The 144,179-nt window shown below is 40.7% G+C and overlaps 1 protein-coding gene across 1 annotated transcript; it reads left to right on the forward strand.

The window, feature by feature from the left end:
* The first annotated feature begins 19,479 nt into the window (after positions 1-19,479).
* Positions 19,480-112,057, forward strand: Acer3 (alkaline ceramidase 3). Its single transcript, XM_059270837.1, has 11 exons — positions 19,480-19,652; positions 54,351-54,461; positions 59,223-59,275; positions 61,243-61,295; positions 65,138-65,219; positions 71,656-71,691; positions 80,063-80,121; positions 98,186-98,287; positions 100,771-100,875; positions 107,782-107,827; positions 108,509-112,057. Exons 1-11 carry the CDS (start codon positions 19,550-19,552, stop codon positions 108,560-108,562), a joined length of 804 nt encoding a protein of 267 aa, XP_059126820.1. The 5' UTR covers positions 19,480-19,549; the 3' UTR covers positions 108,563-112,057.
* Positions 112,058-144,179: the final 32,122 nt, after the last annotated feature.

Raw genomic sequence — 144,179 nt, forward strand, 5'->3', positions numbered from 1 at the left:
TGACTGAAACACTTCTTTCTCTTGGTTAACTTTCACTTGCTTAACTCCCTGTTAGCAGCTTTCCTCATTGGATGTTCTACAGCTCTTTCATTTCCAACATCTTGGGGTCTCTAAGGCAATCCAGGCTTCAACTTCACAGCTTCGTGAAATGGCCTCTCTAGGCCTCCATTCAGGGACACTCTGACACATGCCTGGCCTAAGTGGCTTTCCTTAGTCACAGAGGCAAATTCCATTACCCATTTCTTCTATCCTTAACTCCAGAACCACGTGACCAAAGCTGCCAAGTTCTGCTTCTTACTAGGGCTGGAATATGGCCCCCTCATTCAATTACATCTTCACCTGTCTTCTGTTTTCAGTAATTTCCTTCACTGCCTAAGCTTGGCTGTCCTGGAACTTGTGCTATAGACCAGGCTGGCATGGAATTTAGAGATCCACCATCTTCTACCTTCTGAGTGCTGGGGTTAAAGGCATACTCTACCACACCCGGCTCTAAGGCTCTAAGCTTGTCTTTAATTCCTTTCCACAAGTTGGAAACTTAGCTGGGTAGGATCTTGCCCAGAGGTCACCACTCCCTTTAGTCCATTGATTAATCTGTTTATCTCCTTGAACACAGGACTTGTCTCCATTCCACTTCCTGGTGCTCCTTTTCTCCTCAGCTTGCTCCTTTTCATTATAAATCTTTGTAAGCGTAAACACTAGTAACCACAGGACAGAGTCTATACCAGGCTGTTTTGAGATTTCCTCTGCCAATGGAATTAATCCAAGTCTCTTCACTTTAGCACCAGGCATGCTCTTCAGACAAGGGCAAAAATCAGTCCTATTCTTCACCAAACTATCACAAGAATGATCTTTAGGCAACATACTAAAATTCTTCTTCTCGGAAACCTCTTGAGGCAGCCCCCACAGTTCAAATCATTCTCAGCACCACTGTCTTCCATGTTCCTACTAGTATGTTCCATTAAGCAGTGCTTAAAGCTTTACACTGCTTTCCTAACCCAAAGTACCAAAATCCAAATTCCTCCAAACAAAAATATGGTCAGGCCTATCACAGCAGTACCACACTCCCTGGTACCAACTTCTGTCTTGTTAGGGTTTCTGTAGCTGTGAAGAGACACCGTGACCATGGCAACTCCTATAAAGGAAGACACTTAATTGAGGTGGTGGTTTACAGTTTCAGAGGTTTAGTCCATTATCATCAGGACAGGGAGCATGGTGGCGGCAAGTATGGTGGCATGCAGGCACACATAGTACTGGAGGATTCTACATCTGATCCAAAGGCAACAGGAAGTGAACTGAGACACTGGATGTGGCTTGAGCATATATGAGACCTCCAAGCCTGCCTCCACAGTGACACACTTCCTCCAACAAAGCCAAACCCACTCAAACAAAGCCACACCTCCTAATAGTGTCACTCCTTTTGGGGGCCATTTTCTTTCAAACCACCACAATACCTCCCAGAGCACTAAGCAGTGGTCGGTCACCACCTGCTGTGTGACCAGATACCTTGGCCTCTCAGGTTAGTAGAAGGAGGGCTGTTAATGAGCTGTATAGGTTGAAATCCTAAGCCAAGAAGTGATGGTGGTTATTAGGTCATAAGGACAGTGTCCTCATGAATGGGATGGGAGCCCAGTAAAGGCACCCAGAAAGGACTCACCCCTCTTTCTTCCATGAGGGCTCAATGATTCTAAGGTAGTTTGCCAACAGGGAAGAAGGCCTCTCTAGAACACAGCCATGTTAGCACTGTGGCCTCATGTTCCCAGCCTCCAAAATGGTACTTAGCAGCCTACTGGGGCTGTTACTTTCAGCCATTGGGTCTGGTGTTTTGGTACAGCAGCCAGAATCAAGACAAGGGACTTGGCGTAGATTTTACCATGTGAAAAACGCATTGGACATCAATTCTGTGAAGGTTCCACTGAGTAAATGATGAAGACAAGATATCCCTCCAGAGACCATGGTCTCGAGGTGGAAACAGACTCTTGATACAGAGGCCCTCAGTGTCTCCCAAGGCCCAACTGTGCCAGGCACTTTATACCCAACCTCTAATTCAATGTTTTCCTCGGGGAGGTGTCACCCTACCCTCAAGTTCTAGTTGTGAAGCAAGGGCTCCAGAGGCTAGGTGACCTGCCGGGGCCAGCAAACATCACAGCTGCCACTAGAATCCATGTCTACTTGGCTCCAAGGTCAAGATGGTTCCCACCAAACCCTAGCAGTGGATAACCCAAGGATTAAAAACAAAGAGTAATATATTATGTATGAAAATATCCTAAAGAAACACTATTTTATGTGCTTACTAACACATTAACAAAAAAGAAAATGCAAATAAAAGTAAGAAGTAAAAGGGCTGGGATGTAGCTCAGTTGGCAGGCTGCCGGCTTAACATGCATGAAGTCCCAGGTTCAATCCCCAGCTCTACATCAGCTGGGAGTGGGTGGTTCATGCCTGTAATCCCAACACTTGGGAGATGGAGGCAAAAGGATCTGAAGTTCAAGACGCTACCAGCTGAACAGCAAGAAGGCAGCCTGGGCTACATGGGACTCTGTCTCAAAAAACAGTACAAGTGAATGATAAAGTTTAAAAATATTAATTTGGGAAAAATCTATGACCATTTACTTCCTTAGAACTTGGCTTTTAATTATCTTACTTATTACATCTGTGTGTGTGTGTGTGTGTGTGTGTGTGTGTGTGTGTGTGTGCATACAGATATCACAGAGTGTGTGAAGTCGGAGAACAAGCTGTAGGAGTCAGTGTCCTCCTACCATGCAGATCTCTGGTATGGGACTCAGGTTGTCAGGTGTGGTGACCCTGTTAGGTCTCAAGACAGGCCTCTTTGGCAAGCATCTCCATCTCCTGGGCGTTCTTCCCAGCTCATGCTTGACTTTTGGAAGGGCAAAGAGGAGGCCCTGGCATGGCTAAAGGAGCCTAAAGTGGGAAGCAGCAGCAGAAGGTGTTGTGAGGGGAGATGGGATTATACAGGGCCATGCATGGTGTAGGCGGTGAATGGAAGTCCTTAGAGGAATGTAAACAGGATAGACGCTCGACCCTGGAGAAGACAGAGACGTTAGTTACTTGGACCCAAGCACCTCACATTGACCTAGCTGAAGAGGCTTGTCCAGAGAACTAACAGTGAAGCTATCCATGAAGCCAAGAGTTAATTCAAAACCTTGGTCTCCCATCTCTCCAAAGGACAAAAGCAGAGCTTGTAGTCAAGTCATGACACCCATGCTCTGACCACAGCACCACTGTGTCTCCCGAGAAGATACACGTCTCGTGTAACTCGGCCAGTGTTCATGTTTACACATACCTGTGGTTTAGTGTCTACCCTGCAGATAGAGTGATAATGTTAAAACTGACTTTGTTAGCTACCCACGTTTAAACTTTCCAACTGTGTTCCTGTCGCCCCTCCAGGCCTAAGGAGTGTGGATGCTGCATGTGCCCAGTCATGGATTTGCTGGGTGAGAGGGTGTAATGACTGATGAGTGAGCACACACACACACACACACACACACACACACACACACACACACGTAGATACAGCCAGCAAACACAAAGATTAGGGAGCATCATTTTTAAATCCATGTAGAGGAGTCACGTATTCACGGTGTATATAGTGCTTTGGGGCCACTAGGCCAGACTGTCTAAGTCTCCTCCTTGACTTGCTAGAGATTTGACTTAAAACACATTGCTTAGCCTTGGTGCCCAAGAGATAGTTCAGCAGTGAAGAGCACACACTGCTCCTCCAGAGAACCTGAGTTTGGGTCCTGTCTTAATTTGCTTTCTAGAGGAAAGGGCTTACTTCTTCTTACAGCTTACAGTCCTTCATGAAGGGTAAGCAGAGCCAGGAACCTGGAGGGCAGGAACTGAAGCAGAGACCATGGAAGAATGCTTCTAACTGGCTTGCTCTCTCTGTGGCTTGCTCAGTTTGCTTTTTTATGTACCCTTTTCTTATACCTGCCCAGGGATAGCATTGCCCAAGTGGGCTGGGCCCTTCCACATCAACCTTCAATTAAGAAAATGCTCCACAGGCTGACCTACAGGCCAGTCCGATAGGGGTATTTTCTCAGTTGAGATTTCCTCTTCTGAGATGACTCTAGCTTGTGTCAAGTTGACAAAATAAAACTAACCAACCCAGTTCCCAACACTTAACATCAGTTGACTCACAGCTTTCTGTAACTTGATCTCCAGGGCTTTTAATGCCCTCTTTTGGACTTCAAGGGCACCCGTACTGGCATGTGTATATACCACCCCTCCACACGCATACACATAATTTAAATATTTTTAATTATGTACCCTTTCTCATTATAATGAAGGTAATAAGGTATCTAAATTGTAGATCTATTGTAGATACTAAGTTACTGTACATAAAATATGGACAAAGTATCTGAAACAGTTCCTGGTACTTATGAATTATTACCCAATTATGTCATTACTGGCAACTATATATATAAAATAAAGAATGGGAGAAAAATCTGGATGCCTTCCACAAAGATACCTGGCATAGGAGAGAAAACACTATCTTTGGAGGGCTTGCCTAAACGGTCAGTATAACCTTGGCCCCAAGAGTATCTTTCCACCTGAAGGTGAAGATAATCCTCTGGAATTTGACTACCGCACTGTTAATGAAGGGGACCACCCATATGGTATGTCAGTGTTTGGCATGGGTCCCAGAACCTATTCAAAGGCAAAGAATGTTGCTTCCTTCCTGTCTTTTCCCCAGTGGGCTGTGAGCTTGCCAGCACAGCATCCTTAGCTGTGGCCCCATATGCCCACACCCTTGACTCCAGCAGAGTCTGGTTAACAAATGGCAAGCATGTGTGTGTGTAGTCAAAGCTGCCATTGCTGTGTTCCACATCACTGCCCCCCTTGGCTGTGTTCTTTCCACCAGAAACCTCATTATTGAGGACATAATCATCTGTCACAGCGGCAATGTCAGTTGCCACCTGCTGCTGTCTCTGCTCAGGAAGGGCTTGTCCTCCGGCTGTGTCAAACATCGGAGGAGACCTGTCACAACTCAGATAATGCCCCTGCTTGCTCAGATGTCGTTATGCACCTCTGTGGCGGGCCCTCCCACCCTGCTCCACAGGATAATATTTGAGGCCACCACACCCACTCCTTGCTATCTGGGTCACGTCTTCTGTCCACACCCACTCCTTGCTATCTGGGTCACGTCTTCTGTCTGTCCCCTCTGACTCCTCTGCTCCACACCTCCAAACAGCGACTCCCTGGACTTTGACATCCCTGCGCCCTTGCCCACAGTGTTTCCCTGCCAGGGTGGCCTCCCCAGAGCACCCTAAGACTCCAAGGCCCTTTTCCCACGTTCTCACAGCACTTTGCTGCGGCACTTCTCACACGTGGGCCACTTCGGGTCTTGTGCTGTGTTTTATCTTCATTGTGAATCAAGTGGGCACTCCAAGAGTTCGTGCTCGGGAACCTGGCTTCACTTCCCCATGCTTCCCGCACCTCTGTTCCTCCTTTCTCTCTCTCTCTCACACTCCTGCGTGTTTTTCCTGAACACACCCAAGTGTAACCCACTCGTAATAGGTGAGGCGCCAGTCCTTTGTCAAGTCTACTGTCATCTGTAGAGGTGTCCTAAAGAGTCTCCTGTCTCCCAGTCTCCATTGCCACACTCCTCTTGGATCCGACTTTGCCTTTCCTCTCTCAGCTACACCCTCAGACATCTCCTGAGCTACTTCGGATGTCAAACAGCCCCAGGCTGTCTCCTTGCTGTGAAGGAGTGAGTCGGGGTCTCCTTAGGTAAACGCAGACTGACCCTGACCTCACATCTGCAGCCAGCTTCAGCCTCCTGAGCTGGAACTACATCTATGTGCCGCCCAACTTCTTTCGCCCTGGCCCTGCTCTATTTCTGGCCTTTGAACCATGATAACTGTTTTTTCCCTTCCCTCCTTTCCAAATGATGTCCCTACACAGTTACCTCTGGGGAGAGGAGGTGGCTGATGGCAGGGACATTGAGATTAAGCGTAGCCTCACAAATGTGACTGACCTTTTCTGGGTTCGTAGGCAGCACCCTGTGGTAGGTTATCGCTTATTTCCTAGTCTGGGCTCAAGGGCTGTTCCTGGCTCTCCTGAGTGCTCACACAAAGTCATCCCTGTAGACATGCTGTGTGAGGAAAGCAGGTCACCTCCTTGACAAAGTCACCACAGGGCTAAGTCCCAAAGAGCGTTTCTCCAAATTCACTTCTGCTGTTGTGAATCTATAGGTTTCTGTTGTTGTTGCCAGTGCTCCTGCATAGGATGACTTCCTTTTGTCTTGGGGACAGGATTTCAAGATCTGTCACTTTGTCCTACTTTGCTCTTAGTTCTGTACTGTTGTAGCCAGAGGGACCCTCTGCATGGAGGAAGGCTGAGAGGGGTCAGTACCAGCAGATGATAGTTCCCTCTGGGAACAGGTGTCCCAAGACCCAAGACCCAAGACAGCTGAGGGACAGAGGAAGTTAGTGGGGAGCAGAGAGCAGTGAAGCTGTAGGAGCAGAGAGATGGGGGAGCAGAAAAATAATACACTCAGAAACGTCCCTAATACTCAAGATTATATTCTTCTAATGTAAGTATATTATAGTCTTTTCTTTTTTGAGACATGGTCTCACCATATAGCAGGAGCTGGTCTTGAACTCATAATCCTGCTTGCAGTCTCCCTGGTGCTGGATTATAGGGAGGGGCCACCATACCAACATTTCTTTCTTTTCTTTTTTAAGTTGAGACAGGGTCATACTATGTATCCCTGGCTGGCTTGGAACTTACTATGTAGACCAGGCTGGCCTTGAACTCACATAAATCTACCTGTTGCTGCCTTCTAAGTGCTGGGATTAAAGGTGTGTGCTACCATACTTGGCCCCTAGGGTTTTTTATGTTTGTTTGTTTGTTTTAATATATTCTTGAATATATTTCAATGAAGAATATTTTCTTCTTCTAAATGTAGTCATGAATAAAGTGTTCATAAATACATTCTGGAATATTTGTATCCTTACAAATATAATCTTCTGATGCCCCCTTCTCATCTTCTCTGCTCCCCATTTCCTGCCAGTATCCTCCCTTTTCTGTCCCTCAGTCTCCCCTTACTTCAATGTCAAGTGGAGGTTCCACCACCTGATGTCTCCATGACAACAGTAGAACTTCTGTTCTTTTGAAGGGTGGCATAGCACCAAAGTACCATTTCCTCAGTTACACAGACTCGCTTGCACAGTTCAAGCACAATGAATAGACTCTGTTTGTCACTGGAAGTGTGCCAGGGTCACACAGGGACAGGCATGAGTTAATGCAGCCATGTTTGGAACATACCATCTGCCTTGAGTGGTTGGTTTTGTTGGTCAGATTGAGGTCTCACCCCTGCTAGGGCTCCACTAAGCTATATCCATAGCCCTTTGAGTAGGCTTTTGTTTTTGTTTTTCTGTAGTTCAGGCTAGCCTTGAACTTGTGATCCTGCTTCAGCCTCCCATGTACTTCAAACCAACACAGCCCCTACACAAAGCTGCAGACAAAGTCCTAACCCCACAATGCATTGTCTTCCTCACAGCATCCCACTAGGCCCTCCCTTCTAGTCATGGAGTTAGAACAAAGCCTTAACCTCCTCTTCACTCCCCTCTGGCCACCCACAGCTCTGCAGATCACTCAGGTGACCCTGTCCTTTGCAGCTGTCAGCCTCTTTGAGCTGGGGCCAAGTGCTTTCATCCACAGGGATTCTAGAGCACCTCTCCAGGGACTTGCAGCACCCTCCTCTATCTCAGGTTACAAAGCACCTTCTCCATTTGCCTTCTCCTCCCAGTTCACGGCTTTGCAAAAAGCAAGTGGCACGCATTTAATGAAAGGATCGATTCTCACCTGAACCACTTCCCATGCAGTGCCTGGATTAATTCCAGTTTAATGATTTGCTTTAAAATACCACCCCAAGTGAGCCAAGCCCTACCCTCTGTTTCATCTCTCCACGGTCCAACATCTGGTATCATGCTGGGCCCAGTCTCCCTAGCTTCCCAAACACTATGTCACCTTTTATGTGGATCTTTGAGTTTAAGCAGCACTTTGAGACCTATGTGAGCTGTCTGACCAGCCAATGCTATTGGTGTCACTCTTCTGACTTAAAGGAAACCGAGGCCCAGTGATGAGAGACACACCCTGAAAGAGCTAAATCTAACATATCTTGTTTAGAGGCCTTGATTTCTACTATGTTAAACCACCTCTTCCTTGAAGCTTTATTCAGGGGAATGGGTCGGCAAGCAGTTTGGTGAGTCAGCCTTTGAGTTCTAGTTTCATCCTAACTAAGTAACTGATGGTGTTCACTGAGTTACTAATTTCCCAAATGCTAAGCATCTTGTATACGAATGGGTAGCAACACCTCAAAACATAAGGATTCAGCTAGACTTGGTGGTACAGCCCTATAATCCTGTCCACTGGGAGGCAGAGGTGGGAGAATAGCAAATCCACGTCCTACCTGGGCTATAGAGTGAGTTCAAGGCCAGTTGAGGCAGTTTAGTGAGACACTATCTCAAAATAAACAACAGGAAAATAGACAAACAAAAACCCTGGGAACTTAGCTCAGTGGTAGGTCACTCACCTAGCATGTTTGTGGTCCTGTATTAAATTCCTAGTAGCAAACATAAAATAAAGCAAAATTAAAAAATAAGAGTCAATGATAAAAAGGTCTATCAAATGTCTCAGACAGTCAGGACTCAGTAAATGCTAGTCCCTTACCTGATCCCACACAGCCTGTACCTGTTCTTAGCTCATGCCTTAAACCAAAGTGCTCAGCAGTGCATGCATGCAGGAAATCGCTCATCCATCCAAGACAGGGACACTGAGTTCAGTGCAAGGATAAGAGCATATTAACTTCCGTACTCTCAGATATAACTCTTTATCTATCTTCCTCTGGTTGGTTGGAGGTGTATTTTTTGGAGATTTCTCAGAGTGTATATGTCAGGGTTTACCCACAGCCCTGTGTGACTTGCTTTATCTATAGAGCATAATCTGAGCCCTTCTCTCATAGTGAACTCTTTACTTCAACCCCACGTACCCATCTACAAAGGGATTTGTAGATTCCTTAAGGTCCAAATCAAAGGAACTGTTTTTTGTTGCTGTTTGTTAATTTGTTTTTGAGATGGGCTCTCTATAGACTAGGTTGACCTAGAATTTGCTATGTAGCCAAAGATAACCTTGAATTTCTTATCCTTTTGTGTAATCCCCCAAGTGCTTGGATGATAGGCATGTGACATCCTGCCTAATTCATGTGGTGCTGATGATCAGATCCAGAGGACAACTTGAGGGAGTTGGTTCTCTTTCCACCATGAAGACTGAATTCAGGTAATCAGGCTTGGTGGCAGGTGACTTTACCTGATGAAGCATCTCACTGACCCCTGATTTTTTTTTTTTAAAGACACAATTCTTTCAATCTAGTTTAGGCTGGCCATGAACGCCTGATCCTCTGTGCTTTGGCCTCCCAAGTCCTAGGATGGGTGGTATGTCCCACCATGCCTGGTGGGATATTTTATGCCTGTGTTTCTTCTCAGAAATCATTCCTTATCAAATAGATGGGCTTCTGATCCAGGTATCTAGCAGACATTTCTGAAGACTTCAGGCCAGTTCATGTGCCACCTGCCTGTACTAGTCACTGTAGCTGTTGTTCTCAACAGCACATCACACTCATTACCTCATTTAACCAGTATAATAAAATGTTGGCATCTTAAAGAACTGAGAGAAAGGTTTGGACCTCTAGTGACAGAGCTGTGGTTACAAGTTTGCTACTGACAGATTCAAGGAAAAGGAAGTCATTGTCTTCAAATGTATACTCAGTGTCTTAGTTAGGGTTTCTATTGCTGTGAAGAGACACCATGACCACAGCAACTCTTATAAAGGAAGACATTTAACTGAATGGCTTATAGTTCCAGAGGTTTAGTCCATTATCATCATGGCGGGACATGGAGGCATGCAGGCAGACATGGTGCTCAAGAAGGGTTAAGAGTTAATACATCTTGATCCAAAAGCAAATGAAAGTGGTTTGACCACTGGGTGTGGCTTGAGTATATATGAGACCTCAAAGTCTGCCTCCACAGTGACACACTTCCTCCAACAAGGCCATACCTACTCCAATGAAGTCACACCTCCTAATGCTGCCACTCTCTATGAGCTTATGGGGGCCAATTGCATTCAAACTACCACACCCACCAATGACCAGGCTCCAATGGATAGTTCCAACCAAATGGTCATACAGACGGTCCTGGTTAAACTAAATGTGTCACAAACAAAACCAAAAGTCATGATTCTGGGAGCAGGACAGGTAGAAACAAGGGGTAGGGAGCTGCTCTAAGGGATGAGAGGAAAATGAGAGAAGATGTAGAGGGAATAATCAGCATACATTATGTGTGTATTCATGCATGCATGTGTACATGTGTCAAATAACAGAATTAATCAATAAAAATTTCAATCACACATACATGTACACATATACAACACATGCACGCACATACACATGCACACAGACAATCTAACCTGATTCTAAAGGTGACTTCTCCTTTACCCCAAGACTCTCTAGTTCCTATGGGAACAAATCCTTTACCAATTTATGCATCAGAATACAAGTGTCCTCTTGTTCCAACAGAAAGCCTCTGATGGTGGGCCCATGGATAGAGCCTGGTTGGTCAAGTGCCTGCCTAGCATGCACAGAGTCCTGGGTTCAAGTCTAGTGCCATATAAATTGGACATGGTGGCCCACACCTACAACCCCAGAACTCAGGAGGGAGGAGCAGGAGGATCAGACACCTGTCACTACAGGTTAAGTTTATAGTCTGGGTAACAAGACAGCCTGTCTCAAAAACAAGCAAGCAGAAGCTTTTGAGAAAATGCCAAGGAACAGAGTAAAAGAAAAACCTATTCTTCAATTTTTTTTTTTTGAGTCATGGTCTCCTGTAACCCAGGATAACCTGGAACTTACTATGAAGCTTAAGCTGGCCTTGGAATGGGGTGATCTTCCCACCTCAGCCTCCCCAGTGCTGGATCCCAGGCATGAACCACCATATTTAGCTTGGAGTTGGTGAATTTTTAAACCTGTGTATTTTTTAAATTCTAACTCTAAAAAGTAATTAAAATATAACGGACTATTTATCAAATACATTAAATAATGAAAATTACCCCTAACACTATTTCCCATAAATACCTCTCTGTCTCTGTCTCTCTCTCTCTTTCTGTGTGTGTGTGTGTGTGTGTGTGTGTGTGTGTGTGTGTGTGTGTTTAAAGATGCAACTACATTCTACGTAGCTTTGTAACCAACCTTCTGAGTTTATCAGAATCATATGCCACATCACACACATCTTTTAAGTCAGTGAACGCAGATCTCATAGTAGTGATAGGACTCAGGTGATTGACAAGCTCTTGATGCTACAAAGGGAAGTGCTGAGGGTATCATGCCGTGGCAGTGCGTATGCCTTATTTCACAAGGCTCTGGGTTTGATCGCCATCAATGAGAAAAAAAAAAAAAAGCTGAGATGAGTTTTTGAGTTTTTTGGGTTTTTTTTGGTCTGGGCAGTGGTGGCACACACCTTTAATTCCAATATTTGGAAGCAGAGACAGAGTTCAAGGCCAGCCTGGTTTACAGAGTGAGTTTCAGAACAACCAGGACTGCACAGGAAATCCTATCCTGAACTGCCCCCCCCCCATTTTTTTATTACATGTGTTTATGTGCATGTACGACAGCACACAAGTTGGGATTCTTCTTCTACTATGTGGGTCCCAGGGGTTAGGTTGTCAGCTTGGTGGCAAGTACCTTTACCTGAAGAGTCACCTCTCCTGCCCTTTTATAATCGGGAATTTGTGGTGTCCTGTGAACACTTTGTTTTTGGCTGAGGTTTGCAATAGCTAGGCTGAGATTGCACATCTCACCACAGGGCATACATGGCTCTGAAGTAGACAGAGAGAGCTGGCAGGGCCTGGCTGGCAAGATGGTACATGGGCTGCTGACCTCTGCCTTCCCATGGCTCAGGCTCTACCCTAGCCAGAGTTGGACAGGGCAATGCAGTTCAAGTGCAGATTCTGCTCAGCAAGGATCCAGAACTAACTTGGCTCTAGGTTGGGGCTCAGCTGCACTTGAGAGCTGGTGAACCCACTATGGGAGTGAGAGGAACTGCGGGCCAGACTGTGCAAATGTCCAGCTTGCTAGACTCTGAACCAGAAGGCAGTACGAGTCAAAAGTCCCTGAAAGGGTAAATCCCAGGCAATCAAGAAGCCAGAGAGGCAGGTGGTGACGGGCAGCAGGAGGCAGGGATGGCTCAAGATGGAGCAGTTCTGGACCCCAAAGCATCGCTATTTTTTGTTTTTGTGGTTTTTCCAGACAGGGTTTCTCTGTGAATCCCTGGCTATTCTGGAACTTGCTCTGTAGACCAGGCTGGCCTCAAACTCACAGAGATCCACCTGCCTCTGCCTTCTGAGTGCTGGGATTAAAGGTATATGCCACCATGGCCCAGCTCCTTATGTCTTTTTTTTAAAACTCTATCATATTGTGATCCTATCTAAGGTACCTCTAATGCCAGCCAATAATCTCATTTATCAAAAAAGGAAAAGAAAGAAGGTCCCTTAGGAACCCTTTGAACAATACCATTCCACAGGCCTCCAAGATCCTCCAAACTGAAGCTGCTAAGACACTTGACTGGGGCTGTTCCTCAAGTATGTCTTGTCCTTTTCCTGGGCATCTTTCTACTAACCATTGTGCTTTACTGTGTGTTAACATACCTTCCTAGTAAGTATTTAAACTCAAACTCAGCCTCATACTGTCCTGAGATCATTTATTACAGTGAAGTCAAGCATCGCAGCCTCACCTAGTGGAGGCCTCTGGAAAGAATCCAAAGATGCTTCAGGCAGCGGTGTGGAGGTGTAACCTCTGGCCCTACCCCACTGCTGCTCACAGTCTTTTCTACCTGCTCCTCTCTGCTAACCCAATGGGAAAAACTTTGCCTCTCTGTGCCCTGATTTTCTTATTTGTAAAATGAAGAGTGACTCAGTGGTTAAGAGCACAGGGCCTGAGTTCAGTTCCCAGCAACCATATAGGGTGGCCCACAACCACCTGTAACTCCAGCTCCAGGGGATGCCCTTTTCAGGTATTTGCACACATGTGCAAACACACACACACACACACACACACACACACACACACACACACACACACAAATCTTTAAAAAAATGAGGATGGTGATACTTACATTTTCTTGGAGAAGTAAATGAAATTATGCATCTACATATGTTCATTCAAATCCCTGGCTAGAATTCAACAAATATTCCATGAACAATAGTTTTAATAGTAGAAATAATAATATGAGTCACTGTATATTGAATTCTTGCTATTGGATAAAACATTTTCCTTAGTGCTTGAAACTCATTATCATACTTACTCCTAACAGTAATCTTCTTAATAGGGTGCTGCTAGTATCTGTCAATTTTAGGTGAAGGAGCTAAAAAGTATAGAGCTGGAGGAAATCTCAGCAATAATAAAAGGCATTGTTGGGGACTGTAGTGTAGTTGACAGAATGCTTGCCTAGCATGCACAAGACCCTGGGTTCAAGCCCCAGGATGAATTAAAAGAGGCAAGTAGCACTTGGCTGTAATCCCAGCACTTGGGCTATAGAGGCAGGAGGATCACAACGAGTATTGGAAGAGACTGGCTGATTGATCAGTTGGTAAGTCTGATATCAGTGTGCTACCCTGTAACTAGTTGTCACTGTTTTTTGTAGACAACACAGAGCAGAGTAAGACCAAAGGTCTGGAGGTAGACAGGTGGTTAACTTGGCGGCAGTACTGTGCTGGGTACTGGGAACACACGAGGACCAAGACACTTTTTTTTGTCCTGAGGTCACCTGGAGCCTGGTTCTGAGTTTCTGGAGATCATACGTCTCATAATGACCCATGCTATTCAAGGCATACACTCCATGGGCAGTCTGTTTCTTCAGGTTTGCTGGGAAGTTTGAGGGCAGGTGATCCTTTTGGTGAGGAACACAGGAGACAGATGATCACAGTGCAGAGAGGGAATTTCCTGAGGAATCAGGAGTCTCCTCAGGAAGCCAGGTCTAAGTGGAGACCTGGAATTCAGAAAAAGTCAGCAATGAAGGTGTGGAATGAAGAAAGAAAAGGGGGAGATTGGAGGTTAAGGGGCAATGCCCACATGCCCAGGAGTAAGAGGAGGACCAAGAGACCTTTTCTAAGGGAGAAGGAATATTTTAGAAATGTGATGAGAAGGTCTTAGAGGTTGGCAGGGACCAGGTGACAAAGCCTTGCGGGTCCTGTCAGAAGGTTTGGACTTCATTCTGTGGGTGGTGGAAAATCACAGTTAGTACTTGGAGGATGTTGATCGTTTGAGTTTAAGAACAGGTCCTCTGGCAGCCATCACATTGTGAGATGGGGCAAGACAAGGCTTTCTTCGGGGTTGTTAGCATACAGGCAATGGGGGCTTGCACTGAGGGGGGAGGGAATGGACAGAGAGGAAATCCACAGGAGCTGGTCACTGATTGGATGTGACAGGATGGGAGAACTGGCTGTCAATCATACCTTTTTTCATCAGCAAACTGAGTCGATGGCTCTGCATTTCAGCACCATAGTAAAGAAACCACTGGCGGAGAAGCCGGTGTACAGGGGAACGGCAGGTCAGTTTTAAAGCACACTGAATTGGAGAGCCTTGTGAAATACCGATGGAACTGCTCAGAAGGTCATCTGGATGAGCTCTTCCCTAGCAGGTGTCGGTTTTGTTTGGGGGTGACAACTCAGTTCAAACTCTCTCCTAGACACTTCTGCTGGTCTCCCCAGACTCTCTGTCATTGTCTCTGAGCTCCCACGGGTGCTTCTGGCCAAATAGTTCTAAATGGATATCCTCGGGTGAAGGTTCTGGAAAGGATATTGTTTTCCTGATAACAAAGAACAGGCCCAGCCTGGTATGTGCTCTTTGTCCCTATGCTTGCCCTTCCTTCCTCCTGCCACATCACAGTTGGATGCTTGGACAAGCAGTAGTGATCTTGTGACCAAGGGGCTGAAAGCCCTATCCTGAGACCAAGAAGACACTCTGCACTAGGCAGCTGAGGTAGGAACTTGGGCTGTTTACTACTCGAGAGAAAAAAAAAAATCCTTTTTTTTTGTTTTGTTTTGGATTTCTCTGCGTAATCACCCTTGCTGTTCTGAAACTCGCTCTGTAGACCTGGCTGGCCTTGAACTCGCAGAGATTTGCCTGCCTCTGCCTCCCGAGTGCTGGGATTAAAGGTGTGTGCTACCAGGCCCAGTTAAAAAATCCTTTCTTTAGTTAAGGTGCTGGAACTATTTTTTTTTTTTTTTTTGGTCATTTGTAACAAAAACATGATCTTAATTGGTTCAAGAGCTACAGCCCTGGAGACAGATGTGGGTTAGAGATTGAGATTCAAGCCAGCATCGAGGCAGTAACTGGCAGCTCTGAGGTGCATGTGAAGAACAGGCACCGAAATGTACACACATGTAAATGGTCCTTACGAGTTCAGAGACTGAGAGGGCTGGCTCCCAGGCGATGTTGAGAGGAGGCGTTCCTGTTCACAGGGCAAGAATTCTTATATTGTTTTCATATTGTTGACATTTCTATAATCCCATTCAAAATGAAACAATCCATTTGGGGTTGTTTGGTGAATACTCACCCCCCTGAGATGTTATTTTGTTATCACATTCAAGGTGCCTAACCAAAGGTTTGCAAGCTCCGGTCCTGTGAGGGAACAGGAAGGGAAGAGAGAGACTGCCTGGAGCCGCCGCCAGGACAAGGAAGATGTAAGGTACCAGTAAGCCATGAGCCATGTGGCAAAGTAAAGATTAATAGAAATGGGCTAAATATAAGAGTAAGAGCTAGACAGTGACAGGCCTGAGCTAATGGCCAAGCAGTTTAAATAATGTAAGAGTTTGTGTGTTTATTTTATAAGTGGGCTCTGGGACTGGCGGGACTTGGTGGCGGGAGCTGGAGAGAAATTCTCCAGCAACAGTCCTGTGTAGAGATTATCTCCCAGGGTGGCACATTTGCGGCTCAGGAGCTGATCTGGGAACCTCTGTTCCTCTGTTCTCTTCTTTTTCTCACAAATCAGCGAGCCCTGGAGGTCTGTCCTGGAATGCTGGTGCAAGAATTGCCCAGGACTGTGTTGCAACTTAACATGACCGGGCCAGCCTTTGTCAAGATCATTGCCACAGTCCCTCGGCTTGCCGGATTCTTCTCTCCTCCCCATCTTGCCCCACTATAGCCTGGAAACCTATTCTGCCTAGCCTACAGATTTGGACATTTTATTCTCTTTTCCCCCTCCCGCTTCTGTTCTTGCTAGGTTATGCAGCAAGGGTCTCCTTACAGTACCTTAGGCCAGAGCTTTCAGCCCTCAGACCAACAGTTGTTCTTGCCCTGCCCCCACCTCCGCACACAAGCACACCACGCGAAATGCCTCATTCTGCTCGCCTTTCTCTTGCCCTTTCAAGCCCTTGCAGGCTGTTTTCTTGCCCAGAAATGTCTCTCCACACATTCTCTTACAGACTGCCCAACTCACAGCAGCCAGATTTATCTTCTGCTTTTTCCAGCAGCTGGGAACGGCCAGAGCCCAACTCCCTGTCTTGTTCCTCTGTCTTAATCCTTCCTTCAAGTTCCTTACAAGTCCTGTTGGTTTCTGTGTGCTAATAACGTGGAAAATGTGCCCCTTCCTCATCAGCAGTGCTGTTCATCAGTTCAAGAACTTCAGGTCTTGCCCGGTTGATGTGCCCTCTCTTTGGTAAATGTATCCCATCAATGTTATCTGCCTTCCCTTTGGCAAATGTACCCACATCAATGTTATCTGCCTTCCCTTCATCAAATATATCCACACCAATCTCTTGCTTAAAACCCTTTGGGCTCCAAACGGAATTGTCCTTGCAGGTCTGCCAAGTCTCCATACAAGGTGGAGCGTGAAACCCAACACAGTGCTGGCCCTTAGAGGGCCCACAGTCCTCTCGTCTGCTCAGATCATAGCCCCTTCCTCTGAGCTCCTAGATCGGCTACGCATAGGAGATCCAAATATGACCCTCACGCTAGAATGCCTAGGTTCCAGCCTCAGGTCAGATGCGTGTTATCTGTGTGTACCCTACGGAGAAATTTCTAATTCGCCAGGTCAGTTTCACCATATGGATCAAGGAAGTATTTGATAATACAAGCAGTACTTGACTTGTGGGACTGCTACATTTCAAAACTATCTAGGAGCAGAGTACATGTTTGTAAGCATTAGGTGCTATGCTTGTTACAGTTATTTGGACCCATGGGGTATGTATATTTGTTTTGTCTTCTTCAATTGTCTACAAAACTATTTGACACATGTTTATTAAGCGTTTACTGCAAAATGAATTTGCTAGCTCACTTGGTCAGGGTGTCTTGCCACATTTCATTTTGGCAGTTAAATTAGTATCAGGTTAAAAACCAGGAGCTTTGCTATTCTCCTCTGTGTCCCCAACCTTGAGCTCAAGTCCTGGTTTCTAGTAGAGGTTCAATTCATTTTTGCCAGTTCCCACGTAACATGATCTTGTGTGAGTGTATGTGCTGGTATGTGTGCATAAATATGTGTATGCAGGCCAAAGATAAACTTCAGGTGTCATTCATATTTCATATGGAGAAAAAAATAGACTATGGAATGTCTTTCTTCTTTTCTTTCTTTCTTTCTTTTTTGGTTTTTTGAGACAGGGTTTCTCTGTGTATCCCTGGCTGTCCTGGAACTAGCTCTATAGACCAGGCTGCCCTCAAACTCACAGATCTGCCTGCCTCTACCTCTCGAGTGCTGGGATTAAAGGCGTTCACCACCACCACCTGGCTTAACTAATACTTTTTTAAAAAGCAAATACAAGATGTACCTTGACTTACAGTGGATTACCTCTGATAAACCTATTTGAGTGGCATCCCATTGTGACTAATGATGTGCATCTCTCCTTTTTCTTTTTCCTTTTGGTCATGGCTTATCTGACTCCCTTAGAAAATAGCAATGGTATAATCCTTGATCTGTGCTCTTTGTTTCATATAGTGTGGCCAGGTAGAACCGTGCAGGCTGGATCACAAAGTATAGAAAGCAAGGTCTCCATTCAAGCGGCATGACTGTAGGATAAGAATGAAGGATAACGGGGCTCTTGGGTGTGAGAGTTAGGGAGGTCTTCAGGGAGCTGGGTTTTAAAGGAACAGTGGGGAGCTGGCCTAATTCAGGAGCAAAGGAAGGACTATGGGAGCTGAGCACCATCTATCTTCATAACCTGGAGAGAGTTGCTGGAACTGAGCACAAAAAGCAACAAGATATGTCTATTATTTTTAAATTTTTCCTTATTATTATGATTATTTGTGTGTGTGTGTGTGTGTGTGTGTGTGTGTGTGTGTGTGTTGCCTGTAAGGAGGTCAGAGGACAACTTTATGAAGTCAGTTTTCTCCTTGCATTTTTACAAAGTTCCTGAGATAAGACTCAGGCTGCCGGCTTCACATGCAGAATGTCTTTAGTCAAATCCACTGAGGTGTCTTCCAGTCCTGATGTTGGAAGCAGCGGGAGGTTAGTGGTTGACAAGGGAGTAAGTCTCACTTAAGAAGGCAGAAAATGTTATTCATAGACACCCAAAGGGAAGTCACAAACTTTTATTTTTATCTATCTATCTAATTAATTAATTAATTAATCTATTTGTTTGTTTATTTATCTATTTGTTTATTTACTTACTTATTTACTTTTTATTTATTTATTATTTATTTATTATTTATCTATTTGTTTGTTTGTTTATTTATTTGTTTATTTATTTATTTATTTATTTTCGAGACAGGGTTTCTCCGTGTAGTTTTGGTGCCTGTCCTGGATCTCGCTCTCTAGACCAGGCTGCCCTCGAACTCACGGAGATCCGCCTGGTTCTGCCTCCCGAGTGCGTGTGCCTCCACCGCCAGGCCAGTGTATATTTTTAAAGGATGCCAACATCTATTTTTTAGTCTGTCCATTCTGAGTTGTTGCCCCCTTTCTTTTGTCTCCACAGGACACTCAGAGTGACTTCCCGGGAATCGCCAGAGCTGGCTAGGTGTGCTCTTTTTAGTCTCCTCCTTTGAGGCCTGCGGCCAGAGTTAGATGCTGAGGTGCCTCATTGTGCAAGTTTAATCTAGTCCTGGGCTTGCCCAAGAAAGGTTTCATCTCACACTCGCCCCAGTGAAACCAGACCGCCCACACACTAATAGAGGCTTGGTCCCATCCAGACCGAAAAGAGGGTGCTAGACGCCTCCAACCTTGCGCCACGGGCGTGTAAAGATCGGCCGGGCTCCCCGCTTTCCCAGCTCCTCCCGCTGATCACTACTCCCCGGGGCCCAGGGACAACCGGGTCACCCCCGAAACACCAGGCTAGGTCCTGTGCGCCTGCCCTGGACGCGGTGGGCGGGGCTGTGCAGAAGGGAGAGGCGGTCCGGAGGCGCGGTGGGCGGGGCCTGTCGCGGGGCAGGTTCAGTGACGCCTCTGGCCCCGCCCCCGCCCTTCTGGTTCAGGGGGAGGGCGCGGGAGAGCGCGCTTTGCCTGAGCCGGCCCGGGAGCGGCCGCGTAGAGTGTGGGGCGGCGGCGCGATGGCTCCGGCTGGGGACCGCGAAGGCTACTGGGGCCCCACGACCTCCACCTTGGACTGGTGTGAGGAGAACTATGCGGTGACCCTGTTCATCGCTGAGTTCTGTGAGTGGGGCCTGAGGCCGGGAGCGAGGGCGCGCGCGGAGGGGCGACGCGGCGTGTGGAGAACGCGGAGGGCGAACCTGGCCGCGAGCGGAGGCTCCAGGCCGGGCCCGGGAGCGGCAGCCGGGCGTGCGTGGCCGGGGGAAGCCGGGGAGCCGGCGAGGCCGCCCGTTGTGCCGGGGCTGGCTTCAGGGGGCCTTCAGGTCGGGGACGGAAGGGACGTGGGAGCCGCGCCTGGACCTCCGAGGAGAGAGTGAGGCGCGCGGCTGGGAACGGGAGTTCCTACCTGAGCCGCTGCGGCCGGGCCGGGCGCTGCCCGTCTTGAGGTCGGGGCTGAGGAGGTCTCTGTCACGCGGGCCCTGGGACGCCAGCCCGACTGCTGCTACCCGCCTCAGCTAGCCAGCCGGGCACGAAGGGGACGCTTACTGGCTTCATCCTCCCCCCCGTCTGGGAAACTCTTCGGGGCCCTTCCCTTCCTCTCTCCGTTCTCCTTAGACCTCGCTCACCTCCAGGGAACAGTTACCGTTTCTCATAGCCGAAGCCCCCCGCCCACCCCACCCCCACTGTCACCCCTACCCCGGGGTCTGCAAGTGCCAGCGATCGCTGTTCATCTTGCACCAGAAGTGGAAAGCCTGAGCACCTAGTCACTACCTTCCTGCTCCAGCCACTCTCCCAAGAGCACCAGAGACTAAGTCTCCTTGCTCCCCTCTACGTCTAGCTTATCAGACGTGCTGGGGGCTTAATGGTCATCTGAGGACACTTCTTTCCATGAATGCACCTTCTGAATCCGCGATTGGCTGCTGTTCTGTGTCTCTGTCAGTCTCTGTCTCTGTCTGTCTCTCTGTCTCTGTCTGTCTCTGTCTATCTCTGTCTCTCTGTCTCTCTGTCTCTGTCTCTCTGTCTCTCTCTGTCTCTCTCTCGTGTGTGTGTGTGTGTGTGTGTGTGTGTGTGTGTGTGTGTGTGTGTGTGTGAGAGAGAGAGAGAGAGAGAGAGAGAGAGAGAGAGAGAGAGAGAGAGAGAGAGATTCCTAGATGATTATTCCTACCAGGTTAGAAAGTAATCTGCCACTTCCAGTTTGGCCAGCTTTTGAGAGCACAGTGTTTTATCATTCTTTTTGTTTGTTTCTTTGTTTCTGGCAAGAAGCAGAGAATAAATAGTCTTTGGTTGCTACTGCCTTCTTTTGAATGGACCCACTTTACTAGGCCGTGAGGCAAAACTCTTCTTAGCTAACATTCCCATTCTTGAGTCCTTCTCCAGGGCGAGTTTCATGCCAGATAAACCGGCAGAAAGTCTTGCAGTTTTGAGGATGCTAGTCCCATGCCCTTGAGACCATGATTTAGATTGAGCATCACTTTTTCTGAACTACTAGTTTAAATGAATAGTTTTTATACAGTAAAGGAGAAAACAGACAAAGTAATCATTTATAGGGTAATTACTTGGCAACCCAAACATTGGCCAAGGAAGCACTTTGCCAGTTCGTTTTTAGATAGTTTTGGCAAGAATATCAGAGGCTCATGACCACCAGGGAGACTTACAATCATGTTCTCTGAACTAGAAGTGTGTAGCTTTTTATTTTTCCCCTCTTAGGAGTCTTTAGATATTGGATGGGCTTGAAGTTCACTCACTTTCTCTAGAATGTAGAACCAAGTGCAGTGGGTGGAAGAAAATAACTGTAAGGGGAAAGATTTTTGCTTCAACACGAGGAAAAACCTTCTAACCAGTGATTCTGTCTTGGAACAAGTTGGCATGGGGGTAAAGGGAGCAAGAGCTTTTTGTCACTCAAAGTACTAAAACAGGCATTGCTCACATAAGTCGTTTATTTGAAGAGGAACTGTAAAGGTACTAGCCTTATTCAGTTTTATTAATCTCCATAGGGAATCAAGACTTTCAGTTCAGACACTAAGGTTTTAGATTAGAATCAAAAGAGAAAACTGGCAGTTGAGTCATGTGAACTGTGAGAGAGGAAGATACTAGTATTTTGGCAAATAGCTCTGAGAAATGGGAAATGGCTTTACTTCTTCATGTCCTCAGAAGAGGAAACTGAGTAGACTGAAGGAAGCTTTTGACATAGCAATCAGAAGGGTTGCGTGAAGAGGGTAAATGAATGTGTTGGCAACTCTTTGTGTACGTACTTTGGGAGAAAAATGACCTGAAAGAGGTTGAGTCACATTGTCTGACCGTATAACATAGTGGTGGATATCTACCATAATTTAAAGTGTGAGGATTTGGCCTTTGAATAATACACAGATTTAAAAAACTGAGTGTGTTGGCACATGTCTATAATTCCAGCACGTGGGAGGTGGGAGCAGGAATTCAAGTCCAGACTCTTCTACATGAAACGCTTTCTCAAAAACAAAACAACAAAAACAAAAACAAAATAAACAAGAGAGCAAAAGATAATTAATACATATATACTCCTGAAGAGTGTAGCTCTATAATATTTACATTAGTGAGTTTTAATGGTAGTATTATCAAGGATAATAATATTTATTATCTAAGTACTCACTGTGTACCATAATTTGCTAAACCTTTGATACATTTTACCTCTTGAGTTTTACAATAATTCTCTAAAGGTGTTATTATGCTCATTTCACAGATTAAGAACTTGAAATGTTCATTTATTTTTAATTTTTGTTTAGTTTTGTTTTGTGAAAGGGTTTCTGTAGCTCAGACACTCCAGATGTTCAATGTGTATGTAGGCCAGGCTGACCTCAAACTCTTTGTACTCTTCTTGTCTTAGCATCCCAAGTGCTAGGATCGCAGGAGTGAGCCAAAATCCCTGGAAAGAGCATGTATTTCTTGTATTTTTGGTTGTGAGCCTAGCCTTTAATGGCTGAGCCATGTCTCCAATCCAAGATATAATTTATCCCAAGTGGCACTGAGTTGTACTGAAAGAGTATTCAGGTTGAGGTTGTATTCTAAATCTATTATGCACTTTTGCTTCTCCATCATTGCTTTTATTACACTTACTGTTTTGCCCTTGCATTCAAGGGGGAAGAACAGATATGAAGTCCTATATTATCACAAAAGACAAACTGAAATGACCGTTCAAGTTATTCAGCCATCTTTCAGCATTACAGTGTGTATTTTGGATAATAATTGAGTTTGGGGAACCACAGATGTGGCAGTGATAACGTTCAGTCCTGAAAAAAGCTGTCTTCTTTTTTAATAAATTTGTATATCTATCTATCTATCTATCTATCTGGCAATCTCTTTTTTGTTTTGTTTTGTTTTTCGAGACAGGGTTTCTCTGCATAGCTTTGCGCCTTTCCTGAAACTCACTTTGTAAACCAGGCTGGCCTTGAACTCACAAAGATCCGCTTGGCTCTGCCTCCCGAGTGCTGGGATTAAAGGTGTGCGACACCACCGCCCAGCTTTTTTTTTTTTTTTTTTTTTTTTAAGATAGGGTTTCTCTGTGTAGCCTTGGCTGTCTTGGAACTCACTCTGTAGATTAGGCTGGCCTTGAACTCAGGGATCTCCCTGACTCTGCCTCCCAAGTGCTGGGATCAAAGGCATTCACAGCCATTGCCCAGCTAAAAGCTATCAGTCCCTGTTGATTCAAACTTCTTTTTATTTGAAAAGATTAGAAGGACCGGGGAAAGGAAGAGAGTCTCTTTAGGTAAGAAATAATAAGCCCCTTGCTGTGCTAAAAGTTATGGGGATAAGTGGTTCCTATTTTGTATGGAACTGTACAAATAACAATACAAGATAAAACTGGCTAATAATATTTTGTTTGTTTATGTGGCAGAAGGGATGTATACATGCTACATTGTATGGAAGTCAGAGGATGACTTGCAGAAGTCAGTTCTTTCCTTCTACCATATGGGTTCCAGGGACCAAACTCAATTCATCAGGCCTGGTGGCCCCAAAGCAGTCTTATAATTTATAGTAGAAACGTTATAGTTGTTTTATAAACTTTAAAAGGTGTTGTCAGGGCTGGGAAGATGGCTTGCTTACCTAGTGCATACTGCCAGCCTTGTGACCTGAGTTCAGTTCCCTAAATCTACAAGGTAGGAGAGAATTGACTCCCACAAATAGTCTTCTGACCTTTCCACATGCTCCCCTGCTTGCCACCACATACACAAGTGTTTTATTTCTTTGTCAAATAACTTATTATCAAGTGTAGCTTAAACAGTGCTTGCCTTCTCATCACATAAATTGGAATGAATGTATTTCCTATGCATTGACAAATCCTTTCTGAGTTTGGACAATCTTTTAGCATTTTATTCTTTGCGCTTTCCTTATTGTGAAATATTTCCAAGAGTTCCTTTAATTAGAATTGACTTAGTTTTGTTTGTTGTTGGCCACTATCATTCTTTTGGGTTATCTTCAGTTTTTTTTTTTTTTCACCACAACTGTTGTGTTCATTATGTTGATAAGTTTGCCTTAACTAAGTTCCTCAGGCAGTACATTTTTAGCCTCTTAAATGATAGCAGCATCAACATTTCTGTAATGCGTCTTTTTCTGTCCCGCTAGCCAGTGGGACACGGAGACTTTTTATTAATTATGAAAGCTCAGCCTATAGCTTAGGCTTGTTCTTAACTAGCTGTTTTAACTTAAATTAACCCATTTCTATTCATCTGCATTCTGTCACATACTGCCTATCCTGCTTCCTCCGTGTCTCCTCGCATCTCTCTTCTGTGCCTAGATTCCTCCTCCTACTTCCTCTCTCTGCCTAGAAGTCCTGCCTAGCTATTGGCTGTTGAGCTTTTTTTTTTTTTTTTTTTTTAAACACCAGTCAGAGTAATACACCTTCACACAGTGTACAAATATCCCATAACACATTTCCATGGTTTCCTGTTTCTCTTACAACTCTGTTTACATTCGTTTGGAATTTCCATTGTTGGCCAGTTCCCTCTTTTTTTTTTTTTTTTTGTTTTTGTTTTTGTTTTTTCCAGACAGGGTTTCTCTGTGTAGTTTTGGTGCCTGTCCTGGATCTCACTCTGTGGACCAGGCTGGCCTCAAACTCACAGAGATCCGCCTGGCTCTGCCTCCTGAGTGCTAGGATTAAAGGCGTGCGCCACTACCGCCTGCCTAGCCAGTTCCCTCTTAATATTCATTTTTGTAAGATGTCACCAGAAGAAAAAGATGTAACTCAATCATATGCTTTGCTGTCTGTACATGGACTGAATAGCAGCTATTTAATGACTTTGAAAGTAACCAGCTTTGAAAGAATTGCCTTAGTTGGTCACTAAAAATATTATTTATGTAATTACATGTGGGTTGAAGATCTAGCAGTGAAGTTTGTAGTGTATTTATTTGGATTAGTATTGTTTAACTAAATTCTGGCAAACTAAAATATATACATATTGGAGCTCTGCTGAGTGAAGATTGCCTCTATTAATAATCCTCAGAGCATTCCTGTTAAGTAGATGATGCTACCCCATTTTAAAAAAGAGAAACTTGGTCTGAAAGAAGCTACCTACTCAATGGCATATAGCTATGCCACTAATAGTGGCAGAAATAGTATTCAAACTTAGGTATGACAACTTTCTTTCATGGTACACAGATTACAGAAAGTGACATTTCAAGTCCTAGTAGTTTAATGGAAGAAATTAGTGCCTAAAGGAAGAGGAGAGTTCTAAGCTTTTATTATCGCCTTAGAGAAGAAATTACTCAGTTAAAAATTATTTAAGGAGCTGGGTGTGGTAGCTCATGCTTACAATTCCAGGACTTGGGAGGTAGAGACAGGTGAGTCAGAAATTCAAGGCTGTTCTTGGCTACAGAGTTAGTTTGACTCTACCCTAGGCATTAAGAGACCCTGCCTTTAAATTTTTTTCAGGATATTTCATTTATTCAGTAAATACCCTAGGCATTAAGAGACCCTGCCTTTAAATTTTTTTCAGGATATTTCATTTATTCAGTAAATATTTATTGAGCTATTTTGTCAGTTATAAAACTGTAAAGTTGTAAAACTTTGTCAGACTGTAAAACTCTTATGTATAGGCAGCCTCTCTGTCCATGATAGTTGGAAAGGCCAGTAGGATATAAATAGGCACACTCCTCCTCCTTTCTCACTCACACCCCAGATTAGAGATTGAACCTAGGGCTGCATGTGTGCTAAAGCTATATCTTTGTATCATTAACTATACCTATATGTCTGCATATCTCTTCTCTCTCTCTCTCTCTCTCTCTCTCTCTCTCTCTCTCTCTCTCTCTCTCTCTCTCTCTCTCTCTGTACATACATACCACTGAGCTAACCTCAACTCTGTTTATTTTAAGACAGAATCTCATTAATTTGTCCAAGGTAGCCTTGAAGTCACTATGTGTAGTTCAGACAGGCCTTGAACTTACTGCCTCAGCCTTCAGAATAGCTGTGATTGCTATCAAAAAGCTAAAGAATATTTGAAAATTCTTAGTTATGACCTTCACCAGTTAGAGGAGGTAACATGATTAGCCACACCTTCAGTGATGGAAAGTGTGAACAGCACTCATAGTATGACCATCTAACCATCTACCTTTTATTTGGAGTTGGAATGAGCTAAGTATTGTTTCCCCTCATGGATTTGTTGCCACTCTTCAATCCTATCTATAGGACCCAGGCAGAAGGAAGTAGGCAGCCCTCAGTGCCCTCAGTCTTTATGGCTTTATTATAAGATTCACTTAGAATTTTATCTGTAGCTCAGGATAAAAGGCTTTAACCAGTTGTCTTTCATACATATGTCACTAGGGGTATCTGGTTTCTTACTTTTGCTTCCTTTCTTTTTCTTTCCTTTTCTCAGGCTCCTTCCATTTTTCTTGAAATAAGTGAGTACACATTAGGAGTCTTTTAGTCTTGGGTCTCTGTAGGCTGGCAGAGGTGACATTCCTGTTATCTTAAGGAAGATAGTTCTTTTGTTAAATTTTTTTATTACATTTATATTTTATTTATTTATATAGTGTGTATGTGTGCATATGCTTGTGGCCATCAGAGGACACCTTTTGAGAGTCAGTTCGTTTTCTACCATCTGGTTCGTGAGGATTGAACTTGGGTCCTCAGACTTGATGGCAGGTGCCTTTACCCACTGAGCCATTTCACTTGTCCCAAGAGAACTCTTTTCCTAAGGAAAAGCAGACAGGCAGAACTGCATCCAACTCACAGTGCAAAAGCACCATAAGTCAGCTGAAGAAGGAAGAACAAATGAAAGATCAAATTCAGTGTACAAAAAGATTTAAGTTTAATATATCCAACTCAGAGACTGCAAGTAAATGGTTTTGGTTGTTGTGGTGGATATATTTATGGGTACATTAGAGCAGAATGATATGATACTTAATAAAAACCTGAAACAGATTTATAAAGACTTGTAGGTTACCTAATATTTGACACTGCAACACACCAATACTGCCCTGTCATCTACAAAGTTCATTCTTGAGAAACACACAGTTGAGCTAAAAAGATATATAGCAAAACCAAAAAACCCTCAATTTTTCAGTAAGTTTACAATTTTGTGTTGGGGTACAGACATGTTTAGAACTCAACAAAATGACAGAGCCAGAAAGAGACAGCAAGAGCAGTTACGGTAACATGAAAATCCTAGGCATTTTACTATGGAAAAAGCAACAGGATAATAGAAAGGCCAGTATACTAAAGTCTGGAACTTTGCTCCACTGCAGGCTTGTGACTTTGGGTAAATCATTTATTCTCTGTATCATTTTACTTTGTATAAAATGCCCCTTTTGAACTCAGGATCTCAGGCATATGAGATTATATCCTTTTTTGTTTTTGTTTTTGTTTTTCGAGACAGGGTTTCTCTTTGTAGCCCTCGATGTCCTGGAACTCACTTTGTAGACCAGGCTGGCCTTGAACTCACAGAGATCTGCCTGCCTTTGCCTCCTGAGTGTTGGGATTAAAGGTGTGTGCCACCACCGCACTTTGTATCTTAATTGTTTTATCTTGTTTATTTTTATTTTTTGTGTATGGGTGCTTTGCCTGCATGTATGTCTGTGCACCACTTGCATGCTTAATATGCAAAAGAGGACATTGATCCTCTGCAACTAGAGGATCTTACATGTATAAGCCTCTTTTGGGAGCTGGGAGTTGAACTTGTGTCCTCTGGAAGAGCAACCAATACTCTTAACAACTGAGCCATCTCTCCAGCCTCCCAACTTAATGTTTTTTTAGGTGAAAATTTCAAATATACAACAAACTTGGAAGAATACTGCAATGGATGTTCATTTACCCACTGCCTACGCTCCTACTTTAACATTTTTTTTGTACCTGTTTTATCACCTATCTATTCATTTACTGATTCTTCTCTCTGCCTATCATTTTATTTTTTTGACAAAGTACACTTCCCCTAAAAACTTCCACATTTGTTTCATTATATAAAACTCAATTGTTATGTGTTTTCCTTTTGGTGTAAAGTCTTCATTCAGTGGAATGCACAAACATTAAAGTTATATTCGCTGAAAAATAAATATACCTGTATAACAGAACCCTTATTTAGATATTTAGCTTAATGTAGCTTTGTGGTACAGTGAATGCTTAGCATACCTGAAGCCCTAGAAGCCTTATATTCTCTCCAGCAAGTCAGGGAGGCGGGAGAGAAAGATAGGGAGCTTTTCTATGAACCTCATGCCCCTTCTGGGTTAATAGTCACCTCCTCCTTCCTGTCCAGTGCAACCATTGTTCAGATTTTTTTCCTCCTCCCATAAAGTAGATTTGCCTGTTCTGGAACTGCATTTAAGTGGAATGAATCATCTGGTATTTACTGTTTGATGTAAGGTTTCTTTTGCTCAGCAGAATGTTTTTGAGATTCATCTGTGTTGCTATGTAGTGGTAGTTTACTATAAATGAAACACCTGCTGAGGTGGCTATCTGACTATTTTTGGATTTTGATGATTATCAATAGAACTGCTATGCACATTCTTGAACAAGTCTTTTTGTGGATATATGCATTTTTGTTATTTTCTATTTGTTTGTTTGTTTATTATTTTGTCATGGTCTTGCTATGTAGCCCTGGCTGACTTGCTGTTTAGTCCTCACTGACCTTGAAATTGTGGCAGTCTTTCTGCCTTAGCCTCTTAAGTGCTGAGTTATAGGCTTGTGTCACTACACCTGCTTAGAAGATCCATCTTTTTATTTTTTGTAGGTAAACTCCTACAGTTGGAATATTTGAAACATAGAGTAAATATATGTTTTGTTGCATTAGAAACTACTAGGTGCCAGGTGGTGGTGGTGGTGGTGGTGGTGGTGGTGGTGGTGGTGGTGGTGATGGTGGCACACGCCTTTTAATCCCAGCACTCGGGAGGCAGAGCCAGGCGGATCTCTGTGAGTTTGAGGCCAGCCTGGGCTACCAAGTGAGTTCCAGGAAAGGCACAAAGCTACACAGAGAAACCCTGTCTCGAAAAAAAAAAAAAAAAAAAAAAAAAAAAAATTTAGGATTTTTCTCCATTTTTACAGTGATAGTTTTTTGAGACAAGGTCTGGCTATGTAGCACAGACTAGCCTTGAACTTTTTATATAGCCCACACTGGCCCTCCTGACTACTGAGAATAAAGCCATGTGCTACCATGCCTGACTTACACATACAGCATCAGGTCCACATTCTTGTCAGTATTTTGCTTTAGTTATTTTCATTTTAACCATTCTGGTGAATATATACTCACATGTCATGATATCTAGTTTATTTATTCTTAGGTAGTCAGTCTTTTTCTATTCCCCCTCCCCCTGTGCACACTACTCTTTTCAAGCCTGGCTCTTCACATATGCATTATACGCCCATGCCCCTTTCATTGTTCATATTGTTCTATGAGAGATAATAAATTGTCTTTTGAAATTTTGAAGTTTGAATTGGTTTTTCAGCAATAGGTAACTGAAAACAGTGTTTGAGGTTGAGTTTTGGCAATTTTGATTTCCTATTATATAAGCTTGGTATGCTAAATTATACCATACTTTAAGTCTTAGAAGACAAGACTTAAATAAGAACTAAGTTTAGTACTTTTGAAATCTGTTTTATCTTCCTAGAATTTTATAAGCATCCTTTTATTGATCCCTCTAATGTATGCATAATAATCAAAAGAGATATTTCACCCAGTGAAAGTGTAGCTCAAAATTGAAATAATTTGTGTGTGGAACTGGGAATAATTGTTGGCTCATCCTAGATGTGCACTCTTAGCTCTTAGATATGTTCTCTAATTTCTTACAACAGACTGCTTTTAACAGTAATGACTGGGTAGAGTTAGAAGAGCAAAACAGAACTCTGTACATAGTAAAATTTTCTTATTAGCTTTGGCTGTATACACATTGTTAAGCTTGATCTATTGACCCTTTACCTCTATGACATGTCATCTATTTTCTCTAGTAATAACTAAATCCTGAAGTCTGCTTTCTTTGATGCTAGTGTAATCACCCAGATTTTGTATAGTTCATGTTGGTATGGCTCTTCTTTCCTATCTTTTTATTGAAAGCTTGGCCTTAGCTTAGACTCATTCCCAACTAGCTCTTATAACTTAAATTAACCTTCTATTAATTTACGTTCTGCCACATGACTTTTTAACCTTTCCTCCATTCTGTATGTCCGACTCCCTCCATGTCTCACTGGTGTCTCCAGCATGCCTAGATTCATCCCGATTTCTCTCTCTTTCTAGAAGTCCTGTCTATCCTCTCCTGCCTATCTATTGGCCATTCATCTCTTTATTAAATTGATCAGGTGCCTCAGGCAGGTGAGGCAAAAACATAGATACACATCTTCATGCAGTGTAAACAAATATCCTGCAACAGGCCATACCTATTCAAACCACCACAGTCATTTTAACAATTTCTCCCTATTTTTTATTTTTAGTTTTTGATGTGACTTCTTACTTTATAGCTTGAACTCAGAATTCTCTTGTCTCAGCCTCTTGTGTACTGTGATTATAAGCATGAGCCACCACACCTGGTTTACATCTCTGCCTTTTCATTGGCATATGTTTATAAGTAATATAATTATTTGTATGGTTTGGTTATCTTTTTTTTACTGTCTTGCATGTGTTCTTTGCTTTTTTTTATTCTTTTCTTGTCTTTTTTTTATTAATTTAGCTATATGTTTATACATCTGGTATGTTAGCTGTTCTGGTAGCTTCACTGATTGATATCTCTCTTTTTTATTCCTTTAGAGGTTGCTCTCACAGGCAGTATTCAGCCTTTTGACATTATTACAAGATGTGGCATCTAAAAAGTTTACACTGTTGAGTTACCAAAAAAAAAAAAAAAGAATTTTTAAAAATACAAAAAACCCTAACAAATCCCCAAACCTATGGTTGTTTAAATAGATATGTCCCTTATAGACTCATGTGTTTGAGTGCTTGGTCCATAAGGAATGACACTATTATGACGTATGCCCTTGTTGGAGTAGGTGTGGCCTTGTTGGAGGAAATATGTCACTGTGGGGGCAGGCTTTGAGGTCTCATATTTGCTCAAGCTATGCCCTTAACCTATGCTCAGTAGGGTACACAGTTGCTTCTGCTACCTGCGTATCAAGATGTAGAACTCTCAGCTCCTTCTCCAACACCATGTTTGCCTGCATACTGCCTACCATGATGATAATGGATTAAACTTCTGAAACTGTAAGCCATCCTCAGTTAAATGTTTTCCTTTATAAGAGTTGCCATGGTGATGGTGCCTCTTTACAGCAATAGAAACCCTAACTAAGACAAAATCCAAAAAACCAAAAACCCTTTGTAAGGGACTTGTAAGATGGCTCATCAGGTAGATGTGCTTATTGTACAAGCCTGGCAACCTGAGTACAATCTCCTGACTCCACAGAGTTGTCGTCTGGCCTCTACACATGTGTTACGACATCCACATATCCTCCTTCCTCCATGATACATACAGACACACACACACACACAAACCCTTACACACCCCTTCCTCCATCATACACACACACACACACACACACACACACACATGAGATAATAAATAATTTTAAAACCTTCATAATGCTTTAGGTGAGTTTATGATTTGTTGTTGTTGGGCTGAGTTCATAGCTGCCCTGAAGTACAAGCTAGGCAAATTCTCTACCACTGAGCTACACCCAGATTTCTTTTTATTTCTTAACATACAGTCTCACTCACTAATTGCCAGGCTTGAATTCACTTTGTCACCTAGGCAGGTCTTGAATTTTCTACCCTCCTATCTTAGCTGCCCAAGTAGTTGAGCTTACAAGTCTGCACCTCAGGCCCTGCTACACACATTGTTTTTATATTCTCAGGTGGAATAATTATTGTTTCTATTGTGTTTTTATTTATTTATTTTACCTCTAACAAGGCCAATATGTATCAGCTCTTTTGCTTTTCAATGCTAGTGAATAGTTACTTCTTTATTTCATATAGCTGTGAGTCGGTTGCCTTTTAAGCATACCAGGCAGTCTCAGCCCTAGTGCCCATTACTTAAATGTTCCAAGGCCTCAGTCTTATTCCAGTGTGAGCGTTGAATCTCACCCTCCTGTGGTACTAAAACAGGCACTGATGCCCTTCCCCTTACTCTCTTGGGGCAGTCATAACCTGGTTACCATATTGGTTTTTAATTTCTTTTTATGCCACATTCCTCAGATGTATCTTGAGTTTTAATACTGTTAGAGTTAACTATGTGTTTAAGAATATATTTATTAAGCCGAGTCGTGGCACATACCTTTATCCCAGCTTGGGGAGGCAGAAGCAGGTGGATCTCTGAGTTTGAGGCCAGCCTGGTCTACGTAAGGAATTTCAGGTTAGACAGAGCTAAATAGTGATACCCTGTCTTGGAAACAAAAACAAAACAAAGAATATATTTATTGAAAATTTCCAACATGTCTATGTATTTGTAGTGCAAGGCTGTTTGCCTATTGCTAGATAGATATTTATTTTCTCTTAACCAAGGATTTATGTATTTTAAAACTAGCAGTTGTATGTAGGCATGTGGATAGATATATGAGATAAGAAACTCATCTAGGTAGTAATTTGTTGGGTCCCAGCCATATGGCTTTGTAAGTCTGACCATTTTTCAAAATTATTCAGAAAAGCATGTTTTTCTTTTATTCTTTCTTTTCTAGGCATGATTTCCCTAACACTTTGGCTTTCCCCAGCATTTTTGGCTTCATTATTCTCTATAAAGCTGTTCTTTCTGTCATGTGTCTGACCTCCCTGGTTTTATTTCCCTTATCACCTTCAATCTTCTCCTCCCTCCAGGCAGCCTCTGAGATTTACAGGCTTTTCTTCTTCTTCTTCTTCTTCTTCTTCTTCTTCTTCTTCTTCTTCTTCTTCTTCTTCTTCTTCTTGTTTTTCGAGACAGGGTTTCTCTGTGTAGTTTTGGTGCTTGTCCTGGATCTTGCTCTGTAGACCAGGCTGGCCTTGAACTCACAGAGATCCGCCTGTCTCTGCCTCCCAAGTGCTGGGATTAAAGGCGTGCGCCATCGCTGCCCAGCTCTGTAGGCTTTTCTTTTAAACCTTGATGAAATTGTTCTTGAGCTGACAAAATAATCATCTAAGTAGTATCAGCATACCAGGAATGTAGTATTGAGAGTCTAGCATAGGCAGGCTTTCATAACCTGCCTTTGCTTCCTTCTAATGTGACCTCAGCTTTGTACGCTTGTGCTTTACGTGATACTGCTGTTACGTTCTGAAACTCAGCACAGCTTCATTGTTTCATGTATTTGTCCTCCCTATCCTGTCCACCCCCCTCTACTTGATTAATTCAGCCTTATTTTGATTTTTCTTCTAAATTTACAACTTATTTTAGGTTTTCTTTAAGTTTTCATTTCTAGAGGATTTTTTTCTAAATCTGTCTCAATGTTGGTCATAATCTTTTTCTTTTGTGCTTGCCTTTTGTTGTTACTTTTTATTTCTTTAAACATTATAAAATACTCATATTTTGAATTTTTTCATCTTTTTGTGATTCTTCATTTATTGATTTGCTAATGCCTATTTTCTAAGATTTTTTTTCACACACATGCTTGCACATGTGTGTGTTTGTGTAGTAGTGTGTTAATGTGAATGAATGGCACATGAGTGCTGGTGCCTGTGGAGTTCAGAAGATGTTGTACACCCTGGAGCTGGAGTTAGAGGCAATTATGAGCTACCTAATGTGGGTGATAGAAATCAAAATTAGGTCCTCTGCAAGAGCAGCCAGTGTTCTTAAGAGTTGAGCCATCTCTCCAGCCCATTTTACTGATTCTTATGCTTAGTTTATATATATTGCTTTGCAATGTTATACAATAGATTTTTTTCCCACTGAGATATAAACTTAAAAAAATGTAAAAAAGGTAAATAGCTGGGGTGAGCAGGGCATGAAGTGAGCAGGGGAGACATGGCCCCTCCTCTCATCTGCCATAAGGTGACGTAAGCGAGGAATGCCCCTCACCACCTGTGATACCCTTTGCCTTCACACCTTGTCTCTCACCAGCTACAACACTGGGGAGAGCAGGCCCTGCATCTCGCCTGGGCAGGACAGTAGAGCTGATCCTTTGGTGAGGAGCACAGGTGAGCTGGCCCTGAGAGCATGGAAGTGGGAGAGCTGGTCCCGCCCCCCTTGTATCACATGTGGTATCAAGAGCAAGGGAAAGAGGCCCTTCCCCTCTTGCCCCTTGGCACCTGTGGCAAATGAGAGAGCTGGTCTCAGGGGCATGGGAGTGGGAGAACTTACCCTGCCCCTCACCAGCTGCAGACTGGGGAGAATGGCCTCTGCACCTCGACTGGGCAACACAATAGAGATGGTCCTGGTGATGTAGGTGCAAGGGAGGGTGTGAGAGCAGGAAAACCCATCCTGCCCGTTACTGCTTGCTGCATAGGGTGAGCTAGCCTGGGTGGTGCTGAAGAGCTCATGCCAGTGATGAGGATGGGGTAGAGCTGGTGGGCTGACCAATATAGCAACCAACCATGCCCAGAACTAGGACTATGAGTTGGCTCACCCTAACATCCACTCCATCCATGATCTGGAGTGCATGAAGGGGCCAGTCCTTCAGATCTAAAGCTGCAGGATGTCCATGACACAGGGCAACAGCAAGATATTCAAGAGGAATCCCAGTGAGGGTCCAGCAGAAGTCAGAGGCCTTGAATCAGACCAATGACTCTTTTTAGTCTATACATCTTGCAAATAAAGATGTATGGACTAAAGGGTACACTGTGTGACACACTGTGTCACAGTACAACTTCCATGATGAGATTTTTTTCCTTTTCAATTTTACTTTATTTTGTTTTGTGGTGGAGTTTGCAGGGGCAGAGGGCAGATGGGAAGGGACAGGGAGGTGAATGGGATTGGGATGCATGATGTGAAATCCACAGAATTAATAAAAAGTGAAAAGGTAAATAACAAAAAAGATAAATCATTCTTTTGTCTTTGTTTCTGAAATTATTTTTGGTAAACATATAATTTTATTTTGTGTGTGAATGTTTTGCCTGCTTGTATGTTTGTGCACCATGTGTATGCTTGGAGACTGTGGAGATCAAAGAAAGCATCAGATCTCTTGAACTGAAGTTATAAATGGTTGTGAACCTTCATGTAGGTGCTGGGAACCAAACCAGGGTCCTCTGCAAGAGCAACAAGTGCTCTTAACCACTGAGCCATCTCTCCAGCCCCAATAAATGATTCTTTATAGCAGTGAAAGATTCTTTAACAGTAGCATTTCTTTAATTATAAGGCATACAAATAAATACATTTTATAAGTTTAGATAAGTTCCAGCATATATATATATATATATATATATATATATATATATATATATATATATATAATATGTTTGCTTGCCCTTTAGAATTATGAGCAGAGATTAACACTTGTCATTGTATATTTTCTATATTGTTTCCCTTTTTTTTTTTTCAATCTGGTGTGATAGAAGGAACATAGCTTGTTATCAAAGGGATTTGACATGAAGTTAAGTCCAGATATTCTGTTCTAACAACTATATAACATGGAGCAACTTATGTACTTTCTCTGGGGATCAAGTTCTCTGATAAGTAAAATAAGGATAATAATACCCAACCCACAGATAGCATTTTATATCAAAGGATGTCATATAAATATATTTACTATCGTGATTCCAAGAATATAAAAACTGTTTCTGTTTCTTTTGCTCTTATCTAACTTGCTTTTTCCACTTTAACTCTATTATTTCAAGTAAAATGTGAAATTAAGTATTTAGATTGTAACTTAATGAAAGACTATGGAAATATGTATTATGTGTGTATTTGATAATGCTGTTGTGTTAGCTGGATCACAGAGAAACTTCTGTTTGGTACCATGGCTCACTCTACTTGGCTGACCTGTTCTGTTTTCTTTAAAGCAGTTGTCGTTTTTGTTTCCCCCCAACCTTAAGCTGACACTTGGGCAGTGAATGAATACCTTAGAGAAAAATATCTTGTTCCAGTGAAACTTGGTCCAGAAATTCTGATAGGAGTAGCTTAGTACATTTGAGAGGTTTGAGAATTTTTTAAAAAATTATAATTTTTAAGTTTTTTCCTACTACTTAGGAATCAGATTCAAATTAAACACTCTAAAAGAACTTAGTAAATTCATAATCCTATTATTTTTACCTAATATTCTTTTAAAATTAATACTTAGCTGCTCATAGAGTTGAAGACCAAAACATTGGAACACTTAAACAACCACTTACACATTTTCAAAGGAATTCCACAGCTTATTTTCTGTATAACTATATCTAAATGTAATTATTTGTTTTTGTTATTCATATTCACAGAGAAGCTTAATAAATGGAATTATTTCATTTGTTATATAACTTGAAAATATGTTTGAATAATACTAGAAGGGTAGTGATACGTAATTGGATAAATTTATAATTAAAAATGTATAGCCATCAATTATGAAGAGAATACAATCTTTACTAAAACATTTAAGTAACTTATTTTACTTTAAAATGTGAAATTAATAGTGTTTTTTATAAAATAAGTAAAAGCTTACTGAGTTTTATTTTCTGAACTATAACTACACACACGTGCATGCACACGAACACACACAATCCAGAACATGAAAAAAGTTCACAAAGTGGAATTAGAATAGACATTTTAAGATTTTTTTAAAAATTATCTATATGTGTGAATCTGAATTTATTTGTGCAGTGCCTGCCAGAGGTCAGAAGAGGACATTGGGTCCCCTGGAGCTGAAGTTACAAGTGGTTGTTAGCCACCTGACACAGTATTGGGAGTCAAATTCAGGTCCTTTGAAAGAGCAGTACAGTCTCTTAACCACTGATTATCCACTGAGCCATCTCCAGTCCCGAGAATAGAAATTTTACAATCAGTATCCTTGTATGTGAATCCTGACTTTTCCTTGAGGGTTTTGTTTGTTTGTTTGTTGTTATTTGCTTTTTAAGACAGGGTTTTTCTGTGTAGCCCTGGCTGTCTTGGAACTCACTCTGTAGACCAAGCTGGCCTTGAACTCAGAGAGTCACCTGCTTCTGCCTTCCTGTGCTGGAATTAAAGGCATGTGCCATCACTGCCCAGCTGAGATATTTTATATAGGACAAATTGCTTAATTTTTCTTTAGCTGTCATATTAGATTACTAATATCTTATGGTTTAGATGAGGAAAATGACTTCCATAAACCTGAAAGTAGCATATAAATGTTAGTTAAGGGTTTAAAGCTTTGCTATAAATTCAGGATGTGGTTGTGCACTCTGGAGGCAAAGGCAAGTAGATCTTTGTGAGTTCTATACTATCCTCTGCTCTACATAGTGAGACCCTGTCTAAAAAAAAGTCTTCACTATCTTTCAAATTCAAATTATCTTCCTTTTTGCATATGAACTGAAAAGTTATTTATTTTCTTCTCAAAAATGTCTGTTTTACTAAAAGTTGTACTCAGCGCAATGCCTTAACCCTCTAATAGGTGCTCATAAATAGAATGAGGGGATGAAGATGTTTAGTCTCTTAGCATAAACGTTATATATTGCTATTAAAAACTAACTACCATAGCCAGGTGGTGGTGGCACATGCCTTTAATCCCAGCATTCAGGAGGCAGAGACAAGTGGATCTTTGTGAGTTCGAGGCCAGCCTGGTCTACAGAGCGAGATCCAGGACAGGCACCAAAACTACACAGAGAAACCCCGTCTTGAAAAACAAAACAAACGAACAAAACAAAACAAAACAAAACAAAACCCCAAAACTAACTACCTCTTAATTGGTAAATATAGATAGGCTCATCAGCATAAGAGGTGTGACCTTAAACCCACAGAGTTATTGTGGAGATACCATAGATATGTAAATGTTTCATATTTTAGAGGCAGTATAGTACAATTCATAAGCTTAGTCCTAAGTTTGAACCTACTGCATTCTCAGTTGAAGAACTATGGACAAATCATTTTCTCTTTTGAGCCTCAATGCCTTTAGTAAATGAGTATTCTTCTATATTTATCCACTTAGAGGATTGCTTTGGGAAGTGAATATCTGTAGATGTGAATGTATTTATTATAAGCTAGGAAAAGTATAAGAAAAGTATAAGATGTAGACACTTTGTTTTATAAGAATATGAACTGGCTACATGGTCTACTTTTGCATTTGTGAAAATTATAGAAAATATTATTATAAAGATTGCACAAGGTTGGGTATCTTAAAGGACTCATCCATCTTTATAAACCATATTCACCATAAAGTTTTATTTAAAGGAACACAAGAGGGTGTAACAAGAGAAAGGTAAGGCAGACATTGAAGCTATGGAAGATATCAGAGGATCTTAACTTGTGCACTGGTTTGCTTATCTCTGAGTTGAATCAGTGGGATCTGGGTTATAAATTTAGGTTTCCGGAGAGCTCAAGGTTGAAATTCCCAGTGGGCTGTATTGTGTTGCTACTCAAGTAGTATGTAGTGATCTTTTTAAATTTCTATCCTAGTTCTCTTAATACTTTACTCCTACATATTCAAAATAAAATTTGATTTACCTAATATATAAGATATGCGAAAAAGATTGAGCTTTATTGTAATCTCAGAGAAGCAGCTCCAAGACCACACCCAGAGTTTGTAGAAAAATTCACGATGTTGGTGAGAATTAAACTTTCTATCTGATGGGTAGGGAAGGAACACACCCTTTCTGATGGCAACTTTCTTTATTACTCCATGTTGAAAATCTTCCTCTTTGTCTTTTCCCAGTTATATATTCCCAACAGAAAGCTTTAGACAATATAAGAGTGACATTTGAGGGCCACATTACATTTCTTGAGTAAATGATAAGAAGCAGAGCATCCTGATAACCACACAAAATAAATCTATCAGCTTTCTGATTAGTGGTACAGCTGCAGCTGTGAAGGAGGATTCAGCTGTTTCACTGTCTTGCCAAGGATATAGTCTATAAAGGGGGTAAAAAGATAAACTATCTGGGAGCTTAGAAAATAGAGAAATTATACATTATATTCTGTCTTTCCAAGTGTGATAAACATTCTAAATTAACATTTAAAAGTGTCAGTTTCTCTTGGGCTTGGATTGCTGTGCTGGCTAGGGGAGTGCAGCCTGTGCAGTTGGGAGTGAGTAACTATGGCAACGCTTGGCACTTCCCTGAGGGATAGTGTCATGAAAATCATCCCAAATCTTAAGATATATTTTCTTATCCTGCATGCAACCTCGGATCACAAGGACAGAAACTTGGAACTCTTATTTCAGGGCTGTAAAGTTAGATTATCCTCTGTAGCCCTGGCTAGTTGTGAAAACTTTTCCCGTGGTTTAGCTGGATGAAAGCAGTTTCTCTCTGGACTCTGGTTAATTGCTATTCTGTCACCCATGTAAATTTCAGGACCTCAACATAAACAGTTAGTTGGTTAACCCTTGAGTTTTGTATCATAAGACTAAAATTAGAAGTTTGTACAGAGTTAATTGCTGAGGAATTTGTGCAGGGAGTTAGGTCTTATGTTATCAGCCAGACTTTAGCAAGAGAAGAACTGGCACTAAAGTTGCTTTATGCCTGTGATCTTGGTTCAATAATCAGACATCTGGGAATTTGTCCTGTGCATTTTCTGTGAAGGTTCATTTTATGATTCATTTGCAGGGACATGTAGTCTACTTTGAACTTGCTCTGAGGTTTTAAATCAACTAATTGTATGTTATTGTCTTGAAGCTGTAGAACAAAGGCCTGGCTACAAAAGTATGTTTTATTCACCAAAATTACACAGTAGAAGAAGAAATCATTTTTCTGTCGATCCATAGACATAATTGTGCCCAATATATTTAAGGAGAGAATACACTACCAATCCAGGCTATGGGAGAAGATCCCATAACTATTTTAAGGAAGAATTGTGGTAGCACATAAGAAAAGTACAGACAGAAGCAAACAGTATTCAGCATCCGTGTCCTTGTAAGCCTTGCTTGACGAGGTTCCTCCATCAGAGAATTATTCATCTGGTGGATTGACCTTATAAATATCAGTTATCATATGCTGTGTATTCTTATGGCTTCTGGAAGAGCTTAATTTTTCTCAAATTGAATTTTAGTTCAATTACCTTTTACCATTTGTTAAATGCTTCTTCCAAAAATTTGAAAACCAACATTATTACATACTACATCTTAAATGTACTTGTGTATGTATCTGGACTTTTGAATCTGTCTTAGTGAACTCTCTTGTTTCAGCATCATATTATTTTGATGATTTGTGTGTGTGCATTTATGTTGGGCTCAAACTTAGGACTAGATGTATGCCATATAAGTCTTCTACCACTGAGCTATGTCTGCTGCCCTGTTTTAACTAATGTTTTATATAACTTCCTAATTGCTTCAGTTGTGGTTCTACTTTCTGTATCCATACCCATGTTCCCTGTCACCAGCAAAAAACAATGCTGATAGATAAATGGACTTTGTACTTTTGTTTAGGGTTAACAGTGAGAGAACATAATTTTATTAGATACTTTTTGGAACTAGGAAAGGGAAAATGAGAGTGATATGGCTTAAATATGATTTATGACCACTAAAACTCATGTGGACATTTAATTCCCAATGTCACAATATTGTGAGTTGAGACTTTTTGGAAATAATTAGGTCGTGGGTGCTCCGAGCACAGATCATTTATCTTTAGAGTGAGCCTGACATCTCCCTTATTCTTGTGTACATTACTCTCCCTTTGTCCACCAGGTTATGATGCCGCATGAAGCTCTTGTCTCCTGAACACTGAGGTAAATAAGTTGTCCAGTCTCTAGTGTTTTGTTATTGCAAAACATATGTTAAAACAGGAAAAAAAGTAGAATAGGGCTAAGGAAAGGGACAGTTACTACGGACATTAGTTTGAGATGGCTTTTATGCTTCCTCTATAGATGTAGGAAAGCCAGTTGATGTGGAATCTCTATCTCCTCATTTGTAACAGAGGGAAATCAATTAGGTTAATGTTCCTTTTTTTTTGGATTTTTAATTTTTATGTTGAAGCATTCATATAGGTAGAGAAAAGTGAAAACAAGTGCATGTCTGAAGCTGTAACTGTGTACAGCCTTCCATAAATAAGACTTTTTAAATACTCATAAAAGGATTTTGTGTGTGTGTGTATGTGCACGCATACACACACACACACACACACACACACACACACACACACACACACACACATGCTTTAGTGATTATACCATTGACCATTGTAGTAAAAATTGGAAAAGAGCTGGGTGGTGATGGCGCACACCTTTAATCCCAGCACTCGGGAGGCAGAGGCGGGTGGATCTCTGTGAGTTCAAGGCCAGCCTGGTCTACAGAGTGAGTTCCAGGATAGGCTCCAAAGCTACACAGAGAAACTGTGTCTCAAAAACAAAACAAAACAAAACAAAAAATGGAAAAGAGCTAAATATTGGTTGCTAGAAATTTGTGTAAATAAAATATTATGTAGCTTTATACTAAAATACTGAATAGCCAATAAAAAGAAATGAAATTGTAAATATTGAAAACGTGATCAGGGCTTTGGCGCATGTTTGTCTTTATATTTGCATTTTTTTCATGCCACTAAACAACCATAGTCAACTGAGATATGAAGAAACCCTGGAATTGTATAATATAAAAACTTCTTGTATCTGGAACTATTTGTGGATCCTTAATTCTACCACTAATTTTTAGTTCTGCTCCTTTAAATTTCTGGTGGTTAGTATAAGAAAGCTTCTTTGTTGCTAGAGAATGAAAGGGATTTTGCAAAAAGATGATTGTTTTCAAGTGTTTGAATTCTTGGAATATTTTTTATACTTGTATCATCTATTGTCATCTAAAAACTCAAGCTTCCAGAGCTACTCTAGGGATTTTCATGACTTTTTTTTAAAAATCTCCTGTATCGTGATTATTATATATCATTATTATAGAATCTCCTAGTACTATTCCATCTGAATTTTTTCTTTCAAATGCTAAAGATTGAACCCATGCCCTCCATACTGGGCAAAATTCTGTTACTGACCTACAGTGCCAATGGAAATCTTTTAGTCAGAAGTACATTATGGGAACTTTACTAAAAGAGACTCTCCCACTCTCGACCTTGGCCAACATTGAAAGACCTGCCTGACTGTGGGAAATGTGTTCATAGTGCTGTATCTGGTTCTTTTCAAATTCTGTGCTTTGAAGATCTCTTCTTGCTCTTAAAAATTATTTAGAGGGTGAGATGGCTCAGTGGGTTAAGGTGCTTGCCTTGCGAATCTGATGACCTAAGTTGAATCTAGAACCTGTAAGGTGAAAACAAAGAATAGACTGACTTCACGAAGTTCTGAGCTCCACATGTAGACTGTGGCACAGATGCCCTACTACACACTTCAGGCACATGTGCACACACAATAATAATTTAATTTAGTAATAAGAGTGATGTTTCTTTACATTTTTAGAAGTTTCTGTCATTAGGCTTAGTTAAAAAGTCAGTTGGGTTCTCCCTTTTTCCTTTGCATTTAATCTATAATAATGTTTTGAGTCAAGTCCATAAAAATATTAGGCTTTTAACACAGACAGGTAGTTGGAAAAAGAAAGTATTTTGATAGTCTTTCTCAATAATTGTGGGTGCTCTTTGATAGTATACTGAACTTGACAAGTTGTTGTAGTCTTATGATAAGTTAAAGCATACACTCCCTTGACTGTATCATTGATCTTGCTTTACTATGTCACATTAATATACATTGATTTTTCTTGCATTTTGAATGATCTTTTACCAAATATATGATTTTACAAGCATCATGCTTCAGTCACTTGGAAAAAAAGGTTCAGTCTTGATATAGGTCTTTTAGATATAAGATACTTCTTTAATATTTTTAAGAAATCACAGTTGGTAATATAACACTTTGGCATCACCAGATAAGCCTGTAACTATTGATAAGCTGTCAGTTTCACAGTGGAAGTTAAAAGATTTTCAAAACTAAGTTTTGATTGAAAAGCTAAAATTTTGTATTTGAAAAAAAATCATAAAATTATTTTTCTTGAAGGAACATTCACTTTGCTTATTTCCAGGAAGATCTTCCATATTCCCAAGAAAAACAAATTCATAATTTGCCTGTCAGTTCTTTCAAATTAAAATGGTGCTCATGAAAAAAGCAGGTAGTTAAACTCACATCTTAAAACAGTCTTACAAGTGCTTTTCCTAGAGAACAGCTTTGTGAATCTGATGACTACATACTTCAGTATGTAGTAGTTCTTTATGTAAATTTTATTTCATGATAATTTCATGACAAAGCACTAAATAAATGTACGTTCAAGAGTTGGGAGTACAACTCTTAAAATTTTTTTTTTAAAAAAAGGGTTTACCTGAAACCAGTTTACTCACTAACCTGCCTATTAGCCACCCTACCCATCTTGCTGATCTATGACTTCTTGGAGTCCAAACCCAGAGTCTAAACCAGAACTTCTGATAGGAACTCCCAGTGCCAGTTCATTTTTGGTTACTATGCATGCTTTCTTCAATCTGTTGTCATATGGTGTTTCATAGGATATTTTTCTGATTTTACAGTTTTATACACTTGGTCTAAATATGGATGCCTAGGCATTAACTATACCACCTTCCTATAAATGTCCAAAAGAGTGCTGTTTTTATTGCAGCTGATTCTGATTTTCACAACAAAGAATCTTGGATTGGTGTGAGAATTGACCAGGGGAGTGTAGGAATGGAGAAGTTCTTATTGCTTGCAACCATCCCATATGGTGAACCAGCTCTTAAAAAGAAATGCTAGGTAGTATCCAGGAGGAGATTCTATTCATAGGAATTCAGCCTATGAGATAATAAAATGCATAGATAAAGAAGAATGTTCTAAGGACTGGAGAGATGGCTCAGCAATTAAAAGCACTTGCTGCTATTGCAAAAGACCAGAGTTTGGTTCCCAGAGCCCAAATAGCAGCTCACAACCATGTGTAACTCCTGTTTCAGGGGTCTAGCTCCCTCTTCTGGCCTCTTTGGGCACTGCATGTGTGTGGTGCACAAAACACACAGTTGTGCAAAACATTCATATACATAGGCAAAACACTCATATACATAAAATAAAAAATAAATAAATTTCAAAATATGTTCTAAAATTATGTTTACTACATTATATAAGGTAATTTTTGTTGTGTGTGTGTGGTTTTTTTTTGTTTTGTTTTGTTTTTTGTTTTTCGAGACAGGGTTTCTCTGTAGCTTTGGAGCCTATCCTGAAACTCACTCTGTAGACCAGGCTGACCTTGAACTCACAGAGATCCACCTGCCTCTGCCTCCTGAGTGCTGGGATTAAAGGTGTGCACCACCATCACCTGGCTTGTTTCACTTTTTAGTAAACTATGTGCATGTTAGATCTTAGTTTAAAAAAAGTTTAGTTTGATAAAGAATTGCTGATTTAGCCAGGCAGTGGTGACATACAGCTTTAATCCCAGCACTCTGGAGGCAGGAAGTAGATGGATTTCTTGAGTTTGAGTCCAGTCTGGACTACAGAGTGAGTTCCAGGATAGCCAGGGTGACATAGAGAAACGCTGTCAGGAAAAACCAACAAAAAGCAAAAAGAATTACTGCTTTAATATATGTTACGTTTTCTTTTAAAAGTATGTTCAGTGAGCTGGGTGGTGGTGGTCTGTGCCTTTAATCCCAGCACTTTGGAGCCAGAGACAGGCAGATCTCTGAGTTTGAGGCCAGCCTGGGCTACAGAGCGAGTTCCAGGATAGGCTCCAAAGATACAGGGAAACCTTGTCTCAAGGGAAAAAAAAGTATGTTCTATGATATTGTGTTGACAAATAATGTTCACCTGAAATTCCTGTCCATTTGACACCTGATCTGAATATAGGGTCTTTAAAAATCCTGAGATTAAATTATACCAGAACTAAGGTGTTCTAAATTCAATAACTGGTATCTTTATACAAAGAAGAAATCACAGTGACAGAGAGAGAAGAAAGCAGGTGAAAATGGAGGCAAAGATTAGAATGATGCATTTACAAACCAAAGAGTGCCAAGAAATGCCAGCACTCACCCAAAGCTCCGAGGAACAAGGGAGTAGTTTTTCCTCAGTGTCTCCACAAGGAAACAACTCTGCTGACACCTTAATTTAAGACTTCTAGCCTTCTCAATAAATTCATAAAGACACCCTGGCTATGGTCATTTGTTATGGCAGCCCAAGGAAACAAGACATGTTTACAGTATTTTTGAACTTCTTTAAATAAGAAGCTATTAACATAATTTTATTTTGTGTGCGTGTGTGTGTGTGTGTGTGTGTGTGTGTGTGTGTGTGTGTGTGCCTGTGCCTGTCAATAAAGGCTTAACTACCCAAACTGTAATATCTCATACAGTGTGAAACTTTAAAAGCAGTGGTAGGGTGCTAGAGAGATGATTCAGTAACCCCAATTAAATGTTTTTCTTTATAAGAGTTGCTGTGGTCATGGTATCTTCACAGTGATAGAAACCCTGACTAAGACACTTCCACAGGCACCAAGACCCATATATACATACCCTCATGCAGACCCATATACATACACATAATTGTAGCTAGAGTTTTCCTGCCTGGCCCACAGTCAGGACAATTCTCTGTCACCCGCCAGTCCCACAGCCGCTCAGACCCAACCAAGTAAACACGCAGAGACTTATATTGCTTACAGACTGTATGGCCATGGCAGGCTTCTTGCTAACTGTTCTTATATATCTTAAATAATCCATTTCTATAAATCTATACCTTGCCATGTGGCTTGTGGCTTACTGGCATCTTCACATGCTGCTTGTCATGGCGGCGGCTGGCAGTGTCTCTCTTTCCCTTCCTGTTCCCTTAATTCTCCTCTCTGTTAGTCCTGCCTATACTTCCTGCCTGGCCACTGGCCAATCAGTGTTCTATTTATTGACCAATCAGCGCAACAGATTTGACATACAGACCATCCCACAGCACATAATTTAAAAATAAATCTTTAAAAAGTAGTGGCAGATCACTACTCCAGTTATTAAGGATAACTGGTTTTGGTATTTTTTTTAACTCTTTGATTCTTTTAGCTCTTTGGGGGGCTGCTACCCAGCTCCCAAATAAATACATGGAGGATTATTCTTACTTATTCTTACTTATGAATGCCCAGCCTTAGCTTGGCTTATTTCTAGCCAGCTTTTCTTAAATTATCCCATCTACCTTTTGCCTCTGGGCTTTTACCTTTCTCTTACTTCTGTAAATCTTACTTTCACTCTTACTTTGTGGCTGTGTGGCTGGCCCCTAGTGTCCTCCTCCTTCTTCTCTTGCTCCTAGATTCCCTCTTCCCAGATTTCTTCTATTTATTCTCTGCCTGGCAGCCCTGCCTATCCTTTCTCCTACCTAGCTACTGGCTGTCCAGCTCTTTATTAGACCAATCAGGTATTTTAGACAGGCAAAGTAACACAGCATTACAAGAGTTAAACAAATGCAACATGAAAGAATGCAACACATCTTTGCATCACTAAACAAATATTCCACAGCATAAACAAATGGAACACACCTTAAAATAATATTCCAAAAGATAACAGTGATACTTTTATTTTTAAGTTATGGAACCTAGATTACTAATCTTTGGGAATCCTTAGAGTCTTGAAGAACAAAAGAAAATACTTTCCCTTTTGTGATTACTTTAAGATGATTTTTTTAAAACTTTTTGAGTTTGCAAGATGGTTCAGAGGGTGAGTAAAAGCACTTGTTGCTAAGCCTGACAACCTGAGTTTGATCTTGGACCCACATGGTAGAAGGAGAGAACTGAGTCCTGCAAATATTCTATATGCCTTTGGCATTCAGGCCCTGTCTATTCCCCTACACAAATAAGTAAGTGTAACAAATTACAAAAAGACTATTTTATATGTTTAAAGGCAATTTAGGAAATATTTATGCCAATGTAAAAGCTTTAATAAAAATAAATCATAAAAGTATAAATGGTGTTGGGTTGGAAAGATGACTCAGTGGTTAAGAGCACTGGCTGTCCTTTCAGAGGACCCAGGTTCAATTCCCAGCACCCATATGGCAGCTCACAACTGTCTGTAACTCTAGTTCCAGTGAATCTCACACCAGTGCACATTTAAAAAAAAAAGTATAAATGGTGTCCTTGGTGAAATTTTAGCAGTATTAAATAGTTCCATTTTATTAATTAAACTTAAATTGCATCTTTTAAAAAAGATTTATTTTCATTTTGAATTTTATGTACATATCATATACATATTCAGATGTGAGTACGGGTGCTTGAGGAATCCAGAAGAGGAGCAGTCTGAAGAAAGTACCTGATCCTCTGGAGTGTAGTTACAGTTGGTTATGAACTTCCCATTGTAGGTGCTGGGAGCCAAATTCTGGTCCTTTGGAAGAGCAATAAATGCTCTTAACCACTAATTCAGCTCCCCAGCCCCTTAAGATACATCTTAAGGACTTGTACTTACATGATTTTTTTTACATGTACTCCAATTATAAGTAAATGAAGAGTGAATGAAAAATTGTGATGATGTTAGAGTTGAACTTGCTACATCAAATAAATTAATTTTAATTGAACAATGTCATTTAATTTAAAATCTCTATTAGGTTTTTAAATTTTAGTTTTTATTGTATTATTTTATGGGTATGGATGTTTTGCCTATATGCATGTCTGTGCACCACTTGTGTGCCTTGTGCCCCTGGAGGACAGGGAAGAGGGCATTGGATCCCCTTTGAGCTGGTGTTGCCGACCAGTTTTGAGCCACTATGTAGGTGCTGAGAATTGAACCCAGGTCCTCTGGAAGAACAGCAAGTGCTCTTAACCACTGAATTATTTCTCTAACCTCATTGTCTCTTAGGTTTTAAGTATCTGAACTATTTTATAGATTTGGTGCTAGTTTAATTTTCATGTAGGCTATCTTGTTTTTATGTTCCTTTATTGCAGTGGTTCTCAAACAGTGAATCATGACCCCTTTGGGGTTTGTATATCAGATATTTAGACTGTGATTCTTAACAGTAGCAATATTACAGTTATGAAGTAGCAATGAAATGATTTTATAGCTTGGGGTCACCACTGTAGGAAAGGGTTGCAGCATTAGGAAGGTTGAGAACCACTGCTTTATAGTATCTTTTTTAAAAGTTATATGTGTGTAAGCTTGTGTTTACATACTCACCACTACACATGCATGGAGGGAGAGGACAACTTGCAGGAGTTGTTCTTTCCTTTCATTGTGTGGGTCCCAGGAATTGGACTCATGTCATCAGGCTTAGAGTCAGGGCAGGTGCCTTTATCCTTTGTGCCATCTTGATCACTTTTTGTGCCTTGTACCATTTGAGTGAATGGATGAATGTCAGGCCACTGCCCTTGGATAATAAGACATACAGTGAAAAGAAATCTGTGCAAGGTAATCGAGCTGAGTGTTGGGTGAGAGGTTAGAATGTTATGTGCTGTTAGAAGAGGAGTCAGTTTTCTGTAAGGTGGTTGGAGAAAACTTAACCCAATGTCAGCAGATTTGAGTTTGGCTCTGAAAGTTTTAATTAAAATGTAAAGGAAGTTGGGATTATCAAAATAAACATTTTCAGATTTTGTCATTTCAGTTGTGCCTCTTCATTACTTAACATGTTTGAAAACCTTTTGTTCTTGACCTGTGACAAAATCTGATATTTTCATTCAACAAATATTCCTCCAGTAAGCCGGACAGTGGTGGCACATGCCTTTAATCCCAGCACTCGGGAGGCAGAGGCAGGCGGATCTCTGTGAGTTTGAGGCCAGCCTGGTCTACAGAGTGAGATCCAGGAAAGGCACCAAAACTACCAGAGAAACCCTGTCTCGAAAAACAAAAACAAAAACAAAAAATTTCTCCAGTGAGTTAATGACCATCTTCTCTTGTTCTTCTGACTCATGTGATCTACTTAAAGTTCTTTTCAATGTTTAGTGTTCACCTTGGACCTTTCTAAGGCAGAGTTAGATAACCACAGTACTTTTCTGCTGAGTCTCTTCCCTCCTGTCTAACCTCCATCTTATGAGGGCAGAGTTTTCCTGTGCCATGACTGGTGAGGAGCTTTGGCTCCTCTCTTATCTCTTCACTTGTGTTTCTTCACAAGCTTAAACTCTGCTTCCATTGTGATTTAATATGTATATTTCATTTTTATAGTATATGGCTTTAAAACTTTAAACTGTGAAAAATACTTTTCATGAGCCATGTGTATTCGTTTGTGTCCCTGTGTGGCTATGTGCTTGAGTGCAGGTACCCTTAGAGGCCAGAAGGCATTTGTTTTGTTTTGTTTTGAGACAGGATCTCTCTACGTAGCCCTAGCTGTCCTATAATAGACCAAGCTGGCCTTGAACTCACAGTGATCCACCTACTTCTGCCTCTGAAGTGCTGGTATTAAAGGTATGCACCACCATGCATGGCCTAGAAGATATTGGATATGCTGAGACTGAATACACATATGTATCATTCCTTTTTTTAGTCTGATCATATTTTTAAATATGTAATTGTTTTAATATTTTTCATTTATAGACTGTTAAACTAAGATGTTAGCTAACTCCAAATTGCAGCATCTGGTCACCTCAGGGCCCTATGTATTTTGCCGAATACTGGGCTGTTAGCCTGCTAAACACACTAGCTCCACCTACTGTCATGCTGAAACAAAACATCTTGCTTGTATATCTTGGTTCAGAGTTCTCCTCTATACTTAACTGTTGCTTACTGTTTTCTCCTTTGTTTCTTTTTTCCCCATGTATATTATTAGCTGCTTTGTGGTCATTATGACTACAATACATGACAGAAGTAATCTGAAGATTTATCTTAGTTTCAGCTCGTCCTGGTAGGGTGGGTATGGAAGCCTGAGTGTGGTGGAGGCTGTTCACATTGTGGACCAAGAAGCAGGATTCATGACACAAACGAGGGGCTAGGCATAGCCTTCAAGGACTTATCCTTAATGACTTGTTTCACTAGCTAGGCCCCATCTCCTACACATTCCAGAGCCTTCCAAAGTAGCATCACCAGCAGGGGGAACAAGTGGTCAAATCATGAGTGGAGGGCCATTTCAGCTTCAAATCATAAAACCATATTTTGAGAGGGAGGTTTCCAGACAGGGTTTCTCTGTGTAACAGTCCTAGTTGTCCTGGAACTTGCTCTGTAGACCAGGCTGGCCTCAAACTCACTGAGATCTGCTTGCCTCTGCCTCCCAAGTGCTGGGATTAAAGGTGTACGCCACCACCACCCAGCCATAAAACCATATTTTAATATATCAGTCTTTCTTGAAAAAATGACTTTATTAAGCAATTCTGAAATTACTAGAATATTGCCAACCTGGCCTACAAATTATTATATAAAGAGACTGCTTAAACTTTTCAGATTTTTAAAAATTTGTGTGTGTGTGTGTGTGTGTGTGTGTGTGTGCGTGTATGTAGAGGGGGTTCTTTCACCTATGTATGTGGGTGTGGAAGCCAGAGGTTAACATTAGGCGTCTTCCTCATTAATTTTCTACCTTACTGGGTTTTTAAAATTTATTTATTTTTTATTTTATGTGCTTTGGCATGAATGTGTCAGATCCCCTGGAACTGGAGTTACAGACAGCTGTGAGCTGCCATGTGGGTGCTGGGAATTGAACCCAGGTCCTCCGGAAGAACAGCCAGTGCTCTCAACTGCTGAGCCATCTCTCCAGTGCCCCCACTTTTCTGTTTTGAAACAGGATCTCTCACTGAACCTGGAACTCATCATTTCTGCTAGACTGGCTAGCTAGTGAGCCCCTGGAATCTGCCAGTCTCAACTCCAACCCCTAGGAGCTAGTAGGTGCATGCTACCACACTCCGCTTTTACATGGTTTATGGGGATCTGGATTCAGGTCCGCATGCTTACAGAGGAAACACTTTACTTACTGAGCCATCTCTCTAGCCCTTTTAGAAAAGATTATTTAATTCATTTAAATATATATCCAAACAGAATTTTTTATTTAATAAATATTTAGCAACTGTTGTGCAGTGTATGGATGAATGTTTTTATTTCCAGAAAATGAGCTGTTTTTAATATAGTTTTCTAGAAATTAACTCCAAATCCAATAAACTCTTCACAGAATTAATTTAGCCTTTATTTTTCTATCATTCATCTTAATACCTTAAATTACGAAACACTACAGCCACATTAAAATATATGGGGAAGAGAAGGAAAAACATTATTTCATCTCGAACTCCTATTTTTATGTGGTTATTAGGGTACTCTCACTAGCCATAGTTGGATTTAAACACAATTGATGAAAGAAGTTTAACTGCTAGAATCAATTTATTGCCTGTTCTTTGCTCCAAATTCAGTATTCAGTTCTATACTATCTTTAACTGTTTTTTTTTTGTTTTGTTTTGTTTTGTTTTTTACAACTAGCAGGAGTTAAACTTTGTCAGTGGAGGGCACTAGAGATACATCACAGGAGGAAGGACTTTTCCTTCTTGGTGTTGGCGTTTTGGCCAGGCAACTTCTTGGGTGCCTATTCTTGAAGTTCAGGTGAAATTAGTACCATATAGCTCCTACAAGTTCAGGAAGCTTCTCTAATATCCAGGTTCTGAGTTAGTCCAAAGCACATAGTAGCCAATAACTTCTCCCAACCCCCACAGGGTGGTCACCTTTTGCAGGCACCTTAGAAGACAGATTTCTGATGGGTGTGTGTGTGTGTGTGTGTGTGTGTGTGTGTGTGTGTGTGTGTGTGCGCGCAGGGCCTCATGTATCTCAGGCTGGTCTCAAATTCTCTATTCAGTGGAAGATGACCTTCAACTTCTGATGTTTCTCCTTCTTCTGAGTGCTAGGATTATAGACATATGCTACCACACTGAGTTTATGCAGTGTCTGGGATTGTGCTCAGGGCTTTGTACATGCTAGACAAACACTTTATCAATGGAGCTATATCCGCCAACCTTCTGGCAGGTTTTAGTAGGTGGATTTCAGCAAGTTTGGTAGCATGTCACACAGCAGCTTCTCTACTGTTCAGTGAACTATGGGTGTTGGTCTGCATCTCAGCCCCGAGGGATCTTCTTTTACTGCTCTACCAGAGTAAGTAGGGATAGTAGGTCTACTCTCCTTGCACCTAGTGTTCCTTTGTTCTGCAGAGTTCTCATTGCTTCTTACCAACTAGCTACTCTTTATTTCCTTCTTTTAATTAATAATCTGAACTTGAATTTGAGATCCTTCTACCTCTGCCTCCCAAGTATTGGGATTGTAGGTATATAATACTAGGTGACCTGGCTCCAATATGCCTTATTTTTGAGACTGAGTCTCATGTAGCCCAAGCTGGCCTTCAGTTCTCTGTATAGCTGAGGATAACCTTAAACTTGTGATCTTCATGCTCCTGAGTGCTGGAATTATAGGCATGCACCACCTGGTTGGTGTGAATTTGAGAATCAATTCCTAGCATCTCGTGTCTCCTGCATGATAGGCAAGAACTCTGCCAACTGAGGTACATCTCACCCCCTTCAGCAATTCTTTATTGTAAATATTTCCTGCTCAAATTGCTCCATGACTTACCAATTCTGGTTAGAACCTGATTAATAGCAGTTTCTAATTTAAAAAAAGTTTAAGTCTGCAGTCATGTATATTATTTGTTTAGTAAACCTAAATTGGTTATAATTTATATAATTTGTTATTTAAAGAGCAATTTTATGTCCATTTTTTAAATCAACTTTTTCATTTTTCTTTTGTTCCATCCCACCCTTGGAGCTGAGGACTGAACCAGGGTGATGTGCTTGCTAGGCAAGCACTCTACCACTGAGCTAAATCCCCAGCTCCTCAATCAGCTTTTAAAAAACATACGGTTGGAGAGTTGTCTCAGTTAAAGAGCACTTGTTGCTCTTGCACAGGACCCAGGTTGGGTTCCCAGCACCCACATGATGCCTCACAAACTCCTGTACCTCTAGTTTCAGGAGATCTGATGCCTTCTTCTGAACACCAGTGAATATCAACATCTGCAGATGCTTGTCTCTTATATAAAATGGCATAATATTCTCATATAATCTGCACACATCCTCCAATATGCATCATGATACATTGATTACTTATAATACCTAACACAATGTAAATATTGTGTTAGTAGTTACTATACTTTATTGTTGAGGGAATAATGACAAAAAGTATGTGTTTAGTACAAACATTTTAAAAATATTTCCAGTATGTGGTATTACATGTAATTGAATTAGTCTAATATTCAGCAACAGATGCTGGGTCAGTTGAGACCAGGTTGACTAAATTTAGTACAGATTTTCCAATACTTCTATCAAATATCCTACCAACATTTTGACTTATTAAATTCCCTATTTTTCTTTGGAAATTTCCTGCGGTTTTTGACTTTCCTGCTTTATTTTCAGCTGTGTCATCAGTGATAATTTGGACAGCACTACTCTTGGTCCTTTTCTTTCCTCTGTTGCAGCCTGTTTCTCAGAAGTAATGTCCTTATTTTGGCTCATTATATTACCTACTTGGTTCCAGAGAAAAGATGTGTTGCAAATATACTTTTTCAATCCTTGATTGTTTGAGAAAATATCTCCATTCTACATTTTCAATTAATTGATAATTTATCTTGATATTAGTAGCTATATTGAAAATCATTCACTTGAAACATTGAAAATATGCTACTCACCTCTGACTATAATAAAATTTGTATTGATTAATAATTTCTTTCCCTGTTTACTAACAACTTTTGGGACTTGGTTTTATTCTTTTGCTATTCATGTTTGAACTTTGTTTTTATTTTTATCACATTTTATTTATTTATTTACATATGCATCCCAAAACACATGTGGAAATTGGAAAACAGTGTGAAGGAATTGATTCTTCTCCCATATATATAGACCCCAGGAATTAAATGGGGTCATCAGACTTGATAACACACCTTTGCCCACTGAGCTTTTTTGCTGTTCCTCCTAACTTTGTTTTTATAAAGATGAGAACAAAAGTCATATAAGATCCACTTAAATTTTAAAAATCTATTGTCTCATGTCCTGGAAACTAAGAACACTATCAGAAAAATGAAATATTACAAAAACACATAAAATGTGGACTTTCAGTTCATTACTTTTCAGTTCCACAGCAAAAATAAATATTATTTATATTATGTTATAATATCAGTGTTTATATTATCATTCACTTACAGAGAACCACACTTTGAGTATAGACTTCCATCTTCAGCTGACTTAACTGTTATATCTCTGAGGATTTTTCTGGGATCCTTTCCTTGCTTGCTTTTAGAATTCAGAATTTTGTCTTAAGTGGGTATACTCTAAAATATTCTTAGTTTCATTTTTCAGGAAGTATCTTTAGTTTTTTTGTTTATTTTGAGAAATTTTTATTGAATAAAGACTTTTTTGTAGTATCTTGAAGATATATTATCACAGTCTTTCCAAGGAATTCCTTATTTAACTATTAGTAAAAACCAAATGAATGTGTTCTTAAGTGTTACTGGTTAATCTAAATATCTTCTTGTATTTTTCTCCTGTAGGGAATACAGTGAGTAACCTGATTATGATCATACCTCCAATTTTTGGTGCAATTCAGAGCATTAGAGATGGACTGGAAAAACGGTATATTGCTGCTTACTTAGCACTCACAGGTATGTAGAATACTTTGAAAACAATGGTGTGCTATAATATAATCTTCCTTACTTAAGTAAACAGTCTCAAATGAACAAACAAACACCAAAAGCTGTAGCATAAGAGGGATAATATCCATAATGTCCATAAGTATAATAAGAGGTCTCATATAACATCTGTCCACAGAAGAGTCTCTCTGAAAGTCTCAGGATTCGGTAAGAAGTTGGGCAACTATAGTGGAACCTGAGACCTAAGAGGATTGTTTTGAGAATGTACACCCACACCCAGTTGTGTTCCTGAGTTCAAGCACTACACTAAAGGCTTGAGTATAGCTCTGTTTGATATGCCAAAATGTTCAAAAGGAATTGCATATACTAGAGCAGTGGCAGAGAGGTTTATCTGCCTTCTGACATTGGTCTTGACAGTGGACCTGAAATTTACCCTTTGCTTGGCTCAAAACTCTGATCTATATCTCATTGTAGTTGGGGAACTGTCCAAACTCTGTGAGGAACTGCTGGGAGGTGCATGCATGTCTGGGCCACCAGCATAGGTTCACCCATTACTGTGTCACAACAGATCTTAAGGAGATCCAGTGTCAGCTTCAGCTCCTGTTGCTGTAGTCAGAGAACTGTCACGTCTGTGGAGAGGCATCAGTCATGCACTCTATTTGGTCTACCACAACAAGTTTCTTGAGTTCCTCTGATGTTTTCCCAACACATTCTGAGTAACCTCCCTGCATCTTCTGCAGATCTATATAGCTAGGCTCCCCCATCAACCTTGGAGCCCTTATTAAGATTTATAACATCCCAGTCTAAGAGCACCCCTAAGTACTGAAATGTCTACAGTGGTCACAGACTTAGGAAATACAAATCTGCCTGCTTAGAATTTCTGAACAGGTTAAATGAAGAAGGATGGCATAAAGAAAGCCATACTGGCAGAGACTGAAATAATACCTAATTCTTCAATGAGAAGACAACATTTCATGTCTAAAAGCATCAAAAACAAGCAGTGTAATATGACCTCACCAAACAGACAAAATAAGTTGTCAGTGATTGTTCCCAGAAGAAAGGAAGACTCTGTCAAAAAATTTCAAAATAGTTAGATTAAGGAAGATTAACTCAGGGGCTAGAGAGATGGTTCAGTGGTATAGAACACTAGTTGCTCTTGCAGAGGACCTGGTTTCAGTTCCCAGCACCCACGTGGTAGCTCACAACTATCCATAGCCCCAGATTCAGAGGATCTGATACCCTCTTCTGACCTCTGCAGACACTAGGCATGTATGTGGTGCACAGACATACATACAGGTAGAACACTCATACATATAAATATATCTTAAACAATTTTTTAAAGGAAGCTTCACTAACCTTTGTAGCTGGAGTTTTCTCTCTGGGTCCCGCCAAGCCCCAGCAGTTCCTTAGCCCACTTATAAAATAAATATACAGACGCTTATATTATTTAAACTGTTTTGCTATTAGTTCAGGCCTATAATTGTCTAGCTCTTACTCTTATATTCAGCCCATTTCTATTAATCTATACTTTGCCACGTAGCTCGTGGCCTACTGGTACCTTACATCGTCCTTGTCCTGGTGGCGGCTGCAGGCAGTCTCCCCCTTCCCTTCCTGTTCCCTCAATTCTCTCTGTTAGTCCCGCCTATACTTCCTGTCTGGCTACTGGCCAATCAGTGTTTTATTTATTAACACATTTGCCATACAGAACATCCCACAGCAAACCTTAGTAAAAACAATTCAGAAATCTGTTGGAGAAGTTTAAAGGAAAGATGGAAATACTAATTTAAAAATCAAACAAAAATTATGGAGCTGAAAAATATAATGAATGAAATGAAAAACTACAGTAGATAGCACCAACAGTGAACCAAGCAGGAGAAAGAATGTGAATCAGACAGGTTATTTAAATATATATAGTCAGGAGAGAGAAAAATAAAGAGGAATGAAAAAGGTTTAAGGGATTTGTAGAATAACATCAAAACAGCGTTTATATGAGTTATTTGAGTTCATGAAAGAATAGAAGGAAACAAGGAGTAAAAGATAAGAAATTATAGGGGTGGAGCTATAACTCAGTTTGTGGAATGCTTGCCTAGCATGCCCCAAGGTTTAGCTTTGATCCCAGGCACTGCATAAAGCAGATATGGTGGCTCATGCCTGTCATCTCAGCAGGTAGGAGGATCAAAATTTCAGGATCACCTTTGCTACGTAGCAAGTTTGAGGCCAGCCTAGGGTGTATGAGACTGTCTAAAAAAAGAAAGAGAAAAATGTATAGCAGGACTGGGCGTGTAGCTTAGAGGTAGAGCACTTAACTTTCATAAGACCCCGTGATCAGTCTTTAGCAACCATTGCTAAAAATAGGATGTTAAAATCTTCCTTCTGTTATTGCATTAGGGTCTATTGGTGTGTGTATATATATATGGTTGTTGAACTGACCTGTTTATTATTATATAATGACCATCTTTGTTTCTTTTTACAATTTTTGCACTCAAGACTATCCAGGCAAAATCAACAAAAAACCCCAGCAGATCTAAATTGTACTATAGACCAAATAAACCTAAAAGATGTTTACAGAATATTACACCCAACAGCTACAGAATACATGTGTACCTTAACAGCACATGGAACATTCTCCAGGACAGATCATATGTTGGCTCACAAAACAAATTTGAACAATTTAAGATTGGAATGATTTTAAATATCTTTCTGATAAGAATGATGTAAAACTACAAATAACAAGAAAAACGTTAGGAACTCTACAGATATGGAAAAACTAAGATATATGCTCCTGAAAAAATAGTGAATTAATGAAAAAAATAAAATGGAAATACAACATATGAAAAGCTGTGAGAGATAACAAAAGCAGTTCAAAAAAGGATGTTTTTATCAAGAAGAGTGCAAGTAACCCTAACATTACATCTCAAGAAATAAAAAAAAATAGACACTAAAAGTAACAGAAGGAAGGAAATAATAAAGACCAGACCAGAAATAAATGAAATAGAGACAAATACATATGATTGGTGAAATGAAGATGATTAATTACAACTGATACAATAATACAAAGAATCACAAGGAACTTTTGTTTGTTTGTTTTTGTTTTTTGAGACAAGGTTTCTCTGTGTGACTCTGGCTGTCCTGGAACACCATCTGTAGACCAGGCTGGCCTCGAACTCAGAGATCCTCCTGCCTCTACCTCCTAAGTGCTGAGATTAAGGCATGCACCACTACTGCCAGGCCATAAGGAACAATTATGAATAGTTATATGCCAACAAATGAGATAAAATAGAAATACACAAATTCCTGGACATACATAGCTTACCAAACATTGATAAAATGGCATCTCCAGTCAAAGGAGGTAAAATATTTTCATAATTGATGCTAGAGAAAATAATTGAATATTACCTTACATCATACACCAAAATAAATTCTAAATTAATCAGAAATATAAATATAAAAACCAAAATATTACGAATGCTGAAAGAAAATGTGTAAATTTATGTCCAGCATTTTGGAAATGCTGTGATTGAATTTCTGTAATTGAAATCTAGATGTAAGCAAGGATGAATAAATTGAACTACACACTTGGCCAGGTGTAGTGGGGCACACATGTAATCTCAGCCACTTGGGAGGCTTGCCTGGATACATAGTGAGTGTGAGGTCAATCTGTAAAACTTAGACTCTGTCTCAATCTACAATTTCTTTTTGCTTGGGATGCTCCATAGTAGAACATTTGCCTACCAGGAACATAGCCCTAGCATTAATGCCTAGTACTACCAAAAGGGGGAGGGTGCTTTTTCTTTTTCTCCTTTCAATTAGCATGAAATGGAATGTATGGACTGTTGATACAATATTTATTATAAAAGTCCTACCTAGCTACAAAATTATTTTAGCCTTGCTTACAAAGCCCATTTTTGGGCCAGAAAATTGAAAATGTCTTTTATGCCTTTTCTGTACTATAATTGTTTCCTAGATACGTAAGTTGTATATAAAATATTTTATAAAGGAGCCTGAGTTAGAGTCCCTTTGTTATTACTTAATAGATGTATGCCATGTGTAAACCTTTATTGTCAGTGAATTACATGAAGGCCAGATGGTAACCAATAATGGTTCTGTAAAGATGAAAGGACCTAGAGCATATATAGTGGTCATCACACTTGGCAGCATAAAACTTCAATTCATAGAACTATTTATTGTGGCAAAGAGACTGCCCCACCTGCCACCAGTGTCTGAGATGCTCCCTTGGATTCTTAACTATATACCACAGAAAGAATTACAGAATGAGTCAGAAAGAAGCAAAGTTAGTTTATTAAATATTTACACATAGAGACGGCAGTACACTTTCTCAAGAAAGTTCTCAGAAGAATTGCATTTAGGTGTCTTTACAGTAGTTTTGTATATATGGTATCATGGCTCTCTAAATTACACTACTAGGTTTTATGGATCAGAGGAGTACAAGAGAATGCTAAAGGAAGCTGACCAACTATGCACAGTAAAGCTTATCCTGAGCATCCAGTACTTTATAGAAATAATAGAGTATTGTTAATCTAGTAAATTACTTAGTGGGGAGAATTTTAGAAAAATTATACTGTGCTTGTTTTTCTTCTATGCCAAAATCCTCAATCATAGCACTAACTCAGTATCATCTGTATATTGTCACAAGACTTACAAACTTTGTTTTCCTCCAAACTTAATACTTTGAAATGTCTTATTGTCTTCTGAAATCATTCTGGTCCCAAAGAATTTCTTGCTAATTCTTTTATTTGTCTGTCTTAATTTCAGTGGTAGGGATGGGATCCTGGTGTTTCCACATGACTCTGAAATATGAAATGCAGGTGAGTAATGGCAAAAGTAAGTGATTATTTCTCTCAATTTAGAGACACTTCCAATTTGAGAAAAGAATGCATAACTAAAGGATAATAAAAGAGGGGACTTGTCATCTTTGAAGTTTTTCACTTCAAGTCAAAGGACTCAAATTGACCATATAAAGAAGTAGTATGGCTTTCTATGTATGTATGCCAACTCTGTGCAGACATTATAATTTTAGAACAGCATTAAAGAAGACTATTACATGGAGGTGTCCTAAAAAGTCATAAGCAGTTCACAAAAACATTATATTCTTACATGCCTACAGTCTTTCATGTATCAGTGGCATCCATTTGAGTGGGATGGATCCTGCTTAGTTTCTATCTTTGCTGCGAAGAGGTTATATATCTAGTCATTTGAACTTTTTATCATCACTAACAAGACAGGGTTTCTCTGTGTAGCCCTGGCTATCCTGAAATTCAAAACTGATTATTTTATATGCCAACTACAGAGCCAGGTTTGGTTCCCATCATTCACATGGCAGCTCACAGCCATCTGTAACTCCAGTTCTAGGGATCCAACCCTTTCTAAACACACACATGGTTGTACATAATCACATGAAGGCAAGACACACAAAATAAAACTTTTTTAAAAAACTAAACAAAAAATTAATAAGCAATAAGATGAAGACTAGTGAGATAGTACAACAAGGAAAGGTACTTGCTGAGTCCAACTACCTGAGTTTGATCCCCATGATCCACATGGTGGAAGGAGAGAACCAACTTCCAAACATTGTCCTCTAAGTGCACATATGTGCAGGGTACATGCATGCCCAACAGTACCCCTCTCTCTGCTAAATAAATAAATAAAATAAACAAATAAAATAAATGGGGCCTGGTACGATATTTCAATCAGTAAAGTATTTGCCATGCAAGTGTGAGAACCTGAGTTTGATCCCCAGAATCCACATAAAAGTGCCAAGAGTGGTAGCATATGCTTGTCATCCTAGGCAGAGACGGACAGATTTTTTTATGGCTAGTCAGTTTACCCTAATTGACAAGCTCCAGGTCAGTGAGAAACTGATTTCAAAAAACAAGATGGGGAATGCCTGAGGAAAAACAACTGTTGACTACTTGCCTCCACGAATGTGCGTACACACACACACACACACACACACACACACACACACGAGCAATGTTGACTACTTGCCTCCACGAATGTGCGCGCACACACACACACACACACACACACACACACACACACACACACGAGCAAATGAATGCGTATTTATATTTTTGTAAATGTAGTCCTTTTAAATAAGCCACAAACATCTGGAGTCCATACCTTTATCCTGAGCTACACATCTGTACTTCTCATAACCTGATAGACATTTCTACATATCTGTGTCAGGTACTTGAAAATCAGAAGGCTGAAAATTGTTGTCATTTTCTCTGTTTTCTACATTTCATTAAACTGTACTACTATCTCCTGAATTGTTAAGCAAGAAACTTGATAAATCCTTTATAGTTTCTTTCTCCTCACTTTTCTATAAAATTAATAACAAATCTCTATTTATTTTACTTCCTAAATACTTCTCAAATGTGCACATTTACAAACATTTCCGATTTCCTTGCCCTGGACTCTGATTACAAGGCTGCTCTCTGGGAAAAATCAGTCAGATGTGCCACTTAGATGTCTGTCTTAGAAGGGATAGATAGATAACTTCGATGGGTCAAAAAACAACAAATTGTACAAGTAAGTTAGATGGTGATGAATATATTAAATAATTAGTAAAAGAAATTAAATAAAAATTAATATTTTTGGGGAGAGAAGCTAGGAATTGAACTCAGGGCCTGTGCATCCTAAGCAATGCATTCTACCACTGAGGCACATCCCTAGCTTAAGAGATGACAATCATAACCATTCTGAAGTTTATTTTGATGTCCATAGTTATAGCTGTACTGTATTTACATCTTGGTCTCTCTACTTCATGTAGCTATTGGATGAGCTCCCCATGATTTACAGCTGCTGCATATTTGTGTACTGCATGTGAGTACTTACATTTAAAATTCAATTCAATGTGGTTTTTGGTACAATTACATTATGAAGATATGTAATGTAAAAGATAGAAATTGAGACATTAGTGAAGAGTTTAGTTTTGGGGAAGCTGCAGTAATCTCAAAACCCTAATGCCAGTTTAGGTAGTATCTTAATTTGACTTAAATACATATTTTGCCTTTTCTTGAGTGAAGAATGTGTCCAAATTGTGCCATAAAAGTTTTGGAATAGTTTCTCTATACTGTAATATGAATGGTTTCTTTTTTAGTTACTGCTTTTTAAAAATATTTTTTTTTTTTTTTGAGACAGGGTTTCTCTGTGTAGCTTTGCGCCTTTCCTGGAACTCACTTGGTAGCCCAGGCTGGCCTTGAACTCACAGAGATCCACCTGGCTCTGCCTCCCGAGTGCTGGGATTAAAGGTGTGCGCCACCACCGCCCGGCATTTATTTTTATTTTATGTATGTAAGCATTTTGCCTGCATGTATGTCTGTGTACCGTGTGCATGCCTGGTATGAGAAGTTCAGAAGAGGATATTGGATCCTCTGGAAATGGAGTTATAGAGGGTTGTGAGCTACCACGTATGTGCTAGGAACTGAATTCAGGTTTTCTGCAAGAGTAGCGAGTACTCTTTTAACTGCTGAGCCAGCACCAGTTCCTTTTGTCATTGTTGTTTGTGTGTGTGTGTGTGTGTGTGTGTGCCCCACAGTGTACATGTTGGGGCCAGAGGACAACTTTCAGAAGTGGGTTTTCTCCTTCCACTCTGGTATACTGAGATTGAACTTAAGTCTTCAGGCTTGAACTGTAATTGCTTTTACCTGCTAAACCATCTCATTGTACCATGAACTGTTTCTTAACAAAAGCTTACCTGAAAAGTGAAGTACACTCATAGTTATTAGTTGTTTGAGAATTTCATACAATGTATTTTGATCATCTTTCCCCCTCCCTGAACTCTTTCCAGATCTAGTCCTATCTCCCTAACTACCCAATTTCATGTTCTATTTATTATTATTATTATTATTATTATTATTATTATTATTATTATTTTACCATTTTACCTATCAAGTCCAGTTTGTGTTGTTCACCACTCTTGGGTGTGGGGCTTTCTCTAGAATATAATTGAAGTATCAGTGGTCATATCATTAAAGAAACCAGACTGTCTCTTTCCCAGCAGCTATCAAATGCCAGTAGCTGCTCAGCTATGGATTGGGCTTTGTGCTTACCTCTGCACTGTTTCCAAATTTCAGCTAATGAGGACAGTAGGTACTGAGCTGGTTTCATACACAAGAAAGTAAAGCACAGAGAAATTTAGCAGCTTGCTCAAGGCAGTGAGCAGAGCTTCATTAATAAGCATGCCAGGCATACATTATGCAGGTTAATAATCTCTGAGGGACACTAAAATATCCCTGGAAATAGCCCATGCCAGAAAACTAGAAGGGGCAGAATCTCTCTGACCATGATTGGTTTTTTGTTTTGTTTTGAATTGGTTTTAGGATTTCTTTGACCATATTAAGTATGCAAAGCAGTCTAGACCTCCAACTGTTTCTAAACCTGCTTGCCTTTGTATGCTTTCATCTGTGAAGCATGTACTGGACAAGTTTTGTGATAGACTTGGAAGTAGACAGCAAAAGAGTCAAGGTACTGACCCTCTATGGACAGGGTCAGATTAAGAAAGTAGTGATAGCCTTTCCAGTGGTGTCAACCTCCCTATAAGAACAAGCCTCTTGTAAAGGAACTCCTTCCTCCGTCTCCAGAAGAGGAAAAGAAGAAATACATGACAAACTGCCTGGTGCAGAGCCCCCATTCTTACATCACAGATGTGAAATGCCTAGGATACTATAAAATGACTATGATCTTTAGTTATGCACAATCTGTGTGTTTGCTACTCCACTGTCCTCTGTCAGCCTACAGGGGGAAAAACAAAGCCTACAGAGGTATGGATACTCCTTTTGGAGGAAGTAGATCGGAAAGCACCCTGATTCAAAATGAGTGGGAATAATCCAATAAATTTTAGACAAATAAGAAAAAAGTAGATGTATAAAATAAAATAAAGTTGTTGTGGTAACATTTGTACATATGGGTGATTTGCCTGTGTGTATGAATATGCATCATGTGCATTCCTGGAGAGAACAGAGAAGGCATTGTATCCCCTGGAACTGAAATTGTAGACAGTTGTGAGCTCAACAATATCCTTTGAGAACACTTGAAATAAGTTTCTCAACTGTAGACAAAGCAAAAAGAAAACTGTAATTCATAAATGCAGTACCTAACACTTCTATCCAATTATAAAGTCATATAATTTAAAAGTAAGATCCTGCCTCACATTTGTATCATCTTCAGAGTCATAAAACCTAGAATTTAAAGGTGAAAGAGAGCTTAGAAACCTTCCATTCCAGTCTCCTTTCTTTACAGAGAAGGAGGTAAGCGTGCAGTTCAGTTTCTATGAGCAGTTAGTAATTGAGAATGCACTGCTGTCTATTCTAAAACCTAGTCCTCAAAGGTTGGGTGTTTACTGATGGCCAGCTGTCCCCCATACTATCTCCTGTGCATCAGGCACTCGCCTAGTAATTATCTGAAAAAAATAATAAATGTAAATGTAACCAACCGTCTTATTAAATAAGAAACACAGAGCCAATACAGAGATGAAAGCCCAAGAGGTCAGAGCAATAGCTAAGAGCTAAAAACCTTACCCTTCACTGTCACTGTTGCACTACCTCTCTGAAAGAGACCTACTTCCTGTGTGTCTGTCTTTTTATAGTGTTTCTATTCTGCCTTCTCATTGGTTGTAAACCCAACCACATGACCTCCTAGTCACTGCCTATCTGTACAGACCTCCAGGTCTTCTATGGCTGGTATTGAGATTAAAAGCGTGTGTCTCCATGCTGGCTGTATCCTTGAACACACAGAGATCCGCTTAGCTCTGCCTCACAAGAGCTGGGATTAAAGGCATGCACCACCACCGCCCAGCTTCTGCTAAGGCTTGCTATTAGCTCTGACCCCCAGGCAACTTTATTTATTAATATACAAATAAAATCACATTTCAGTACAAATAAAATATCACCATAAGTAAGATTATATCATTGTACACAAAGAATTCACACTCCAGTTGGGGAGACACATTAGGAAAAATAATTATAATAGAATGCCTTTTTCTCCTCCTCCTGCTTCAACAGACTCTCACTCTGCAGCTCAGGGCTGTCCTTCAGTCCCAGCCTCCTGAATACTGGATAAAAAGCATGATACCATGCCTAGCAGTACAGTGATCTCAGTAGTTTCATTCAGAGAGAGATCATTAGTTGTAAGATACACAAATACACAAAGCTGCTAGAGTTAAAGAAACTTCCTTTTTGTGAGGACATGAGGAAACCAAATAGAAGGGAGTGCAACCTTGCCTCACTAGAACTGCAAAGGAATGTCTTTGTGCCTCTGTCTTTCTTCAGTCCTTCCTCCACATGGCTTCAAGTCTTTCTATCTACTTTATTTTTCTTTTCATTCAGGTTATTTCTCTGCTCATTCGTTCACTTGTTTATTCACTTTGGCTGCCTCCAGATATCAGCCTTAGACTATCTGATACCATATTTTGACTCCCTTTACTTAATTGATTTAGTTGTCTCCCCAACTTCATACTTGGAGAGAGAACTTCATTGTCTCAGCTCAAGTTATGTGGCTACTGTTGATCCTCTTGTAATCAGTGTGCAGTTCAGTGTTTCTAACACGAAGAGTGAGAGGTAGAAATAGTTAGGTGTGTTGGATCACAAAGGCATGTGGGCAAGTTGTAAGTGCATTTGTTCCTGTTATACATTATAAAGTAAATTTCTTTCTCTCTTATTTTAAAGGTTTGAATGTTTCAAGACAAAGAGCTCAATAAACTACCATCTGCTTTTTACCCTAGCTCTATTCAGTTTAATAGTAACCACGGTAAGTCATACTTTATCTCCAGCAAGGTATGCCTTATAGGAGATTGGAACAGTTAGTTTCCAGTGTTTGTGTCAAGCTATTCAAACTGAAAATTTTTTATGCAATTGGAATATCTTATTTTTAGACTTTGCACCTTTATTTCCTTTTCAAAAACTACTTTTAATTGAAAAAACTTTTAAAAAGTTTTTAGATTTATTCTACTTTTTTTGTGTGTGTGTTTGAGTGTTTTGTCTATATGTATGTGTACCATCTGTGTGACTGATACCCGGAGAGGTCAGAAGATATTAGATTCCCTGGAGTTTCAGATGGTTGTAAGCCATCATGTAGGTGCTGGGAACTGAATCTGGGTCCTCTGCAAGAAGAGCAAGTGCTCTTAAACAATGAGCTATCTCTTGAGTCTCCAAAATAACTCTTTAATGTTTTTTTTTTTTTTTAAGATGAAGAAAAGGTCGAAAAGTAAATATTTAGTTAGTAGCAATAGGAAAAATTGCTTTTCTCACGGATGAACTTACTACCTCTTATTTGTTAAAAACAAGAAGTGAGGCTTTCCATGTTGGCCCGACTGTGAGTGTTTTCATTGTTAACCTTGAATTAAGAAAATATTAATTGGAAACCTGTGTCAGGTACTAGAAATACAAAAGTGACTAAGAAGTAGTTGGTATCCATGAGGGAACTCATTCTACTAGGGAAGTTAAATGGGAACAAAGACTTGTAGCAGAAGATAATGACTACAAGAATAAAGGTAAAAACCTGTAATATAGTGATGTGAGAAAAAGAGGATCAATTAAGACCATGTGAGTGCATTTAGCACATCATGTATATGTGTAATTTTTGTCTTTATGAACCATTTTTAAAAACTAAATAATTTTGGGGCTGGAGGGATGGCTCAGTAGTTAAAGTACATACCTATCTTAGAAAAGACCCCAATTTGGCTCCCATATCAGGTGACTTACAAACCCCTGTTAATCTAACTTTAGAGGGATCTGTTGCCTTCATAGCACTTGCACTCATGTGCAGGCATGTTCATGTGTGTGCACATGCACACAAATAATTGAAACATAATAAAAATAAATTGCTTTAAAATTTAATTTACTTTTTTTTTTTTTTTTTTTTTTTTTGGTTTTTCGAGACAGGGTTTCTCTGTGTAGTTTTGGTGCCTGCCCTGGATCTCACTCTGTAGACCAGGCTGGCCTCAAACTCACAGAGATCTGCCTGGCTCTGCCTTCCAAATGCTGGGATTAGAGACATGTGCCGCCACCACCACCAGGCTTAATTTACTCTTGAAGCCAAGATGATGGTATGTGCTTGTTATCCCAGCACCTGGAGGCTAAAACAAGAGGATAAGTTTGAGGCCATCCTGAGCTACATAGTATATTCTAGGCCAGGTTCAACTGTATGACTTTGTCTCAGCATGCCCCTACTTCCTTCCTAATTTTAATTTAAAAAAAAAATTACTGCTTAATGAGGATCACACATGGGCTTGAGGCCAGCCTGGGCTACATTATGTTTTGGTCTAAGCCTAGAACTTAGAAAACAAAAACAAAGATTACTGCTTGAACCAGGCATGATGGCTTGAGGCTGTCCTGGGCTACATCAAAACACTGTCTGAGGAAGCAAAAGAAGAACAAAAAAATACTATGTGAGTAGGTCAGGGCAAGCTTCAGAGAAGATTCTCTTGGGTTAGATTTTAACTGATGAACAGGAGTTTTTCAGGCCTCTGGGCAACAGTGTAGTAAAGCATTTTTAGTCTTTTGTATTCCCATACACACAGACTAGCATAGTGAATTGTTGTTTTTTTAGAAACTACTTACTATGTGCCAGATGTTTACTGAATAGTTTGTCTTGATTGTTCAATTAAGTTATCATGGGTACAAAATTGAGAGAGGTTTTATATAGGTGATTGCTTATGGTAGGGGAAAGTAGTAAATGAGTCTAGTGAGTTAGACAAAGTATCAGGTGATAAAGTCCTATGTGTGCTATGTTTAAGAGTTTAAATTTGTTCTTAGGATTGATCCATAAACTAGAAAAAAATATAATCAGACAAGTTTTAGAAAAATTACCTGTTACAGAAGATAGAGCCTGAAGATTAAATACAGGGATTTTTTCATACTTTGTAAAATATGGGACCAAGATTGAAGTAGTGTAGCTGTGGGTATGAAAAGCAGCAGACATATACAATCTGTGGGACGTATGACCCATTGATTAGAGAGGGTAGAAGAAGAACAAAGACAGAATGGTACAGAATGGCTTTTCTTCTTAGGGCCTGGTTGTTAGCCTATTAACCATATAAGTGGTGGTGCATGCCTGTAGTCCCAGCACTTCACAGGCCAAGGCATGACATCTCAGTTTGAGGGTAGCACATACTACACAGCAAGACCTTCTATTAAAATTAAAACATGGAGCCAGCATGTTGGGACAAGCCTGTAATCCCAGCACTCAGGAGGCAAAGGCCAAAGGATCATGAGTTAAAGGCCATTTTTTCTACATAGCAAATTCAGGGCCAGACTACATGAGTCTTAAAATATAAAAATTAAATTGCTGGGTAGTGGTGGTACAAACCTTTAATCCCAGCACTCAGGAGACAGAGGCAGGCAAATCTCTGAGTTTGAGGCCAGCCTGGTCTACAGAGTGAGTTCCAGGATGGCCAGGGCTACACAGAGAAACCCTGTCTCAAAAAACAAAACAAAATTAGGTTAAAATTAAAAATAAAAATGCATATAAAATAATAAGACTGCGGTTATAGTTCAGTTGGTAAAGTGCTTGCCTAGTGTACAGAAAGCCCTAGATTATATCCTCAGCACTGAATAAAACCAAATGTGTTGGTATATGTCTGCATTCCCAAAACCTAAGTTAGGAAGGTTGAGGCAGGAAGATCAAAAGTTTGAGGTCATCTTTAACATTATAATCAGTTTAAGACCAGCCTGGGCTATGTCTTTAAAAACAATAATAATAAACTGGACCAGCAAAATGGTTCAGTGGATAAAGGTCCCGTTGCTAAGCCTAACAACCTAAGTTTGATAATTGGAACCTAAATGGTGGAAAAAGAGCTGACTCCTACAAAGTGTCCTCTGATTTACACCTGCATGCCATGGCATGAGTGCATGTATACACACACACACACACACACACTTATGTAATAAAAAGGAAACTTTTTAATTGAAATTAAATAATTGAACTCTAAGCATCTTTTTCAGGAAAGATAATTAGTAAGCTTATGCTATGATGTAGGAATAAATAAATTTGGTTTATGATAAGTTGAGTTTGAAGTATCCAGTATTAATGATACTGGAGGCTTAACAGGTAGGCTGGACTAAAGATATAATTTTGGGGAGTTGGTTGAAGTGTAGGTTGTATCAGAAATATGGAGATAGGTGAACTGGTGCCAAAGTAAAACATACCATTAAGACTAAAAAGATACAACCTATGGAATGCAGACCTTGGAGGACCATGTAAAACTATAACCAGCAAAGGAGACTAAAACAGTAATCAGAGATACAGGAAAGACAAGAAAGCCTCATGTCACAGAGTACAAAAATTTTAGAAGTGAAAAGTGAACAGGAACGGCAAGATGGCTTAGCAGGTAAAGGTGCTTGCCTTCAAACCTAACAATTTGAGTTCAACTCCCAGAACCCACATGATGGAAGGAAAGAATTTACCCTTGTAAGTTGTCTTCTGACCTTCACTCTCATGCTATCACATGCATACAATGAATAAATAAATACAAGCAAAAAAAACAACTATTAGTTGTCTCTGAATAGTTAAGAAAAATTAAGATTAACAGCCTGCTGAAGGAAGATGTCACCTGGTTAAGATGATGAATAGGATATTCACTATTTTCCTGAGTTTGCCTAAACTCTGTATGAGTTCATAATGAAAGAATCCTGCAACTTCAGAAGTAAAAAGAAGTTATGCTACTATTTTAACGGAGGGAATAAAATCAAGAGTGTCAGTGACTTGCCTGGCCAACTAAGGTTATCTAGAAAGTTGGCATCAAAATCAAGGCTAGACCCATTTCTAAGTTAAGAGATGTTATAATTAGAAACAAATCAAGCTTTTGAATCAGTTGGATGTGAGTTTGGATCTAATATTTTTACTTAGTTCTCTCTTAGCTTTAGTTTTTCTTACCATAAAATGAATATAAAATAGAACTTTTTTTTTTTTTTTTTTTTTTTTTTGGTTTTTCAAGACAGGGTTTCTCAGTGTAGTTTTGGTGCCTGTCCTGAATTTCCCTCTGTAGACCAGGATGGCATTGAACTCACAGAGATCCGCCTAGTTCTGCCTCCTGAGTGCTGGGATTAAAGGTGTGCGCCACTACCGCCCGGCAAAATAGAACATTTGTATACTAACTATAATATTAATAATAAGGACTCCATAATTCTTGGCCTAGGAAACAGTGTTGAAGAGACATACTGTTAAGCCTGGGCTGTTGGTACACACCTATAATCCCTGCACTCAGGACATAGAGGCAGGAGGATTGTGAGTTCGAAGCCAGCCTAAGCTAATAGTGAGTTCCAATTAGTATTTTAAAATAAAGACACAGATAAGACACATTCTCCGAAGGACGGTGGCGGCGCATGCCTTTAATCCCAGCACTCAGGAGGCAGAGCCAGACGGATCTGCGTGAGTTCGAGGCCAGCCTGGGCTACAGAGCGAGATCCAGGACAGGCACCAAAAACTACACAGAGAAACCCTGTCTCAAAAAAACAAAAAACAATAACAACAAATAAAGACACATTCTCCTTATTAAACTTAGAGTTACAGGTAATTTTCAGTCAAAGCCCTTTGACTACTTAAAGGAAATAATTGTGGTCTTTTTATAGTAAGAAACTTATTTCAGAAATGAATTTTAAGTAAGTTTTAAAACTATGTGAAGTTTTATTAGATTACTACATTAAATGAAGACATAAAGATGTCTAAACCCAGTTCTAGATAGCAAAGAGATGATTAGGTTATAGGGGAACACAACAAACCAGTAGAATGCCATAAAGTAGCAGTTCTCAACCTGTGGGTTCTGACTCCCACAGGGGTCACTTCTGGTAAACTGCATATTAGATATTTACATTACAATTCATAACAGTAGCAAAATTACAGTTATAAAGTAGCAACTAAAGAATTTTATGGTTGGAGGTCACCACAACATGAGGAGCTGTATTGGAGGGTCACAGCATTAGAAAGGTCACTGCCATACAGCTTATAGGTAGATAGTGAATAGTTGCTTCTCTTGGAAATGAAAGAGATCATAAAAGACTTCAAGGATGAATAATTTGTGTTGAATTTTCAAAAGTATTTGTGAGTTGAGGATTTCTTTTTTTTTTTTTAAGATTTATTTATTTATTTATTATGTATACAGTGTTCTGTCTGTAGATATCCTTGCAGGCCAGAAGAGGGCACCAGATCTCATTACAGATGTTTGTGAGCCACCATATGGTTGCTGGGAATTGAACTCAGGACCTTTGGAAGAACAAGCAGTGCTCTTAACCTCTGAGCCATCTCTCCAGCCCCTGAGGGGGATTTCTGAACAAAGTAAAGAACAACGTATTTTCAGATGCAGAAGCATGAAAGTGATGCATTCAAAGCACAGTGCTCTTTGGAGATTAGATTGAGGAGAAGACAGCAGTGAGGCCAGGCAGGAAGACAGGAGCTGTGGGAGGCTTTGAATGTCAAGTTAAGAAACCCGAACTTCCTTGTGGTAGTGTAAGAGTCATTGAAGGATTGATTTGAATTTTGATTCCTGTGTACTGTGTCATTAAAAGTTGTGCTCCTATAGACAATATGTACATATTAAATCTTACAAAGGCATTGAACTTAACAGCCACAAGACACTGGAGCCTAAAACTTGGGTTTGTGTAACTGGAGGTGTATCTAGGTAGTGAATAGTTTGGAAGCAGAAATGGGTACAAAGAATTTGTTTCAATGGTTTCACTTACTGATAATCTAGTATGTCTAGATCCTTTCATGTACTTTAGTTTAGAATTCTCCATGCTACTGTTCTCCAGTCTTCAGGTAAGGATCGATTCTTTTAAGTTAAATGACACTTGCTGAAAGCCTGTAGCAATTAAGTGGAAGAGCTAGAAATTTGGTTCTAAGTATAGTATTCTTTCTACTGGTACAGGGACTGTCAGCAGAATTTATTGACCCTTCATGAATAACCTTGTATTCTTGACCATCCTTGATGGTGACACAAAGACCAATGCTGAAATAGTCTACCACTGATTGAAATATTTAATTATTTCATTTGCCATGGCTGGGCTAGCATGGGAAAAAGTTACCTGTAGGTGCTAGCCCTCCTGTGCCATACCACCTTATCTGATTGGTTTTATGTGGCTGTAATCTGGTTGGAATAACATGGGGGAAAGAGAGGTTTGGGATTTGAAGAATAATTGGAATAGGTTTTTATATCCCTTCTTTCACTTATGTTTCTAATAATATTTTTCAGATTTACCTAAAAGTGAAAGAGCCTATATTCCATCAGGTAACTTTTTTTAAAGATTTATTTATTTTAAAGATTTATTTATTTTATGTTATTTATATGAGTGTTTTTGCTTGCATGTATGTCTGTGTACTATGTGCATGCTTGGAGCCTGTGAAGGTCAGAAGAGAATGTCAGATCCCCTGGAACTGAAGTTATGGATGGTTTGGGGCTGCCATGTGGGTTCTTGGAATCAAACCTGGGTCCTCTGCAAGAGTGCCCTTAACTGCTGAGCCATCTCTCCAGTCTGATAAATTTTTTTAGTTATGAAACATTTAATTGTTTAACAATACATGCCTGTTGTCTGTGTTTCCCTTCTGTAGGAAATTATATGCTGATACAACTTTTGAAAATAAAATGGTAAAATGTCAAGAATCTACTATTAGCCTAGAACTCTAGTTCTCAACCTTCCTAATGCTGCAACCCTTTAATACAGTTCTTCCTGCTATGGTGACACCCAACCATACAATTCTTTCATTACTACTTCATAACTGTATTTTAGTGCTGTTATCAATTGTAATGTAAATATCTGATAAGCAGGATATCTGATATGCCACCCCTGTGACAGGGTTGTTCAACTCCCAAAGGGATCATAACCCACAGGTTGAGAACCACTGGTCTAGAATGATGACACATTCTAATACTTAAGAGATCTTAGCAGGAGGACTTCAAGGTCATCCTCAGCTACAAGTGAATTCAGGGCTAGAGTGGGCTTTATGACTGTGCTGGATACAGCCCTGGCTGGTCTTGACCTCTGTGTAGGCCAAGCTGACCTTCAACTCATAGAGATCCATCTACCTCTGCTGCTTGCCTGAGTGCTGTGATTAAAATGTGGTGGTACCCCAAAAAGAATTTCAAAACAAAGATCACTTTGAAACATAGCTGCAAACAGGAGCTAGGCATTGTAATAGGAATATACCTGGGACGGGCAGTGCACAGCTCTAGCTGGATGTTGGTATTTAGTAATACAGGCACAGTATCGCTCTTAGAAGCTCAAGGGACCCTGGAGCTCAACACATAAAATCTTTTTATGAAGTCTAATGTGGTACCACACACTTGTAATGTCAGTACTTGGGAGATGGAGGAAGGAGGATCAGGAGTTGAAGGCCAGCCTCACCTCCATAGTGAGTTTGAGGCCAAGTTAGGCTATGTTAGATCCTCTGTCCAAAAAAGTCTTTATAATATTATGATCTAGAAAAGACTAAACTGTAAATTCCTCAAATATTTTATCCTTAATATGTTTAATGGATTTTTTGAGGTGGATGTTATTAATGGAGTACTGTGCCTGATACCATACAAACTTCAAACTTTGATTCTCAGTTGACAGCCCTACAAATTAGGGATTAGTATAAATATCTTTTTTTGTTAATTTTTTTATTTATTTTACTTACCAACCACAGTTTCCCCTCCCTCCTCTCTTCCTGTTCCCTCCCCCCACCTCCCGGCTATCTCCTCTCCCCACCCCCATCCACTCCTCCTCCTTTCAGAAAGGGGCAGGCTTCCCATGGGAGTCAACAAAGCATGTCATATCACTTTGAGGAAGGACCAACCTCCTCCCCCTGCATCAAGGCTGAGTGAGGCGTCCCTGCATGGAGAATAGGTTCCAAAAAGCCAGCTCATGCACCAGGTACAGGTTCTGAACCCACTGCTAGGGACCCCACAAACGACCCAAGTTCCACAATTGTCATCCATATGCGGAGAGCCTAGGTTGGTCCCATGCAGGCTCCCTAGCATATTGGTCCAGAGTTCATGAGCTTAGTATGAATATCTTAAGGGAAATGAGCTCAGATATGAAATTAGTTGCCTTTATACAGCAAATACAGTGTTTAAGAGGCAGAGCTAGGATAATAACCTAGATTTATATGACTTGTGGTTTGAATGAGAATATTCCCCACAGGCTCAGATGTTTGAATACTTGGTCCCCAGATGAGGGTGCTGTTTGGGAGGTTTAGGTAGTATTCTCTTGTTGGATGAAGTATGTTATTGCTGGTGGACTTTCAGAGTTTAAAGACTTGGTTGTCATTTTGAATTCTGCTTGTGGTTAGAGATGTGAGCCCTCAGCTTGTAGTCCAGCCACCATTCTTAAAGCCTGCTGCCTCCACTCTGCGTCATGGACTCTAACTCTCTGGAACCAGAAGCCCAAATAAATCCTTTCTTCTATGAGTTCCCTTGGTCATGTTTCCTGCAGCAATAGAAAAGTAACTAATACATGACTCCTGCTACCATTCTTTTAACAAACTAGTTAAGGTACGTATGTACACACATGCATACATATATGCATACAAACATACATACATGCAGACATCTTAGGAATGTCAGACTCCATATACTTTTAAATTCTTATATAGAAAATAAATATTCCTTTAACTTTTAAAATGTAATTCAGTAATCATCTAACTGGAATCTATTTGTTGAAATAAAATCTGTAACTTCTTTATGGGGCCTTGCTTTTTTCTTCAGGCCATTTGGAAGCGAATGTACTCATTGACACTACAGTAAAGGGCATCATCACTTTCTTATTTATTGTAATTTGCACTGATATCATTATATAATTGCCATTTTATTTAAAAAGATTTATAATTTTATGACCATCAGTTTTCCATTTTGTGTTTTTAAGGCTTATTCAAATCTCTTCTATATAATACAATTAACAAACTATCAATGTAACCTACCCATACTGCAACAGCTATGTGTTTTCCAGTAAGAAATATTTTCTTCTCTACATATAGCAATAATGTGTGCCGATAAAAAAGGGAAGCAGGTTGAAAACTGAGTCTACCCATGTCCATTGTGATGTATACCCTAGGCCCAGAGATTAAAAATCAGGATAGCTAGCTCAGTGTCCTCAGCATGTGCCTGCACGTGCACACACACACACACACACACACACACACACACACACACACAATGCTTGTAGAAAGTGGAACATGCTCAGAGTGGGCATGGAAATTTTGTGTGCCTTCAGCCATACCTTCTATTACTCATCTGCATCCTTTGTACTATTCTTTATAATAACCATTCAAACAATTGAACAAACAAGCTATTTCCCACTTATTTGAATAAGTTACAAATATAGAAAGAGATAGTTGGATTTGGTGGTGCACACCTCTAATCCTAGCACTCAGGAGTCTGGGGCAAGAGGAGGTTTAAGAATTCGAGGTCATATTCCTCTTACTGGGTTGCCTTGCCAGCCTTAATACAAGGGGAGGTGCTTAGTCCTACTGCAGTTTGATATGCCATGCTTTGTTGATAGCCATGGGAGGTCTGCTTTTTTCTGAACAGAAACAGAGAAGGAGTGGATTTGGGGCCTGGGGAAGAGGGGAAACTGCAGTCAGGATGTTAAATAAATAAATAAATAAATAAATAAAGTTAATTTTTAAAAAAGAAAGAACTTTGGAGCAATAATAATTTAAAAAAAGAATTTGAGCTCAATATTAGTATGAACTCATGGTTTAGATGCCATATTTAGAAAAATCTACAATGATTTTTAGTATCACCAGTAACAGGTATCAAGTGGGTATCATGTTTCTCCTGATATAATTCACTGAGGACACAGCATCATTTTAATAAATCATGAAGAGATATAAAACAAACCCAAACTTAAGGAAATTCCCCCAAGTAACTTGACTATAACCTTTAAATATATCAGTCATAAGCCAGAGAGTACATGCCTGTAATCCCAGAACTCTGAAGGCTAAGGCAAGAGGATTGTAAAGTCAAGCCAGCCCAGGCCATGTAACAAGATTCTGTGGGCCACAAAAGCTAAATTCATCAAACTCAAGTAAAGAGTGAGGAACTAGTCTGGAATAAAATGACTTCAGAGAATATCCTAGCTTGCTTCTGTTACTGCAGTAAATAACATGACCAAAAGAAACTTGAGACAGAAAGGATTCATTTCATCCTACAGTTTACAGTCCATCATGTAGAGAAGTCACGGCAGGACCTCAGGCAGGAGCCTGGAAGGAGGAACTCAGGATGACCGTGGGAGACTTCTTTGGCTTCCTCCTCATGGATTGCTCAGCTTGCTTTTTTTTTTTTCCTAAGAGATTATAATTTAAGGCAGGCAGTGGTGGCGCACACCTTTAATCCCAGCACTCAGGAGGCAGAGGCAGGAAGATCTCTGAGTTCGGGGCCAGCCTGGTCTACAGAATGAGTTCCAAGACAGCCAGGGCTACATGGAGAAACCCTGTCTCAAAAAATAAAAGATAATTAAAAAAGAGAGAGAGATTATAATTTAATTACCCTTTCCTCCCTCCAAACCCTTCATATACTTCTCCCACTCTCCTTGAAATTTATGGCCTCCTTTAAAAAAAATAGTAATTGTTATTACATGCATATATGTGTAAATAAATATATTCCTAAATATAACCTATTCAGTCCATATAATGCTAACTGTGTATATGTTTTCAAGATGATCATTTGGCACTGGATAACCAATTGGTATGCTCTTCCTTGGGAAGGCCACTTCTCTTATTCCCAACTTCCCTCAGTTGCCTATAGTTCTTTGTATAAGATTGAGGCCTCATGGGCTTTTCTTCATCCAGTTTGGCATGCTCATTGGTGCCATCCTGTTTGGCTCATATTTGGACAGTCATTTGGTGAGACTTTATGGTGTAGCTTCTGGTATTACTACGAGAGACAATCTCACAGCAAACTCCCTGACTTTCTGGCTCTTACAATCTTTCCATCTCCTCTTCTGCAGTATCCCGAGCCTTAGTTGTGGGAATTGTTTTGTAGATGTACCCATTGGGACTGGGCTCCACAGCTCTGCCTTTTGATTGGTTGTGGTTATTGGTGGAGAATCAACAACCACTACTTTACTAAACCAGAATAATCCCTAACAACAGTCTGTAAACATTTGTTCTTATACTCACAGGTAAGTGTAGTCTTCACCCCTCATCAAGGAACTTCTCTTTGTAACAGATGGAGACCATTACAGAAAACCTCAGTTTGCGTTTTAATATAACTCAGGACCATTTGCCCAAGGACCATTGCACCACCCACAGTAGGCTGGGCTCTCCCATAAATCTTTAATCAAGAAAATGTCCTCCTGATTTGCCTACAGGCCAATCTGACAGAGACATTTTCTCACTTGAGGTTCTCTCTTCCCAGATGACTCCAGCTTGTGTCAAGTTGACAAAAAACAAACCAGCACAGTTGAGAGGTGTGGTAACTGAATGTAACTTTCATGTCCTGTGTAATGTTTTGTTTGTTTGTTTGAGACAGGGTCTTACTATGCAGTGCTAGCTGGCCTGTAACTTACTATGTAGACCAGGCTGGCCTCTACCTCCTGAGTGCTGGGACTAAAGGCATCAACAACCATGCCTAGCTTACTTGTTTTTTGAGTTTTGCGTATTACAAATATTAAGACAACTGTAAGTTTTAAATAAGGCCATTTAGTATCATAACACTGTTACTATACTGTGTTTATACTTTGGATATATAATAAAATATCCTCTTTTAGGATAAACATACACCTAAATGTTTAGTTGTAAATAAATAGGGAGGGAGGAAAAAAGGGAGAGACAGAGAGAGATAATGTGGTAAAATGTTAAATATTTGCAGATTCTGGGTGACAACTATACTAAGTAGGTATTCTACTCTGTAGCATATGTTTTCACTCTTTCTATTTTGGGTTTTGGTCTTTTTAGAGAATGTCTCACTATATAGCTCAAGTTGTCTTCAAACATGTGATACTTCTGTCTCAGCCTTCCATATGTAGGGATTACGATGTGTGCCACCACACCCAGCCTGTTTTCATTCTTCTAATGGCAGCATTTGTTGAATCTGGTTTCTTAATTTAATAGTAATGGTTAGTGGGGCTCGAGTAGGAGTTCAGTGGTAGAATATCTGCCTAGCAGCTCAAGGCCTTGAGTTTAATCCCCAGCACCATGAAGAAACAAATGGAACAAATGAGTTGTCTGGTCTCTTGAGAGTGACACAACTATCCATTATCCGAAAAAGAAGGGGAAAGCAATCTTGTCTAAAAAACTCACTAGCTTGAAAACTTAGAGTCTCGATTTCTTGACACTTGATAAGCCATACAGAAATTTCTTCCTGTTTTTTTTTTTCCTTTTTTTTTTTCTTTTGGTTTTTCGAGACAGGGTTTCTCTGTGTAGTTTTGCGCCTTTCCTGGAACTCACTCGGTAGTCCAGGCTGACCTCGAACTCACAGAGATCCACCTGGCTCTGCCTCCCGAGTGCTGGGATTAAAGGCGTGCGCCACCACCGCCCGGCCCTTCTTCCTGTTTTTAATCTTTTAATTTCTTGATTTATAAAATGGCTCAGCAGGTAAAAACTCTTTAATGCAAGCTTGACTACTGAATTCAGTCCTGGGTCATATGATAGAAGGACACCCCTACACACCTGCATCTCTCATACACAAACACACCCAATTACAATAAATTAAAAGCATTTTGAAGTGTTGAAAACAAGAAAATGTATCATTTTATAAGTATCATATGAAAACAATATAGTTGTTTTCATTAATAGTTGTATTCATTAAACTTAATAGTACAATTTGATACTAAATCTACGTAGGGCTAGAGAGATAGTTCAGTGGTCAAGAACACTTGATGCTCTTACAGAGAACTGGGGGCAGTTCCCAGCACCCGCAAGGCAGCTCACAGCCATCTGTGACTCCAGTTCCAGGCCATCTGATGCCCTCTTCTAGCTGTGCACACACCAGGCATGCACATAATACACGTTCATACAGGTCAACCATGCATAGTCATAAAAATAGATGAATATTTTAAAAACTATATATTAAGATGTCAAATAACATGTAAATTCCTGCCCATGATAAATGGTGAAAAGCTTCTAAAAGATATTTGACTTAGGTCTAGAAATAAGTAATGCTATAAAACTAAAAGGAAAGGGTTAATAAAGACCAAAGGTATTGGCTAGACAGATTTAATTTCCTGAGTAGGGAAAGTACTGATAACAATTCTCCTTTACTATTAAGTCCAAGGTGATCCAGAAATCTCTAAATGGGAGCCCAAATTTGATGGTCTTTCAAAATAAGATAATACCCTAATTACATAACTGCCACATTAAATACATACACCGGTATATCTTAAAGCAAAGGAACAAAAAGAAAAGCATGTATAAGAGTAGATAAAAAAGAATGCCTAAGAAGCCAGTGAAGCCTTTTTAGCAGCAAATTGACAAATCAGTGATTGATATCTCAGAGAGACCATCTGCTGTCTCAAGGAGCCCTGTTACTTAGTTTTCCTGACAGAGTAGATGTCCACTAAAGATTGGTTCCCAGATATGGTACATCAGTACATGGAGACTTGTCTTTTCTCACGTGACCCTCAGGTTTTGTAAAAACACAACTGTGTAAACAATGTGAAAAAACAAGACTAAGCAGTTTGAGTTAAATTTTTTCTTTTACACTTTTTTGTACATTTTATTATTAATTAAGTAAGTTAGCTGATACGATAAGCACATTTGGAAAAAGATAACTAGTAATTTTGGTCTGCTATATACCATATTGTATATAAATATACACATGCAATATGTCGGTCTGTTCATGCATATTATATAAGTTGAATTAACCAGTATCATACTAAAATATCATCTTTCTTTATAAATGAAATGAGCAAGAGTTTGAAAGGATAAATGATTGGTCTGCTTTATCCCATCTAGTTAGTGGCAAAGCTAGAAAAAAAACGATTTTTTATTTTTTTATTTCATAGCCTATATTATTATATGATACTCTTGTGTCCAGTTACTTTGGAATCTTATTATGAGAAAGATCAGTGTTATGTGTTGGTTGACTGGCTTTGAGTAGGGTCTAGCAATAAGTCCAGGCTGCCCTCAAACTAATGATCCTCCTGCCTTAGCCTCCTGAGTAATGGAAATACTCAGTAATGAAAGTATGTGCCACTGCACCTGACTCTTCCATCTTTTTAAAAGCTGACTTTAAATCGGACATAGTAGCACACGGCTATAGTCCTAGCACATGTGAGACTAAGGCAGGAGGATCCAGAATTCCAGGCCAGTCTAGTCTACATAGTAAGACTTTGTGTGAAATAAAAGAAAAAGAAAAAAAGAAATGAGAGTTAAGGATATAGTAGTTCAGTGGCAGAACACTTCCCTAGTATGTATGAGGCTCTGGTTCAGTCCTTGTCACCACAAGATAGATAGATGGATGGTTGGATGGATAGATAGTTGGATGGATGGATGGATGGATGGATGGATGGATGGATGGATGGATGGATGGATGGATGGATGGACGGATGGATGGACGGATGGATGGACGGATGGATGGATGGATGATGGGTGGACAGATGGACAGATGGTGGATGGAATGGATGGGGAGATAGGAAGGAAGAGTTGTATTGACCACTTTCTTTTTCTTTCCTATTCAGGTCATGTATGGAATGTTGGTCTTTACATTAGTACTTCGTTCTATTTATATTGTCACATGGTAAGTAGTTTGGATCTACCATCAACATTCTGATAAAAATATACTCAAGCTTATAACAGTAAATCTATAGCCTAAACTGGAATAAAATAAAACCTAACTCTAGCAGAATAGTGCTAGAAAACTATAACCCAGCATTTATTTGTGATGTCTGGAAGACTTGTTCTTCAGGTGACTTATTAATGTGCATCATATAAAAAGAAGCATTCTAAAATTAAAGGAATTTGAAGAAAACTATATATGAGACATCTGCTTGAATATATATAGCATTGATTAGGATGTTAAAGACTTTGAAAAGTACTACATTCAAAAAATGTTTTTGTAGGGCTGGAGAGATGGCTCAACAGTTAAGAGTACTGGTTGTTCTTCCAGAGGTCCTCAGTTAAATTCTCAACAATCACATGGTGGCTCACAACTTTCTATAATGGGATCTGATGCCTTCTCTGGCATGCAGGTGTACATGCAGATAGAGGACTTGTATACATAAAATTCATTCTTTAATCCCAACACTCGTGAGGCAGAGCCAGGTGGATCTCTGTAAGTTTAAGGCCAGCCTGGTCTACAGAGCAAGATCCAGGACAGGCACCAAAACTATACAGAGAAACCCTGTCTTGAAAAAAAAACAAAAACAAAAATTAAAATTAAAAAGTTAAAAAATGGCCGGGCGGTGGTGGCGCACGCCTTTAATCCCAGCACTCGGGAGGCAGAGCCAGGCGGATCTCTGTGAGTTCGAGGCCAGCCTGGGCTACCAAGTGAGTCCCAGGAAAGGCGCAAAGCTACACAAAGAAACCCTGTCTCGAAAAACCAAAAAAAAAAAAAAAAAAAAAAAAAAAAAGTTAAAAAATGGCCGGGCGGTGGTGGCGCACGCCTTTAATCCCAGCACTCAAGAGGCAGAGCCAGGGATCTCTGTGAGTTCGAGGCCAGCCTGGACTACCAAGTGAGTTCCAGGAAAGGCGCAAGGCTACACAGAGAAACCCTGTCTCGAAAAACCAAAAAAAAAAAAAAGATAAAAAATGTTTTTGTTTCTCAGACTTGCCTAACTAGGTTAAGTAACACCTCAAGGAAGGCTGTCATATCATTAAATGTTTCACAGGCTAGGAAAGCAGTTCAATAGCAGAACAATTAGCTAGCAGGCATAAAGCCAGTTTCATCCTGTGCCCCTCCTCCCACCAGGTATTTCACAAAAGCTCATTTAAGAATTATACATAGTCTTTAATAAAAATTTATATTGGACAGTGCTGGCACACATTTTTAATCCTAGCACTCAGAGGCAGAGGCAAGTGGATCTCTGATTTCAAGGCCAGCTTGGTCTACAGAGTGAGTTCCAAGACAGCCAAGGCAACACAGAGAAACCCTGTCTCAAAAAACAAAAAAAAAACAAACAAACAAAAAACAAAAACAGAATTTATGGAAATTAAATGAGATTACTTTAAATAGGTCCTAACCATACAGTGGATGCTCAACTCAGTAAGTGGTACAATTCATGTGGTTTGCCCATTTTTGTTTTTAAAATGAACCTTTTATTTTGAGATAATATAGAAATGCTTGTATAATATATTGTCACAGCCAGGAGTTGACACTGACATAATTGAGATACAAGACACATCAGCAGAAGGATCCCTGTGTGGTCCCTTTATCACCTCATCTACTTCCTGCTTCCAACTCCTACTCCTTAATCCCTGGCAATTAATAGTCTTTTTTATGTTTATAGTTTTGTCATCTCAAGAAAGTTTTATAAGTAAAACCATATAGCCTTAGAGTTTTTTTTTTTTTTTTTGAATCTCAATATAATCCTCTGGATAGTGTAGACTTCTCTTGCTGAGTAGTATTCCATGGTATACTGAAAGTTGAGTAACTTTCAGATTGAGGCTGTCATAAAGCTGTGAACATCTATGTACAGGTTCTGTGAGAACACATGTTTTCTTTTCTCTGGAATAAAGCCCCAGACTGGAATTGCTGGGATGTATGGTAATTGTATGTTTAGTTTTTCTTAAAACTGCAGAAATGTTTTCCACAGTGGTTCTACCATTTTTACATTTTTGCCCATAATGTATGAATGATTCAGTTTCTCTGCATCATCACTAGCAATTTTTATTTCATGAAAGTATGAAGGTACATACTAATTCTTACACTTTTAATTTGCATTTCTCTAATGGTTAATGATGTTGAATGTACTTTCATATGCTTTTTCTTTTGCCATTAGTATGTTCTCTTTAGTGAAATGTCTATCATGCCTTTGCTCATTTTCTCTTGGATTTACAAGAATTAACAAGGAAATTTTCTTGCTTTTATAAGTTTTAAGATTCTAATTTTTTTGTCAATTGTAGTTTACAAATATTTTCCCACAATCTGACTTTGTCTTACATATTCTTTTCAGAACCTTTTTTAAATATATAATTTTTTAAATTTTATGTTCATTGGCATTTTGCCTGCATATACATCTGTGTGAGGGTGGCAGAAGCCCTGGAACTGGAGTTACAGATATGTATGAGCTACCACTTGGGTGCTGGGGATTTAACCTGATCCTCTGGAAGAGTAGCCAGTGCTCTTAACCACTGAGCCATCTTTCCAGCCCCCAGAATCTTTTTTTTCCCCCGAGACTTGGTTTCTCTGTGTAACTTTGGAACCTGTCCTGGATCTTGCTCTGTAGACCAGGCTGGCCTCAGACTCACAGAGATCCACCTATCTCTGCCTCCCGAGTACTGAGATTAAAGGCATGTACCACCACCACCGGCCAGAATCTTTTTAGTAAGCGAAAGTTCTTAATTTTGATGTCAGATTTTCAGATTTCTTTTTTGTTGTTATTTGTTTGTTTTGAGATGGACTCTTACTATATAGCCTTGGCTGGTCTGGAACTCAGTATGTAGATCAGACTAGTCTCAAACTCACAGAGATCTACCTGCCACTGTCTCCCAAGTGCTGGAATTAAAGTTGTGTGCCACACACTCAGCCTGGCCACTTTTTAGAGTTCCATTCCAGCATATCTGTGGTGTTGGTGCTGTATCTGCTCTCAGTGTGTTTATACAACCAGCTCAGGTCTAATATCAGTGTCTGGTGCAGTTTAGAAACCTTATTCCCTTTTTGTGCCTGTGTTAGTTTTCTGGGGCTGTCGTAACAAAGTGCTTCGAGCTAAGTGACCTACAACCTTTGGGATTTGTAGCCTCTCAGGTCTAGAAGCTGTGAGTACAACTGCAGGGATCTTCTTGCCATTCCACTGCTTCCTGTCTTCTGGTGCTTTGCTGGCAATTCTGGCCTTACTTAATTTGTAGTTTCTGCCTTTGCTGTCATGTGGTCTTCTCCTTGTGTCTTCATGTGGCCATGTTCTTGTAAGGACACCAGTCTTCTTGAAATATGGACCTGTTCCAATATAACCTCATTTGAAATATCAGCAGTGACCCTAGTTAAAAATAAAGTCACATTCTGAAGTACTAGGGTTAGGAATTCAATGTATTTTGAGGGTGGAGAAGAGAATAATTCAACATGTATCTTGTTCCATTTAAAATATAATTACCTGAAATATTTTCTCTACATAAATTTAGAACCACATCAGATAACTTTATGATTTTTGCCTCAATTGTACATTTTCTTTAAAAACTCAAGAAAAGGGAAATGTATTTTCTGGTTTTGTTGATTGAGACAAGACAGTCTGGTTGTATTGCCCAGGCTGTGATCCTTCTGCCTCTTCTTCCTGGGTATCTAATAAGGATGGAAGTCTGGACTCCCAATTTGCTGAATGGCCTGGGGAAGGAACTACATTGTGTGCGTGCATTTTGTTTTTTGTTTTTGTTTTGTGTGTGTGTGTGTGTGTGTGTGTGTGTGTGATATCTGACTATAGTAAGTGATTATTATTTTAAGTGTTCTGACTTTCGAGGCTGGCCCTTTTCATGATCCATTGGCTGGAGAAAGTAGGTTTTGTTGGGACATTTTCTGTCTGTGCCTAGACTTCATCTACTGGCTAATTCCCTTCCAAGTCCAGAGTGTACTAGCCCAAAAGAATGCATCTGATGCCAGGCAGTGGTTGTCTACACTTCTAATCCCAGCATTTGGGAAACAGAAGCAGGTGGATCTCTGTAACTTCGAGGCCAGCCTGGTCTACAGAGCCCTGGACATCCAGGGTTACACAAAGAAACCCTGTCTCAAAAGACCAAACAAACAAAGAAAGAATGAACCTTAAGAGTATTCTGCTAAGTAAAATAAGCCAGGTTTAAGTAGAAATACTACTTGAGCTGGTGAGATGGCTTAGCAGGTAATGGTGAATGCCACCATGACTGACAATCTGAGTTCCATCCCTGGGACCCACGTAGTGGGAGGAGAGAACTGACTCCTGTGAGTTGCCCTTCATGTGGGCCCCATGGTACCTGTGTACACATACCACACTAAATAAATAAATAAATGTAATTTTTAAAAAGCAGTTTAAAAAAAATACCAAGTATAGTACACAGTCTTTCTTACATGTAGAAACTGAAAATGCTGACCTCTTAGAGTAAATGGTGGTTATCAGAGGCTGGGGGTGGCACAGTGAGGCAATGGGGAAGTGTTAGCAGAAGGGTACAGTGTCAGACAGGAGGAATGAGTTTTTCAGGTCTGTTGTGCAACAGTTTACTATGGTTAGTAATGTGCATTTCAAAACAGCTAAGAGAGTAAATTTCAAATATGTTACCATATATATATATATATATATATATATATATTCACAAATAACAAATGAGAGAGATGTTAATTAGCTTGATTTAATCATTCTACATTGTATACATAGAACATGAAAATGTATCTATCCCATAAGTGTATATCATCATAATTTGTTGTAATGTGTCAATTAAAATATTATTTTTTTTAAATATTAATTTTTAAAAGAAAACACAGGAAACTTACTACTATCATTTTTCAGGTCTCAGAGCCCCTGCCTAGTCTACTTTCTTCTCTCTACCTTCCAAAGCCTTCTAATGTCTGTTTAATATTACATTTAATACACAAGATTTTGTGGAATTTAGTGGAAAGAATAGGAAAAATTTGGTTTACTCCATCTTTCCAGAAGCACAAGTTCCCACTTTATTCTGTTTGTAAACTGAGCACCTTAGGGAAATGTAAAGAAATATAAAACACATTCCTCAGTTTAACTTCAGTCTGATAGGATAGAGGTATGCTGAGAAACACGAATGCCTTTAAAAAAGGGCTTACCCATGGGCTGGTGAAATGGCTCATAAGCAGGTAAAAGCACTTCTCGCCAAGCCTGATGATCTAAGTTCAGTCCCCAGAACTCACAAGTTACATTTTAACTTTTAACAATTAAAAGGAATGAACCAACCTCCAAAAGTAACATGCCAAGGTACCAACAACACACACACACACACAGTTGCCCACTCCCTCATATAATGAAAAGATTTTTTAAAAATAATTACTAGTAACAATTTTTATGAAATAATATCATCTTTTATCTGCTTTGAAATACCTTCTTTTTTGTATTTCTGTTTAGGATCATTTCATTTAGTATTGTCATTTTTTCCTTTAACTTTCCCTGACTACATTGTGAGAGTTTTTGTTGTTGTTGTAGGTTGTTGTTTGTTTTTTTAAGACAGGTTTCTCTGTTAACAAACAGCCTTGGCTGTCCTAGAACTCACTCTGTAGACCAGGCTGACCTTGAACTCAATGATCATCTGCCTCTGGCTCCCGAGTGCTGGGATTAAAGGCATTAAAGGAGTACACCACCACCTCCCAGCTCATTGTAAGCTTATTTTTTTTTTTAAGATTTATTTATTCTATGTGTATGAGTGCTCCATGTGCATGTATGTGTGCAAGCCAGAAGAGGGTATCAGATCCCATTATACATGGTTGTGAACCACCATGTGGTTGCTGGGAGTTGAACTCAGGACCTCTGGAAGAGCAACCAGTGCTATTAACTGCTGAGCCATCTCTCCAGTCCCCGTTGTGAGCTTCTTAAGACGTAGTTAACTTGATAGTCCCTAGAACCCAGGAACATGCTTCTGTATAAAGGTTCTTAATATCAAATAGAAATTCTCAAATTTTGTCTTTAAGCATGACTGAGATCTTAAAATTCCTTCTGTAACAAAACATGAGAAATTCTGAATAAAACACAATACTTTAAATGCTAGCTAGCTTAAAAGGGCATAAGAAAAACTCCAAAGCATCAAATCCAAACAAGAAGCTGCAGAGATAAACGAGTGTTTATATAATAGTTAGCTTGAAGGCACTGGAAGATGCTAGCACACTAACAGCTTTAGTTTCAAGAGCCTCGGAATAAACAGAAAACGAAGGTTTTTAGTTTAGGGTTTGAAAGATTGCTCAGTGAATAAAGGTGCTTGCTGCCAAACTTGATGACCTGAGTTCAATCCTAGGATTCACAAGGTGGAAAAGGAAAACCAAATCCTGAGCTGGCCTCTGACCTCCACATGTATACCATCATACTCACCTGTATGCATGCACACACAAATACATATAAAATAATTTTTTAAACGGATAATTTGAACTGTTTTCACATCACCTGTGGGAGGCCTGCTCCCATTTTTTCCCCAGGGTACTCTTGAGGAGGGAGGGAGAAGGGAGAAATATTTAGATAGAAAGATAGAGGAGAGACAAATAGAAACACAGGATATCAATATCCACTGGCCCTTCCTGTGTTTTATAAAGGGCCTTTTATAGAAATGCCAAGGGGTGGAGCAAAAGACTTCCCCCTTAGCACAGCCAAGTGCAGACCCTTCCAATCACCTGGTAACCTCATCCGTGGTCAGGCAATCCTCTAATGTAGCCCTGCTGGGTGAAGCAAGCTCAGATCTCACTAGGAAACCTTAATGGGGTCCACAATCACCATGTCACATGTACTAGAACTAGAAAGATACATTGTTAGTGAAAGATTAGATCCTGAAAACAATTGCCCTCCAGTAAAAGAAGATGGTAACTTTCAGTCTCAATTTTAGGTTTTATATATGCACACACTCACATACACATAACTCCTTTGAAAATCTATGAAGAAATGTGCCCTGCTGGCAGAGTCCAAGTGATACTAGTAGTTCACATTTACTCCAATTACTACATTACCAAGTGAAGTACACATTGTCCCAATTCTGTGCAGATAATTTACAAAAGGATACTTACTGTTCATCTTTCTGGAATATCTACTTAACTGCAATTTGGAAGATAGAAATTTAAGTGACTTTTCAAGAACTGCCTTCCCTCCTCAACAAAATATGGAAGAAAAGACAGAGAATAGAGTGGAGGTAGAAGTGCCCAGGAGGGGCTGGAGAGATCTCTCAGAGGGTAAAAGCACTAGCTGCTCTTCCAGAGGTCCCGAGTTCAATTCCCATGGTAACTCACAACCATCTATAATAAGATCTGGTGCCCTCTTCTGGCCTGCAGGGATACATGCAGGCAGAACACTGTATATATGATAAATAAATAAATCTTTTTTTTTTTTTTTAAGTGCCTCAGGAAACAAGGTCTGTAGTTTCCTCAGTCCCAGTACATGGCATCAGAAGTTTCCTGGGAAATGGTACCTCGATCAAATCTCTTTCAGTATGTAGTCAAATCTCTTTCAATGTGCAGTGGTTACTTACACAATGAAGGGCATGTATTAAAGGAGCTGATCAGACTCACTCTTGAGATGAAATTCTAAAATTCTTCTCTACTGGCAAAAGTTGTACACACATATACTCCCAGCAAAAGTATGTAACTGAAAGTTTTCCTGTGCCTACTCAGCTCCTGTGTCCTCACGGCCCACAACTACTCAGACCCAAATGAACACACAGAGGCTTATATTAATTATGAACTGTGTGACCTATTGGCTCAGACTTATTGCTAGCTAGATCTTAATCTTAACCCATTTTATAAATCTATAATTTGCCACGTGGCTCATGGCTTACTGGTATCTTTACATCTTGCTTCTCACATTGGTGGCTAGCAGCGTCCTCTCTGTTCTGCCTTTCAACTTCCTCCTCTCTAGTTAGAATGTCCTGCCTAACCCTATTCTGCCTCACCATTGGCCAAACAGCTTTATTTATCAACCAATCAGAGCGACATTTTCACAGCATATAAAAAACCATTCCCCCATCACTTCCCCTTTTCTTTCTAAACAAACTAAATTTTACTTTAACCTAGTAAAATTACATATATCAAGCAAGAATTACAGTTACACTATCTAGTCTATTTGTATTTTGTAAAATTAAAGAAAATATTTTATCTATCTTATATAAGTCTAAAGTTTCATATCTAATTTGTCTTTTATCATAACCAAGGAAAACTAAAACTATCTATTCTTCAACTACACCAAAGACCTCAGAAGGATATATTACCTAAGTAAACAGGAAGAGTATTGTAAGCAACTTCCAAAAATCTAGAATGGCAGAGACAGCTGGCTGTCTGGACAGTCACCCAAAGTTCTTCTGCAATGTTGGGGCATCCGTCTTCAGCCTATAGGCTTTGAATTTTTTAATCACTTCTCCATGTGTCCTGTAGAATATCTGGCAGTCTCCTCTGCAAAGCAGGAATCTGAAGGACCATTTTGCCTTGCAAAGTTCAGTGGTCACCTTCCTATGGGTCCTGCGTGTCCAGTCGATACATTTTGTCAAGCAGTCCAGGCAAGAACAGTTTCTTGCCCAAATGACTATTTTGCCAAGAAGAAGATAAACTCCATATGGACTGTCGTTGATGCCCATCATCTTTTTTTAAGTAACTGGTGCTGCCAGGAGCAGATGTGTCTCATTATCCAGAAAGTCTAAGTTTTTAAAACATTTTAAATACCATGTTCTGTAGGTCTTTGAAGTATTTGTAGATTACCTACCTAATTGAATTATGCCTATGTATACCTAGAAAACTTAACATGACTATAAGTTTGACTATCATAGAAGACTAATTATTAATCTGTACTTCTTAATTATCCATTACAATTTAAATGAGTTACATAAGCATAATACCTTAAACAAGAATAGAAATATACATACAGTATAACAAAGTTAACTTTAAATTTGTATCAATAAACTAAAATCTATACCAATGTAAAACATTTTAAACAAGTTGTTGCTCTTTAAAAGTAGGTTCAATAATCTACCTTTTCTTCCTATCATATCTATACTATCCCCTTTTCTTCTTTAGAAAGAGATTGCATTTATAATCAATAACAATTTGTAACCAACAACCTAAACAAAGACAAACACCCATGATCTATTTTTTGGGAATGTGGGCATAGTTTTCTAGGCTACTTCCTGCTGATAAAGGGCACTGTATTCTTATGGGGATCCTGAGAAAATTAAGAATTATGGTCAAGTCCTGACAGAAATAGTCTGTGAGGCTGCATTGTCTGAGCCAGTTGCCTTGAAACCATTCTTGATGTTGGATAATCTGGGCCATGGTGACATCAGAGACCTTTCAGGTGGTCTTGGCTGGTCAAACCTGATGTATCTTAACCTGGAACAAATCCATAGCCTTTTGCTTCCTGTGGAAATAAAAGCAGAGCCTCCTTTCCAAAGCAACATATACTTAGATCCAAATTGTGAAGTCAAGATACCTTTAAAATATACATATTGGTTTAACTGAGCAGCCTTTACAATCAAATGTCTTTCTGCAGTTAAAAATCCCAAAGACAACACAGTCCAGACTCTGTATAATATCCATCTTTACATGGCTTATTTTTTATATTACCTTTACTGTCTCTTTAAAGACTTTATTTCTTAAAACTATTTCTTTATATAACTGCATATATTCCTTTTTCTCTCTCTTCCAAGCCTACGTACATTTTTACACACATTGTAAACTATTCCATCTGAATCTGTCTTATTGTGAATCTATTGCTTTAAACTGAAGCATTACTAGGACTGAAATGGCAGCTGTGGCTGCTGACTCTGCCCACCTCAGTTTTCCAACATGGTGGAACTACATTTACCAGCAGCTTTGGGGGAACCATGCTCACCGTTGGACTCTAGGAGGCAGTGGGTCTATGCCTTTGTGAAAGCAACGTGTAGCCCAGAAACCTTTTTTTTTTTTCCTATACTAGCAAAATCTATATCCATCACACAGCGTACTGTGTGGCTTGGAATATGCCATGCTGCAGGTCAAGCCCACACGCCACGAACCTGCCTTAGAGTAGCTCAAGCCCACATGTTGCGGCCTCTCACCACGTGAATGAGACATGAGGCAGGAACCCGTTTTTCGCTTTGTTTAGAATTGCTTATTAAGTATTCTCAGGTTTCAGGTAGAAACTCGAACCATTGGGCGCCATTTGTCACTGCAGTTTTCCTGTGTCCCTCCTGGTCCCGCAACCACTCAGACCCAAGTAAACACACAAAGGCTTATATTATTTAAAACTGCTCAGCCATTAGCTCAGGCTTACTACTCACTACCTCTTACACTTAAACTCAGCCCATTTTTGTTAATCTATATGTTGCCAAGTGTTCTCTGTCTTTACCTGTGTGCCATTACATGCTGCTCCCTGGATGGCAGGCTGGCATCTCCTGACTCAGCCTTCCTCTTCCCAGAATACTCCTTGTCTACTTATCCCACCTATACTTCCTGCCTGGCTACTGGCCAATCAGCATTATTTATCAACCAATCAGAGCAACATATTTTCACAGCATACAAAAAGACATTCCCCCATCAAAAGTATACTTCCTACTGAGGCAAGAAGATCACAAATTTGAATCTATCTTGGGCTACCTAACAATACCCTCTCCCAAAAAGGAAAAAGAAGGGAAGCCAAGCTTGGTTGCTTATGCATTTTCTTGGGAGGCAGAGGCAACAGGGAGCAGTTCCCTGGCCAGCTAAAGCTACATAATGAGAAGCCAGCTCAGAAAGGATAGGCTGGGGGCAGTTAAAAGAAGTAATGAACTAACCTTTCAACTTCAAGAATTAGAAAACAAAGGCCAGATGTGGTGGTACTTGCCTGTAACCCCTGCACTTGGGAGGTGAATCAGGAGTTAAGGGTTATCCTTGGCTCCATAGCAAGTTCATGGCCAGCCTGGGGTACCTGAGACCCTGTCTCAAAACAAAAACAAATTAGAAATCAGATAGAGTAAACCTGAAGAGAAATGAATGATAGAAATACTAAAGCATACAGTATTAAAAGTACCATCTATTTTGCTTCCATCTGGCTCTAAAACTACAACAAAAAACTTTATTTTGAAAGCATAAAGCCGCCAGGCAGTGGTGGCACATGCCTTTAATCCCAGCACTCCGTAGGCAGAGACAGGCGGATCTCTGTGAGTTTGAGGCCAGCCTGGTCTACAAAGCGAGTTCCAGGAAAGGCGCAAAGCTACACAGAGAAACCTTGTCTTGGGGAAAAAAAAAAAAGCATAAAGCCACAAGGAAAAGATTCAGTAAAATCTTCAAAACTAGAAGGTAAGTAGATTCCTACTAACTCCATTAAATTGACCTAGAAAGCCACATCCTAAGCCAAGAACCTCACCTTGCGTGACAGAATGAATTCAAGTATCAGGCAATAACAGGAACAAGCAGTCTAGGAAATATTTGTGAGACATGACTAGAAATCAGAGGGTTTTGAATGTCCAAAAGCCACATTAGAAATTTGAAGATAGTAGACCAGTGCCATTGAATTTCTAAAGGAAAGTTTCTAACCTAGAATTCTATAGTAAACCAAACTATCAACAAAATGTGGAGAAAAGTATGTTTTCATATATTAAAATTTTCAGAAATTTAAATTCAATAAACTGTTGGTCAGGAACACCTTCATATTAGAAAATTTGTTTCACAGTACAAAAAGGAAGAAGGCATGGGATTCAAGATAGGGATTAACTCAGGAGAGAGTGAAGGCAGTTCCCAAGGGAAAGGGAAGAGAAAAGTCTTCTTAAACGATAGCTTTACACAAGGCAGGCAGGCTGAATGTAAAGCCATATGACATCAGACACAGATATTTGAGAACTTTTTGTATTCTAGTACCTTAAGCTATATAGGTATATCTCCAGAATCTTGTCTGTACTGAGCATTCGTGGACCACGTGTTGGTGAAAGTTCTTACTCTCTCCTTTCTGCCCTGCTACCTGGATAGCAAAGACTTTCATTTCACCCAGTAGTGCTTTGCACTACTCCTGAGAGCTGTAGATTGGCCATGGTAAGTCTAGCAAATCACCATTGAGCCAGGGATGGCAGCATATAACTGTAATCCCAGCACTTGGTAGGCAAAGACAGGAGGATCAGGAGTTTAAGATCATCCACTGTGAGTTCTAGGGCTACCCTTAGTTACATGGCTGCCCCTGCCTCAAAAAAACTCAAAACATAGATAAATACATAAAAATAAATCACTATTTACATGCAAATATTTACAGCTAAGACAACAAAATCTCTTAAATAATCTCTTCTTACTATTTACCATATATTTTTTTTTCGAGACAGGGTTTCTCTGTGTAGCTTTGCGCCTTTCCTGGAACTCACTTGGTAGCCCAGGCTGGCCTCAAACTCACAGAGATCTGCCTGCCTCTGCCTCCCGAGTGCTGGGATTAAAGGCATGCGCCACCACCGCCTGGCTCCATATTTTTAAAAAAGATAAAAACTATATACCTGTAGATTTACAGAAGTATCCTATAATATTTAACACATGTTCACAATCTAAAAACAAAAGACCTTACTAATTAGTAGTAAAAAGGAATTTTCTTAGCTTATAAATTCTGTAGCATATAACACACCTAAGATGTGTTTTTTTTTAATCCCTGTAGTATCTAAAAATAAGGTTATTATAGTATCACCATTTTACTCAGAATTGTGCTGATGGAAGTCCTATTTAACATGGTGTTTGAGGATAATACAAGTATGTACAAAGAAATTACAGAACATGTACCCAAAAACCTAGTAGAAGTGGGTGAAAATTATCAATGATAGGAGTCTAGTCAGGATTCAGAAGAAAATTCATTTCTTTTTTAAGATTTATTTTATTTGTATTTATGTGTACACGTGTGTATGTGCACATTAGTTCAGGTGCCCTTGGAGGCCAGAGAAGGGTATTGGATTCCCCTGGAACTAGAGTTGAAGGTGGTTTCTAGCCACCTGATATGGGTGCTGGAAATTAATTGGGTCATCTGGAAGAACAGCAGGTGCTCTTGACTACTGAGCCATCTTTCTAGCCTAGGGGTTGGGGCAGGGAATCATTTTTGTGCATTAATGGTGAATGAATGGAAAGTGAAAATTTTTTAATGTACAGTTTACAAAAACATCAAATGCTTAGGGTAAAAGTAACAAATGTGTGCCTGTTTACCATTCTACTAGAGGTGGTGGGACCTGGGAGAATGGAACCGATAAATAAGGCAGACTAAAGTCTCATGCAATAGCCAACTTTATTCAGAGAATCAGACAATTTATACTCTGAAGGTTAAGAAGAGTCACATAGTAAAGTGTCCAATCACAAAGACAAGCCACACATGGCAAAAACATGGTGTTACATAGAGGCATGTAAACAAATAGCAATAGCCAGTTGTAATGAATAATCTGAAACAACTCCTATCCGATACCAGGGAGGGGTACAAAAACACATTCCAAGAACAATGTATTTTTGAAGAAACTGAGGTCTTAAGACCCTTGTCTTGTTTTCTTGGAGTTTTCTTAGAAATACTCAGAATTCTTCTCACACAACTTCATTTTTGGACAGTGTTCCAACATACGCCAGATCTGTGCATTGAAAACAACAGCTTTTTGCTGAGAAACTAAACTAAGTAAATAGGGAGATATACTCCCTTATGTGTTAGAAAAGTCAGTATCATTAAGGTGTCAGTTTTTCCAACTTTGTCTGCAGGTTAAATATAATCACAATCAAAATCTTTTCAGGCTATTGGCAAAAAAATGTGATATTTGCTGGACATAGTGGTGAATACCTTTAATCACAGCACTGGGGAAGCGGCCCAGTGAGGTCCACATAGAGCATTCCACGTGCTCCCAGCCTTCAGGAGGCAGAGGCAGGTGGATCTTTGTGAGTGAAAGACCAGCCTGGTCTACAGAGCTAGTTCTAGGACAGTCAAGGCTACACAAAGACACCCTGTCTCAAAAAAAGGAAGGAAGGAAGGAAGGAAGGAAGGAAGGAAGGAAGGAAGGAAGGAAGGAAGGAAGGAAGGAAGGAAGGAAGGAAGGAAGGAAGGAAATAGAGAATTCCAGGCCAGTTGGGACTGCATTATGAAACTTTGTCTCAAAACAAACAAATAGGGCCAGACACAGAGGTTAAGAGCACTGGATGCTCTTCCAAAGGACCTGGGTTTAAGTCCCATATGGCTTACAACTCTCTGTAACTCCAGTTTCAGGGGATCCAGTGTCTTTTTCTGCACTCTGCTGGCACCAGGCACAAACATGGTGCACAGGCATACATTAAGTAAAAACACCCATACACTTAAAATAAAAAAATATTTAAAAATGTAGAACTTGATTCTGGCATTTACACAGGACACAAAAGACCAAGAATAGATGAAACAGTTTTTAAAGAGAAGAGCATTATTAGAGGACTGGGTGTGGCAGAGTATGTGCTTAGTATGCAGAAAGGCCTGTGTTCAGCACCAAAAAGAGAGAGACAGAGGAGAACTTAAAAGTGCTTGATTTAATCTACTGTTCTAGTCAAGTTGGTGTTGTACAATAGCTGGTAAGGATGGTGTATAGAACATATAAACTAAACTAACACATCATACTGGCCTGATCGTCAATAAAAATATGTGAAGGTAACTTAATAGAAAAGATCTCCCCGCCCCCAGACAGGGTATCTCTGTAGCTTTTGAATCTGCCTGGATCTCGCTCTATAGACCAGACTGGCCTCGAACTCACAGACATCCACCTGTCTCTGCCTCCCAAGTGCTGGGCTCAAAGCCATGCACCACCACCGCCCAGTGAAAAGATCATTTTTTCAACCAGTTGTACTAATTCTTTTTTGAATTAGTCTCTCTTGGTGTCTAGCCCAGACTGACCTCAAATTATGACCCTTCTGCCTTAGCCTCCCAGGTGCAGGGGTTGCAGGTGTGAGCCAGCACGCCTAGTCCTATAGTTAAAGACAGCCATCAGCCACACACCCTTCTGTGCCTGCTCTGGGAGTGTTCTACCCCTGAGCTGTATTCTCAGCCCATTCTAAAAACACAGCAGAGGTGAGTCATATCTCTAAATGTAAAAACTAAAATTTTTAAGCTTCTAGTAGAAGTCTTAGCAAACTTTAATTTAGGCAAAGATTTATTAGGACACAAACTATAAAGAAAAATAAATTCAAGTATGAAGTTAATTAAAATTAACCAACTTTTGCCAGACCCGGTGGCGTGAGCCAGAAACGAAGTGGGAGGCTAACTTGAGCCCCTGAGCTAAGGCCATCCTAGACAACCATAGCAAGAACTTGGCTTGAAAAAAAGTACAAACTTGGTTCTTAGAGACTGTGTTCAGAAAACAAAAGGCAAATCACAGACTTGGAGGAAATATATCCAACATATATATCCAACAGAGAACTTACATTCAGAATCTATAAGGAACTCTTACAACGCAAACAATAAATACCACACTGAGGGAGATATATGTATGACAGATAAGTACACACAACAATGCTCCTTATTAATTTTGAGGGAAATGCACATTAAAAAATATGAGATACCACTACACTCTAGAGGACTAAAGTGAAAGGGACTGACACACTGGGTGTGCCTGGATTTAGAACAACTAGAACCACTTATACATGGTAGAACTTTAAGTTAGTACCATTGCTTACCTCCAATACCTGGGGGATTCTAGCAAACTTGTCTAACATGTCAGGGTTCCTAGTTTCATTCCAGGACCAAGAAAGAAAGGGAAAGGAAGGGTAAGAGATGGGAAGGGGGAGAAGGATAACACTCTAACAGTGTCTTGAAAAGCTAAACATTCATCTCATACAAACAAGCCATTCCTTTTTACAGTCTTAATTTTACACAGTCAACACACAGTCTTAATTAGGAATGTTCATAGATGCTTTATTTGTAGTGGCCAAAAATAGGAAACAAAAATGTCTATCAACATTTGGATAGCCAAACAAAGTGTTCTGTATCCATGCCATGGACTATTAGTAACAAAAGAAATGATGTATTCATATACATGACAGAATGGATGAATCTAATACCAAATGAAAGAAGCCATAAAATAAGGGGAACACATAGTATGATCCCATTCAGTCTCCAGCTCAGTCTCCCTCTCTCTCCTCCTCCCCGTCTCACTTTCTGAGGTGATGGATATGTTGTTTTTGACCACACTGCTAGTTGCATGGTATACACAGGTAGACTCAAGAGATGTGGCTTCTGTTCGTTTGTTTTTGTCTTCTTGAGACACGTTCTCTCTCCATAGCCCAGGGTGGCCTCTCACCATGGCATCTTTCTGACTCAGCCTCCCAAGTCTGAGATTAGAGATCTGAGCCATTAAGCCTGGATTCATATGTACATTTTTTTGAAATGTATTTTATTCTTAATTGTGTGTATGTGAGTATGTGCAAGTAAGTGAACGGGAGTGACATACCTTCAGAGGCTAGAAGAGGGAATTGGAACCCTTGATGTTAGAATTCCAGGCAGTTGTGAGCTACCTAACATGGGTACTGGGAACAAAACTCAGTATGTGCTTTTCACATTGAGCCTTCTCTGTGGCCCCTGCATGTGCTTTTTAAATATGTATGTTCTAAGCCAGGTATGGTAGTGTATGCTTATAGTCCTAGTACGTTGGAGGCAGAGGCAGGAGGGTAATTAAAAGTTCAAGGTCAGCCTGATCAACCTAGCTGGAGGCCAGCTCATAAGACCCAGTCTCAAAAAAAAAAGTCTACTTTATTAAATCTATAAAGAGTGAATAGTCTGCTGTTACTACATTTTAAGCAGTTCACCACCCTTCAACTTCGTGAGCAGTGAAGTAAAAAGAGTGCCTGCCTCATAAGTGTATTTGCAGATTTGACCGAGGTATTCCCCACCCAAACAGACACCTCCATATCTCCTCCAAATTACTTTACTTTTCTTCAAAACATCTGTAGCTAATAGTGTTTTTATTTCCTGCCCCAGCCATACTATAAGTTCCCTGAGAGAAGGGCTTTGTCTTGTTAACTGCCTCCCGCTGAAGTGTTTAAAATATGCCTGACACATTAAGAACTTAGTATATTCTGTGATTTAGTTAGGTGGCTGTGTGTGTGTGTGTGTGTGTGTGTGTGTGTGTGAGAGAGAGAGAGAAAGAGAGAGAGAGAGAGAGAGAGAGAGAGAGAGAGAGAGAGAGAGAGAGAGAGAGAGAGAGGAGAGAGAGACTATGCCTGACACATTAAGAACTTAGTATATTCTGTGATTTAGTTACGTAGGTGTGTGTGTGTGAGGGGGGAGGGGAGAGAGACTATGCCTGACACATTAAGAACTTAGTATATTGTGTGATTTAGGTGTGTGTGTGTGTGTGTGTGTGTGTGTGTGTGTGTGTGTGTGTGCAGTGCCTGGCAGAGAATGTGACTCAACCCATGTTAATGGGTTCTCCCACCTCTTACATGCCACTGAAAAATTGTTGGGCAAGTGTATCAGATTATCTCCTTCATATACTTAACAGTCTTGATGGACCATTTTCTCTCAGTATCTTTAAATAGCTAAATGTTCAGCAAATGTCTAGGCACAGTGGTGAACTACTATAAGTCCCAGCTCCTGGGAGGTTGAAGCAAGAAAACTGTGGGAGTCCAGAAATTTGAGACCAGCCTGAGTAACAACATAGCAAGACCCACCTCAAGAAATCTTTTTAAAGTATGTAATACACAACTGGCAAAGGCATTAAATTAATAAGTGGGTTTGCTCTTAGTCTCCTGAGGACTGGTTTTTTTTGTTTGTTTGTTTTTTTGTTTGTTTGTTTGGTTGGTTGGTTGGTTTTTGTTTTTTTTGAGGCAGCGTTTCTCTGTGTAACAGCCCTAGCTGTCTTGGAACTAGCTGTAGACCAGGCTGGCCTCAAACTCCTCACAGAGATCCATTGCCTCTGCCTCCCAAGTGCTGGGATTAAAGGCATGTGCCACCACTGCCCGGCTTTCTCTTGAGGACTTTTCTTTCTCATAAAAATGATGACTTCCAGTTCTCACCTCTGATCATGATGTGACTTGAAGATTTGTTATTTTTGCTTTACTTTTCTTTTTTCCACAGGGTTTATCCATGGCTTAGAGGACTAGGTTATACATCCTTGACTATCTTTTTATTGGGATTTTTATTGTGGAATGTAGATAACATCTTTTGTGATTCACTAAGGTAAGATATATTTTCATTCCTAGAAAATAATTTTGGAAGCATTATATTAAGCAGAGAATTTTGTAGGTCCTTTTAGTGTCCTGAAATGAATTTTTACCAATGTTGACACTGTATAGCAGAGTAAAATTAAACTCTGGAAATACCTATTTAAATTGCCTGAAAGTTTAAACCTCAGAATATTTTATAATTTTGGGTTATTTTGTATGTGTGCATCATAAAACTATACAGTTGATCACAGATATACTATGTCTTTGAAAACTAATCAAGCTGGTGTGGTGACACATGCCTTCAATTCCAGCAACTGGGAGGTAGAGGCAGTCAGACCCCTGTGAGTTCAAGGCCAGCTTGGTTACAAAGTGAGTTCCAGGAGAGCCAGGACTATTGCACAGGGAAACCAGGTCTCTAAAAAAAACAAAAAAGAAAAGAAAATTGCCCAATCTGCTTCATCGAGTAAACAAGAATGATTTTTAATAAGCATTTGAAATGTATGTAAAACTTTCTAAGGAAGGTGTCAATCAGCAAGGTTTAGACTATTAGAAACTTAGAAGTGGCCTGGTCTCTGCAGCAGATTTATTACAGGAGGGAGGTATAACCTAATATTAAAAGACTTAAGAGATATATTATGGAAGCTAAGGGTACAGCTCAGGTGTTTGAGTGCTTGTCTGGTATGCACGAGACCCTGGACCGGATCACCAACATCAAACACAGGAACCAATGAGTGTAGGGAAGGACTGGTTAACAATGTTATTAGCCTTTTGTGATCTTGGTTCGCTGTGAAGACATAAACAGAAACGTTGATTAATAATTATATATTATTATATTTTATATATATTATATAATAAATAATAACAAAACCTGATTAATAATTAAATTTTACACTAAAGAGTTGTTACTAATATTTTAGATGTGAAATAGTATTGTAGCTATGTTTTAAAGAAGTTTTTTCTAGTGACATATACTGAAATATCTAGTGATAAAATATATCTAGAATTTTCCTCAAAGTAATGTGGGAGAAAGACATAGATGAAGGTTCAGATGACACAGATTTAGCATAATTTAATAATTATTGAAGTTTGGTATTAGATTTATTATTTTGCTTACTTTTGAAGAGGGTTGGTTTTTTTGAGACAGGGTCTCACATAGCCTAGGTTGGCCTTGAGATCACTAAGTAACCAAAAATGATCTTGAATTCTTTATCCTTCTGTCTCCATCTCCCAAATGCTAGAATTACAAGCATATGCCTTTGCATGTGTTTGAAATTCTCTATTATAATTCTCTGTATTAAAAAGTTGCATATGGCCGGGCGGTGGTGGCGCACGCCTTTAATTCCAGCACTCGGGAGGCAGAGCCAGGCGAATCTCTGTGAGTTCGAGGCCAGCCTGGGCTACCAAGTGAGTTCTAGGAAAAGGCGCAAAGCTACACAGAGAAACCCTGTCTCGAAAAAACAAAAAAAAACAAAAAAAAAAAAAGTTGCATATGTAAATGTAGAACTTTAAATGTAGATAAGTCATTATATACTTTACTTAGATCCCTATAGTAAAAAGTTGTATAAATGTAGACAAGTAAATACATTCCTTGCTTACACACTAAGATCTAGCTGGATATGGTGGTGTATGTCCATAATCCCAGCACTCTAGGCAGGAGGTATAAGATACGAAAGCTAGCCTAGACTACATGAAAAAACCCTGGAGGGCCAGGGTAGAAAGAAGAAAGTAAGAAACTAAGATCTAGATTCATGGTTCTGAATTAGAAATATCCAGCAGAATGCCTAGGAGAGTGAAGCTTTGTGATCCACTAACCTACCGTATGGCCTCAAGTTGGCATTCCACTTTGGTATTCTTCTCTAATAAATATTAATATGATATATACTTTGTAACCAAAAGAATTTGAGACCCATCTGAACTCCTAGGTGATTGACTTGGGTTGCTAAATTAATCTACAAATTTTAAGTTCAGGCCATATATAGCCTTGCTAATAACTGCTTCCTCAAAGAAGCACGTAGATGTGAAATCATAGATATTAAGAGAATTTATGGACTGTATAGTGGCATACTGAGATGAAAAGAAATGCATGTGTATTCTTTCCTGAGCAGATAGCTAACTGGACTAGGGTTTCTCAAAGTGTGTTCCAGAAAATAGTTGTTCCAGAGTATTAATCAAGTACTACCTAAAAAAGAATTTCCATGGATTAGTGGTTACCTGGAACAAAATTATAGATTCTGTGGTAAGACTATTCAAAGCCTTTAATGAATTAATATGCATTAAAATTAGTAAGAGGTCAATAATTGTTTTCTACATTAGTTTGAATCATTTCTTCATGAAACTTATGGAAATTTTGTTTATTCTACAACATGTTTTTAGAAAACAATACAGTGAATGTAAGGAAATTAAATAATTTCCATATTTTACAATGTTTCAAAATGTGACATTGTCAGCAGTAGTATATCTTCAATTGTAACACTGGTTTCCCCCTTCTCCACACAGGAACTTTCGAAAGAGAGCGCCCCCTGTCCTAGGTGTTACAACACAGTTTCATGCATGGTGGCATATTTTAACTGGCCTGGGTTCTTATCTTCACATCCTTTTCAGGTAGGAAATAAAGGCTTTTTAACCTAGTATTGGAAGAGTTTTGCTTTTTTTGACTTTATACTTCAAGAAAGAAGGTGTAAATATAAAATGTTGGAGACAGAGTCAGGGTTCCAGCAATGCCCTTGCTACTGGGTGACCATAAGAAAGCCCTTCCCACATTTATGTCATGTGTCCATGGGGTCATGAAGTAGCTGGTAGTTGGGGATTCTATCATGTGTATTCCAAAAGCGAATGGATCAAAGCTGACTAGTATCCAAGAGGCCCAGTTACACCAAAGTCTTGATGAGTGACAAGAGGGTGTGATGGTGTATGATCTTAGAGTTTTTAATCCTGACCTTCTCCGGGTAGGAGGACCTTTTTCCAGAAATAAGTTGGTTATCACTTTGTTCCCTTTGAGATTGTTCAGGATTAGACACTTTTGGCGAAAATGGACTTAAGTTCTCACTGGTCACCCCACCCATTCATACCTCCATAGCATCCTTTTCCCACTTATTAGGCCTTATCTTTCTTCAAATCATTTATTTATTTGGTTTTTTTATTGATTGATTTTTTAAATTTATTTACTTTTATTTTGCTTTGCTTGCATGTATTTTTTTTGTATTTATTTTATTTTTTTGTTTTGCTGGCACATATTTCTGTGTGCCATATATGTGTGCCGGGTGCCTGCAAAGTCCAGAAGAGACCATCAGGTCCTCTGGAACTGGAGCTACAGATGATTCTGAGCCACTGGTGCTCTTAACTCCTGAACTATCTCTCCAGCCCCTTCAAAGTGTTAATAATGAGTTATGTTTGTATTTACTTGTTTTCCTCTCCAGACTAGTATAAGTTCATCCAAGTTCATCCAGGGACTTACCTATTCACTGCCACCTTTCAGATGTGCAGAATAACGCCTGGCATGGAGTCAGCACCCAGGATATAATGTTCTTGTTTTTGTTTTTGTTCTTTTCCAGAGCTGAGGACCGAACCCAGGGCCTTGTGCTTGCTAGGCAAGCGCTCTACCACTGAGCTAAATCCCCAACCCCAGGATATAACGTGCATGTGTGCATGTGTGCTGATCTCTTCACCAGTGGCACATTTAGTCTCAGATTCTTCTTGAGAACAAGCTAGAATATTTATAGAAAAAAGAAGCCAGGCAGTGGTAGCACACACTTTATTCCCAGCACTCAGGAGGCAGAGGTAGACAGGTCTCTGAGTTCAAGGCTAGCGTGGTCTACAGAGTGAGCTCCAGGACAGCCAGAATTGTCCTGTCTCAAAAAACAAAACAAAATTAAAAAAAGAAACAAACAAACAAAAGGAAAGAAAAAAGAAAATTTCCTTTGAACCAAAAGTTCATGGCTTGTGTCTTGAGGGACAGTTGGTGAAGGTTGAAGGTCATTCTGCAGAATGAAAACCATGTGTTCATAAGGTGTAGCCTGTTGGTATGTGTGTGCCTGGGTAAGAACCTAGTGCCCAAAGAAAAGAAAATCCTTGGGACAGTTAAAGTGGAAACCAGTAGCTTGAATGTAATGTTAATACCTGCTTAGAAGTGTTGTATTATGGTGGATTAGGAGGGTGCCTTAGTTTTGTGGAGTACTCTTTAGATGTACATTGGAATACTCAGGTGTGATAGAGCATCTTTGTAAAGACGCAATAGTCTATATTCAGTGTATCTAAACCAGAAAGTACCACAGGACCAAATGTCTTCAAGTCTATCATTGAGGTACTGAAGAGCTTCTGGTTTTAACTGGGAGGGAACAGAAGTGGGAATAGGATCACGAAATATGCATAGGTGAGTGGTCTTGGTCTTACTGATCATTACCTGCAGGTGGCTGTGCAGAACTGTCTAGTTTTGAATCATCACAAGTTATTTATAGATGAGGCCTATTGATTGCAACTGTTGTTTCTGGAGTCCTGGAGAGAGTAACTAAGGGAAAAGAAAGTCAGAAAGACCAGATGAAATTAGTTAAGCCTTCAGGTTTAAGGCAAGTGACTGAAGACTTCTAGGTACTTGTCTGGTTGTCTGGAACAGGGTGTCATAAAATAATGGCCATTGATAATGTACTGATCATGATGTCTGCAAATCTTGGCAAGATCTTAGTTTCTCTTACCTTGGTTCTTTCAGCCTTTCACAGTGTGGCATTACCAGCTTTAAATGAATATCCTTAAATAACTGACATGTCTGCAGCATATCTGAGCTAAAATCTGATCCAAAATTTAAGGTAGCAAAGGAGACAGTTTTTACAAAATGAAGGCCAAGTGCCAGGGGGTGGTTTTGTTGTTGGTTTTTTGTTTTGGTTTTTTGAGACAAGGTTTCAGGTTTCTGGCTGTCCTGGAACTCATTCTGTAGACCAGGCTGGCCTCAAACTCAGAGATCCGCCTGCTCTGTCTTCGGAGTGCTGGGATTAAAGGCGTGCGCCACCACTGTTTTGAGTGCCAGGTTTTTATTTAGCTTTAGGGTGTCATTGGACATCTGTAAGCAGAATGAAGAGTCAGTACTTTCACCTTTGAAGTCCCTACTACAGCTTCATCACTTCAAGATTTGTAACAATCTTAAGGCAAATTATCCAGAATTTTACCCATCATCTTTAAGTTTAGAGGGTAGGGAACTATATTTTGGAGGAATCACATTGTCTTGCTTTTTCATGTTTATTATGTTTCTATGTTGTGATTTGATAGACTATTAGTTTAGATATCTTTCCAGTTTGTTTTGTTGTTGTTTGTTTCATTTTGGTTTTTTGTGGGGGTGGGGATTGTTGTTGTTGAAACATATTCTCACTATGTAGTGCATGTTGGCCCGGAACTCACCATGTAGACCTCCTGGCCTCAAGTTCACAGAGATCTGAGCGCTGGAATTAAAGATGTGTGGCACAAGGCCCAGTGGTGGTACAGGCCTTTAATCCCAGCGCTCAGGAGACAGAGACAGGCGGATCTCTGTGACTTCCAGGACAGCCAGGTCTGCACAGAGAGACCCTGTCTCGAACCACTACTCCCACACTCCCAAAGAGGATGTGTTAAACCAAGATGAGCCTCTCTTCTGATTTTATTCTGATTGGTCAGCTTGCTCTCGAGGGCTCAGTTCCCTAGTAGCACTGAGAACAGAGTAAACAGACTGCTGTAATTGCAAAAGTATTAAACCAAAAAAAAAAAAATCTCTAAATACAGTGAGCACTGATTAAAGCCCAATACTATATCACTGACCATAAAACAGAAAGTGGCAGGCTGGAGGTGGGGGTAAGGGGGTGTTGGCACACCCCTTTAATCTCAGCACTCAGGAGGCAGAGCCAGGCGGATCTCTGTGAGTTTGAGGCCAGCCTGGTCTACAGAGCGAGATCCAGGACAGGTACCAAAGCTACACAGAGAAATCCTATCTTGAAACCCCGCCCCCCCCAAAAAAAACAGAAAGTGGTAAAATTAATGTAGTGTGCTACAAAGTTAAACAATTGCAAAGGATGGAATGGAGATGATGAATATGTTCAAAATAGTGTAAAATTCTCAAAGAATTAATAAAAATTAAAATTTCTTAGGATAAATATGAAAATAATACTGAATGAGATAAAGGAAGGAGACAGAAAGAAATAAAAGAGAAGCAAGGTTAAATAAAAGAACAGGAAAAAGAATAGAGAAGAATATTATAAAGGGAAAGAAAAAAGATCTAGACAGCCTGGAAAGATGGCTCAACAGTTAAGAGCACTTGCTGCTCTACCAAAGGACCTGAGTTTGGTTCCCAGAACCTACCCACATTGGACAGCTCACAATTGCCTGTTATCTTAACTCCAAGGAACCTAACACCCTTTTCTGACCTCTGCAGGCACCCACATACATATGGCACACACAGATGTATACACATATACATAAGACCCCCCCATGCATTTTTTTAAATTTAAAAATGGAAAAAGACTAAGAGATCAGAAAAAGAAAAAGCAAGCTGAGCACAGTGGCACACAGCTGTATTCCCAGTCCTTGAGAAGTGGAGGCAGGATTTTAAGAGTTCAGAGGTCAGTCTCAGCTATACATAGTGAGTTTAAGAATAGCCTTGTTTACATGATAACCTATCTCAAAACAACAGCAACAAGAGAGTTCCCATTATTCAAAGTTTGAAAACAAAATTAGATAATGTAAGAAAGGAGATTAAAAATTAAAATGCAGATCTTAAAAAATAAATAAATAAATAAAATGAACCAGGCAGTAGTAATCCAAGCCTTTAATCTCAGCACTTGGGAGGCAGAAGCAAGCGGATTTCTGTGAGTTCAAACCCAGCCTAGTCTACAGAGCAAGTTCCAGGTATACACAGAGAAACTCTGTCTCAAAAAGGCAAAAAAATAAATAAGGTAAAGTAAAAATATGTAATATAGTAGGAAGGATGGAAAAGGGAAACACAGGCAAAAAAAAAAAAGAAGAAGAAAAGAAAAGGATCTAGGAATGTAGCTCACCTGGTGGATACTTGCTTAGCATGCACAAAGCCTTGGGGTCCATCCCCAGCACCACATAAAACTGGGCATGATGGCACCAGGAGATAGAGGCAGAAGGATCAGGAGTTCAAAGTCATCTTCATCTACATAGTGAATTGGAGGCCAGCCAGAACTACATATGCCTTGCCTCAAAATAACAAGAAAAGGGGGTAGAGAGTAAAAACATAGAAGTCTTGCTTCTTAAAAATATGTATAATAAAGTAGGAATACTACTAAAAGAGAAGTGAAAAGAAAAAGGAGGATGCACAGAGGCAAAAAAAAAAACCAGGAAAGAGAAATAGAGCAAGCCTTGGAACAGCTTCTTTCTGTGCCCTAGAAACTTGGAGATGGTCAATAATAGACACAAGGCCTACTAAGTTGTAGACACTCATCTTTGCTATGCTTTTTGCTGGTGAGGAGCCTATATTGGACAACTGTCCAAAGTTCACTAGAGCTGTCTTAACTTTAGTGGCCTCTTTGTGTACCAAGAGTCTTAGCTGACCACACTTAGCTTTGTAGTCAATCCATGAACTGGGCAGGTTCTCTGGAGACTCTCAGTATTATACCTCTGAGGTAGCTAATGTTCTAGCTAGAGAGGATCTCCCAAGTGTGTGGGGACTAGGGAAGCAACCAAAGCACAAAAGTCTGTATGGGCAGAAGACCTGACTTCATACATTACAAACACTAAGTTGATCATCCTACTGGAGGAATTCAGCAGTGGATGCCAAGTGAACAGCAAATAGATAGTTCCAGAGGTTGCCCTACCTGCTGACCTCAGGCTCAGAGCAGTCCGACTCCAGGGTTATTCTCAGTTAATGAGGCCTACACTTGGGTTGTTGCAGGTTAGCTTTACGCAGTGGGGGGAGGGATTGATTCTCCGTTTTCTTGGCTTGGCTGCTTTTTGATACATTACCTTTCTTTCTCTCTATACTTTTCAGCTGATCTATCACTACCTGTATGAATTTCCAAAGCTTTTCTCTCTTTGGGATAAGGTCTATTTCTTATACTGACTTTTCCTCTTAACCAGGTCACACAGAAGCAACTGCTAGTCTGCCGTTTTACCTAGAAGACAAAGCCAAATTGCTTATTTGGCCCCAAGCCTCAATTTCCTCTTCTGTTAAATACTTAATAGATTGTTGAAATAATTAAGTTGAATATGACTTGCTCCCTCCCCACCCCAGATATTCTCACCTTGTAGATTAGGATGGCCTGAAATTTACTAAGTAGCCTAGGTTGGCCTCAAACTCAAGACCCTCCTGCTTTTCTCTACTGAGTACTGGGATTACAAGCAAGTGCCACTGCGTCCAGTGAAAAACTACTTTTGCACTATTGTCAGCCTAAATTGTGCTAATAAACTTTGCACTAAAAGTAGTTGTTTAGGTTTCTTTGTTGGATAAATACTTAAAAATATCAGCTGTAAGACAAAGTGCTAAACGGTCTTACTAATAAAAAAAAAAAAAAAAAAACCAAAAAACCCGGAGCCAGATATTGGGGTTAAAAACAAGAGATCAGAAAAGCAGAAAGAAGCCAGCCACATTCTTACCACTTGGAGATCCTCAGCCAAAGAGAGCTACTTCCTGTATGCCCACGCCTATATGCCTTTCTGTTCTGCATCTCACTTTCTCTGTCCGTCCAGGTACATCACTTCCTGTCTGTCTGTACAGACCTCCAGACCTTTATGGCTAACTAGTGTTGGAATTTAAGGCATGTGCCACCACACTTGGCTCTGTTCCCAGTGTGGGCTTGAACTCAAAGAGATCCAGATGGATCTCTGTTTCTCAGAGTGATAGGATTAAAGACGTGTGCTAACATTGCCTGACCTCTATGTTTACTATACTGGCTTTTTCCTCTGATCCTCAGATAAACTTTATTATGGTGCACAATATAGTGGGAGACACAATACATCACCACAATCAGCAATTAACAAATTCAAAGTCTTACAGCTAGCAAATGTCCAGGTAACTTCTGAACTGCCATTCCCTGCAGTTCCAGCTTTAGTACAGGAAAATATAGCATAGCCATATTAAATTTTATAAACTTAATGAGGTTCTTTTGACCTTTACATTCTTGTTTGAAATACTAGAAAATTAGGTTTTGTATATGTTGTCATGATATATTTGTTACTATTCAAATACATTTAAATAGTGTAGTATACATAACACTATGTTGTGTATTATAGACAACCTCGTGACTTTCAGGGAAAATTCAGCAGTGTTTGCTATATGCACTGCTTTACTGATCTAATCTCACTTCCAGCAGTGACTCACTTTAAAGACAGACACCAAAGAAACTGTTACCTCTCTGGGTTTCTCATAGGTTTATTTAATTAATGATAGAGCTGCATTTGCAAAGATAGAGTTATGATACCAACCACATAGGACATCATGTGATGATGCTTGGTCCTAAACTACAGACATCCTGAAATTACAGTCTATGAGTTGATTTGTCTAATAAATTTATTTTTCTACTTTCCTTTCAGTTTATATACAAGAACACTTTACCTGAAATGCAGGCCAAAAGTGAAGGTAAGTCTGTGTTGTAAAGGGCAGGGCGGTGGTGGTCTTGAGAAGATCACATGGATGTAAAAGACAACAGGGAGCTATGAGGAGCAGCACAGACTTTGGAACAACAGACATGAATTCTGAAGTGTTCATTATCCATCCACTATATGTGAGCTTAGACAAATCTCTTCTTTAAACCTGAGTTACTTCAACAGAATGGAGCTGTTAATAGCAACATTACAGCATTATTGGAAGAATTGAAGATTAAGGGGCTGAGGAGATGGCTCAGCAGTTAAAAGCATGTCCTGTTCTTTCAAAGGACCCAAGTCCATTCCCAGCACCCACGTCAGGAGCCTCACAGCCACCTCTGATTCCAGCTCTAAGGGATCCAGTGCCCTCTCCGACTTCCACAAGCACTGCATTCGCATATGTGCATGTGCGCACAAATCCCCCCAAAAGATGTCTCTAGGAGTTAACAGATTAAATACCTACTTCCACGCTGACAAAGTAGATACTTACTATATTTAAATAAATTAAGTAAAGGTCGTTTTTGAGATCGGATGCAAGGCCTTTGCTATGCTCAGGCCACTCATACTAACAAACCTAACACAGGTTACAGTCCATACCCCCAGGGATTGTAAATCTCCTTTCTTTTCAGGCATAGAATAATCTTTTCTCTCATTTTGTCCTCACTTGTTTCCACAGTTTCTCTTTGGGATCTGGCCAGTGGTCATGTTTGAACCTCAGAGGAAACACTGATGAATTATTCCACCAAGAAAACAAAAAGCACCCATCGTCGTTCTGCCAAGATGGTCAAGAAGGTCCCAAAGACTTGCACATTCAAAGATGCCATGCCCATCACAAGAAATGAATGACTCAGCCACACAGAGAATGAGCAATCAGTCTGTTGGGTGGTCAGCTCCTGGCTTTATCTCATTTGTCCTCGACCTAAGATGCTTACAGAGAAACAGATGGGGTGTATATTTATATTCTGGAATGGTGGGAAAGTTGGGCTTTTTTTAACAGGTTAACAGTTTGTGCTGGTCATCCATGGAAAAATTAATATTTTTTATTTTCTTTTTTTATAAGAGTTGCATGTTAATTATACCTTTCTTAATTTTTGATTAAATATTGAACAAAGTCATTAAGGACTAGCAAAATCCCATATCCAGATGGTTGACTCTGAGCCAGCACTTAGCTGTGTCAGCTTTGATTTATATTATTATATTAACCTCACAGATGGTTTTCCATTATTAAAAAGAAAAAAAAAAAGACCTGGCTGTGGCATTCTAGGTAGCTCCTTACTATCTGCCTTGGTGCTAGCTGGAGTGCTGTAAGCAAACTCTGACCTGCCAGTGACTGGGCTCTGTTGTCACCTCCAATAATTTGTCTCAGACTCTGTGGGCCACAGCCAGTCAAAGGGGTGGGTCATCTATCATCCCTCCAGAAGCTCTTCCGGAAGCACATGTGCAATGTAGTCCCTTTCACCAGTTAAAGTCTGTTTTGCTTTCTTTAATCTTCAAGTTATTATTATTTTTGTGTCTAGCAAATTTAACTGGTGGTCTGGCCTACCCATATTCTGTATGCCAGCATAGTTTAAGTGAAGTTATTTGGGAAAGTTGTACATTTTTTACTTTTTGCATTATATAGTATTTTCCAGTTCTCAGAGAAGTCATGGCTATACCCAGACACATATGTCAGGTTAACTACTAGTAAAATGGTCAGAACTGTTTTGCATAAGGCTTATTAAAATATTTGCTCCTTAATTTTTTGAGGAGAAGAAATACAAGTGTTGAAACAGTACTGACTTGTAACTTTTACAGCATCTAGAACTTAGAAAACTAAGTAATAGCAGTAAAATCTCATTGTGAGGCAGATAGTTCTAATTTGGATTTGAATGTATAAGAAATTGAATTGATTGTCACAAACAGTAAATGAAGGATCATATATCTATTGATTGTATCCTGAGATGTGGCTTCAAAAGAAAAGTAGGGGTTTTTTTTCTCATGCAAAACTGATTAAAAACAAACAACTTTCCCATTTTTCCAATATTCATTAACTAGCCTTAGCCTGGCAGAGTGATAATGCACACCTTTAATCCCAGCATTCAAAAGGCAGAGGTAGGCAGATCTCTGTGCATTTAAGGCCAGCCTGGTCTACATAGTTCCAGGCCAAACAGGGATACATAGTGAAACTGTGTCTCAAAAACAAAAACAAAACAGTGTTTGGTTCATTAGGTAGTCTTGCTACATTTTTAAAACCAAAAATGTTTCCCAGATGGCCATTAAACAAACACACCTTTTATAAAAGCAAGACATGCCAAAACATAAATCTTAGAGAACCTCAGTTGTGCTTTCACTGTTAGCATGGGTCAGAGTCCAGAGTGCACCCCACTGAGATGCCCAGGTTCCTGTGTTCTAGAACAAGAGTTGGACCAGAGACACATGGGTAGTGATGGAAATAGAAATCTTTTACTAGGAAAAAAGATAAATATTACCCAGAATGGGAGTGGGCCCAAAGACTGGCAAAGAAAGTTCTAAGACCAAAAGGCCCTTGGCCAAGAGAGTCTCTATCTTTTATAGCACATTTACATAGCCTCCATCTTTTCTGGCAATTAGAGAAGGTAGGGCTTTTTTTTAAAGCATGCTCTTTTGTTATGCATAGACCTCAGTTGGAGGGGTTTCCAGTATTCCTTTGGGATTGTTTTTTGTTTGTTTGCCTCTAGAACTTCCTATTCGCCTACCTCACTTTACTCCATCCTCAGAGCTGTGGTCTTAAAAATCTGAGGATGATAATCTATTTTATACAATTTCCTTGCTGATGAGGAGTGTAGTCCTTGCCAAAGAGAGACTACAAAGCTCTCTTCCTATTGTATCTATTGGTTGGAAAGGAGGCTTTGGAGTTTTTGTTGTGGGAGTTGACTTGAATCCCTATATCATAATGAGTTAAGTTTGAAACTGTCATATCCTAGAAGACACAGATTTTACAGGATCAAAAAAAGATGCAAGAATTTGGACTGGAGAAATGGTTTAGCAGTTAAGAGCACTAATTGCTCTTGCAGGGGACCTGGGTCTGATTCTCAGCATCCACATGGCAGCTCACAACCATCCATAATTGCAATTCCTAAGGATCTAACGACCTCTTTTGGCATTTGCATGCACCAGACACACATGTGATACACATACATATCTGCAAGCAAAACATCCGTACACTTAAATAAATCTTAAACAAGTTGTCAATGCAAGAATAATATGATTATGCCAACCAGTGGCCCCATAAAGGACCAGAGTCAAGAAAACCAAAAGCTGTGCAATTGTTCTGGATATGGTCCTTTAGACTGCTAAAACAAATTAACAAACAAACAAATAAAACCATATATACAAACAAAAAAATCCCAACCGATGGTTATACATTAAGATCATGGCAAAATACAACAGAACAATTTTTAGGAAAAAATCCAATAGTAGAATATGTTAAGGGGAAGATATTATAGAGTTGTAACCATTGAGTACCAACAGTGCCAAAAGAAAAAGAATGAAAAAAAAACAAAACAAGGTTATAATTACTGACAGATTTATAGTAGAGTTTATCTTTGCCTTTAAGAAGTTAAAGCATCCTGTTTGTTGTCTGAAGAGATCTTTAAGTCCTTCAGCCTTTTAATAGCTTATAGGTGTAGGGTCCTTGTGTTCTTGAAGCTGCGGAGACTTGGGTCTTATGGACACTGGTGCCACTCCCTTACAATGACCTCTACAGGCTGTATCTTGTCTCCAAACATCTAGTGCCCTTCTTTAACCAGCTTTAATACCCTGTCAGATATAGTATATTATCTCTGTCCAGGATCTCCAGAGAAATACGATTTTAGCAATGCAGAGTTGTAACCAAAATAAGGGAGACTTTCCTTTTTTGGTAAGACTTAATATGTCCTTTTTATTACATACAGAGTAAGTATACCCAGTCTAATGTTACTGCTTGATGGTATTGTAACTCCTATAATTTTCATTATGGAAAGGAAGTTCAACTTAAAGATCTTTGGCAAACATATCCATCATTCTAGATGTATCTCAACCATTCCAGAAATCTTACATCCATCACTTGTATACTAAGAGCACTCTTATAAAAGGGATCAGTCCAACAGAAGAATTCTTAACACAGCATCTGGAGAATGGGATCAACACAAAGCATTTTGATGCTGTTTTATTTTTGTTACCCTTGACTTTAAAAAAAAATGAAATAAAATTTTAATCTTTTCCAGAACCGGTTTCAGAAGAAAATCCTTATTAAAAATCTATGTATCCAATGTAAAATTTATTGGCTTAGTGGAGCTTTCATGTTGTGATGCCAATGAATGCTGTTCATTTTATATACACAAGTAGCAATTTAAGGTTTCATAAAACATTTGATAGGCAAAAAAAAATACCATTAAGTTTCAGAGAGTTAAGAATACCTACATTTATTATAAGGCACTATGTATTTATCAGGCCTTTTAATATATTTCTCACACATTCATGTTTTCTTACATGTTTTAAATTAGGCCTGGTAATGAGGCTGGAGTGATAGCTTAGCAATTAAGAGGACTTGTTGCACTTGCAGAAAACCTGAGTTCAATTTCCGGCACCCAAAAGTAGCGCATGACCATTCGTAACTCTAGTTCCATGGGATCCAATGCCCTCTTCTGACCTCTGAGGCATACATGTGTGGCACATACATACGTACATACAGACAAAACACTTGTACACATAAATCTTAAAAGCAAAATTAGGCATGCTAAGAGAAGCACAGAACAAAGTTTTTGTATGTATAAATGAAATGGTCACAGACTTTCATCACTTAGTTCTTTCTCAGAATGCAAAATGACAAAGATGACATGAAAACGATTACCATGAACAGACATGACACAATTAGAATAGGTTACACCCAGCAAGAAGAACTCATACAGAATTAAAACTACCTCTTTGAGATGTAAGAAAGGTTTAACGAGAGGAGAAAGTTCCAAGGTAAAGCTGTTAGGATTAGTTTATTTTTCCTTACTTGTTTAAGAGTTAACAGAGGGTCACCTTCACAACAGGGGATTTTTAGAATGGGATCTCTTTTCTCTTTCGGTTTTATCCTAAAATAGACTAACAGTTCTTTTCTTTGCTAGAAAATTTTGTTCTGTTTGAAGGTAAAGAGGAGAAAAAGTCAGTGCAGAAAACAAAGCCTTTTTTTTAGAGTTTATCTTTATTAAACCTTTTATTAATTTCTTACTCATTTAAACATTTCTTTATCTTAGATGTAGTTTTAAAACTCTTACTAATTATATATTAAAATTTCAGTTTTTTCTTTAGATGTTTTAAATTTTCAGTTAGACCTGGTAGTGGTGGCACATGCCTTTAATCCCAGCTCTCAAGAGGCAGAGGCAGGTGGATCTCTGTGAGTTCGAGGCCAGCCTGGTCTACAGAGTGAATTCCAGGACAGCCAACGCTACACAGAGGAAACCCTGTCTTGAAAACCCAAAAGTAAAATAAAATTTCAATTAAAGTATGCTGTCCATTTGTAATCTTTAATTGTTGTCCATGTCTTCAAATTTGTGGGGGTGGGGGTGGGGGTGTGTGTGAAATCAAATATTCCCTATTTTAGGAAGCATAAAATCAAATTATCTCTAGTTATATTTATCCGGTTTTAAAATATTTATAACTTGAATTTATACAGTTACCAAACAAAACCATCTAGGGAACCAAATGACAACTATTCAAATATTCTTCCATAAATTAGACACTAAAGTGGTGGCAAAGAGATGAGAGGCTGAATGCTAACAAATTAACAAACAAACATTCTAAAAACAAATTAAACCAAATGTTCTGAAGCCACACGCACTGAAAAAAACACAGTGGACACCATACTGCTGACTGTTCACCAGCTCAGAATAAACCAGTGGACTGTGGCCCAAACCAAGCAAGTCCAAGTCCCTGAAAAAGCTTGCCAGCATGTACCTGAGGAGGTGACACTAAGTGGCTGGGCATAGTGGGCACATTCTGATACCTGACACCTGTCCAGGCTACTCTTCTGGTGAAAGGGGTTCATCCTTAGAGCATCATGTTTAGGTGCTAAAAGTTGTTGACGGGGCTGAGAAAACAGTTCAATGGGTAGAGTGCTTACCCATCATGCATGTATGAAGCCCTAAGTTCAGTTCCCAGCAACTCACACACATAGCAACAACACAGATCTGACCTTAAACATGAAACCAAACGAGTGACAATGGCCTAGGAACAGATTCAGATTGCTCCAAATGCTGTATTCCCATGGTAAGTTTCATAAAGTTTTTATAGTAACAACAAAGAAAATCTTGTATCATGGGGCTAGAGAGGGTTTGATAGTTAAGAGCGCTTATTCTTGCAGAGGACCCAGGTTTCTTTCCCAGCACCCACACCAGGCAGCTCCAATTGCTATAACTCCAGTTTCAGGGGATCTGCCAGGATCGCCTCCTGGCTGGTGGCTTGCCAAATGTGTTACAGAGATCCATCTCCTCAAGCAACAGGAACTTCTTGAACCATCTTGTAGAACCATAACTGAGAAAACAACCAGCCAGATAATGTTACCTCTTCACTTTTATAAGTTTAAAGCTCATGCCAGTATGCAAAAGGTTCTTGGGGGACCATTCATTTTTCCCAGCCTGACCACGTTTAAATCTCTTGTTTTGGGCTTGTGAGATGACATAGCATGTTAAGGCACATGTTGCTAAGCCTGATGACCTGAGTTTGATCCTTGGGACCCGTGTAGTGGAGAGAACTGACTCCTGCAAGTTGTTCTCAGACCTCCACTTGTGCCATAGCACACACATACACACTAAATAAAAGGTTAAAAAAAAATGTTCCACCGGGCGGTGGTGGCGCACGCCTTTAATCCCAGCACTCGGGAGGCAGAGGCAGGCGGATCTCTGTGAGTTCGAGGCCAGCCTGGGCTACCAAGTGAGTTCCAGGAAAAGACGCAAAGCTACACAGAGAAACCCTGTCTTGAAAAAACCAAAAAAAAAAAAAAAAAAAAAAAAAAAAGTTCCTCATTATTGAAGTCTTTAACTGGCATATTGGGAAAGATGGCCAAGTTTAAACTTAAACACAAATTGTAGTGGTATTTGCTCTGCCCGTTACCTTGGGCTATAAGGCCAGAAGGAGGCATGGTCACGTGGGTGGTTTTGTTTTGTTTTTTTTTTTTTTAAATCCTGGTAGGATCAGACACCAGATGGCCTGGGTATTGAACCTGGGTTCTCTGGGACATTAGTCAGTGCTCTTAACAGCTGAGCCATCTCTCTTCCTAGATAATGCAACAAATCTATGGGAGTCTGGTTAAGAAGTATTGGGGAAATTTTTTTAGGGTAAACTGAGGAAATACACTCAGGAATATAGAACGGAGTAGACAGCTGAAGTCTTCTGATCTGACTGGGAGCGAATCCACCTGGCAGTTAGATCACATCAGGCAGCAGGCAGCAGGGAGAAGGGGCTCATGACCCTTCTTTTCTTTTCTTTTCTTTTTTCTTTTTTTTTTTTTTTTTTTTTTTTTTGGTTTTTCGAGACAGGGTTTCTCTGTGTAGCTTTGCGCCTGTCCTGGAACTCACTTGGTAGCCCAGGCTGGCCTGGAACTCACAGAGATCCACCTGGCTCTGCCTTCCGAGTGCTGGGATTAAAGGCGTGCGCCACCACCGCCTGGCTCTTCTTTTCTTTTTAAGAGGTCACGTATAAGATGCACCGCCTCCTTCGGACCCTATAGCCCAAAGTCACGGGTGGAGCAAATACCACTACAATAAATCTCAACATGGTCAAACATGCCATAATAGATTTCAAAGTAACCTCTTCATCTTCCATCCGTACCCCATGACTTGGGCCCAGCAGCCCTGTGTGCCCAGGTACAGTGGCAACAGTTCTTTCTGCTTTCAGTCCATCCTATGAGCAGGGGATGAGGTGTTGGCATTTGAGAATGGCTATGCCATAGGAGAGGTGGCTTGGCCCGCCGGGGAATGTCATTGTGGAACCACAGCAAGGGGATCCCCAAGACGGAAGTGCAGGTTGCCAAAAGAGCACAGGAGGAAGTCTCTGCTCCTCTGGCCCAGGATTTGGCAAGTTCACCTGTGAGGATAGGGGAGTAGTTAATGTTGGGTAGATAAATGTCTACGCTGTCAGAGCCCAAGGCAGAACACCCCCACCCCAATCACTTTTCCCATGGGCCTTTCCTGAAATCAGTTGTGGCTTGTTGCCATGGAAATGTACCTGATCACAGCTAGGCTCTGCTGAGGGATGGCCTCCCATCCGCCCCAGGCCCTGTTCACCTGGAGCCCACTTGACTGTTAGCCTAGGAGGGATGCACACCACTAGGTCAAGTCTTTTGTGGGTACTGAGTGAACCTTTCCTGTTTCTATAATAGTTCTATGTGGCCAGTGCTACCCTGGTTAGTCCACATAACAAGTCCCTGTCCCATATAGCCATCCTCTCTCTGCTTGTGGGCAGCAGGCAGCTCCCCAACTTTCCAGTCTTATGTATAGGATTCCCTTGGCAGCCTCTAGTGTGAGCTCCTTGGTCTGTGGATGTAGGGCACTGTCTTAGTCAGTGTTCTATTGCTGTGAAGAGACACCATAACTTGGCAACTCTTAGAAAAAGGAAGTATTTATGATTGAGCACATTGGGTACATGCCCAAGAGTGGTTTAGCTGGGTCTTGAGGTAGATCGATTCCCAATTTTCTGAGAAGCTGCCATATTGATTTCCAAAGTGGCTGTGCAAATTTGCACTTCCACCAGCAATAGAGGATTGTTCCCCTTACTCCACATCCTTTCCAGCATGAGCTGTCATTTGTGTTTTAGCCATTCTGACAGGTGTAAGATAGACTCTCAGAGTCATTTTGATTTGCATTTCCCTGGTGGCTAAGGATGTTGAACACTTCTTTAAGTGTTTCTCTGTCAATTGAGATTCTTCTATTTAGATGTGTACCCCATTTTTTAATTGGATTATTTGTTTGTTTGTCTTGATGTCTAGTTTCTTGAGTTCTTTATATATTCTAGAAATAAGCCCTCTGTCGGATGTGGGGTTGGTGAAGATTTTTTTTTCCTATTCTGTAGGCTGCCATTTTGTCCTATTGACAGTATCCTTCAAAGGCCTTACAGAAGCTTTTCAGTTTCATGAGGTTGCATTTATTGTCTATCTTAGTGTCTGTGCTACTGGTGTTCTATTCAGGAAGTTGTCTCCTATACCAATGTGTTCAAGGTTATTTCCCACTTTCTCTTCTATCAGGTTTAATGTAACTGTTTTTATGTTGAGGTCTTTTATCCTCTTGGACTTGAGTTTTGTGCAGAGTGATAGCTATAGATCTATTTGTAATCTTCTACAGTGCCAACATCCCGTTATGCCAGCACCACTGTTCAAGATGCTTTCTTTTTTCCATTGTATAATTTTGGCTTCTTTGTAAAAAATCAGGCATCTATAGGTGTGTGGCTTTACATTTGGATCTTCAATTGGATTCCATTGATTCACCTGTCACTTTTTATGCCAATACCGTGCTGTTTTTATTACCATAACACTGCAGTACAACTTGAAATCAGGGATGGTGATACCTCTGGAAGTTCTTTCATTGTACAGGATTGTTTTAACTATTCTGTGTTTTTTGTTTCTCCATATGAAGTTGAGTATTGTTCTGTAAAGAATTACCAGGTCTGTAAAGAATTGTGTTGGGATTTTAATGAGGATTGCATTAAATATGTATATTGCTTTTGGCAATATGGCCGTTTTTAATATGTTAATTCTACCTATCCATGAGCATGGAAGATCTTTTGTGGTGGATTGAAAGAAAATGATCCCCAAAGGGAGTGGCACTATTAGGAGGTGTGTCCTTGTTGGAGTAGATGTGGTCTCATTGAAGGAAGTGTGTCATTGTGGAAGTGGGCTTTGAGGTCTCATATATGCTCCAGATACCACCCAGTGTCTTAGACCACTTCCTGCTGCCTGTGAGTAAAGATGTAGGACATTCAGCTATTTCTCCAGCATCATGTCTGCCTGCATATCACCATGTTGCACCATAACGATAATGGACTAAACCTCTGTAAATGTAAGCCATCCCAATTAACTTTTTCCCTTATAAGGTTTACTGTGGTCATGGTGTCTCTTCACAGCAATAGAAACCCTAACTAAAACAGAAGTTGGTATCAGGCACTGTGGTATTGCTGTGATAGGCCTGGCCATGTTTTTGTTTGGAGGAATTTGGATTTTGGTACTTTGGGTTAGGAAAGCAGTGGAATGTTTTAAGTACTGCTTAATGGGCCATACTAGTTGTTAGCATTTAGGCATCTATACTGGACTGCCATTAGGATCCTGATAGGGTATATCCTCAGCTACAGCCACTAAGTCTCAAATATTATTAAGGACCAACCTTAATAAACTTCTTCCCAGGGGCCCAGAAGAGAAGTTACAAATGGCGTGAATTATTTTCAGGAAAAGAATCTAAGTACACCGAGCTCTTAGTCCATCCGGCATAAAATCCTATCTACACAACTTCAGTTCTGTTATCATTCCTAGCTCCTTTCTTGCCTAATTTCTCTCTACATTTATCTGCTGTTCCCTTTAAGTTCTATCTTAATTCTCTCATCTTAGTTCTGCTCCATCTCATTCTTCCCCATCTGGCTCGTCCTCATCTTCCATCTTCCATCTCATTCTTCTAGTTCTCCAGTCAAAATCCTCCTCAGTCTCTGAGGTTTACAGTTAAATACCCATGCTATAGCAGTGCTCTAGCTCAAGCAAGGTCACCAGGCTTGAATTCTTTTTTTGTTTTTAAAGATTTATTTATTTATTATGTATACAGTGTTCTGTCTGCATGTATGCCTACTGGCCAGAGAGGGCGCCAGATCTCATTACAGATGGCTGTGAGCCACCATGTGATTGCTAGGAATTGAACTCAGGACCTTTGGAAGAGCAGCCAGTGCCCTTAATCGCTGAGCCATATCTCCAGCCCCAGGCTTGAATTCTTACAGAGTCATAAAAGCAGACAAGAGTTTTCCTCAGGCCGTGACCGTCAGGCTTTCTTTTACAACCCAAAAGGGAAGTAGTAAAGGAGGAGGTCAACTAAGAGCTAAAATCAGTTAATATATCAGAAAAAGGGATTTTGTGTGCTCAAACTACATTCCTAGAGGTGGTTAGGTAAATGTTAGGAGTCTATAATGTTAGTATAAATACCACTAAGTCTGTATCAGAAAGGATGGTCCAAGCTTAATTTGCCTTTATTCAGGAGATCATTTGGCCTTGGATGCTTGATAAGTATTTCAGATAAAATACACTGTTATGAGTTCTTGGAAGCATACATAGCATACAAGGAAATCATTGCAAGAATCAGCTAACATATATATGTGCATATATATAAGCTAAAATATCACCAAGACTTCTTAAGCCATGGCTTGACCTTCAGAAAAGTCCTTGACCTTTCCAAGTAGTAGCTTTTGTGATAGTAGCTGCATTCCATTACAGCTTCCTGCGACTTGCAGCAGGGGATTTCAGTTAAGAGATTGCATTGGGGCTGGAGAGGTGGCTCAGAGCTTAAGAGCACTGGCTGCTCTTCCAAAGGTCCTGAGTTCAATTCCCAGCAACCACATGGTGGCTCACAACCATCTGTAATGAGATCTGGCGCCCTCTTCTGGCCTACATGCAGGCAGAACACTGTATACATAATAAATAAATAAATCTTTAAAAAAAAAGAGATTGCATTGATCTTAGAAGAGACTTTGAACTTTAGACTTTGAAATAAGTTTGAGACTGTTACAGACTAGGGCAACAGGAAGTGGTCTACGACACTGGGTGGTATCTGGAGCATATATGAGACCTCAAAGCCTGACTCCACAGTGACACACTTCCTTCAATAAGATCACATTACTCCAACAGGCCATACCTCCTAATAGTGAACTGAATGTATTTTTGCATTATAATATGGCTATACACCTTTGGGGGCCAGGGAGTAGAATGTGGTGGTTTGAAAGAAAGTGACCCCAAAAAGGAGTGGCACTATTAGGAGGTATGGCCTGTTGGAGTAATGTGATCTTATTGAAGGAAGTGTGTCACTGTGGAGTCAGGCTTTGAGGTCTCATATATGCTCCAGATACCACCCAGTGTCGTAGACCACTTCCTGTTGCCTGTAAGTCAAGATGTAGGACACTTCTCCAGCATCATGTCTGCCTGCACACCACCATGTCACATCATGATGATAATGGACTAAACCTCTGCAAATGTAAGCTACCCCAATGAAATGTTTTTCCTTTATAAGGATTGCTGTGATCATGGTGTCTCTTCACAACAATAGAAACCATAACTAAGACATCTTTCCATCTTCTGATATCTTCTCCAATTTTCTTTCTTCAAAGACTTGTCATACAGGTCTTTCACTTGCTTGGTTAGAGTTACCCCAAGATATTTTATATTTTTTTCTGGCTATTGTGAAAGGCCTTATTTCCCTGGTTTCCTTCTCAGCAGCCCATTTATTGTTTGTATACAAGAGGGCTACTGATTTTTACCACAAGGACACTTGCTCAACTATGTTCATAGCAGCTTTATTATTCATAACACCCAGAACCTGGAAATAACCTAGATGTCCCTCAACTGAAGAATGGATAAAGAAAATGTGGCACATTTACACAATAGAGTATTATTCAGCTGTTAAAAACATTGACATCATGAAATTTGCAGGCAAATGGATGGAACTAGAAAAAAATCATCCTGAGTGAGGTAACCCAGACCCAGAAAGACAAACATGGTATATACTCACTCATAAGTGAATATTAGCTATAAAATAAAGGAGAGTTATGCTACAATCCACAGACACAGAGTCTAGGTAACAAGGAGGGCTCAAGGTGAGGGGGCGTGCACGGATATCCTTGAGAAGGGAAAATAGAAGAGATCTTGTGGGTGGACTGGGGGCAGCCGGGGATGGGAACATGAGGGGTCAGGTTGGGCAGTGGATGGAGGGGGAGAGTACTGAAAGAGATGGTTCAGGGGAGCATTTCCAGAGCAGGTAGAAACCTGGTGCAAGGGAAACTCCCAGGAATCTACAAGGATGACCCTAGCTAAGACTCCTAGCAATAGCAGATACACAGCCTGAACTGGCTATCTCCTGTGACTAGGCAAGACTTCCAGTGGAAGGATTGAAACACCAACCCAGCCACATAACCTTGGACCTACAGTCTGCCCTGCCTATGGATTGTGCTGGGGAAAGGGTGGCACAAAGATTGTAGGAGTGGCCAACCAATGACTGGTCCAGCCTGAGACCCATGTCACAAGAGTGAGCCCACCCCTGACACTGCCTGGATGCCAGGACCCAGAGTCTGGATGGCCCAAAGACCTAGGAGAGAACCAAACATGATTAGAGGGGAAAAAATATCAATGTAATGATGCCTAATGATATTCTGCTATATTCATAAATTGGTGCCTACCCCAATTGTCATCAGAGAGGCTTCATCCAGTAACTGATAGAAACAGATGCAGACCCATAGCCAAATATTAGGTCAAGCTCAGGGAGTCCTGCTGAAGAGAGGGAGGAAGGATTATATGAACCAAAAGGGTCAAGGACATCACAAGAAAACCCACAGAACCAACTAACCTGGGCTCATAGGAGCTCACAGAGTCTGAATTGACAACCAGGGAGCCTGCATGGGACTGACCTAGGCCCTCTACACATATGTGACAGTTGTGTAGCTTTGTCTACTTGTAGGACTCAGTGGGAGCAGGGCCTGTCCCTAACACTTTGGCTGGCTTTTGGGAACCTATTCCTCATACTGGATTGCTTTGCCCAGCCTTAATTCAAGGAGAGGTGCTTCATCCAACTACAACTTGATATGTCATGTTTTGTTGATATCTATGGGAGGCTTACCCCTTTCTGAACAGAAATGGAGGAGGAGTGGATTGTGGGTAGGGGACAGAGGGGAATTTGGGAGAGGGAATGGGAGGAAAGAAGGCAGGGAAAACTATGGTTAGGATGTAAAATCAATAAATTTAATTAACTTTTAAAAAGTGGAGCATTTAATTAAAGCTTTCTTACAGTTTCAGAGGTTTAGCCCATTATCCTAATGATGGAGTTTTACATCCAGATCCAAAGGCAGCAGGACCAGAGAGCCACTGGGTCTGGCTTGGGCTTTTGAAACCTCCAAGCCCACCCCCAGTGACACACTTCCTCTGTGAAGCCTCACTTCTTAATACTTTCAATTAGTGCCACTCCGGGACGACTAAGCATTCAAATATGTGACCGGGGGGGGGGGGGGGGGGGATTCTCATTCAAACCACCACAGCCGTCATAAGCCACCTACAGGGAAGAAGGGGAAAGGGATAAATTGGAGCTGGTGCCTTCTGGTTGGGAGATTGCCCATCCCATCCAACTGCTCCGGGAGGACAGTTGTGCGGAGGACAATTTTAAGAGCCATGCCATATTGCCTGCCTGAGTTAAGTTTCTGTTGTCCAGTATTGAGCCACTAACCAGAAACTTTTGACATGCCTGGACAAGTCTTGAGTTATTAGAAAATAACTTAACATTTCCTTATCTTTCTGCTACACTGGCCATTAGTAACAATGTTTTATGGTTAGGTTGCTTGGTTGGATTGCTTGGCAACTCAACAGTCCCCTGATCTTTTCCCAAAGAAAGTTTCCTGGTCTGCTTACTATAAAACCCACGTTAAAAAAAAAAAAAAAAAAAAAAAATTGCAGCTTGATCAGAATACTGTCTTGCTGTCAATTCTTTGTGTCTCTTGTCCCTTTCATTTGCCATTCCCCCTACTAGGGTCTCTGCTGAAGATCCCGCTGGCTGGGACAACTGGCACCCAGCGTGAGGCTCTAGGACGTGGAGGAGTGGTGAACGTCATCACACACCAGGGCAAGCCTGCCTAAGAGTTGGACCACCATGGAAGACGGCGCCACGAGTGAAGGTCTGGTCAGTGATTGCCGCAGAAACGCCCGGCCGTGAGACAGATCCAGAGGAATTGTAAAGTGACAATGCAAGATAAGTTTACCATGGGACAAGCCTTTAGTAAACAGAATTTGTTTATTTGGGGACTGAAACAGTCTCTCAAGACATGAGGAACTAGGGTTAAAAAGAAAGACTTAAAAAAAATTCTTGACTATATTGGAGATGTCTGTCCTTGGTTTCCCCAAGAAGGAACCATAGATGAAAAGCGCTGGAGACAGGTTGGTGACTGTTTAAATGATTTTTACCAGACCTTTGGTCCCGAAAAGGACCCCGTCCAAACTTTTTCCTACTGGAATTTAATTAATGATGTCTTAAAAATTTATAATCATCCCCCTGATGTTCAAAAATTAATTAAGGAGGGAGAAAAAGCCCTAAAAGAGTCCTCCTGTCCACCTTCTTTCTGTCATTCTGTCAGTATTAATATTCCTGAACCCCCCCACATCTAGTCTTCTGGCAACAAATAACCATCAGAGAAGAAAAAAGAGGGAATCCCCTACTCTGGGTCCACCTACCCTCCTCTCCCTCAAAGGTCCTGGCCACTTATCCATCTTTAATGCTCATTCCCTTCGATTGTTGTTTAAGCTTACCCAAGAACAGGCCCGAGAAATTGTTAAAAATCGCACTGACTGTGCTGTCTCCCTCCCGGTTCAACATCTGGGAGTTAACCCCCGGGGCTTGGTCCCCAATGAAATTTGGCAAATGGATGTTACTCATTTAATTGAATTTGGCAAACTTAAATACATACATGTTACAGTTGATACCTTTAGTGGTTTTATATTTGCCTCTCACCAGGCTGGAGAGGCCTCCAAAAATGTTATTTCCCATATTTTACAATGCTTTTCCATCCTAGGAAAGCCTAAAGTTATAAAAAACTGATAATGGCCCAGGATATACTGGAAAAAATTTTCAATCTTTTTGCCAACAACTTCAGATTAAGCATGTCACTGGCATTCCTTACAACCCCCAGGGCCAGGGCATCATTGAACGTGCTCATCAGACTCTAAAATCCATGCTTCATAAATTAAAGAAGGGAAGCCTGTATGATACACGAGGCAAGCCCCAAAATCTTTTACATCATGCACTTTTTGTCCTTAATTTCCTTACCTTGGACAAGAATGAAAGGTCTTCAGCGGATCGCTTTTGGCATCCACAAACTCAAAGCCACCAAGCATTGATCATGTGGCGAGACCCCTTAACTACCCAGTGGATCTGGGATCGAGGGTCAGCATGCATCTATGACCAAACAGAGGGAGGCCCTTGTTGGCTCCCCAAGAGATTAGTTAAACAAGTCAACTCTAACCAATCACCCAGGGGAAAGGATAGCCCCTGAGATTGTTTCCCTTTCCTTCTCCTTCTTTACAGATGCTGATGAAGAAAAAACTGGGAGAATTCCCCTGGATATTCTGGATCTTGCTGCTGCCTGTACCTTCTTATCAAGACCAGAGACCAGTCGACACATCCCCATTTGCATGGCGCTTTTATTTGACTGAAAGTTATACTAATTATGCTAAAACACAGACCTTCGGTCGCCTATTGGCTACCACTGATTGCCCCTTGCAAGGATGTCAGAATCCCGTTTTACTCAACTTTTCTGATTTCCATAATTCCCTGGCAAGGTGGCTCCTGCTAGCTTTTTTTTTTTTTTTTTTTTTTTTATCAAACTGTTCACAACTGCAAAACTTATTTGAAGAAGAAAAGTGTAAGATGTCCCTATTCTTACCGCAAAATTCATGATGCCATTCCTCCTGCTAAGGGACAGGTAATTGGGAGAGAATGGAACAGCCCTAAATTTTATAAGACATCTACAGGATATTCCCTAGTGGTTTGGGACCATGGGACTCACGATGGACTAGTCCAGTAGAAGGAGCCATGTACATAGCCCGAACGGCCACATGGCCTAGCTCCAGACTTTACATTTGGTGCTCTTATGTACAAGTGCAATCTACGGTCTATCATAATATCCTTATACAAGAAAAAAATTTAATGACACAACTATCATCCCCCCTCCTCTCCGTTTTCTTGGCTTTCCCTCCTCGGAGAAGGCCTTATGTTTGCCAATGTTACTGGCATTGGGAATCTCTCATCATGCTTCCTATGTGCAGCCTTGGGACATACTCCCCTGATAGCAGTACCCCTGCCTCAGGTCCTTATCACCACCACTGATAATTCCCATGACTTCCACCCCATCCCTGAAGTACCCTTGTTTCTTGACCCAGGCCACTCCAAGTTTGATTTTTGCTTTTCTAGTGTTTCCCTTCCTTTTTGCAACCAGACGGTATTACCCAATCATCCTTTTCCCTACCTGGATTTTTCCTTTGGTGCAATGGCACTCAATCAAAAAAATTGACCATCCTTATCCCACAGGACATGCTCTGCTTACCTGTCACTCTGGTCCCACAACTTATGCTCAGGATCCCTGTGGAGTTCTTGGGATGGGACACCCCCCAGCCCAAGCAAAAAGTAGCTGTCTTCTTGCCCCTTGTGCCTGGAATTTCCCTCGCCACCTCTCTGGTCTCTGCAGGCTTGGTGGCTGGAGTTCTGGGTCATTCCCTCATAACAACAGCTCACCTATCCAAGCAACTTCAGGTAGCAATTAAGGCTTCTTCATCATCCTTACCCTCCCTCCAGAGGCAGCTAACCTCTCTTGCACAGGTTGCCCTACAAAACCGATGGGCCTTGGACCTGCTGACAGCAGAAAAGGGGGGACATGCCTTTTTCTGAGGGAAGAATGTTGTTATTATATTAATGAGTCTGGAATGGTAGAAACCCAGATAAATAAGCTACATAAACTTAGCCTAGAGCTACATAAGCAGCAATTCTCTGCTGCGGCAGATGATTGGTGGAGATCATCTATGTTCTCCCTTTTAATGCCTCTTGCAGGACCATTAGTCAGCCATTTGTTATTTGTAACTTTGGGTCCCTTTATAATTGGCAGGCTAATCCAATTCATCAAAAAACAAATAGACTCCCTGGCATCAAAACCTATACAGGTTCATTACCATTGGCTCAAAATGTTGGATCGAGGATGTGATCCCTATGATATTTCTCAGTCCTCTTCTCCTTTAGGAGCAGCATAAAGTCCGAACCTATGCTTATTGGCATCAGCTGGTATGGACACCACTGGGTGCAAGGCCAAGCACCGCAGGGGAAGGCTGATTTAATAGCCCTTGGTTCAGATTCCCTGAGAGACAAACCTGACTTGCATAGAGGTTGGTATCTAGAGGCACCAAAATGCCTAAGCCCTCTCCTCCCCAAAAGGTACCCTTCTTCTCAAGCCTGCAGCGGCTCTAGGAGGAGTCAGGTCAATGTCTCCCCCAGCCGGTTAAGGTCCACCACCGTTCAGGTGGGCACACTCCCTCATAAAATAAAATAAAGGGAGGAGATGCCGAGGACAATTTTAAGAGCCATGCCATATTGCCTGCCTGAGTTAAGTTTCTGTTGTCCAGTATTGAGCCACTAACCAGAAACTTTTGACATGCCTGGACAAGTCTTGAGTTATTAGAAAATAACTTAACATTTCCTTATCTTTCTGCTACACTGACCATTATTCACAATATTTTGTGGTTAGGTTGCTTGGTTGGGTTGCTTGGCAACTCAACAGTCCCCTGATCTTTTCCCAAAGAAAGTTTCCTGGTCTGCTTACTATAAAACCCACCTGAGAAAAATAAAATTTTGCAGCTTGATCAGAATACTATCTTGCTGTCAATTCTTTGTGTCTCTTGTCCCTTTCATTTGCCATTCCCTCTTCTAGGGTCTCTGCTGAAGATCCCGCTGGCCGGGACACGGGGAAAGTGAAAGCAGGAGGAATGGAAGACAGGAATAGATTCCAGGATCAATCTTGGTAAGGAAAAAAGAAGTTTGCTGTGGGATGGTCTATATGTCAAGAGTGTTGCTGATTGGTCAGTAAATAAATCACTGATTGGCCAGTGGCTAGGCAGGAAGGATAGGCGGGACAAGGAGGAGAATAAAGCTGGGAAGTGGAAGGCTGAGTCAAAGAGACACTGCCAGCCGCCATGATGAGAAACAGCATGTGAAGATGCCGGTAAGCCATGAGCCATGTGGCAAGGTATAGATTAATGGAAATGGATTAATTTAAGCTGTAAGAACAGTTAGCAAGAAGCCTGCCACGGCCATACAGTTTGTAACCAATATAAGTCTCTGTGTTTACTTGGTCGGGTCTGAGAGGCTGTGGGACTGGCAGGTGAGAGAGATTTGTCCTGACTGTGGGCCAGGCAGGAAAACTTTAGCTACAGAAGTTGGAAAGCATTTTGTGCTTCTTTAACTTAAAGTTTTGTTTGTTTAGTTTTTATGGGGGAGCATGCCATTCGTATAGGGGTGGGTCCCCACAAAGGCCAGAAGAGGGCATTGGATCTCCTGGAGCTGGAGTTACAGGCTGTTGGTGCTGGGAACTGCTGGGTCCGGGAAGAGTAGCAAGCATTTACTGCTGAGTCATCTCTCCAGCCCCTGAGTTAAAGATCTTAAGAGAATACATATGTGTGTATGCATGTGTTTGTATTCCTAGCTGGTGCTTACCAAAAGTGTTATAAGCATAAATCAGAGTCCAGACGGCACCCGTGGGATTTCCAGGTTCTCTGTCCTGGAATTGCACCAAGGACACATAGTTAGTAGAAATAGAAATCTTTTATTAAAAGAAAGATAAGTTCCCAGAATAGGAGTGTGCCCCCTCCTTGGGAACTGGGGAAAGTCCGAGGTCCAGTCTTTTGTGGGACATTCACAAAGCTTTTACCTTCTCTGGCAAGAGGAGGCCACAGGGCTTTTTTTGCACATGCTGTTTTGTTATGTGTAGCCTGTAGTTGGAAGGGTTTCCCCTCTTCCTCTACCACTGGTTTTATCATGTGTCTTTCTATGCCTTATTCCCCTTCCTCTCTCAGAAGGGAACCAAGCTCAAGAGTTCCAAAGCAATTTGGGAAACTGTATTTTGCTTTAAAATTCTGATTTCTGACTATATTTACTTGCACCTGACATGAGGGACCACTTCTAAAGAATGCATTTATTTCATACCACTTCATTTTTGTACTGTTCAGCTGATTATTATTCTGCATAAAATACATATAAGCACAGAGGCGCATCCTTTGTGACAAGGTTATTAACTTCGTAAGACTCAGATTCTGTAGCATCAAAGTCAGATTAAGAACAGAGCAGCATCGCCGGGCGGTGGTGGCGCACGCCTTTAATCCCAGCACTCGGGAGGCAGAGCCAGGCGGATCTCTGTGAGTTCGAGGCCAGCCTGGGCTACCAAGTGAGTCCCAGGAAAGGCGCAAAGCTACACAGAGAAACCCTGTCTCGAAAAACCAAAAAAAAAAAAAAAAAAAAAAAAAAAAAAAAAAAAAAAAAGAACAGAGCAGCATGCCTGTGGGCTTTTAGAGGAGGTTTTTGAATGTTCATTTCCGTACCCCCACAACTGGTCACTGGGATAAATTGCCCAGCGTCTCATAGGAGAGGTATCTTCACCCCTAGCAGGCAAGCACTTCTTCAAGACTCCACTTGTTATGAGTGTGAAAGCCAGAGCCAGGCTCTTTCGGTTCCCCAGTCAGGCCTCACACAGTAAAGAAGCTTCTGTTCCCCTTGTGTAGAGATCACCGCTGACTTACAGGCTATTGCTAATTTGCCTTTATTCCAATGCCTTTGTTTGGTTTTCCTTTGTGGATTCTGTAGGACATTACAAGGTTTAGACATTATTACCCTCCCTTCCCTTCCTTTGACTTCCTCCTTAACTGGAGTGTTAAAGTACCTACTGAGTAAACAGTGGTTTGTCTGTGTCTCACCAAGGTAAACACTCCGTGAAGATGTGAAAGAGGCATTGTTAGGGTTTACACAGTGGAGTACCTTGGCAGATCAGAGCCAAGAAGTGCTGCAGAAATTGCATCACGCAACAGATCTCATACAAAAGATTTATGGGGGGTGTGTGTGAAAGGTCATCTTGGAGTGGGGACAAGAGAGAGACAGACAGACAGACAGAGCAAAAGAGGAGGCTGTGTTGGCAGGGAACTTATTAAAGGGTACATGTGTTGCATTTTGGCGACTGGTGATGTGGCAGCTGGCATGACTCTCTGAAGGCAGGCTGGGAGAACATCTGGTTTCTAACATTCCTCCCTTTGTTATAAAAGGTGAGGGAATAGGAAGGGGTGACTGGTGAAGCAGGAATGGGGAGCCATGCTCTTTAGACTGCTTCCTGTTGTCTGGGGGATATCTTTGGGGACCCAAGAAAACTTGTTGCTGGCCAAGTCCTGAAAGAGCCGGCTAGTTCACTCACTGTCCAGGCTCTGCAAGACCATCTAGGGTTGGGGAAGTACAGGCATCCTCTGTGAGGGTGGAGTGCCTGGGGCTAGCTGCTTTGAAGCTGTCCAGAATGCATATTTTCAGGGGCCACCTGGAGCTGGCAGGTTGCTAGAACATATATATATATTGCCTGGGGCTAGCTGCTTTGAAGCTGTCCAGAATGCATATTTTCAGGGGCCACCTGGAGCTGGCAGGTTGCTAGAACATATATATATATTAGGGACAGTGGGTAAAGTTTAGGAGTTTAGAGGAAAATTTTTATCCATGATGTACATTTGAAACTTTTAGGCCCATGGTCCTGGTAGTTGGGGGAGGGGAGTCCTAAAACCAGGGAAACGGGGAGGGGAGATCCCACCCTCAGGAATAAGCAGAATAGGCAATTGATTGACAGTACTTATCTGGAGTCCATTTGACCCAAGAGAGGTGGATTCAAGTCAGTTCCTGAAACATACAAGAGTTTTTTTTAAGTTTACAAAAAGAGATTAAGTTTTAAATACGTTATCATTACCATTGTAATCTGTACTGAAATCCACATTGTAGAAAAAGTTGTAGACTCATGCCTTTGAGTCATAATAGAAGCTTGGGGACAGAAAATGATTTGGGGTTAAAAGCGTGAATACTTTTTCCTCTATCCAGAAAATTGGGTGTGTATAGACTAGACAGGTGTTTTTAGCACAATGAGAAGCACTTTTAAGGCTATACTTAGAAGACAATCAAAGAAAATTTAAAATCTTGAGCTTGTCACTATGATAATAGTAGTCAGTGCTTACCAGAGCTAGATTAATAGCTTATCAGAATTCCATTGATTAATGTTAAGACTCTAAACGTTCGAGGTCTTAATATAACAATAGCATAGAGAGGGAAATTAATCTGAAACATTTTGCATATACCTTAAGTCACTTTCTTATCACAACTTAAGCTTTCATGTCCTCAGACCTTTATAACTTGCATTTATACACCTTAAAACACCTTCTTAGACCCTAAGACATTTTCTTAGATCCTCATGTTGTGCCCAGGTCACAAGACCCCCAAGCAAGACCACCACAGAGCCAATATCTGGATGCAAGCACACAGAGGTTTTTAATAACAAAACAAGCAAGCTTCGTCTGCCATCCAACACAGCAGGTGAAGGAAAACGTCCCCGAGCACTCACTTTAAGGGGTTTATATGGAAAAGGTCACATGCAGAATGTTATACATCTCGGGGGCTAGGGATGAGGTAAGCTGTAGCAGGTAGCCATTCCAACTTTGATCTGGAAGTTCCAACCCCCATTGAGACTTTGGCAACTGTCACGCCTACAAGGTGGGGTCAAGGGAGGCACCTGGAGACCTGAGATCTGGATGGGCGGCGCACTCACTTGGTTCCGGGACCTTGGACGGTGAAGGTGGGCCAAGCAGAGCTCCAGAGAACACCGCTGGACTGTGATACACCTTCCCCAGACCCCGCAACCTACCTATCCCTTAACTTGTAAGTTACGCCATTAAATAAATCTCCTTTTAACTACGTGGAGTGGCCATAATAATTTAACCAATAGTAAGCATAAGGTTACTAATTGCTAACAGGATTCGGGGTTTCTATAGAGACATAAATTTGTACTCCCTAATCCCTGCTTTTGTTGAACTCAGGATATATACATTTTAGATTTATTGTTCCAGTTCTACTGTCCTCTAAGGTCAACTTCTGGTCAGTTGAGCCCATTACTCCCCATATCTTGTTTTGCCAAGTCCAGGATACATAGATTTATTGTCCCAGCCTTATAAGTTGAACTTCTGGTCACTTCTAAAACTGCTGGTCAGCAAATACCTTTGGAGGAGGGGAGGGGGAAGCGTCTCTCAAGATGGCTACTGATTTTTCCCTTTCACTCACAACTTAAACTTTCATATTTTCAGACCTTACATGAACTTTATAACTTTTCTCATCCAGTCATTCATGAGATACAGGTGGTTGATTACTGAGAGCAGTGATGTAAAGTGAGTTACATTGAAATCTATTTTGTGAGTTTATCTCTGTTTTGGAGTCTGGTAGTGAGGTAAACTGTGTCTAGACCCAGTAGTAGCTCTAAGAAAGTGAAGCCTGTGGCCTGATTTTTACATCTGAAAGGAGCTGAGGAAGCAGCTGAAGCCTTGGTTGCTGCTGTCAAATTGACAAAGCTGTCCCTGGCCTAGTCATCAAGACCATCAGAGATCTGAGGAGAATAAATTTCACCCGATTAAGCAGGACATATTGTAGCTTGAGTTTTCCTGCCTGGCCCACAGTCAGGACAAATCTCTCTCACCTGCCAGTCCCACAGCCACTCAAACCCGACCAAGTAAACACAGAGACTTATATTGATTACAAACTGTATGGCCCTGGCAGGCTTCTTGCTAACTGTTCTTACAGCTTAAATTAATCCATCTCTATAAGTCTATACCTTGCCACGTGGCTCGTGGCTTACCGGCATCTTCACATGTTGTTTGTCATCGTGGCAGCTGGCAGTGTCTCTCTGACTCAGCCTTCCACTTCCCAGCTTTATTCTTCTTCTTGTCCCGCCTACACTTCCTGCCTAGCCAATGGCCAATCAGTGTTTTATTTATTGACTAATTAGCAACACATTTGCCATACAGAACATCCCACAGCACTTCCCCCTTTTTTTTTTTTCCAAAAAAGGAAGGTTTTAACCTTAACAAAGTAAAATTACATATAATTTGGGAATTTGGGCGTAGCTTTTCTTACTACTTCCTGCTGGAGGGGGGCGCTGTATCTTATGGGGACACAAAGAAAATTTTAGGATTATGGAATAGTCCATGAGTGTGTATCATCTGAGCCATTTGCCTTCAAACCATTCTGGATGTTGGATCATCTGGGCCTTGGTGTCATCGGAGACCTTTCAGGGGGTCTTGGCTGGTCAAACCTGATGTATCTTAATCTGGAACAAATCCATAGCCTTTGGCTTTCTGTGGGAACAAAAGCAGAGTCTCCTTTCCAAAGCAACACATCCTTACATCTAAATTTTGAAGTCAAGCTATCTTTAAAATATACATTTTGGCATAACTCAACAGCTTTTACAATCAAATGTTTTTCTGCAGTTAAAAATCCCAAAGACAACACAATCCAGATTCTCTGTGTAATATTCATCTTCACATGGCTTATTTTTTATATTAATTTTACTGTCTCTTTAAAGACTTTATTTTTTAAAACTATGTATTTGTTTATATAACTGTATATATCACCTTTTTTGTCTTTTTCAAGCCTACATATTTTTAAACACATTGTAAACTATTACATCTGAATCTGTCTTATTGTGAATCTGTTGCTTTAAACTGCAGCAGCTGTGGCTGATGGCTCCGCCCACCTCAGCTTCCCAACATGGCTACCTTTACCGCCAGCTCTGGGAGCTATCTTGGGTCTATGCTTTTATCCAAGCAGCGTGTAGCCCAGAAACCTCTTTTTTTTGTTTTGTACTAGCAAAGGCTAAATCCACCATGCAGCTTAATGTGCCACTTGCAGAGGCCTCATTCCCGCCATACTGCAGGTCGAGCGCACACACCAGAAACCCACCAGTAGCTCAAACCAGAAGCTGCCGCTCATTTGAGAAAGACAATTAGGAACTGTTTTTAGCTCCATTTTAGAATCTTTTTTCTCAGTTTTTAGGTGGAAACTCTTGCCACCACGTTGGACGCCATTTGTAGCTAGAGTTTTCCAGCTTGGTTGGGTCTGAGGGGCTGTGGGGCTGGCAGGTGAGAGAGATTTGTCCTGACTGTGGGCCAGGCAGGAAAACTCAAGCTGCAACGTATGGAGTCCATACAGAGATGGGCAGCTTTACTGATCCTTTTATAGTGCATCATTATGGAATATTGCAGTTTTTGTATGACTTAGTTTATCCAAATGACTAAAGCTTAAAGTAAGCAAAGACAAAGAACCTAGACAAAATTTACTGTGAACCTGTATAGACCTTAGGAATTTATAAATATTGATTATCAAATACCTTCTTTATCAAACATATGTGGCTACTTGTCTAAAATTTTTTAGAAGCTTTGTGTTGAACAGTTAGCAAAGACGTAAGTAGTTAAGTGTAAATCTCTAAGTCAGCTTTTGTTAGTCTGAGTAGATCTCTATAACCTTTAAAATTTTACCATCATATAGAGCATATTGTAAACCAGAGTTTAATCACATATATAATATGTTGTAGCAAATATAACCTTAAATTTTTATCATCATACAAAAATCCATATTAATCTAAAATATTTTGGAGACTTTTTGTTGCTTCCTTAGTCTAAAAGGAGATACAGTGATAAAGTAAGGGCTCAATAGGACTGAGATGTTTTATAATTGTTGCTTTATGCCACGTGGTCAGCTTAAGATGGTGAAGTCACACAGCATGTACCTTTAACCTTAGTAAAGATGGCTGCCAGTCATGTGGCTACTTTATCCTGATGAGGCCATCAGCCAAGACAGAGGAGAGACACATGGTTGCTATTTAAAAACATCTGTTTTGTTTTTTCAGTAGATACACATCTCTATAGTAGATTATCATCTATCTATCTATCTATCTATCTATCTATCTATCTATCTATCTATCCATCCATCTATCTGTCTGTCTGTCTATCAAGGAATTGAATCCAATGAGAAAAGGAGGAAGGATCACAAAAAGAACTCCACTATGGGGAGGATTAGGCAGCTAAGAGACAGAGAACAATATAGCCATAAGGAACAATGAGGAACCAGCAGAAACGCCACCCAAGGGAAAGTTCCAGTATCCCAGAAGCCATGAGGGCATAGAGAAGCTGTGGGACTTAGCAGACAGCTCCTAGGGGGAGGCAAGGAACCTCTCAATGGATGGGCACAAGGAGAGATAGAGCAGATAGAGTGACAGCTCCGATGGGAAGGAGGCAAGGGAGGGGCCACAGACCCAGGAGAGTGTAGGCAGCTCCACGGGGGCAGTGAGGAAGTTCCAAGAAGGAGCTGAGAGGAGCCATGAGGGAGCAGAGAGGGGTAAGTGTCATGGTAATAAGAACTTCAATCTGGGGCATCCTCAAGTAGACTGAGAGGCTTGTCAGAGAGAAATGTCCCAAATCACAGAGCAGAGGCTTCCCTTTTCACATGATGGGGGCCCGGTAGGGTGAGGGGAAGCTTCCTGGCACACTAGTGTGGCCTTTTGTAGTAAAAGTAGACACAGCAGGCATCTCTGGAGTAATGACTCTTACCCAGTAGAAGGGGAGAGACAAGTGGTTAGAGCAGGTAGAGGAGAAAACAGCTGGACAGATGCAAGTGTCTTAGTAAGTAGAATTGCCCATGTGGTAGGGCCCAGAAGGGCATAGCCACATGGTGGTTGCCCCAAAAAGGCATAGAAGGGAGATGCCCACATGGTGAGTGTCTCAAAAAGGGCGTAGTAGGGAGATACTCACATGATGGGCACCCAAAAGGGCATAGTGGGCTCCAGGAGCCAGAGAGAGGACACTTACCAAGTAGGTGAGGAGAGATGGATGGCTGGAGCACATAGAGGAGTCAGGATCTAGAATTTGTCGCCAAATATGTTGGGAGGCAGAAGCAGGCACGATCAAAAGTGATCCGCACCCAGGAGGGCCAAATTGCAGCCCCTTGGAAGGGAAGCTCATTTATGCCCCTCCCAGTTTTCAAGCATCAGCATCAGATGAGTGGAGAGAGAGAGAGAGAGAGAGAGAGAGAGAGAGAGAGAGAGAGAGAGAGAGATGGAAGGAGGGAAAAAGGAAGAAAGAAATTAAAAGGAAAAGGACGTGATTGCTCTTAGGTATGGTGGAGGAAAAGGTTTATGGTAGATAAAAGGGAGAGCATAGCCAGACACAGAGACATCTGGGAGAGTCCAGAGTGAACATGACCAGGCTGAGCTAGGTCATGTGGGAAGAGGGGAAGAGGGAGAGGGAAGAGAAGGGAACCAGGTGCAGTGGCCAGGAGGCCCAAAGGTACTAAGACAGTGAGTAACCAAAATGTCTGGCTTATATAGGGAAGAACCTCTGGGGAATGAGCAGCCTAGCCCCCTGGCAGGGTGTGCTAGCCAGGAGGACCCCGTACCAGGCAGGGGCTAAGGGATGCAGGGAGAACCTGGAGGCCAGGTCCACTTGGATATATGTTGAATAGGCACCTCGGCCGGCCCGTTTGTCCCAGATTTGCACTTTACATTTCTTCTGAAGTCCAAATGAAAGGTGCAGCTCTGGCTGTGGATCATAAGCATTTGCTTTGAAATCTTGAGCCTGTTGAAGAAGGTGTGGACACTGTAAGAGACATTTCACCAAGGTGTACTCCCAAAAGAAGCACGTTATTAGCTCCCCAGCCATTTAGAGTAAAAGCTGAGCAGAACATGACCACGACGTCCCAGTGCTGTGGGCTGAAGCTTTTGGCCTCTCTCTTTTCTTTGACTTATCCACTTAGAACTGAAAGACCAATTTAACTCTTTCTTCTCTAAGTTGCCTTGGCCACGATGTTTTAGCACAGCAACAGGAAAAGAGCTAATACAAAATGGTTGTGTGTTCGTATGCCAAGGTGACAAGGATTCGGTTGTCCTGGCTTGTTTTTGTCAACTTGACACAAACCTAAACAGAGCTGAGAAGAGGAAATCTTTTACTTTGTTTTGTTTTGTTCTGTTTTTTTCCAGACAGGGTTTCTCTGTGTAGCCCTTGCTGTCCTGGAACTCGCTCTGTAGACGAGGCTGGCCTTGAACTCAGAGATCCGCCTGCCTCTGACTCCCAAGTGCTGGGATTAAAGGTGTGTGCCACCATTACCCAGCTGGAAGAGGAAATATTAATGGAGAAAATGCCTCCATCAGACTGGCCTGCAGGCCAGTCTGTAGAGTATTGTCTTGATTAATGATTGACATGGGAAAGCCCAGCACACTGTGGGTAGTGTCACCCTGGGCAGGTGACCCTGAGTTATATAAGAAAGGAAGCCAGTGAGGAGCTCTCCTCTGTGCCTTCTGCTTCAGCTCCTGCCTCCCCTCACCAATAGGGTGCGACCTGCAAATTGTAAGCTGAAACAAACGCTTCCCTCCCCAAGGTGCTTTTGGTCACGATGCTTTATCACAGCAATAAAAACTCTGAGACAGAGTCTCTTACCAAGTAGCCCAGAGTGGGTGGCCTTAAATTCTGGATTATCTTGCTTCACTCCTAAGTACGGGGATCAGAGGCATGGGTCACCACACCCAGCAAACTTACTTCTGTGTGTTTACAGTCTGAACATGATGGGAAATACAATAATCATAAGCAGATCTGAAGTTCAGCTGAAATTTGGGCTAAAGTCATAAACCTGAGGAACAAAGACAGTAACAGAAACAAGGGAGCTCACAGAAGGGATTGCAGGCTGAGTCCTGGAAACTGAGTCACTCCAGGATGGGGTGGAGGAATAGTGAAGGAAAGAGACCCCTGTTGGAACAGGGTCAAAGGATGACCCATGGTGAACGATGCCTTGAGGAACTTCGAGAGCGGCTCCAGGAAAAACAGCAGAGGGCCTTTTACCTCAAGTGCGTATTGTTCCCTGGACTGTTCTTGGACACGATTTTGTGCCTTCTGAGACAAATATTTGCATTCAATTTAAAAGACGTGTTTACTCTTGTTGGATATCGGAGAATAGCTATAGAACCCAACCTGAAGAGTGAAAGGCTCTGCTGAGGGCCGTCCTCACTGCACTCTGCATCTGGACGTGGCCCTCTGCCTGCTCTCATGCTTTCCCAGGTACAATCTATAGCACATGACGGGCAATTGCGTTTAAACTGGTCTGTCCTGAGAAAGTTCTGGAAAGGGCTGCTCTGTTAATATTTAGTATGTATTTGCTGGTATTTCATGTACACGTTTTTCTAATCATATATTTCTGAACTCAAACAACCTTCCTTGGATCACTGCTTTCTTTGTTACATTCCTGTATAAAAACAAAACAGAAACACTGGAGTGGGGTTGTCTACAGCTTTAGACTGTAGCCAGCCTCATTCTTTCAGGTCCCCAGATCCCAGGTCTCGCAGACACAGATCTGCATAAGTCTGTTAAAGGTAACAGACCCTCAATTTAAAGAGATACCAGCCACTCAGAGGAAAGACTGGAGAGGCCCAGTGGCTGAGCAAGATATGGGTGTCAGCAGAGCCAGCTACCTGGTTGACATGAAGAAGGACTCAGCACACAGCTGGAGCCGACAGGCATTAATCCTGTCAGGTCCTCCTCTGTTAGAGACATCATTTCCTTGCTATGCATGTGAAAACCTGGGCTAGGATCCTGGTCCTCCACCAAAGAGCTGTGTAATTGTGACCAAATTACTTAACTAATATTTAGATTCTATATCTATGAAATGTAGATTTGGTATTTTGTAGCATAAATCCAATAGTGGCTTCCTTGTATCACTGTGGTAAGATTACCTGGTCCGGGACTGTTGAGTACCTTATAACTTCTGGGCAGACACAAGGAGTCAGCCGCTGTCCCAGATCCCTCTCACTGATCCGTGCAGCCTAGAACAAACATCAGGGGCTGGCCTGTGCCCTCAACACCTGTTTGCATTGGAAGTAGTAAGAAGTAAGGCTCTTATTATAAGCTTCTCTTTCACACTAAGGTGTGGCAGGACAGACAGTGGACCAAGGCTTTTTACACCACCTGCTGTAAAGGAGAAGGTTAAGAAAGAACTGGGTCGGGCTTGCTTTCATTTCCCTGTGAACAGAGCATATGTTTCCAAAGCCACTTTCCCCACACCCTTGCCTACATCTGTTCTGGCCACTCCAGAAACTTCCTACAGAGGTCCTGTTTGTCATTTTATTCTAATAACCTTACCCCCAGGAATCCTTCTCTCCACTTCAACTTACTGTCAAATTTCACAGAAGACATTTCTGTTAAGAAGAGTTTCCAGGGGACTTAAAGAAAATGGGTCCAAATACAGTCAGGTACCCAGGGATGGCCTCAACAGTGGTGGGCCCTAGTTCTGGAGAGGAATGGGGTTGAATCCCTTCCTGGGACTGTTTTTGCCCATATCTAACTGGTGCTCCAGCCCCTTCAGAACGTCACTCTTCCATGAAGTTTCCAGGAAGTCTTTAGACTTCCCCGTCCTTCTAGACACAGCCTGTTAGAAAACCTTGCTCTGCTCCCTGCCCTCCCCCACACACAGCCTCCTCCACTCCCCTGCTCCCCCCCTCACTCATCTCTTGTAGACCCTCAAGTAAGTCACCAAGCCACGAAGACGCCCACCCCTTTTCTCTGAGAGCCCTGCCTGCTCAGGCCTCAGCACCAGGCATACCCCGCTCCCCCAGGTCTTGGATTCTCTCCCCTTGTTAACTTTTTTTCAGTGTAGGCTAAGAGCAGACTCATGAGTATAGATAAGGACTTGTGAAATTTTTCGAAGGATCGGGTAAAAGCCCCGTGACAACATTCAAGGACTTCTCCCCAGTCCCCTCAACTTTCTCTGTGTCTCCAGGCCTGATGCTCCTCCATCCACAGTATAGCTCGAGTGCCTCACAGGCATGCTCCCCTGCCCAGCGCCTCCTCTTCTACACCTCTCCTTGTCTGTTGTGGGAACCCCTACCATCCTCAGACCTCAGCGTGATTGGTTAAATATCACCATGAATTTCTGGAACTCTCGACCCCATTCATCTGGGGTGCTCATATAATACTCTCATCAATAAGCTATTTGGAATGTCTTTATGCAAGTTCCAAAGCCTTGAGACCACTGTGTCATGAACCAGCCCTTGGCTTACCACTCACTGAATACAGATGGCCACAAGAAGAGGCTGGTGGGTCCAGCATAAGAAACCTGCCTGAGTCAAACTGCAGAATATTGAGAAATACTGACTGGCTGTCCGCATTAGGCTCTTCATACTGTCTGCATTAAGAACTCCACTTGAGCCGGGCGGTGGTGGCGCACGCCTTTAATCCCAGCACTCGGGAGGCAGAGCCAGGCGGATCTCTGTGAGTTCGAGGCCGGCCTGGGCTACCAAGTGAGTTCCAGGAAAGGCGCAAAGCTACACAGAGAAACCCTGTCTCGAAAAACAAACAAAAACAAAAACAAAAACAAAAACAAAAACAAAAAAAAAAAAAGAACTCCACTTGACAGACAGCAGCTTGAATGTGAAGTCTCCTGGGCTCACTCCAGGGCCCTTCCCCAAGCTTCCTCAGCCATTTGACTCAAGTATTAGGATTTCATTTTCTTTTTCCAGATGGTTCCTGCCTCCCAAGGCATGCTGGGTTCCTTGAGGGCCAGGATTATGTCTAATTCATCTCTGTCCTGAGCACTCTCAGAAGCAATAAGACAGGCCCTTGACCACTTGCCAAATTCAGAGTACTCGGGGCTTGGTGAAACTTTTCAAGGAATTAAGTTAAAACAAGGGGGAGAGGGGGAAGGTGGTAGACCACACTTTTGGTATGCACAGGCCTCCAGCACCCCTACTCTCAAAATCATACTCTAATGTCACTTGTGTGTTTAAAAAGTATATATATGGACAATGTGTGTGTGTGTGTGTGTGTGTGTGTGTGTGTGTGTGCATCTGTACATGTGCAAGGGCATGTACAGACCAGAGGACATCAGTTGTCCTCCTCCATCACTTTTCCCCTTAATTTTTAGACAGAGTTTCCCACCATTAATCTGGAGCTGGCCAGCAAGGCCCCAATTACGCTAGTCTCTGTCTCCCCAGACCTGGGATTACCGGTATGCACCACCATGGCTGGCTTCCCACAAGGGTTCTAGGAATCAGAACTCAGGACCTCATGCTTACATGGCAAGTACTTTACCTACTGAGCCACCTCCCAAACCCCCAGCAGCTTATCTAACAAAGACTTCAAAGAGTATTCTGTTAACAGCAGGTCCTGTATCTGGAGTGGTTCCAATCAGGAGGGACCCCTGACTGTGGCGGTCAGCGTTAAGATGGTTGTTCATCCTATCTGTAAATCCCTCAAAGAACATACAGCAAAAGGTGGGTAGAGGGGTCAAAGAAGAGTCTCCCAGAGGAGGGCAGCATCCGAGCTTGATCTGAAAGAGCAGGTAATTGCATGGACTAAAGAAACTTGTGGCTACCTTTACCCTACCCCTGAGGAGGAGGAGTGATGGCCTGGATTGGTTGAATACAAGAACACTAAACTAAGCCACTGTCACGGGGGTGAAAGCCAGTGTGTAGCAAGGGCTGTCCCAGTCTGGGATGGCACAGGACTGATTCTCATCTCTCAAACACACAAGGTAAGATGGGGTAAGGTGGGGTCTTCTTATTGAGAATGAATTTATTTATTTACTTATTTATTTATTTGCATGTGTGTGGGGGAGGGGGAGAGACGGGGGGGGGGGGGGAGGCCAGAGGACAACTTGCAGGTGTTAGTTCTCTCCTACCTTTACGTCCTGGGGATCGAACTTTTGTTGTCAGGCTTGGCGGCAGGCCATGCAGAACCATCTTGCCAAACACCAAGGTTATTCTTTTTGGGAATTAATTGTACCCTCCTCTCACCCCACTCTCTTCTTAGAAGAAAACTGTGCAGTCCATGCATCCCCATGGGGTGCTGGGGAGAGGCCAGACACCAAGAGATAGCAAAAGTTACTTTGCTTGTCACATCTTTTGTTCAAATACTCTCCCCCAAGAACACTCTGGGGTGCTGCAGGGGGGCTGGATGGTGACCCTGACATCTGGGCGGGAAATAACCGAGTAGTTCTTTGGAAGGAAAAGGGTGAATTCCTAGCAGAGAGGACTATATTCCAAGTGTCGAGCAACGAGCAGTGAGCTAGCTGCAGCCAGAGGACCACAAAGCACCAGGGGAAGGATGGAGTCCCTCCTTCAGAGGATGGCTAGCCTGGCCCCTGGAGGGTGCACCTATTAGCCTGTGGCAGACATGTGTCTAAGTACTTAGTTACATCAACTCACAGCATGAGCTACTGAGACAACCTGCCCAATCCCACAGATAAGGTTCAAGAGACAGACTGTCCTCTTTCACGCAAGCTCAGTAGCCACAGCACCAAGAAGGAGTCAGATCTGTAGACCTGGACTTACCAGGAAGTAACCTCGAGGAGCTGGTACTGAAGCTGAGTCCAAGCTTAGACAAGGGAGCAGGGCCAGTGGAGACCAGCAGAGCTTTAGGAGCAGGGGCTCCTGGCACCCAGAGGAGCAGTTTAAGAAAAGGAGGTCCAGCCAAAGACCGAAGAGAGGACGCTTAGTGTCAGTCAGAGCCAACTCAGAGGCTGTACATCCTAGCACAGAGAGCCAGCCCCGCCCTCAGAAAGGGCCTGCCCTTCCCTGTACACCATTTTTCCTCATTACACTGAAAGCTGGCTACGCTCCAGGGTCTTCGGACTTACCAGAGGAAATGCCCTCTTCTTTGAAACCAGATTTACTGACGGGTTAAGACTGAGAAGATGTTCTCTTTCTAGAAAAGACTCAACACAAAGAGGTGAAAAACATGAAAAAAACAAACAAACAAACAAAACCCCAAACCAGTCTTGCTGTGTATAGTCCAGGCTGTCTCCGCCTCCCGAATGTGGATTACAGGCATGACAACCCAATACACCTGCTTTAGAGAAATGCTTTTAAATTGTGTTTTAAGATGAGAATGGTAGCAGGAACCTGTAACCCCAGCACTAGGGAGACGAAGGCAGGGAGATCCGAAGTTCAAAGCTAGCCTAAGCCATATGAAACCTTGTCTCAAAAATACTAAAATAACCTAGGCTTACTGGTGCTGCCTTAAATCCCAGATCTTTGTGAGTTTAAGGCTAGCTTTGTCTTCATAGTGAGTTTCAGTCCAGCCAGTTCTCAAAAAATAAAAGTAAATACAAAAATATAATAGTTTAGCATTTGTGTGATCATTTTATTTCACTGAGAGATGGATATGATTAATGTTTTTCAGGGAGGAAATTCAAACCTTGGAGGCTAACTAACCCATAGAAAGAGCTGAGACTCAAACCCAGTTATTTAGACTCCAAATCCTATGTTCATTCATATTTTATTTTTTTATTCATAAAAAAGTCTTTATAGGCTGCCAATGTAGCTCATTTGGTAGAGTGCTTGCCCAGCATGTATGAAGCAGTGGGTTTCATTCCCAATGCCACACACTCTGGGCATTGTGGCACATGGCTGTAATTCCAGCACTTGGGTGGTAGGAGGCAGGGGGATCAGTAGTTCAAGATTATCCTTGGATACATAATGGGTTTGAAAGCCGGGCTGGAGTATATAAGACCTTCTCAGAAGAAGAGGGGGGTGGGGAGAAAGAAGGAAGGAAGGGGAGGACAGAAAGAAAGAGAAAAGCAAGTCAAATAAAATCGCTGACTCAAATTTGCCAGACGTAGGAGTATGCAGGAGTAGCTGTGACAGTAACACGGGTACAGCATGTCACCAACCCTCCTCTAGTGTACCAGCACTGAGTCAGGACTGTGAGCAAAGTAGTGGAAATCTGCAGATGGCCTTTCTAACCGTGCTCAGTAGCACCACTTGTGTGTGCACACTTGTCACATAACTAACTGCTGCCACTCTGCTCTGAGCACCTGCTCTGTGCTCACTCTGAGCTAGACACTGGATGGCCTGTAATAAACAAGTACTAGGGCACAATCCATTCCAGTAACACCGGTAGTGAGTCTTTCTCTGTCCCACTAGCCAGCTCCCAAATCACAACATGGAGACTTTATTATCAATTATGAAAGCTCGGCATATAGCTTAGGCTTTTTTCTAATTAGTTCTTATGACTTAACCCATTTTTACTGATTTATGTGCTGCCATGTGGCTCGTGGCTGTTGCCCCATCTCTGACATGTCATGCTTCCTCTTCATCCGGCTGGTGACTCCACCCTTCTTCTCAACATCCTCTGTACCCTGAAAATCCTGCCTAACTATTGGCCATTCAGCTTTTTATTAAACCAATCTGAATGACAAATCTTCACAGTGTAAAAAAAAGACTATTCTACAACATTTTCCCCTTTTGTCTAAATAAAAAAGAAAGGTTTTAACTCTAACATAGTAAAAGCATATACAATAAGAATAATTAACACAGCCAGGTGTGGTGGTGCATGCCTTTAATCCCAGCACTCAGGAAGCAGAGTCAGGTAGATCTCTTTGAGTTAAAGGCCAGCCTGGTCTACAAAGTGAGCTCCAGGACAGCTAGGGCTGTTACACAGAGAAATTCTGTCTCAAAAAATCAATAATAATAATAATTATTATTATTATCATCATCATCAGGTATTGTCTAAATCGAAAGCAAAGGTATTAACTTCAACAAATGAAACTATTTAAGTAAGAACAATTATCAAGTAAGAATTACATCCTCAATGTCCAGTCCATTTGTATTTGGCAAATTTAGAGAAAATACTCCATTATCTATCCTTTCTTGATGATTCCAAAGTTTTGTACCTAATTTACTTTCCATGATGACTAAGGGAAACTGTAACTATAACTATCTAGTCTTCAAGCCCATCAGAGACCAGAGGAGGATATAAAATTACCTGAGTAAACAGGAAGTGCAGAGCAAGCAACTTCCAAAACTATGAAATGACAGAGACATGTGGCTGCCTGGATAGTCACCACAGGGTTCCTCTGTGATATTGGAGCATCCATCTTCAGCCTACAGGCCTAGAATATCTGATAGACTTTTCTGTGAAGCAGGAAGTTTGAAGGACTGTCCTGCCTTGTTTTGGCGAAGTTCAGCAGTCACTTTCCTGTGTGTCCTGCAGAACGTTGAGTAGACTTTTTTCTATGAGGCAGGAATTTTGAAAGACTCACCCACTTTATCTTGGCAAAGTCCAACAGTCTTTTTCCTTTGTGTCTGGCTTGTCCAGTTTGTATAACATACTGTCAGCAGTCAAGACAAGAGCAGTTTCTTTCCCAAATAGATAGTTTAATAGATAGTTTTGCCACGTTGAAAGCAAACTCCATATGGAGTTTCTTTGATACCTATCATCTTCTCTGAAGTAAATTGATGCTCCCAGGAGCAGACATGTCTCATGAAAAACCCTGTCAGCAAAACATTTTAAATGCCATATTCTGTAGGTCTTTGAAGTGTGTGAAGGCCATCTATCTATCTAAAATATATCTGTTTGACCTTGAAAACACACCTAACTTGACCTGTAGTAGTGACTAACTACTAACCTGAATTTCTTTATTATCCTAAACAGTTTGTAATAATAACTTTCAAGAACTAGAATTTACATTACATTGTTAAATGAGTTACATAGGTAAAATACCTTAAACAAGAGT

The sequence above is a fragment of the Peromyscus eremicus genome, chromosome 1 (genome assembly GCF_949786415.1).
Source record: "Peromyscus eremicus chromosome 1, PerEre_H2_v1, whole genome shotgun sequence".
NCBI classification, from domain to species: domain Eukaryota; kingdom Metazoa; phylum Chordata; class Mammalia; order Rodentia; family Cricetidae; genus Peromyscus; species Peromyscus eremicus.

Excerpts from the sequence above, each read along its gene's own strand:
- Acer3 (XM_059270837.1), top strand. The coding sequence starts at position 19,550 with ATGGCTCCGGCTGGGGACCGCGAAGGCTACTGGGGCCCCACGACCTCC. Across the intron at positions 71,692-80,062 it reads AAGAGCCTATATTCCATCAG|GTCATGTATGGAATGTTGGT; the intron begins GTAACTTTTTTT and ends TTTCCTATTCAG. Across the intron at positions 107,828-108,508 it reads AATGCAGGCCAAAAGTGAAG|TTTCTCTTTGGGATCTGGCC; the intron begins GTAAGTCTGTGT and ends TTGTTTCCACAG.